This window comes from Equus przewalskii, chromosome 24 (assembly GCF_037783145.1).
Source record: "Equus przewalskii isolate Varuska chromosome 24, EquPr2, whole genome shotgun sequence".
In the NCBI taxonomy this organism is placed as follows: Eukaryota; Metazoa; Chordata; class Mammalia; order Perissodactyla; family Equidae; genus Equus; species Equus przewalskii.
Window position 1 is genome coordinate 9,918,486 of NC_091854.1, and position 144,179 is coordinate 10,062,664.

The window sequence follows — 144,179 nt, forward strand, 5'->3', positions numbered from 1 at the left end:
CAAATAAATACCTGCTACAGAATCACTGGAAGTTCCCTGGCACAAATATATTCTGTTTCTATGCAAGTGCTGATCAAATTTAAGGAGGTGGGAGAGGGGAGAAGGAAAACAATACTTTATGTGGATAGGATGATGCTAAGAGAATGTAAATATGGAAAGAGTATTTTATTGCCAATACAAGGAAATAAAGCTATAAATCCACAGAATAATTGTTTGATTATTTTAATGGTTTCTGAACCCATCAATATTATGCAATATTTTAATTAAACATATAAAATTTGAATCATCAAACATTTGAAGAACAGAAACAAATATTTTCACTATCAAACAATAATGTTATGCCAATAACTCACGGCAGCAGACCAGAGCACACAAATTGAAGCTATGCCACAGCGCCAAGATCCTGAGGATCTCTATTTACCCTGTTTAACACAAATATTGTTAAGTGACAGTGAAATATGGTGACATCTGGGGGGAAAAAATCAAGATTGAGGATGAAGAATGAAAACACAGTATCTATGTGCCACATAGATATACTCTGACATAGGTTAGGAAAAGAATACCACACCTTACCAGGAATGCTCAAAACTGCTTAGGCTCTCAGACTAAGGGTGAGCATTCAGTTTTCTTTTAAATATTACAACTAAGAGTAGAACACTCCATGATTACAAGTAATGAATAAAAAAGAATTCATATTGTAGCATTAACCTACCTGTCGCAACTTTGGAAAAAAATACTAAATATATCCAAAACTAAGTTACATTTTGCATACAGAGGGGTTTGTGTGTCTCTATGTGTATGCAAGCTCATTTGTGTGTGTCTGTGTGTGTGTGTGCATGTAAATAAAATGAACCAATGCCATTGCTAGCATAAGCCATCAACTTTGTTCTGAATAACATCCACATTTATTTTCTAGAAAATGCACTAAACATTCTTGGACATGTGCCAACTAAAGTCTCACAATTAATTGGACAGACTTCATTTTCTTCATTTACAATCCTCTTAAATAAATATGAATACTTGTAAAATGAAAGTCTGCTCCAACAATGCAGTAAAGGTGGCATCAACACATTTTCGTACGTCAAGTGGTGTTCTCAGAATTCATTGCATCAGTGCCACGTTATTTCAAAAGCTACGTGAACACTGGTGTGTAACATCGACATACAAAAGAAATCTAAAAACTATGGCATCAAGAACAGAGTTTGCATCAGTAACTATACCCTAGTGTTTGGAAAGCAGCTTACAATATTCACTATTGATAGTAACTTGCTTCCAGAAATTTCGAGAGGTGATAAGGAAGATTTAGCCAATGACTTCTGCAGGTGAACAGAATCAGTGACTAGACATGGAGAAGTTCTAGTTTGTCAGGGGAATGGTAGCAAATCTGAATTTTGTTTTGAAAACTATTCTTTAGAGAAGAGGGTGGGATTTTTCATATAAATTATGGCTCATTATGTGGCCGAAAACATTTAGACACTTCTCCATGTATTATATTCATGTCCAAAATTTAAGATAATCCTATCCAACACTGGAATTAGTACATAGTATATTGTGAAACATTAAAATGACCATTAACTCATATTTTAAAAAAACGAAAATAACAAAAAACCCTAGACATAGTCAGAATCTGTTTTCTGAAGTCTTAGAAGAAAGTTTCATCAGTCATGCCTGGGTCCCTGAGAACTTGAATGTTCTGACTAAAGGCAAGTTTTGGTAAGAAAACATTTTTACACTGTTCCTTTTCATTCAGAATAAGCAATAATGTCTTAGGCAGCTTTTGGTGTTTTATATTTTTTATAGCTAATATTATTGAAATTTCATTTGACACGAACAATTTTCTTCTGTGAGCTTCAGTCCAGGGGTGTGTGGCAGGTGAGGGAAGCTACATTTTGCTATAATTGAAAGACTTCCTTTCATCTTTCTACAATGGGCAAAGCAAGAAAAACATACTGCACACGACAATTCTATGTTTACAGTACTTTACCCACAGATTTTCCAGTTTTGTCTAGGAGCAATTAATAGATTACTTCAGTTACATCCCAAATGAGATGGCATCATAATGCCTAGACCAATTAGAAAAACACATTAAAAATGCACATTTCCCAAAAATGAGTCAGTTGATTTTATTCATTTTACAATATGCATGATAATAAAAGGCCAAACACAAAGCTCTTTATAAAAAAGAGCAAAATATGTTCCAGAAAAGTTAGACAAAGGCATGAGATGAATTTCAGTTAAATGGATCTACTTCTTTGTGAGCTTTGAGAACCCATCCTAAACACTGAATAGAGGCTGTTTTATATTATAATCATATCTAGAGGCGTGCAGATGGAGAAGAAAAGTATTTTGCTTTAACTCCTACTTAATTTCTATGAAGTGTTTTAAAATCAGTTTTAAAGAACCAAATCTGTCCCTCTCTCCTCCATCACAGTTTTTGAAGTAATTAAGAATTGTACCCGTACAATAGCACAGCAACCAGGGAAGAGAGAGGTAGATGATGCGGCCATCCTCTTACAAGGAAACCCCCCAAATATTTTAGGGTGTGAAACACAAGCCTTTTGTTATCCAAAAGTAATTAGTTGCAGAGTACAAAAACATTTTGGAGCAGAATGCACTCAAATATGAAAATCATAAGCAGCCCAAACCAAGTATATTAATAGTAAATTCTTAAAGAAATGCATGTGTTCTCTGTACCTTACAAAATTATTCTCACAGATTTTGAATCCAAGATTATACAATAGAAAATATTTATATGTTTTACATTTAATATAAAAATTATTAGCAAATAAAAAAGGCTTTGATGATACACAGGAAGAAACTGTAGAGAATATGCTAGTTTTCAGGATGCCCTGAGGGTGACATGTCCTAAGTACTCTGCTCCTGTTCTGTGCAGAGGCCAAAGGCCGGCACTTTCTCAGGGTTCATCACTGTTGTTAAGAGAAAACCAGGTGAAGGAAGACTCAAGCAAGCTGGGACAGGAAGTAAAAATTAAGCCTAGAAGGAATACTGCCAAGCACAATGCACCCTGCCTAAAAACATTTAAGAACATAAAATCAAAGACAGTGCGGAATATACATCAAGGAGATTTATATGGATGAGTTTATGGTCTAGGCGATAAATATCAAAACAGGAAGTCAGTTAAAACAAGTGTGCAAATAAGTCACGGGGATGGGAGAGGGAGAAGAAAGAGGATCCAATCTTCAAGGTAAAATCTGCAAGGTAGAGATTCAATAATTTCACGTCCCCCATTTCACCCTCAAAGTGTACTTCTTACATCTCAATAAATTAACGATCAGTTATTCACAAACCTTTCGTTCCGCGTCAACACTTTTCCCTGTTTAACTTAGGGCTAGACACCGAGTTGCTTTAATAAGACATTTGCTTATAGTCAGTCATAATTATTACCCATTTTTCATCTTTATAACTTAGGAAATTTTAGTTCTCATTTAAAGCCCTGCGGCATACTTTTGAAAATTATTTTCTCTTTAGGTCAACATTTATCTAAGCACGTCTGCAAACGTTCTGTGACAGGGACAGGAAGAGTAGCGAGCAAATTTTCCTCAACAATCAGACAGCTCCGTTTTAGGGACTGACATCCTTCCAGTTCAGGAGGAAGTGTTTCCAGGTAATTACCAATGAGCTCCAGATGAGTAAGGTTCGACAGCTCACCCACGTGAGGGGACAAACTCATCAGGCTATTTTTCCCCAAAAGTAAACACTGCAGCTTTTTGCACTGAAACAGCCCATCTGGTAGCATCTCAATCTGGAAAGGGAAAAAAAGAAGCCAGTAAAACTGGTTTTTGTTGGCCTAGGATAAGACATTTACTTATTTATAACCCTACCTTTTCCCAAAAACATTTCTGGATGTTTACAGGGATACATATAACAATGATGATGAATTTTAGGAAGATGGAAAAGATAAAGGAAAAATGAGGACATCCTGACGTGGAGTCAGGATTGAGGCTACCATGAACTTCTAACCCTTACTATATACGGGTGGGGAAAAAATTTGGCTCTAAACATTCTAATGAGCAATTCTCAAAGAAAACCTAATCAGTTACATACTCATTGTCCCAAAGATGAAAAACAAACCAGTAACTCAAGAGAATCATAATTATTCTTGAGTGCTAGATCAGAAATAAATTGCTCTCAAGAGTCCTCATAAAGAGTTTACTGTGTCATGTAATGAGCAACATCCTTAAAAACATCCTGAGAACAGACACAAGGCTATTTCTTAGAATTTTACAATGTAGACTGAAAACTTTATTCTGCTAAAAAAAAAAAAAGTTGACAGAGACAAGAAGATATGATAATATATACATGTACATTTCATTCCCCTCTACCAACACACTCATAAGAATTTACCCTTCTTGCTCTCTGGCAGTTTCAATTAAATCATATAACACAGAGAAATAATTTTAAATATGATAAATAGCCTGCAGTAAGGTCAACTTCTAGAGCTGCTCAACTCAACTGCTCCCCTATCTGGTGGGTGGGTTGCATGTGAATTTCTCAGGGAGCCACAGTGCATATATGAAACAGGTTTATTGGTGAAAGACATCCAGACAAGAGTTGAACATGCACAACACCCTCAACCCTTACCATGCCACTGAGAGGTGAGTTTGGGCCAGGCAGAGCTCAACTGCACACACCCTACGCTATAATACTCCACATATGTATACAGCCCAGGACAGGGCATCTAGGCAACTATACAACAATGTAGGTTCCTTGGTTTAGGACGTGGCTTTGTTAGAAACAGGGATGAAAGGGGTACCCTGGAGCTCAGCCTGCTCCTCTGATGGGCAGCACCACTGAGCCCGCTCTCTACTGAAACTTCCAGGGCCATCCAGAACTACCTCCTCAAAAGGATAAACATTCTCTATACAAGCTAAAACATGGCCAATTGCATTCAAAAATGCTCATTATGTTGGAAACTCTGCTCTCCTCCATCACCCACCCATTCAGTCAGTACTGGGTCCTTGAAAATAAACCCAATTATCACTGTTAGTAAGACCAGCATTCAATATAGCTCATCACTACATCAACTACTAGGTATAAGCAAAGGGAAAATATCTACCCTTTTATTTCATTCCCTTCTCAAGAATGCAGACACAAAACAGTACATACGTAGATTTCAATATAGAGATGTGGCAGAGAGATGAGAGACTGAAGAAATGTAACCCCTTTCTAAAGCAACCCCTTCTAGTCAGAGACATCTGCAGCTCAGAAGTAGTACAAGTAGCGGAAATAATCAGTCTCGTACAATGCACTCAGGGTCAAGAGTGCCTTATGGAGCCTAAGCGATGACTTAGGCAAACTGGCTGAAAAGAGAGAAGGCTTGGCTTATCTGTAGTCACTGAACATGTGCTGAGAGCCTTCTTTTATGCCAGGCTCTGAGCCAGGTGTTGGGGATAAAGTGCTGAGCAAGACAGATGGGTCTTTAAGAACCACAGTCTAATGCAGGGTTTCTCAACCTTGGTACTGTTGACATTCTGGGTGGGATAATTCCTTTTGTGGGGGTGTCCTGTGCATGGTAGGATATAGCAGCATCCCTGGCCTCTACCCGCTAGATGCCAGTGCCACACCCCTCCCCAGCTGTGACAACTAGCAATGTCTCCAGACACATGTCTCCTGCGGGGCAAAACTGCCCCCATTTGAGAAGTACTGGTTTAATAGGAGAGAGAAATATTAGACAAATACACAAAGAATTAGTCTGTAAGGGGTGCTGCAAAGAAGGGTGCCCTAACCGGAGCTGCATTAGGTAATCCCATCTCTCCCCTCTTTAGTCAGCTTCCAGATCCCCAGCAAGTACCTTGCTTAATAGGACAGATTTCCTATTGGGTGAACACTCTGAAGCCAGTGCCCTCACTCTCCTGTCTGGCTATCAGCACTACCACGTTCTCACCAATCTTCTTTCAAATCTCTAAATTTGTGATTTTAGCAACTTCTCAGCCCCTAGTGCAGGATGGGGATTTCACAAGGCAATAGGAGTGAGCCTCTGGGGCCAGAGGCTACATGGCTCCTCAACTGTGTTGCACTCCTGAAAATAAGTCAAGGGCTGGGTTAGTGGTACTGCTTGCTGAGTGCCAAGTGTCCAGCTCAGGGGCCTTCTCTCAGCGTCAGCACCCAGCTAAGGCACAGGACCTTAACTACCGACTCAAATTCAATTATGCTAAAGGCAGCTGGGGAGCTGTGTTGGAGACTCAAGGCTTTACCTCAACTCAGCCATTTTATCCTGAAAAATCTACTTACACCCTTAAAACTAATTTGCCCTGAAGCTTACAAGAACACCAAACACATTTTAGTTAGACCAATCAATTTTACAAAAATGTTCAGATAGCATTTATACATACTAAGTTCAAGCATACTCTTTCTTAGACAATATAATATATGAGCCAGAAAGGAAAAAAGTTACCCTAATGGACCACTGATTTCTTCTCAAAATCAAAAGAAATGATTACAGTCTATCAAGGACATGATAAGCTTCATAAACAGAAAGGTTTTATAGAATAAACTATAATAATTACATATAATAAACTACAAAATAAACTGAAAAAAAAAAAAAAGAAAAACTAATGGCTACATTATCATTCTATATCCTGAAATTCCCTGGCAACCAAAAATCTTCAACAAGACGTATGGGCCCCAGAATATCTGAGGAAGGATGGTTCTCTTCTTATATCTAAGGCTGACACCGATAATTAAACACTCCACTGTTTTCCAGAGGCTGGATCTTGCTTCAGATTCCTTCTCAATGTCAGCTTTCCTTTATTTCTGGCCACTGACACATGCTACCCTAGGACATGCTAACCAAATCCATAAAATCCAATCATGTCAACAAACAAAGCTAAATATTTCCATTTCTAAGTAGTGATGTCAAAAACAACAAGCACTGCCACGTAAATGATCTTCAGAAGGAACTTCTACATTATTCACCTTCTGGCTAGAGGTCTTTGTGTTAATAAAAGAAATGCATCAAATGCAGAACTGTAGAAGTCTGAAGACCTTGGAGTGGCTTTTAAGATTTGAGTGAAGCTATTAAAATCTCCCCCTTTCTCTGTGCTTCTCCACCACATTCAATACCATCAGAATCCAATTACACTTTGGCTCTGGGATAGAGATGGATGCTGCCTCTCCCTCTCCCATCTTCCACACCCATCCACACACACCACTGCTTCCCATGTAACATCATTTGGATTGATGTATCTGAGATGTAGTAGAAACAGCACTAGTGTAGGGGTTGGAACACTTGGGTTCCATCCCAGATCCACCACTAGGAAGCTTCAGACCTCACGCCAATCACTCTGAGCCTCAGTTTCAGTATCAGTAAAATGAGTGCAGTGGAATACAGCAGAGGTTGGCAATGTTTTCCTCTAAAGGAGCAGGATAGTAAATATTTTAGACTTTGTGGACCAAGAGGCAAAACTGAAAATATTATGTAGGTACTTATATAACGGGAGAGGGGCTGGCCCGGTGGTGCAGTGGTTAAGTTTGTGCGCTCTGCTTCAGCAGCTGGGGTTTGTTGGTTAGGATCCCAGCACTGCTTATCAAGCCACGCTGTGGCAGGCGTCCCACATATAAAGTAGAGGAAGATGGGCACAGATGTTAGCTCAGGGCCAGTCCTCCTCAGCAAAAAGAGGAGGATTGGCAGTGGATGTTAGCTCATGGCTGTCTTCCTCAAAAAGAAAAAAAAAATGAGAAAAAATTTCATGAAATTCAAAATATAATAATAACAATTGAGCAAAATTTTTTGTAGTACAGGCCCACTAATGAGCACAATGGAATTTATTCATGGACACTGAAATTTGAATTTCATATAATTTTCATGTGTGACGAAATAATATTATTCTTTTGATTTTTTTCCCCTCAACCATTTAAAAATTAAAAACCATTCTTAGCTAAGACTGTGGGTGAATTTGGCTCCCAGGCTGCAGTTTGCCGACCTCCAGACTAGATGGCCCACAGTGTTCCTTTCAGATATAAGAGTCTTTGTCTCTTGTTTTTAATCTATATTCCTACTTCTAAATCATAAGCGATTAAACCTTCTCATGGGGTTTTGTTTCTTGATTGTCCTCTCCCAACCCCTCTATATGCTATAATCAGAGTCTCCTTTGAAGGTACCAGATCAGGCAAACTAGCACTTTCAAGCTCAAGTCTCACCCCAGCTACTATTCAATGAATCAAACATGAACTTGACAGACAGACTTGAAGGCACTCTCCATTCTGACCCATCTTGCTGAATGCTCTCATCTCACTACCTCTGGGCATGCCTGCTGCAATCCTCGGTGCATGACCTCTCTCCTGTTCCACTTCCCCGATCTAGTGATCTCAGGAACACTCCTTTCAATAGTTACTATGAAACAGAGTGTCTTGCCCAAATACATCTGGCAAACATTGCACAGCATATCTCCCTCTTGGAGAAGCACAGGGTACACTCATACATTAACGGCTCTGAGGAATCGTGCTGCAAAAATATGATAGAAAGAAATGTTTAATATTTTCCGTGATAACACCTCTTACTCTTCTAGAGAAGAAACTCTGGAGTGCCCTCTCAGTGAATGTCTGCCATCTGGGACCTGCCCAACATCTTTGATGTCTAGAGAATGCCCTGTATCATCTTGGTGAGACTCTTGGTGGGAAGCAGAGCCCACTTCCCACTGGTGGCATTGACAACATCAGATTCTTATGTTCCCGGCTCCCTTACAGCTCCAGTGTGGGTCTGCATAAGCTCTGCCAATCAGGTGCTCAGACTTGGACTTTGAACTGGGGCTACAGTCACAAAGAAGCAGAAACTAGGAAGAACCTGTTTTGTGGGAGGGCGAGGGCTGCAGTAGCAGCAGCATCAAGTTTTCAGGGGTAGCATTGGTGCCCAGGGCTGTACGGTCAGCGGCAGGGCATCCTCACCATTTTGCTTTTGTGCTATGATTTTGGCTCTGGTTCTTTTTGCTTTCTGACTAACTTTGTGCTTGATTGTTTCCCAGGCTTGATTCTGCACCCTTTTCAGTGATAGTACAGATGCACAACATTCTTTCAATAATGTCTGCTTAACCCCAGAGTTAGTATTTGTTGTCTCCATCTATGAACCTGCTATACTGCCCCAGTCTTTAGAAGAGTCTTTAAAACCTCCTCTTGCAAGAATCTTTACCAACTTCTATTCCAAATGGACAAATCAATTCACATTTCTGAGTATATGCATATCTAAATATTTATGCATCCAATTTTGTCTTATTTTTTAATTTTTATAAATATTTTGGTCTACCTCATAGAATCATGAGCACCTCAAGGTTAGAAGGAACTTTGAAATTATTTAAATACCTACATGAAACATGAATTCCCGATTCCCTTTAACAACATTCCTGCCAAGTGGTTGACAATCTATATCTGAGCAGTTTTATTAATAAGAAAATCACTTCTCCCTTCTCAAATTTCATTCAATCTTTGGACAGAGTTTTGGGAAAGATAAGAAATCTTCTCCTGCTTGTCCCAGTTCTAACACTTATGGCTACTCCCAATAAGCTTTCTGTTTTATTTAAGTCTTCCAGATATTTGAGGACCAATATTGTGGACAATTTTTCTCTCCCCCTACCTTCCCCAATACTTCTCATCATTAGGCGAAACTGTTCCCCAGAAAGGAACTTTTCCGTTCTCTGGTCACTTTCTTCTGAGCGAGTTCCAGTTTCTCCATATCCTTGTTAAATAAGTCTCTTCATAGTTCTGAGGGCAGTGTTCCTCGCCCATTCAAAGGTTTCATGCTCATCATTATGCTCTGAGGATGCTCAGCTACTTCTTACTATTAGACTTCTGAGACAACTAGGCCAAAGATATCCTTCTACTCTGGCATAAATTACTTTCAGGATAAGGCTTTTCATGTGCTCTAAGAATCCTCCCTCATTCAAGATAGGATGTGTCTGACACTCACACCTAATCTCTCTTTCAGACACCGTCAAGAAGTCAATAAACTTGGTGTCAAAAGTACCAACGGTCTTAGGTTGCATTATATTAAACCAGAAAAAAACATTAACCTGCTCATACATTTAAATAATTTATGGCCAGCTAACAATTTAATCAGCTCTGACTTTCAAAAGTTCATGTAGTGATTTAACTGTATAACAACTTAGTGGAACCAATGCCTTTCGAAATAATCACATATACTTTTGATTGTAGATTTAACAATGGAAAAAATATAATCAAAATATTAATATTAATCAACTGCACAATTAAATGACACTAATGATAAATCTCCGGACCTGTAGTTTTCAAGATATGTCACCAGACCAGCAGCATCAGCTTCACCTGGGACTTTTTAGAAGTGCAAATTCTCAGATCCTGTACCAGCCCTAATAAACCCTGGAAATGGGGCTCAGCAATCTGCCTTTTAACAAGTCCTTCAGGTAATTCTGATGTACACTGCTAATCCAGATCAATCCTAAAGGCGTTTTGAAACTTTATAATCTTTTAAGACCTGAAGACTCCTCATTTATCTTAGAATGGGCTCTATCCTTTTATATATGAGTAAAGTCTTCAGAGTTCTACAAATCAGCATAAATTTTGCTCTCATTCTCCAACTTTCTGGTATTTCTCCAACAATCCATGGATTTTGAAGATGACGTTTGGAGATTAACATGTTTATTAGCCTACACCATGCTCATAGCTATATGTAACATGAAATATAAATTACAAAAAGTCTAGGAGATAATACATTTTTGCGTGGAGAAGAAGAAAATAGTTCCCATGCTCAAACAGAGGAAGATCACTTTCATCTTTGGCACACCTGATTTCTGACAGGTTTCTTTTCTTTTTCCCATATGGACATTACCATCACTTTCTTGCCCTTTCAGTTAGCATAAATTTTTACTTTTTCCTCCTCCCTCACATTTTAACCTAGGAAGCTACTCATCTATTTTGTTTTTTGTTTTGTTAAGTTTTCCTTAACTTGGCTTTACTGTTGCAAATTATGGTTCATTTTTAAAGCATGGATGCTGGAAAAAGCTTCTAAGAAGACCTAGTGTTGCATTATAGAACCAGGCCTTTCATTTTGAATTGTCTTTCTAGACATGCATATAGATTTCAAGTCTCTCTTACTGCATCACAAAAAAGATTTATGAATAATTCATGATCCCAGTATTTTTAACAAAAAGTTCTTCTCCTGTGACAGATTTGGAAAGCTGAAAAGTTTTACAGAACTTTCTAAGTACTTAAGACCTCCCCAAAATGAAAAGTAAGCTCTGTCATAACTAATTAATTAGTTTAAAATACTTCAACTGTGATGTTTATGTAAAAAACGGAGAAAAAGAATAAAGAGAACATTTGTTGAGCAACTACTATGTGCCAGGATCTGTGCCAAATGCTTACATATTTTTTCATAAAATCTCCATTACAACTTGTAAGTTAGATAAGAAACTGATGCTCAGTGTTTTGGTAATTTGTTCACGATCACATATCTAATAAGTGGTGGTCAGCCCAGGCTCAGAAGATGCTTACTATGATTTAAGTCCATTTTCTTTATCTACGTTATACACTGCAACAGCAGATACTCAAAAGACTGGCTGAATAAAGGGAAGAACGGATTTACTTACATTGTTGTTGGTCACAGCAAAGTACTGCAAATTACTTAGATACTGGATTTCTTCTGGAATGAAGGTCAGGTGGTTATAGCTTAGATCCAAATAGTGTAGTTTGGTGCATAGGAAAAGCTGCAGCGGCAGATTCTCAATATTATTATGGTCCAAAGAGAGCTGCTCTAGATTAGATAATGCCCCAATTTGGGCAGGAATATAAGCAATGTTATTGTGCCACAACTTTAAGCAGGAAAGATTCTGAAGATGCTGAAAGCTAATGATCTCTTCCACAGTTTTAAGATTATTTTCTTTTAGGTCTAACTCATGCAAATTGTTCAGGCTAAAAATGGAGTGTGGAATGCGTTCCAGGTCGCAGCTGATCAGCTCTAGGCTTTTCAGATTGACCATCTTTTTCAAGTTGTTCAACACAACCAGTTTGCTCCCCTCATTATCGAGGGACAACTTCTGCAGTGAAGGCAGGAGGTCTGTAATGACTTGCGGGATCCGGGAGAGGCTGCTCTTCAAGTAGAGGGTCCTCAGGTTTTTTAAGTCCTGAAATCCCTCCACTTGCATGGTACTCAACTGCTCAGGCAGAACACAGCCTGACAGATAAAGTTCCTTGAGATTCTTCAGGTGAAATACCCAGCGCGGAATTTTCCCCATTTCAGTAAATTTTAGGCGGAGGATTTTTAAATTCTCCTCTAGGAAGGCTAGTGCAGGATGGTCTACCACCAGAGACGAATGGTACACATGAAGCTCCTTGAGGTTGACCAGCTGGGAGACTGTGGAGGGCAGCTTGACCTCAGGGATAAGCTCCAGGCTTAGCACTTCAATTTCAGTTAGCTCAAAGACATTGTCTGGAAGACCGTTTAACATAAAAAGATGCAGTTCTACCTTGTCCTGGGAATTCCTCACAAGCTTACTTTTCAGTTTCTCAACCGTCCATTCGTTATTGAGGTTGATCTGTTTCAGTTTGTTCTCACTGACCTCCGAGAGGAATATGGAGAAGCGTTTAGAATAAAGAGGATCATACTGATCAGCCAGATGGAGGATGAAGGCGAAGTCATTCTTGACATCAGGAATATCGCTGTAGTTGCTTTTTTCTCTCAACGCCTCAAAGGAATATTGCTTCAGGGAACTCCTCAGCATCCACCACAAGCTGTAGGAGGAGGTGAGGCCATAAAGTATAACCAAAATGACATAAAACGAAGCCAGGACCTTAAATATTTCTGCCAAGGAGTAGACACACTGGTAGCGCTTATATCCTGTAAAAGCCTGCACGTCAACTGAACAGTCAATTTCAAGAGTGACGTAGGTTAAAAAATACGGAACGTAAGTTATGATGAGGACAAACAAAATGACTTTGACTATAATCTGCTTCAGATACACTCTATAAATGATGTCCTTCTGCTCCACGTGCATGCGGAACCTTTTCACTTTTTCAAAGATGGCTTTGGCCTGTTCGCCCTCCTTCTTGTCCAGGACGCTGGAAGTTGGGCTTTCTATGCCAGCTGACTCCAAGCCAGGCTGCGGGTAGGGCAACGACTGCTTGTTGGAGTCAACATCGGCTGAACACCCTGAGGAGGAAAGCAAAACCTTGGACTTGGAGAGTGTCAGGGGCCTCACAGACTGCTCGGCCACCGTTTCTGACAGGGCGCGGGTGGTCCACGGAGAGTCGAAGCACTTGTGAAGGATGGCCACAAAATGTTCCAGCCTGGAGCTGGTACTGGGGTAGTGAAGCCAGAAGTTGCTGCAGGCTGCAAAGATGAGCGTGTGCAAGAGCACCAGGTAGGGGAAAAACTTTGCGAACCAGTGGAGCTGTTTCTCGTAACAGACGGCGTCGATATAAGAGTACTGCTGGCGGTGGAGGTCATTCTGGATTCTGACAGGCAGCGGAAGCGGTGTCCTAGGATCAGAGGACGTGTTCACGCTGGCTTTCAGGATGTCCCAAGGCACGGCGCAGTGATTGTCGAATTCCACCTTACACGGAAGACAGCACAGAACCCTGCTCTGCGTCAGCTGGAGCGCTCCGGCCAGCACAGCCACCAGCAGCATGATCAGGGTGATGTAATACCAGAAGACGTCCCACCATGGCTTGAGGATGTGATAAGATGACTGGGCATCTGCTAAACATTTTAGCTCTGTTAGCGTAATCATGACTTTTCCTTGTTGGAGTACAGAAACTGGAAGAGGAAAATAAAAGCAAAACCACTGAAGCAAGTACCCCAAATGAGCAATAACTCTAATGCTTGTACATGCATGGTCTCCCAAGGAAGACTTAGCTCAGGGGCCCAAACCTGGCAGGTGGGGCTGATCAAGGGGATAGAAGTCTTCTGGTTCATTTATTCAGCCTTAAAGAAGTCAACTGTTCAAAAATTTCCTAATTAGTAAAATCTAGACCATGTATAAGAGGGCACAGAGTAAGAAAGATAAAAAAAAATATTTGGATCTAATAACATATCTGGTAACAAAAAAATCAAAGCAGCGTGGTCATCTTTTGCTGGTACTCCAGCTCTAACCCATGACCAGTGGCATCTCTTGCACCTTCTTGAGCCTGAAGTCTTATCATCTTTCCTGGGTCTCAGGTTCTCTCTCTAGATATCCTAGTACAGGTAGCACCCCCCAAGGAAGCCTTTTTTGTTCTCACTAGTTCTCCCTCGAGGGACTGGTATCCTGCCTTGAACCCTAGAATCCCATTACAGAGGCTTCCTGTTAATAAGTGTCTTCTCTTTTGCTGGTCAGCCCCAGTACATTCCTGACCATCTGACCCTGAACTCCGTACCTTCATACTCTCCCACTTGTTGGGGTATCCCATGATGCCTGATTTTAACTGCTGGACTGGAGCACCACTTTCTGCCTGCATCCTTCTCTGGGCATCAATCATATTATATGGATTCAACTAGTTCTTGGGACCTGCAGGCTTGATTACATGACACCTCAGGGCTCCCTTCCTTTATTTTCAGTGGGTCTATTTCTAACTCTCAACTCCTCCCATTCTGCTTCACCCCACTGCAGTTGACCATAATTGTGTGTGGAGACAAGACAAAAACCAAAAATAAGATGATCAGATGAGACAAAGAGAAAATCCCGGACTTAGACCCCCAAATACCATCAACATGATGGAAGGGGGGATGGCAGAAAACAGTGCTGGATGAACACGTGAAAACTACCTAGAGATTTTAGTTGACGTGAATATATACGTTTATCTAATTGTGTGATAGCTATTATGTTAAATACAGCTAGAATATGACTATAATCTGTGGCCATATTAATAGACGAACCTAGATAGAGAGGCAACAGTCCTTTTGTGCCTGCCTAGTGAGATCACACCTGGAGCCCAACGCTCAGTCACAGGTTAAAAACTAAGTGGGCAACAAAATAATCAGGAGTTACTGTTTGTCTGCAAACCATTACCTATGGAGGAACACAGGTAATTGATGATAGTCAACTGAGATAAAAGATGACTAGGAGAACCTGAGAATTCAATCTTACATTTTTGTGTGACTTCTTGGATGAAAGAATAAGTGGATTTGTTCCAGAGGCAGAACTAGGTGGGTGAACATTTTAGAAATTCATATTTTGATTCAATTTGCGGTAGACCATCCACAAAATTGGCCACTCTGTAACACAGTTCAGCCCTTCTTCCTACCAGGGTTGAGATGAATAAGATGTCAGGGATGTTGAAAAGGAATTCTTAGTAATGGACAAAGAGTATGAACCAAATCATCTCTAAGGGCTTTTCCAGCTCAAAGTTTATGACTTTATATGTCCTCTCAAAGGTCCTGAGAGTTAATTCATTTAAGATATGCAACTGAAATGGCAGAAGAATGTAAACACAAATGGCTTTAACAATGATAAGAGTATCTGGCAGAGAGTGAACATCTACTCAACAAAGAACAAGTCAACTGTCACAAAAATAATGTGCTTTAAATATTTATACTTACTATAATGAAAAAAATGATTCCAATAAGTAGATTATGCTTCAATCAGGAGGCCTACACCTTTTGAAATTTCTTAGACACACCATCTCTGTGTTGGTCTTCATTCTACGAGAAAGCATAGGCATCTTGAAATAGCTGCAATCATTTAAACAAACAAAAATTGGAGATCCTGTCTTCAGAGACCCTCTCCATGATAAGATATGATATGACAAATAGATTTTTGTAGATCAGTTCACTTTTCACACTGGGGTACATTCTGGCAAAGCTAATATTACAGGACCCCATCCATGTTAGAACTCACTCCCCAAACTCCCTCAAATAACAGAAAAATTTCTATGGAAATTTAGATGTAACGTATTTTAAAATCCTGTCTCTACAACACTTAGATGAACACTTAGCTTTCTGCAAGCAGTCTACATATGCTAATTTCTCTCATTTAATTCTCATACACAGTTGGTCTTATTTACATTTCTCAGATGGCCTGTCAAACCGTGTAATTTCTGCACCCTAATTTAAAACCACACATCTATTCAAATAAGGCTCAGTGCTCTTAAAATTTAGCCTACTTATTTCATTAGAAATAGTCACAAGTTAATCACTTTTTAAGAGAGTTCAGAAATATGACTGAAAATCTCTGAAATTAGGGCATCATTAAATGCAGCCACGCTTTTTATTAGTTTTTTTTCTTTACCTTGTAGGTTAATAAAAGCCATTCTTAACATCTACTTCGAATAATCAATTGCAATAGTTTAAATCACATACATATCGACCAGTTGGAAATGAGAGAACATTCTAAAACATACAAAACATTTTTAAATTGGGTCTGAAAAGTTTTTAGTGCCTATGTAACTTCTAAAAAGTTGCAAGGAAGGTTTATATATTTGCCCTGAAGATATAATCCTTTTTTGGTTTATTCAGTACTTGAAATCCAGCTCAGAGTACTGACCCCAAATTGTATTCAAGATATTTTCAGTGATAATGTTGTGACCTTGTCATTTTCAAAGATCAACAAGTTGGGCATGTTTGAAATCTACTTTGGATTTACCAATCCATGTGCAAAGCCTGCTTTATAATTACTAACCCGGATCAAGTTATTTTGCAGGCCAGAAAGCACAGTTAGTGTGTCTGACAACCCAGCTGTATGCTAATTCACACCTAGCAACTCAGGAGTATGAGTTCCTCAGTCACATTTCATTTTTAAAAGGCTTACAACATCTGATACACAACTGCATTTATGTGTAGCAAGCAGGATAAAGACATTTGATGCATGAAACATTTTACATATTCTTCCATTACATTGCATCTGTAATGTGCCAGAAAAGAATTTATTACATAATTTCCAGAATGCTACTCAGCCATTGGGATACTTCTTGTATACAATAGTTTTCTTTAAATATTGCAAATATGTTTTCTACTTTAAACACAGTATTTCTATGAAAGAAGAGAGACACAAACCTCCAACTATAGCAATATTTAAAATAATCCTAATGAGAAACTATGATAACTAAGCTCTTAGAGAACCATAACTAACTACAGGTTCACCCAATTTATTCAAACTGAAAATTATTTGTAAAGAACTTTTCCTGTTTGCCTTCTTAAGAATTATAAGCTTTCCCTCTAACCACCTAGTTCAGATTTCCTTTGATGAGTTCCTTGTCAATAAGAGAGCAAATAAAAATCTATTATTAATAATCTAACATCTGTTTTCCTACTTTCAAAACACTTTCACTTACATTAATTTGTTTCATACTTACAACAAGCCATTGGGATAAATATTCTTCTTCTTCACATTTTATAAACATGGAAAATAAGGCAGGCCCAAAGAAGTTACCTTCAAGCAGGAAATAGTTATAACTAGAACCTGGGTCCTCAGACTCAAATCTCAAGCCTTGTCTACACCAGACCACACTGTCTCACTCAATCCAATTAACTATGTCAGTCTCCGTTCTCTCAAAAGCTAAAGAAGCTGATTATTTAACTCTCTTCCCCAACTGCAATGGACTGAATGTTGGTGTTCCCCCAAAATACAGAGGTTGAAATGCAACTCCCACCGTGATAGCGTTAGGAGGCGAAGCCTTTGGGAAGTAATTAGATCATGAGGGGAAAGCCCTCGTGAATGGGATTAGTGCCCTGATAAAAGCGACCCGAGAGAGCTCCCTCATCCCCTTCCACATGTGAGGACACAGCAAGAAGATGAACTAGGAAGTGAGCTCTCATCAGACACTGAATGAGCCTTGATCTTGGACTTCCCAGCCTGGAGAACTGTGAGAAATAAATGTTTATTAAGTCACTCAGTCTATGGCAATTTGTTATAACTGCCTGAATGAACTAAGACATCAACTTACCCCAACGTCTGCATTATAACTGGGTTCTATGCTAATCTTTTGAAAAACAAGGATGCAAATGTACAGTTTTCTGCAATGTCTCCAGTTACATATTAAATAACCTACATTCTCAGCTAAACATTTTTCTACTAAACGTTTTCCACTGAACTAAGACTTAATATATAAATACATAGCATCTGGATTTAAGGGTGTATGAAAAGTCCCGAGCATTCCCATATATTAAATGATGTTAATTTTTCTAATCAAAGTGTTTAACTGGAGAACCGGAGCATAGCTACCCTTTGTCATTAGAAAATTTAATATTGTTTGTGTGTCTAGGAAATTTTTTCCAGACCACATTTTTGCAAACAATGAAGACTCAATCCAAATCAGATCTCTATTTCTCATATACAAATGTACTAAATCTGTTCAAAGAAACAATGTTAACAGTAAAGGATTTTATGGTCTTAATCTCATTCCTTTAGCTTTTCAACTTCATTAAAAAATCATAAAAGCTTTTCGAAGCACATGAATTCATTTGACAATCTCACCCCAAAGTCTCTAAGACTGGAACAACACCACTCAGGCATCTGTACTTCCCACTAGGCCTTATTTTACTTTGAAAGCATTTCCCAAATAACCAATGAAAAAACAAACAAATGATGATCAGATGGTACTTAGAGTCATTATACGCTAAGAACTGGACAGAACTTCAAAGATCCCTGCCTCTGACCCCAGGCAGGGATGGAGCCAAACAACTCAAGACAGGGTTTCTCTACACTACTCACACTGAAAATTGACTTAAAAATCACCTGACAGCCCTTCAAAATGTTTAATATTACTTCTCATAAAGATGTTTCTTGGGTCTAACATATATCGAACTGAAATTTAAATTCACCTCTTTGAGTTCTCTCTCAGGGAATCAATGCATCAGCATCCCTGATTAATTTGCTCCTTTTCTTTCTACTAAATAACCCCTTGAACCACTCTTCAGAGATGTGATGACAAGCATTTAGCATGTCTCAGGTGCCTAAATGATCACCAGCAAGACACCTGGTTTGCCAGTTTATATCCCTTACCAAATGTCTCAGATCGTGTCAGTACAGCGACTTTCACATAACAAACACCCTCCGCAAATTTCATCGCAGTTTTGAGACCTAGAAGGGAACTAAGATTTATCAAGTAAAATGCGTCTCTTTAATGTGCATAAACATCACCAGAGAGCTTATTAAAACATAAAGCGAGGGGCCGGCCCCTGGCGCAGTGGGTTAAGTTCGAACGTTCCACTTTGGCAGCCCGGGGTTCACCAGTTCGGATCCTGGGTGCGGACATGGCACCGCTTGTCAAGCCATGCTGTGGCAGGCGTCCCACATATAAAGTAGAGGAAGATGGGCATGGATGTTAGCTCAGGGCCAGTCTTCCTCAGCAAAAAGAGAAGAATTGGCAGATGTTAGCTCAGGGCTAATCTTCCTCAAAAAAAAAAAAAAGAAAGAAAGAAACCCAAAGTGATAGGTGCCACCCTCAGAGTTTCTGATTCATTAGGTCTGAAGTAGGTCCCCAAAATGTTCATTTCTAACAAAAGTCCGAGTTAAGTTGATGCTGCTTGTGCAGAGGCCACTTTTTGGGAATCACAAATCTAGGACAGTGGTTCTTAATTTTGGCTTTACATTAGAACCAATTTTTTTTTTTTTTTTTAAAAAGAAACATAAACCCAGGCCCAGGCCCATGCCCACAGAGCAATTCAGTTGATCCAGGTGAGGCCAGAATTTTTCTTTTTCCAACTTCCCAGGAGAGAAGGTGCAGAAGATAGATTGGCAAAAAAATATCTGGGAAAAGTGACTACCTTTTAAGCCTTCTTGGAAGTATCACTGGATGTCTAGAGTGCTCGCCACCTCCACTGACTACAAAGCAACCGCCACCATCTCCACGTGGACCCCTTCGAGATGGAGGCATGTGAGGCAGTAGGACAGTGAGTCACTGAGCTACGCACAGAGACTTGCAGGATGGACTGAGGAGAAGAGATCAGACACAAGTGGGCCAGTGGAAAGGCTATTTCAATCATGGCGGCCAGAAATAATAAGGGAAAATTTTAACGCATTTGAAAAGAATGCAAAGAATGAAATAGCACTAAATGAAAATTCACACCGCTTAGCAACATCAGATAGAGTCCATGGAGAAGCAGGAGTCAAATGGATTCAGATGTTGATCCTCTGCTATTAAAATAACTTCCACAGTTTCTAGCAAATGGTGCACAACAAATATTTGTACAAGGAATAACTGAATGTACAAAAATGCAGAAGGCAAAAAAAAGACGTTTAGATGTTTTGGCAGAGTGATCTAAGGTGATAGAGCCTTTCCCAGGGGAGGTTACAACTCGGCAGCATGTAGATGGGAAGAATTTTGGCTAACTATTCTGCACATTTCAAACCTTAAAGGCTTAAAAAAATATGGTTTTATTTCTCATGATTTTTTGGATGGTTCTTTTACTTCATGGTGTTGGCTGGCACAAAGATGGTTGGAAGGTCCAAAATGTCCTCATTTATCAGGCAGGTTGTTGGTGCTGACTGCTGGCTGGTAACTTCCTGTAAGACTTCTTGAGGCTGTTTGAGTGTCCTCATATAGCATGGGTGGCTGGCTTCTAAGATGGTGCATTTTGGGCACAGAAGTGAAAACTGCAGATCTTTTATGGCAGAGCCCTCAAAGCTACACAGTGTCACGTCCATCACATGCTATCAATCAAGGAAGTCATGCAGCCAGCCCAGATTCAAGGGGAGGGGGAGCAAATGCTACTTCTCAATGGGAGTAGAGGAAAAGAACGTGCAGCCATGTTTAATCCTCTATGGTCTACTCTGTGTCCAACAACAATTTACATTCCGCCTGCATGCAAAGCACACTCACCCTCTCCCAAGACCTCCAAAAGTTTCATCCCACTACGGCATCAAATTCAGGACCCAGTCACCTAAATCAGGCCCAGGATGCTTAGAAGGCTTTCCATCTAGCAGAGAAGATCTAGGAGGCACTGCCTTATGTCTTTTTGAAGTCTTAATACAGGGTCTTACAGCTGTGTTTTGGCTTTTATTTTAACATTGAGATCAAATTTTACTGACGGTAGTCCTCCAGATCTGATCTTTTGACCTGAGGCCATCTCTCACTTTGAGTACCTTTTGCTGGGTAGAGAAGCTGGGAGTGAGAAGTGGTTTTATTTATGACCCTAGAAAATTCTGGATTGGAAATACTTCCTCCAAAGTCTATTTAAAATCGGAACAGTTTTTATTTAATTCATCTTTCTCTTCTAATACTTTGATCATAGGTGGTTAAAAAAAGAAGTCAATTGGGGCCAGCTCGGTGGTGCAGTGGTTAAGTTTGTATGTTCCGCTTCAGAGGCCTAGGGTTTGCTGGTTCTGATCCCGGGTGCAGACCTATGCACCACTTCTCAAGCCATGCTGTGGCAGGCATCCCACATATAAAGTAGAGGAAGATGGGAATGGATGTTAGCTCAGGGCCAGTCTTCCTCAGCAAAAAGGAGGAGGATTGGGCAGACATTAGCTTAGGGCTAATCTTCCTCAAAAACAAAAGAAGTCAATCAGCATTCCATCATTCTGCTGGAAAATCTCCTTAGCTAGATCCACAAACTCATTAGGTTCATTTTCTATCTACCATGTTACTGCAGGTGTCAGCCTCATCAATTTTTTTGTCAATATAAAACAAGGGTACCATTTTATATCCTCCAATAGCAACTTCTTCACTGCCCTTCCAGTCATATTAATAATCTTCTTACTACCCTTCAGGCCTTTACTGCCACTGGGTCCCAAAGTCAATGCCAAATGTTTTGTTATGGCAGCCCCTCACTTCTAGGTACAAATTTTTGTTTTGGTTCTTTACTGCTATGTAACAAACCATCCCAAAACTTAGCAGCTAAAATAACCATTTATCATTTTTCATGGTTCTGTGGGATAATGAGGCAGTTCTGTTTCACATGGTGTTGGCTAGAATGTTGAAATGGCTGGAAGATCCAAAATGCCTTAATCACAGGGCTGGCACTTGGGCTGGCTGCTGGCATGGAGCTCAGCTTGGGCTAATGACCAGGGGCCTGCCACTCCTCCATATGGCTTTGAGGCTTCCTCACAGCAAGGTGGCTAAGTTCTAAGAAGGTACATTTGAACCACACAAAAAGTAGAAACTACAAATCTCTTTAAGGTCCAGCCTTAGAAATTACTCCATACCATTCACGCCACATTTGATTGGCCAAAAAAGACAACAGGGCCAGTCCAGATTCAAATGGAAGGGGAACAGACTCCATCTTTTGATGGGAAGAATCATAAAGTATTTGCAGCCATCTTTAATCCCCCACAGGAAGTCATGAGCATTTAAGTAGTTGATAGTGCCATAGGTATGAATTAATTCTTTGAATGAATTTAGTGAGCAAAGAATAGAATCTTTCTCCCTTACATAACGTATCAGATGAGGAAGGGCTTTCAGAGAAGGAAGAGTAAAGGGGGATAGAGAAGCAGGGTGAGTGAGGTAAAGAGAAACACAGTATTTCTGAAGGACAGAAATCAAAGAGTTTCAAGGAAAGAGTCTGACATCATACTCAAATAACAGAGAAAGCAAAGGAGAACAGAAATGTGTAACTACCATTCTGTCGCTTCTTACCCAAACCTGTAGAGTGGTAATGGGTCTGTGAAACAATCATAAATAATGTTCTAAATATTAGGAAAATTATCCCAATCATCTGAAGCCCCAGGAGAAAGTTACAATTGAATACAACAATTAAAATCACGGGAACAATTCTAGAAATCCTAATTAAATCTGAGTTGTTCTGAACTTTAAGGAACGTTCCTTCACTTTTCCTTGTTTCTGAGAGTTCTAGACTATATCATGTGTCTAATTTAGATACTAATTCTCTTTTCAGGAAAAGACTTCTCAATTCTTTAATGCTTTTAGTAAGCTAACAAATTATCTAGAATATGTTTAAAATAAAAGAAGTTGCAACCCCATTATTATAATATTAACACTAAAGCATAAGCCATCAGTGGCTGCCTAATTTTGAGAGAGAATGTGTAAACAGAAGGCAACCTTAAACCCTTCTCCACCATCTTCTCCATCACACCTTTACTGTTCATAAAAATGTTTTCCTGACCCCCTCCCACCACCCCACAGTAAGCAAGCCATAAAGCAGAGCCAAACTCAGTTTCTATGCAGTCTCTCATGAATCACATGTGGTCTCCTTTTCAAATGACTGGCTAATGGCAAAGACCATCACTCTATTTGTTTCTCCTAATTCTTCCCTAGGTGAATTGGTAGCAGTGATTCTGGCCACCTAACCTAATCAATAATAGGCCTTCCTCATAACATAAAAAACAACATGAAGTCACAAATACAATCTAGAATATTTCTATGTTATAATTTTTTAAAACTATAAATCAAAATGAGATTTTTTTTAGCTCTGGGACAGACAAACCAGTGTACTCTAGAAATACTTAAAAATATGATTAAGCCATTAGTCTTAACCCTTTCTCTAAAGTTAACATTTATCTGAACTCCACTATGAGGGCTAGGACTACAAAGGCATACCAAGGAAATATGAGGCCTGTCTCAGCTTTCACAGGATTTACAATCCTATTGTGGAGAGAAGACATACATAGTTGGAAGTTAGCACCAACACGTCAACTGTCACTTCAGTGCCAAACGAGTGGGATGATGGCTAAACCTAATAAGTACTACATTTGGTTCTATGCAAGCAAAATACCCAAAGGGAATGAGCGAAATATTACTGAACAGCAGCACTTGCCAAAGAGAGGTCAGGATTTTAGTCTGTTCATGAAACAGATATCTAGAATGCCTACTATGTGCCAGGTAGGGTTCTACATGTTAGGGAAATATAAGTATGCAAGATAGACAAGTTCCCTGCTCCCAGGAACCTTACTGGGTAGTAATGGAAGAGAGATAATAACCAGTTATACAAAGACAATAAAATCAGAAACACTATGAAGAACATAAAGCTACTGTAGATTCGATGGTGAGGGAAGGCCTGTTTAGAGGGACTACCATTAGAATGAAGATATAAATGGAACCAGCCATGTGAGGATCTTGGGAAACATCATTCCAGGCAGAAAGAGTAAGAAGCTTAGGATGTGTGAGGATCAGAAAGGAGGCCACTTGGCTGGAATGTCAGAAGCCTGGGGAAAGTAGAAGAGTGACAGAGGACCGGTAGCCAAGATAAAGAATTTGGATAATAAATGGTCCAGGAATGATGGAAAAACCACTGAGGGGTCATAAGTAGGGGGGTAGCTGATCTGTTACTAGCTTTTAAAAATTATAGTCAATTCAATGAATCAGCAGAGAAATGTAGATATCCTCAAGAAGTCAAAGGATCTACACCTTCATCTATAAAAAAGAAGGGTGTTCAGAATACAGCAGGGAACAGACCGACTATAGGTTCAGAGCTGGGAGACACAATTTAAGACATATGTTGTATTCACAACACTAGAGAGTCATGCTACTTAATAGTGTACAAATTAATCATTCATTATGTCCAAGTCAAAAGCTCCGCCACAGAGCTAACTTAAGCTTAATCGTCCACAACTATAAAAGAAGAATGATGTTTGCAGGAAGCAACAGAGTATAGAGTTTGTTTATTTCTGACTTACCTACTCTAGGAAACCACGGCCATCTTTTACTTATGGAGACATGGCAAACCAATTCTATGCATTCAAATGCTACCTTAAACAAAAATCAGAAAGATAGACAGGGGGTCACGGAGTCTAAGTTTCTCATAGACATTTCTTATATTCCTTAGATCTTTAAAGTTAAAAAAAAAATGACAAGTATCAAACATACACACATATATAATTTCCTACATACAAAACCAACAAAGGACAGGAAGATGAAATATACACAAATTTAACTTTCTGTTTATTAACTGGTTTAAAAACATTGAAAGGATTTTACTCAAAACATCTGTCAGAATAGTAATCTCTTTTTACATACTAAGTATTCAAGTATTTCTTCGCCCCGAGCTGCCAATGTAATAGTAATTATCTTTACCATGTGTTCACAATTCAGAATGTTAATCTTACCCTATGAATGCTGGTCAACCGGAAACTCTGCAATTAGTTTCTATTTGAAAAATTCCTAAAGAGAAATCATAAACATATTGTTATATTTTCTGCATCGCAGGACTGCAAGACAATTTCTCCACTTACGTGGTTCTAAAATTTCCGACATCTATAATAATTTTATGAAACATACAAAAGATACTTTTTTAAAAGTGAGTGTTGTTAAAGAGATCATCTTCTGACCTCTCACAAAAGGTGTTAACTAAAACCCAGGGAAAGAAACAAATCACTGTCACAGTTACATGCTTAATCTCATCACCATGGTAATTTACTAGGCATAAAATATGAACATTAAGATTTCAATGATGAGTAAGATCAGCATTATATCTGAGGCACCACTCATTTTATAAATAAAAGATAGAAAAACCCATTGAAAATATCTACACTTCTTACAGAAAATGGGGGCACAAGGGGAAAATGACTTAATATTTGGGATAATTTTCTCCTTTCATCCCCCCCCATGCCCACCCGGCTGGCTTGTTAGTTTTACACAATTGTGCCATTGTAAAATTCAATGGCACGATACTGAGATCTCCTTTTGCCTCATCGTTTTTATCATAGGCTCTCTCGATGTTGTTTAGTTTTAGTTTCTCTAAACATCTCTTCTGATGGAAGCATAATAGTTCATACACGGATATGTCATAGCGTACAAAATCATTTCCCTATTGAATCTTAAATTTTCCCTTTTCATTACTAATACTGCTGTAAACACCTCTGTGCTCTGCTCATACGGTTTCCTTTCCATAGACTTCCAAAAATGAGAGAAATGGGTCAAAGAGCATGAACATTTTAAGGCTTCTGATATATGAACATCAAATTATTTCCCAAGGGGGGTTATATTCATTTTCTTTCCCATAAACAATATATGAGTAGCACCTTGACCGGATGTGAAAATCATCATTAAACAAAAGTCTTTGCTAACTCCATATATGAAAAATGATCCTATGTTGCCTTGTTTTGCATTTCTTTCTTTGAGTTGGCTGAATGCTTTCCAACATGTTTTATTAACGAGTTTCATTCCTCTTTCCTATTTAACATTTACCTAAACCAAAGGAATATTTTGCTGAGAAGATATAAATGTAGAACTTAAGGAAAGGTCTCTCATAATGACAGGTTGTCATCTCAGAGTGAAGCCACTGCTGTCAAATAAAAAAACAACAAAATGTAGCTCAGTTTCTTTTTCTAGGCTAAAACCAAATCTCTCAAGCTAATAACAGAAACCATCGCAAAAGTTATCGCCTTTCTTCTACCCCAGCAGCAAACAAAAGTACAAGTTGGAAGAATGAATTGTGACATAATAGCAACACTTCTTAGAATAAATAGTGCATATTAGGCAGGATAAAAACAGGACAGGACGGTCAGAGTCATTCTGACAGACCCAGCGGCTGAGTCTGCGGCAGTGGATTCTCCAGCTCACTATGCTAATGAGTGTTAGAAAACTGGCATTATCTAGCCCCTCAAAAACATTTTCTCCCCCCAGTGGCAGAACACAAGACATGCGTATTTTCACTTAAAAAGTCAATTCCAAGATAACCTAAAAAAAAGGTCTTCTGGAAGATTTGGAGATGTCAGGCATAACACAGAGAATTCCCTTTCTCAAATCAGAGCTCCTTTCAGAAGGTTCCCTCCCAGTGAGGAATTTATAAGGGAAAACTCCCAAGTGACTGGGGATTAAGGAACAATAGGGGGCAATCAGCTTTCTGATAGAAAAATAAAAGGTCTCAAGGCTTTTAGGGAGCTCTTATTTCCTTTTGGTTAGCAGAGATAGTAGATTGACAAAACAAACTCCTGAGTAGTAAAGCAAAGAACTACTGTAAAATTTTGGAATCTGAGAATGTCTTTCCATTTGGGTGAATTTGTCTTTTAGAGATAGCTAACTAAATCTTCAGAGTTTTCTTTTAAGATTTAGCAAGCAGTCAGAACGTCGGCGTAGTCACTTGATCTCATTTTGCAGGTCAGATACAGCAAGATCACTATCAGATCACATCCATCTTGTCTTGTGCAATTCTGTAAGTTTAAGGCTTTAGGTTACGTAAAATTAAAGCATCCTATTTCATCAATTTGAAAAGTTCAAACTCTGAATACCAGAGGTTCTTAAAAGAGTGACATGTCACTTCACCATCTGTCACACCCCAAGATCATCTCCATGGCCACCCTGACCTCCCCAGGCTGAATTCACTGCTCTTCCATCTGTATTCCTAGAACACTTTACTAACAGTTCTCTTGAACTGTTTTACAGTATATAATAAGCTATTGCCTCAAGTTCCCTGAGGGCTAGGGCAGTACCTTATTCATCTTTATCCCTGGGATTTATCCCAGTGTCTCTTTCCAGGGCTAGATTAAGAGCTTGGATATTATGGCAGCTTCCAGGTACTGATTCATCAATAGCGTCTATCAGAACTTTTCTCAGGGAGAGCACAGAAAGTAGGTGGAGGGGAAGATAAGGAGTCTGATTGCTATTTTTCTTCTGGTCAGCTGAGATCCTGGGGGCTGGCAGAAGGGGGAAGTGGAGGGCCTCTGGCTACCCTCCTCCCTTGCATCGAGTGCTTGGCTTCTCCTCTTAAAAAAGTTGTAAACAAGTATTTAAAGAGTATCAGTCTGAAGTGATATCAAATCCTTAGCCTACCCAGAGTAACAAGTCATAAGCCCACCTAGAGTGCCCCCATGTCTCATTCCTGCCCCTGTCTGCACCATAAATATTTAGTAAATAATTACTGAGTGAACAGATAATACAAGATCAGGTTTCACCACTCAGTTAGGAACCAGAGGTATGCAGGAGGAGGCCTGGCTCTCTGAAAAATCTGTGAACACTGTTGGTGCGCTCCAATGATGAGTCTGGAAGGGTGACAAAGCAAAGCAGTGGGGACAGAGCCTCAGGCATTTCCATCACCCCATGACAGGTGCAGAGATTCAGAAGCAGAGGCTAAGCCTTCACCTTTCAGGAAGAAAGGAGAAAAATTCATGCTTGCCAACTCACCCACCAAACATGACATCTCACAAATCTGAATGGAGAAGTGCTGTCAAATTCAGCATGACTGGCTGCATTATAATGACGGTGAGTCATTTTGAATCAGTGATGGATCACTGGATAAATGCCACAGCATTCCTAAGTGACCTTAATATTTTATCAAATTATGATTTCACAATTCTTCTTTTGTACAAGTTAACAGTATAATGAAACAGAAATAATGCCGGGACCAGTGGAAGTATCAAGGTATCACCCAAATAAGGATGGTGTGTATCAAGTCCTGTCCACCTTCCCCTAAGACCACTGGTTGCCCTGTCCACCTTCCCCCAAGACCATGGGCTCTAGGAAGGCATGGACATTGTGTCTCCCCAGGGCCTGCCACATTTTAGATGTTCCAGAAGTATTGTAATTCAACATCCTGTGAGCTCTGATCAAGCTGACAACATTGCAAGTCCTTGGATGGTTTCAATCTCATAAAATCAATAACTTCTGATATTGATCACTGGAAAGAGTGCTACATCTGGTAAAACATATTCTTAATCCAGTGACAAAAATCAAATCGCCATGCATTGAAAATCAGCCTATGTTTAGATTCAGCTAATTTCTGATCATAAAATACAAAGTTTTAAGGTTCACCAAGTATTAAATGACCATTAAACACAAAAGATGCTTAAAAAGACCACTGCTACCCACTCGCCCCCAAAACAAGGAGTTGCTCTGCACCTCCTGCTTCCTCAGCATTTAGAGAGTGCTGGTAGTTCTATTATACTTCCATTAAACTGCATCACAAATAGCTGGTTAGATGCCTTCCTGCCTCTCACTTTGAGCTCTTTGAAGAGTGCAGTGTAGAGGACCAGACACAAGAGATTTCAATAATCATCTGTTGAGTGGAAAAGGGTCATGGAAGATAGAAAGGGGAAGGCTACCATTTACTGTGTGCTCAGCGAGGTACGTAATACGATCTCAACTCTAAAGGTGAGAAAGCAGAGGACTGCAGAAACTAACAAACTTGCTCAAGCTCACAAAGCAAACACAGAATTCCTACCAGCTCTGACTAAGAGCCATCTGCCACATCGCCTCTCCAATGAGCTATATAAAAAGGAGTTTTATATAGAATGTGACATCTTTCTTTTAAAAAAAATCTACAATCTATTTTTTACAGAAACTAAAAGACACAATCTAAAAAAAATCAGATCTATATAGTTTTTCTAACTCATTACTCAGTATTCCATCTAGTGAAACAGAATCAACAAGTGCTCCTCCACCATGCCTGCCTTAATAGGTAATTAAGATGGACATGACAGATCGCCAGAGCGTGGGTGCATCCTGCTGGCACAACCTCTTACAGAGAAACATTTACCTACCAATTTAATGACAAGAGGAATAACTGAAGTTTAATTTGTACTTAAATGATGTTTTACATGGCCTTTCTTCCTGCCTTCCTATTTTAAAATGTGGTTAAAGTAAATTAATACCATGTCACCTAAAAATGACCTTCTTTCTGAATGACTTAGTAAAGAAGTATCACATGCCTCCAACACGTTAGTTATTTTCAATATGTTAGTCACGATATTTGGCCTAGTTCTTATCCTAAGACTCTTATGAATGTTTGAGAGATCCGGAAGGGAGTGTACCATTTACCGCATGCATGATCTTAGATAAGCTAAGTATCAATTTTCTCATCTGTGAAATAGAGATAATAATGAAGTTGTTTTAAGAATTAAATGAGGTAACTATAAATCAAATCCTTAACAAAGCAGCAGGGACAAAGTGCTCAAAAATGGTAATTTATTAACAGAGTAGTAGCTTTATCTAAAATTAATCCTTCAAAGTTTGGCTTTCTCTTTTCTCTGTAAAGAGAAAGCAGATTGGACGTTAGGGGGTTTGGTTCTCCACCTGAGTTAGTGATTTTCAGGCTAGATTTTATAGTACATCACACGACTCCAGATACTAGAAAGTGTTATGAAATATAAATGTAACTTACCTTGATTATCTAATATATGGCCCATAGGGAAGACAAAGTATTTGGAAGCCAACCAGTACACAGTGATGCAACATTTAGAAAAAGTTAACTTGTGCAAGTAACCTCCACATTTTGATGCAACGCCTGTCTTCCCAATCAAGATTCATGCTGTAGACAAGACAGATACAGCCAGTGTCACCCAAGCAAAGGCCAAGTTTTAAAACCTATAATCACAGTTGCATAACAATGTGAATGTACTTAATGCCATAGAACTGTGCAGTTAAAAATGGTTAAAGTGGTAAATTTTCTGTTACACATTTTATCACACACAAAAAACTATAATCATGTAAAACAGGAAAACTGTTCTGACCACTTTAAAATGAACATAAATGGATTATACAACTTAAATATACAGTGAGCCCTAATGTACTAGAAAACATGGCAACACACAAAAACATAATTTTACTGTGTCAAATTTACTTTGTCCATAATTCATAAGTTATTATAATAAATACTAAATATTTAATTATCAATTTTCTATGTTACCTTGGGGCAGAGCAGCTATTTCTCTTATTAAATTAGCTCTCATTTGATAGAGATCACTATCTTTATCCACTTGTGCCTTGGATGGACATTTCCACCCCACATATTCAGAGACCAAGGAAGACCATGAAATAGAAAGACTTGGGTGGGAGAGAGATGATCCAACTAATTTGTCGGAAAAAGGCATGGATCTTCTTTTACACTAGATAGCCAAATTTGAAGCTAACACATTTGGAAATCTTACAGTGACTATCTAGGAAAGCGCACACATGAGATTTTTTTTTTTTCCTAAAATAACCATTGAAGCACCCACATGTTTACGAAAATCACTAATAACTTTAGATGAATTTGAAAAGTATTTGATCTTCCTGTGAATGTTCTTTTATTAGGAGGTTAATCTAGCAGAGGGCATCAAGGACAGCCTAATAGGGTATGTGAAGAAGGGCTGGAGAGAGGAGCAGAGTGGAGGGCAGGGTTGGGAGTGGAGGGTGGAGAGGCGTTGCTGATAATGCGGAGGGACTGTGAGTAGAGGGTGTTGGGAAGTGGTCAAAAGACAGCAATCAAAATCCTTTGTTGTTACTTCCTTGGTCTCTGGATATGTTGGGTGGAACTGTTCATCCAAGGCATGAATGGATAAAGATAGTGATCTATATCAAATGAGAGCTAATTTAATAGAAGAAATAGCTGCTCTGCCTCTATAGGGCTATAAGAGAGCAGGATGGGGGGAATGTAGTAATGAGATTGGATGTTTAAATGAAGGAAAATAACCACCCAAGTGGCGTAGAGGAGAATCAAGCCAATGAGGGAGCCCAGCCTATTGGAAAGAACACCCGACCAGGTACCAGAAGACCCAATTTCTACTCACTACTTTACATCTAACTGACAGGATAATGTTGGGCAAGTCATCTCACCTCACTTGACCTGACTTTCCTCACTTGTCACGTTAGAGAGAGAGCCAAATGACCAATAGACCCTCCATTTCCCAGATTCCATTAGCCTGTGAGTTGATTAATTGCAGGTGAAGCTAGGGGATACCTAATCTGAAAAGACACCTCTGGAGTGGTGAGAATTGAACAGGGCTTTAAAAGAAAGAGGTGATACGGGGCCGGCCCGGTGGCGCAGTGGTTAAGTTCGCATATTCCACTTCTCCTTGCCCGGGGTCCGCTGGTTCGGATCCCGGGTGTGGATGTGGCACCGCTTGGCAAAACCCATGCTGCGGAAGGTGTCCCACGTATAAAGTAGAGGAAGATGGGCATGGATGTTAGCTCAGGGCCAGTCTTCCTCAGCAAAAAGAGGAGGATTGGCAGTAGTTAGCTCAGGGCTAATCTTCCTCAAAAAAAAAAAAAAGAGAGCACTTGAATGGTCTACAATTGGCAACAAATAAATCAGTCTTACTAAAAAGAGTAAAAGTGGATTGTAGCAAGAAACGAAGATTATCTAGTCAGGCATATAATGAAAGCATTGATTTTAATTGAAGGTAAAAAGGTAACTGGGAACCATAGAAGGGTCCTGATACTACCCGTCCTTTAAGCATTGGGGTTCACCAGGATTCAGTCTTCGGCCAGTAGCTTGTCTGCTCATGCATATGCTCTCCTTGTGTGACATCCTCTATTCTCAAGGCTCATCCACTGCCTCTCTGTAGATGATTCCCAAAACTACACGGCGAGCCCAGCTCCCTAACCCTAAGCCTCAGAATCATCTCCACAACATCTTCCTGGCTATAGAGTGAGATGTGTGGGGAAGCAACTCAAACTCAGTATGTCCCAAACTGAATCTGCCATTTCTTCTCACACCCACACCAAACCTGCTCTTCCTGGGACCCTGAATGTTGATAGCAACATTAAGAATGAGAGGGGAATGATGTTGAAGGTTGATAGCAACATCAAGAGCTCAGGCACCTAACCCCAAAACCCTTTTTTCCTCTATTCCCTCAAATCAATCAGTTCTTTTCTTAAACTATTCCCTTCTTCTGCATCCCTGCTACCACTGCCTTGGATGGAGCCTGCCTCAACTTTGGGGATGACAACTGAAACACCCTCTCTCTTGCCCTCCTTAGTCCCATTTTCATATTGCAACCAGAGAGCTCTTTCTAAAACATATCACCTCCTGATTCGGGTTTTTGTTATTATAAAGACAAAATAATGTCTCAGGGAGGGGTTGGGGAGGCCTGGCAATGGAACATGATGGAAATGAGTGCCATCTAGCTTCTCTTGCTGTTTTATTGGCTCTTGCTATTTCCTTCCCAGGAATGCTGGGGTTTGATCCCAAAAGGCTGGGCAGACTGGATCACACTCTCTGGGATCACTGTGATCGTCACTCACTTGAGAATAGCTGGAATAGTAACAAAGGATGCTTCGCCATGTGGCTCACTGTGGGTGGGCCCTCAGCCTCACGGGTTAGGCTACGGCCATCTCTAACTGAGCTCCCGCTGCCTGTGTCATGGATTCTGATACAGTCTGGACTAATGCTGTGAGGGGAAGGGATTTTTAAAGCCTCTAGCTCTGTTTCTGTCTACACGTTACTGATATCTATGATCCCAGATACCAGGCACTTTTACAGAAGTTTTCTTCTACTTCCTGGTCAACAGCAGGCATCGCTATGAAGTCAATTCTGGGAATACAGTGATTGTTCCTCCTGCTGGTGCACTGTCCTGTAAAAGTTCTGGGGCTGCTTTGGATAAGTGCAAACTGGCCAGTTTTATTTATTTTTGTATCTTTTGTTCCCCCACCCCTAAGGGCCTTGTTGCTGATTGAGCAAAGCCTTGCTTCTCCACTCACCGCACAGCATGAGAGGTTGGGGTGGTTTTCCATGGTCGCAGCATGGAAAACGTGCAATGGACCGAGTTCCAGGTCTGCCTCCACCACCATCTTCATGGGCTAAAGCAAATCACCCACCCGATCCAGGCCTTCATGTCCTTGGCTCTAAATATGGCCAATCATACTGGCCCTAAGAGTTGATCTCAGTGGTAAAAGAAATTTTGGGGAAGCACTTTGAAATCATTAAAGTGGCACATGAATGTAAAGGGGAACTCATAAAATAAGCCTTTTTTTTTTTTTGTCAGTGATTTTAAAAGAGGATGGCTTTGGCTTTGGAACATTATCTTAAATTGACACAAAGCAACTCAGGAAGTGACCTTTATTTACACCACTTTGGTTCCAAGGAAATGAAACAGCAAGTATTGCAAGGTTATTGATACCTCCTAACATTTAATTCCTACTACAAAGTCAAAAGGAACTTTTCAAAAAGGCCCAGGGGTCCAGATAGAAATATGTGGCCCAAGCACAGAATTGCAGTCGTCTTTTTCACTGTGAGAAGACAACAACCTGACTAGAAAATTGTTCTCCAAATCTACCTTGCAATAATGGACCGATAATGGACCATTTACATTCTGTCATTAGGGATCAAAAGAAAAAAACAACACCCACAACCTCTTTCTCAAGGTGCTAATAAAGTGCAGCCGAGCCTGTCTGCCCAACCTAGGAGAAGGTCTTTTAAAACATTCCAGTCAGCCAACACTGCTTAGCAATTCTGGCTCCGATTTTCTCTGGAAGGTGTGGGAAGTGAAGCATTAGGCAAGAGCATTAAGAGAGAAAAGGTCAGTTTCAAAAGAACAAGCTCTTATGTCATCCGTGTTTCAGGTAAAAAGTCCACTTTTACCTTGGTGTTAAATCAATGCTTCATATTTGCAACTTCGTTAATGGCTGCAGCTGGTCAAAACCATGGGTTTCCATTTGCTCCTGTGCTGGAGCAGAAAAATGTCTGGTTTACATTTAGTGTAAACATAGTGAGATGTCTTTTTTTCTGACACCATTTTCTCTGACACCAACTGGGTATCCTACAGTGCAATCCTATTCTGACACTAACTACTGGGGTTAGCATCAGACTCCACAGGTCTAAGGGCTCTGTCCCACAAGACTGCCCCCCCTTCAGATACCAGTCGTAAGTCCCAGGTACCCACTTCTGTCCAACGTGGTTACAAATTCAGGGGCGCCCACGACCCCCTCCTCAAGTTCGATAATTTAATAGAACAACTTATAGAACTCAGGAAAACACTTCACTTATGTTTATTGGTTTACTGTAAAGGATACAACTCTGGATCAGCCAAGTGAGAAAGATGCATAGGGCAAGGTATTTGGGGTGGGCAGGCGGGTGTGGAGCTTCCATGTCCTCTCTGAGTACGCCACCGTCCCAGAACCTTGACATGTTCACTAACCTGGAAGCTCCCCAGGTCCTGTTGTTTAGGGGTGTTTATGGAAGCTTCATTACATAGGCATGACTGATTAAGCCACTGGCCATTAGAGACTGAAAATCTCCAGTCCTTGTCCCCTCCCCAGAGGTCAGGGGTAGACTGAAATTTCCAGATCTCTAATAACATGGTTGGTTCCTCTGGCCACCAGCCCACCAAGGGGGCTGTCTAGAGGCCCACCAAGAGTCACCTCATTAGCATAAACTCACGTATGGTTGAAAAGGGCTCATTATGAGTAACCAAAGACGCGCCTATCAGGAAATTCCAAGGGTTTTAGGGGCTCTGTGTTAGGAACAAGGGGAAAAACCAAATATATATTTCTTATTATACCACACATAGCATCACACTGCATAAGAACAGTCTTACATGAGGGCTAAATCTCATTCAAAATAGTTGCAATTTGAAACAGTGCCAAGCAGTTCACTTAGAAGGTCAAGCTCACCTTCAAGGCCCAAACAGAGCAATCACTGAAGCCATCGACATCCTGAGTCAACGACTTATAGAAGTTACTTCCTAAGGGACACCTTCCCTGACCACTCTGACCAGGCCCTTCACAAATGTCCTTTTAATGCTCTGTCCCTTGCTTTCACAGCACTTATCACACACCTTCATGTATCTGTTCAACTGAAGATTTATTTCTCTCCAACTAAACTGTAAGCTCTGTGAGGTCTGGTCTACGTTTATCACGCTCATCATTGTATCCCCAGGGCTTAGCAGGCAGACGCTACTAAATATTAAATGAACAGATAAAAGAATTAAAATTAGACCCCCTTGCCTAGAGCAAAGACCAGAACAACTTCTATAATCGCCACATCATCTTTCTTTAATTCACTGAATTCCACATGACATGCAAAGGGCCCCTGAATCCTTTAGCAGATAAAAACTCCATTTGAGCCCTATCAGCAGAGAGGAGAGATTTAGCCCAGCCATGGCATTAAGAAGAATTTGAGGCAGCTCTGGGTATATAGAAGTGATAGAGTGAGGTCAGGCTTCTAACGAACCCACAAATAAATAACAGGAATTAGGTAGAATGCCCACATTCCAAAGAAAGTGACAGGTAGGGCTTCTGTACATTAGGTTGGTCTTGGGTTTCAGAATCCAGCAGGATTCTACAGCTTCACTTGGTATTAACAAAGGGGAGAAACCGTGTTCTCTGTGGGAATTTTAGAGTTCGATGGCTTCCCAGGAGACAAAAGCCACATTCTCCATCTGCAAGTTTAACACAGGACTTCTAAACCAGGGTGGGGTTTGTCTGGCTCAGTGACAAATTCAGCTACACAACATGCATAATCTCTGGTCAGTGACCTAAGTTTCTCTTTTGTGCACAGCAAATGAATCTATGGTTATTTCTTAGCTACCAAACTTGAAAGGCGGAAAGACTGCGCCAAGAAAACTAATGGTGTGTTTTTTTCCTGTCTCCTTTTTTTTCCCTTACCCACACACAAGAAATAATGTTCTTCTATTTATATATGACACCACCATCTGTTTTCATTGTGGAAAGTTTTATTCACTCAAGGAAGGCAACAACTCAGTCGCTGTTAGTTGAACAGAGGTAGAAATGAAGAGGCCCCTATGTGCCACCAACTTGTGTCATGGCCAAAGCTGGGGCACCAAGAAACAGAGCATGAGGAATGTCATATCTTGTACACACTCTGATGCTGGGTTTACTCAACAATCATGACCTCGCTTACGTTGGGTGCAAAGCATCATCTCACATGCTGAAGAGGATAGAAAGGTGTCAAACTCAGACCTGACCCTCAAAAAGAGCTTATGCTTTGGTGAAATAAAGCACGAATACAATTGTTATAAACCAATGTGACCTCAATGAATAAAATTAAATTTAAAAAGCATGAATACAAGAAAGATCAAACAAATGGTTTACACAGCTGTATCTGAAGGCAACATACAAGGAAATCACAATCACCGCAGAGCAGTTATGAGTTGGCCCAAGAAAGATGCATAGGATTTATATAGAAGGTGAGGGATAAGGGGGAGAAGGGATGAGGATTCATAATAGAGCATATAATGTTTTATACGGAGGAATGGAGGAACAAATAAAGAAGGTAGGAGGAAGCCAAGGTGAATTTAAGGCGTTAGTGAAGAGACATTTATGGATGGGGTGGAATTTTTTAGACAGAAATAACAGAGGATAAGAGAGGAAAGTAGGTTAGGGTCAAATATTAAAGAAAGTCTCAAGAGTCATGCTAAGAATTTTTCAAGACAGTTCAGGCCTAGCAAGTAACAAGCACCTGAGAAATGATTGCTGTGGGGTAAAAAATATCACTTTTAGAATTAATAGCCAAATCTTTTTAGGAGAGCAGAAAGGAATTTAGACTTAATCATATAAGCCGTAGGAAGTCACTGATGGTATCTGAGCAGGGGAATGATGGAAAAAATACTTTTAAGAGCATATTAGTGTATATTAGGAAAATAAATATGAAAGCATCAGGAAGAATTCTTCGGAGGGGGTTTGAGAAAAAGAACAGGAAGCCTAATTCTATATCAGGGTATATATCAGATCACCTTGTAAAATAAAACATAAGCGGACTTCAAAATTAAAATCTCAAGTAGAAAAATAGTTATGCTTAAAAAAAATTAAACTTTCAGATTAGTCAGTAAAATGATGCAACTGGACAAAACAATTAGATTTTGAGAGAGCAGACTTTTCCTGAAAGTCTTAATTTCTACTTTTAAAAAAGAAATGGATTTGATTAGTTTTTTTTCACACTAGAGGTACCTGAATACTTTGGTGAAATTAGAAGCTTTGGAGTAAAAATATCATTTTAGAATTAACAGCCAAATATTTTGTGCAATGCTGTACCACACAAGAACAGTCATTTAAAACACACACACAAAATGGTGCCAGATATACTAGTGGCATATTAAACACACCCAAGGCAAGCCATCAGCTTAAGAACATACTGGGCCCTTCTTTTGGAAAAATCATTAGACTCTGTCACCCACCACGCAATCAAATCTCTGTTAAAAATCAAGTTACAATTACAGTACTGTAATTATGGACCAACATTTCATTTGTTTCACAACTGGGGCCTAATCAAACAGTTCTGTAGATGGCTTCACCACAAGGAACTTAATTAAATTCAGTGACAGGGAACTTTTTTTTTTTTTAAAGACTTTTGTTTAAGCAACTGATTTGCCGGTTTAGGTGTCAGAAATCTTATTTCTATAAAAATTACTAGATGAACTAAATCAAACCAAAATGCTTTTATCCATGAGAAAGCAATATTCCTCTCTCATAAACACTTCATTTAAATATTTCCCAGCAACAGGCCTGTGTGGACACACCAGGAAGTGAAACCAAATATGATCACATTGCGAAAGCCGAGTAAAATGAAAGAATACATTTGGAATTAGCTGAGGCACTATTAAAACTTCATTTAAAAATCCATTCCCTTGGAAACATCAATTTAATTAAAGCAGTAATAAGAGAAATTTCAAAAGCATAAGTCTTCATTTTGTTGTTTGGCAATTTCCCCAATCTTCCATGCAAATGTCTTTTCCTGTAGCCAGCCTGGCTCATCTGAAACGCAAGCACTCACCCAGCTCGCCAGGCGAATGGAGAACAGGGTTAAGCTATCATTTTCACACTAGTAAAGCTACTCTGCAACAAAGCAATCGCAATCTTTATTGACTTGCTTTGGAGAAATGTACCTTTTGTGTCTAAGGTAACAAGCAAATCCCATTTCTCCTAATTGTTTTGCTGGGGTTACTGTCATTCCCTTTATTGTGCCATAAACTATGAACTCCCTGAAAACAGGAGCCCGATTTTACTGTGATTAGTTTGCTTTTCAACTGAGTTTGAAGAGTCGGTGACCCAGGCATAGTAAGAGTTATAAGTACCTAATGATTATTGTTATCGTCCAAGGATAGTGTTACTATCAAACAAGAATTGTTACAGTTTATACTTTCCTTCTAAGGTGGATACTGAGCAGAATCATAATTCCTGCACTCCACTACAGTATCCCTCATTCCTAGGAGGGTGCCCGGGGCAGAGGGGGCTAGAAGACACCCAGGCAAAAATAAAACCAATTCTCATTTACTGATTATTATTCTCTATTCCTATTTTTAATTTTAAGCAGGATTTGAGTAAATTTAATATATATAATGCCATGTTTTTATGGACATTTCTTAGCAATCTAAGTAAATAAGGTAGCCCCTGAACTACCTATGACTTCAGCAAGTGATAGGTACCCCCCCCATCAGAGGCTGCACACACACAATGCAAATACGAATACCAGCACTACTCTGCAGACAAGCAGACAGTGCTGCGACACGAGAAGATTTAAAAGAAAAATTATGAATAAAAAAAAAACAGTGGCAAATCCATTGGCACATATATGTGTGTGTACAAATGGACGGTGTCCATGTGCGCATAATAGTATGAAAATTACATGGGTAGTGGATTCAATAAACATTTGAGAGCCTACTCTGTGCAAGACCTGTGTCACTCCTAAGAAAGAGAGGTAATTCTATTGCCGTTGTGTAAAAATGTTGAAGAAGCTGCCGAGGAGTCTAAGCTTGTCTTTGGACCCAACGAGGAAGTCAGTACTGAGCGGGACAGTCCCCTCGTCAGTCTTCTCTCAGGTCACCTCGTTCTCTTCCTGTTACTCTCTCATCCTGGACCAAATACTATACTTTCACTACAGGGCCTGATCCTTTATACCTGTATGTATTGGATTCTCCTGACTGGGGGAATTTATTGAACATTTGCTATGATGTGGGCTGAACAGGAGAAGAAAGAAAAATAATCAGTACGTGAGAATCCACTTTATTTTTGTATCTCACCTTATATCTGCCCTTAAAACACTCATAAAAGAAGGGAAATATACAAAGTGAATAGGGAACAAGGAATTACATAACCAAGGATTAAACAGAATAGTTGAAACAACAACGAGATACATCTGCATAATGCTTTAAAGTTTATGGAGTACTTTTTTCCATAAATCATTTAAATCACGCACTTGACTTTATGATAAGGATAGCAGCTCAGAGAATAAAAATAAGCTGCCTAAGTCACATGTCTAGTGAAGAGCTTGATCTCATAACCGACAGCAAACATTGTGTTCTTCCCACCATCCGCAGCTGTCTCTCACAAATGTCAACAGTTATAGTCCAGGGAATGGAGAAATCTGCATGGGTGAGGTACATCTGAGCCCTTAGGGATATGCAGGAGCTGGATCAGAGAGAACTCCAGCTGGGGAAGAGCAAGGGCAGGGAGGTCTTGAGTAAGGAAGAGCAATGAGGCAGCAGGTCCCAATGAGAGAATCTTCACAGCCAGAGGGAGATGGCTTCACAAATAGTGAGGTAGCAATGACATTCAGGACTCAAGATTCCAGAATGAAGGGTATGGCTTGACTTGTCTCACAAAAGAGAACCATTATAGATTCTAAAACAGAATGTAAGCAATGTTTTAGGAAAGGTAACCTGGTGGGACATGGGCGATACACTGGAGAAGGGAGGAGACACAGAATGAAGGCAAGGGAACCAGGCAGGATCCTATGGCAGTAAGTCAATAACTAAGTACAGAGTGAGGACCCAAATAGAGGAGTGTCAGTGAAAAATGACCAGGAACGAAGGAATTTAACTAGTACTAACAGGGAAAATCTGACAAATATTGGCTGATGGGAGAGATGGGAAAAGGAAAGAGGAATTAAAGTTGAGCTGGTGAAAGACTAGTTAATATTCCAATATTCATTGGAAGATCAATGAGCAATCTGGTGAATTCTGCTCTTTCACTTCAAATCAAGGATAATTAACATAACTAAGGTTTTATTAGGTGTTTTTTGTTTGTATTCTTCTCCCCAAAGCTCCCCAGTACATAGTTGTGTATTCTAGTTGTGAGTGCCTCTGGTTGTACTATGTGGGATGCCACCTCAGCACGGCCTGATGAGCGGCACCATGTCCGCCGCCAGGATACGAACCAGCGAAACCCCGGCTGCCGAAGCAGAGTGCATGAACTCAACCACTCGGCCACAGGGCTGGCCCCATTATTAGGTGTTTGGCATAGCTAAATTTTGACTGAGTATTGCTCTCCAGAGTGAACCCAGAGGGAAAGCTGAAGCAGGTAAGGAGGCCATTTAGGTTCAGATCATAAAAAGTCTTAGCTACCATGCTACGGATTTAATGAAAGTTTTTATGCAAAGGAATGACATGATCTGTACAAATTTTAAATTTAGAAATTTACAATTTGCCGCTTTGGTAGCAGCAACGAGGATTCATTAGAAGGGAGAAGTGTACCAAGTGGGTAGGAGATGAGATCAATAGTCCAAGGGATAAAACAAGAAAGAAGGCTTGAACTAAAATGAGACCGGGTGTGAGAAGAAAAGGGATAAAAGCAAATCCTTTTTATTTTTTTATTGAGGTAACATTGGTTTATATTATATAAATGTTGGGTGTACCTCATTACATTTCGATTTCTGTGTAGAGTACCTCGTGTTCACCACCCAAAGACTAATTACCATCCCTTACCATACCACATGTGCCCTGTCACCCCTTTCACCCTCCTCCCTCTGCCCTTCTCTTCTGGTAACCACCAATCCAATCTCTGTCTCTATGTGTTTGTTTATTATTTTTATCTTCTATTTATGCGTGAGATCATATGGTATTTGACTTTCTCCCTCGGACTTACTTTGCTTTGCATAATACCCTCAAGGTCCATCCATGTTGTTGCTAATGGGCAAGATTTCATCCTTTTTATGGCTGAGTAGTATTCCATTGTGTATATATACCACATTCTATTTATCCATTCCTCCCTTGATGGGCACCTAGGTTGCTTCCAAGTCTTGGTTATTGTGAATAATGCTGCAGTGATCATAGGGGTGCACATATCTTTATGCATACGTGTTTTCATGTTCTTTGGATAAATACCAGCACTGGAATAGCTGGATCATATGGTAGCTCTAAGTTTTTTGAGGAATCTCTATGCTGTTTTCCATAATGGCTGTGCCAGCTTACACTCCCACTAGCAGTGTATGAGGGTGCCCTTTTCTCCACATCCTCTCTGACACTTGGTATTTCTTGTCTTGTTAATTATAGCCTTTCTGATGGGAGTGAGGTGACATCTCATTGTAGCTTTGACTTGCATTTCTCTAATAGTTAGTGATATTGAACATCTTTTCATGTGCCTGTTGGCCATCTGTATATCTTCTTTGGAAAAATGTCTGTTAAGATCTTTTGCCCATTTTTTAATTGGGTTTTAGCTTTTTGTTGTTGAGATGTATGAGTTATTTATATATTTTGGATATTAACCCCTTATCAGATATATGGTTTTCAAATATCTTCTCCCAATTGTTAGGTTGTCTTTTCGTTCTCTTGATGGTTTCTTTCGCTGTGCAGAAGCTTTTTAGTTTGATGTAGTCCCATTTGTTTATTTTTTCTATTGTTTCCCTTGCCCAGTCAGACAAGGTACTTGCAAATATGCACGCAAACACTTTTAAGTACCATCACTCTTAAGCACTTTCAAGCAGCTACTCTGCTAAATAGCTTGTGGATGTGGATTCTAGGGTTACTCAGGTATTGATCAGAAGGACTTGGTGGCACACTAGATGTAAAGGAGAGCCAGGACTCAAAGACAAGTGGCCACCCTAGTTTTGGCCACAGGGTCAATGGTTAAACTGGTTGGTAGAGGAAGGTGATAAATATGGTCCTTAAAACACCTGAGTCCATCTCCTACATAAAGGAATCCACTTAATACCTTCCTTTCCAAATATTTCCGCTTAAAGATGAGACAATTTAATTTTTTATGAAGGCAATCAAGTTGACTAAGATATAAAGTCTGTATGTTATAAAACACACACATACACCCATTTCTTTGAGTGGCTTCTACTTCTCTGCCCAACTAAAGGTAAACAGGATTGGAAGCAAAGATATTTTATTTTTAAATAAGTTTCAGCCCTCTGCTCATTGCCTTCTTGATCATGAACTGCCAAGTCTCTAACACACTATGAAAGGGCATATTTTTCATTTTACTTCAGTGTAAAAAAGCCGCTCTCTCTCGCACTACTTCATCTTTAATCTGCACTTTAAACTTCTTAGTTGTAGAACTAGTGAATATATTTAGCTTAACAACAGAGTTAATGGAAACATGAAGGAGTTTCAGATGTGGTATGCTTTGTATTTTTATAAATATCAATCTATTCTTTGCTAGCTTTGATAAAGTTGGAAAATTTATCCTTGGGGAATCTAATTCTGAAGAATTCTTCCTGTTTTGTTTTTTTCCCACATAATTTATCTCCTTTCAATGTACTATATAATTATTCTGTCTATTTTCTGTATCTACCAACTAGGCAGTAAGCTCCAAGAGCACAAGGCTTACATCTGTAGGGTGCACTGAGACATCCCCAGCACTTAGCCAGGATAGTGGGGGCTCAATAAATAATTGTGGACTGAATAAATCAGCGTTCTGTGATTATTATACTTCAAAAACTTAACATGTGTTTTTCCTTAGCAATCATGACTCAATCTCCATGGTCCAACTTAACTTTGAACTATGATTTCTACTTATTATGCCTTCTATTTATATTCCTCAAAGAAATTCTTCCAGGACCTATACTGTGATGGGATCTGTGGGGCACTGATGGGTAGTGGTACAAAGGAATTAACATGGGGAAACTGAGGCAAGTGTCAAACTTCCCAGGGCCTCCGGGTGACTTCTCTGTCTAGCTCTTATGAAAAGTTATGATTCTTCTTCTGCCCACCCTATTCTGACTTCTGGTTTCCTGATCTCAATTCCTGTTTTCAGCAACTGTTTCAATCTAGACTTCCTTTTGGTATTCTGACCTCAGGTTACCTGAGTTTGACATCTGTTGTTTGCATTGCTTGACATTTTGATTTGTGTGTGTGTGTGTGTGTGAGTGTGTGTGTGGTTTAATCTAGAGAATAGTTTAAGCCTGTATTTTTACACAGACCAGAGACCCACATAACTTAAAATTACAAGACAGATGTTATAGACTACTTTCCCCTCAAGGTTCTTAAGCGTCCTTCTCTGTTCCCATTATAAAACCTACTAATTTCCTCAACACCCTTTTGATGGGATAATCACAGTGACCACTTGCCGTCCTTATTCAACATAAATTCTTTTTCTGGTCAACTGGATTTAGTCAGTAGGAATTATTATACAAAGACAAGAAGAAACTATTATCATACTTCAAATTCATATTAAGAATGAAATTAAAAGGACTTCAACTTAGAAAAAAAGAAATATATTCTAAGTAATTTATGCTACAAACTTTCCATTTGATGTCTAGACACACATTAGGAAAAAATATTGTGCGTGCACACTCTGTGAAATGTAGCCAGTGTATAACCCAGGCTATGCTTTTATAGTCACTGGGTTGGGTCTAATTTAATTCATAGGCCAACACTTCCAAACACATCAATTGTATGAGCAAAGCGATGTTTGGAAAGGCTCTCGTCATCAGCACAGAAGACAATGCACTTGACAGCACTCCTTTCTTGAGCAATGACTCAAATCAGCTAGACTGAAAATAAATCTAAAGGGTACACAGCTGTCATATAACCCAAAGTAGCCCTCTGAGCAATAGCTTGATTCATTTTTCCCTACTTGTACAACTGGTTCTGCAAACAGGATTGCAATCCAACAAATGCATTTTCCCCCCACTGTGACCAGTGAGCTTTTCAGCGTACCAGAGAGGGCTCTTTTGGCTTTCTTTGCCCTTACGGGTATGGTAAACTGTACATAGTGATTTCTTGATTTTATCTAATGAGAGACAGACATTTAAACAAGCTCCGTGAATCAGTTACAAGTAAGAGCTCTAAAATTAGAGGATAATATTTTATCAAACGAATGTTAGTATCAAAGTTTGAGGGGCAGACTGCCTACTGGGTACGGGCAACCTATTTATTTTCATTGTAACATTCCTTAATTATTGCTTTAAACTTTTTACTATGGAAAATTTTAAATATACACAAAAGTAGAGAGAGTGGTATAATGAAGCCCATGTGCCTGTCACTCTGATATAATAATCATGATACCCACTCCCACTGGATTATCTGAAACAAATTCTAGATATATTTTATTTGCCTTATTTCAGCATGTATGTCTAAAAGGTAAAGAGTCTTAAAAAATATAACCACACGTTATAATCATACCTAGTAGTGTACAGGTAGAGATTTAACAATCAGTTGTCTGGGGAAAAACAAAAAGGCCCTGATTTGTAGTCTTTGCCAATTTCCACGCTGTAAATATTCCCACCATGGCCAATTTCAAGCTACCAGCACGATGTTGTTGAATATGGGGTTGATAAGAAATGTGCAGCACACCATTATACAGTACTTTCACTATGCAGATACATTAGACATAGCCTTAAGAGCATAGATAGTAGCAAATTATAGTAAAATAATTAGGAAGTGATAAGTTTTGAGTATTTTATTTTAATACTTTAATTTTAAGTTTGCATAATTTAATTTATTGACTGTGTTTAACAATCGGCTTACAAAATTCCTGAATATATAACATCGGCCCTCATCAGCTCTAGTATACCACTGATTCATATCCAAATAATTAACAATTTCTTAATATTACCAACTATCCAAATTTCTATGACATGTCCCTCTACCCTCATTTTCCTCAGCAACAGAGAAACATTTTAAACAGGAAGGAAGAGGAACTTGCTTCAGAAAGCTACACCAAAGTGTTAGCCTTTCTAAATGGTTCAATGAGGCTGTGTAGAACTCAGTTAGCTGTTACAGTCTGTTTCCAGGACGTTAAATTAGGTGCCGTCATGCACATGTACCTTCATATTACTGGGGAATCACAGTAATGTTTTTATTTCACATTTACTGCCCATTCGCAGGCCCACAAGAGAAAGAGTTTGAAAAGAAGTAGGAAAGGGACTTGGCAGAAGGGAAAACAAGTCCTTTCCAGGTAGATAAGCATGGCTGAAGGAGTGTTCTACAAGGAAGATTCCTAAGAAGGTGTGAGATACCCTCTGTACCCGATAGGTCCCATCACTGAAATTCAGTTTGTAAAAAGCCCTCTTTAAATGTGCCTTCCAGAACTGAATGTCACGTCAGATGCGGTAGGGTCTAAGTAGATGGTAAGGTGGGGTTGCTGCCATCCTTGAGGAGGATGCCAGGCTGCACAGCAACCCCACCAGCTGACTAGGCAGCTCACAGTCAAGTAAAACTCACGTCCCTTCAATGATCCAGTGTCTACCAGTCCTCACCCAAACTCCATAGTGTACGTTCAGGAAGCCCCACCTGCCACCAAATCTGCTTCCAAACGGCCTTCCCAACATCATTTTCTACTGCGCCTTTGACAAAACCCTTTATTCCAGATAGGCCAGCCTATCCACCGTACAAAAAAATGCATACAACTTGAATACTTTAAACTTTCATTACGAAAAATTCCTAACACACACGAAAGTATAAACTATATTATATAAGGAAGTCCCATGTACCCTTCACCCAGTTTCAACAACTATCACTTCATACCACAGCCATGCCCAGGATTAGTTTGAAGCAAATCCTGGACGTATCATTTGACCCCCAATTATTCCAGTGCTGCAGATCTTCTTTCCTGCGCGCCTACGCTCACACATTTCCTTTCTACCCCCTTCATGTTTCCAAATTTTATCTCATCCTGCAAGGCTCTCACTTTCTACACTTTTTCCACTGAACTTGTCACTTAGTCATATGTCTCCTTGGACATCTCTCTTATTGCTATCCTGCTGTTCCTCACCTCTTAAATTGTACACTTACAATGTCATTGGCCTTGAAAGCAGGAAAACCTCTTTCACTACATATATAGTGCAATAATAAATGCTTAGTAGGGAAAGAACTAAAGAATAACAATTTGGTTTGTAAAGTTTACTGAAATTTGGTACAACAATTTTACACAGCATATTGATCAAATTCCTCATACGGGAAATGTCTCAAGGTATAGAACAGGGCATGCTGGCACAGTATGACAGGGCAGAAAGAACACAGCATGTGGAGTTAAAAGGCCCGGGTTCTTGTCTTGGCCCTTCTGTTTGTGTGTTATTTGGGGTATATTGAGGGACTTCTCGAAGTTCATCCATAAAGTAGGGATTAACTGAGCCATCTTCTCTCTTTCCCTCACTGGACTGTCGAATCAAATGTGATTAGACGGCTTTGTAGTTGATAGAGCATGTTGTTTATAGACATCATTACCTGTAAAGGCGGAAATGACTGGCCAAATGACTTGACAACAAGGAAAACTATTGCTTTGGATCCTGAATGTATGTGAAGAATAAATTTAAGGTCTCAACAAGGAAAATGGGGAATGTGATAGAGATCATGTGGGATTCAGAAGCAAGAGAATTAACCCTGGGAAGAATGTAAGAGTATACTTAGTTTCTTTCTGAGATCTCAAAAACCACTGCCTTATAATTAAAACAGACAAATTAAAGGACCCTAAAAAGAGACTGCAGTGGGGGCCAGCCCGGTGGCGCAGCGGTTAAGTGCACATGTTCCGCCTCGGCGGCCTGGGGTTCGCCTGTTCGGATCCCAGGTGCAGACATGGCACCGCTTGGCAAGCCATGCTGTGTCAGGCGTCCCACATATAAAGTGGAGGAAGATGGGCATGGATGTTAGTTCAGGGCCAGTCTTCCTCAGCAAAAAAAGGAGGATTGGCAGGAGTTAGCTCAGGGCTAATCTTCCTCAAAAAAAAAAAAAAAGAGAGAGATTGCAGTGGAAGCAAGATATACTGTAAGCTATTTAAGAAAAAACGTGTTACATTAAATAATTAAATGAAAAGGCAAAATTCAATATCTGATACCCTTCTTCAAATAAAACTGCAGAATCATCTAATAAAATGGTTATAATTCTGAGTTTATGCTCTCCTGGGACATTTTCAAAGCCTTTGGTTTCTCAACTTTCATAAAAATAATCCTTAATATCAAACTGCAAACATTACCATGTTATACCAAAAACTACTTAAATTACAATGGAATTAAAGTCTCTTCTTCCTCTGGTAGAAAAGAGGATAGATGGCTTTATCAAGAAAATACTGTTCTACAAACCACACTGCAAGCTGCATTAGTGTCCTGTGAGAGACAGGTCAACCTACCTAAACTATCCATTGGAATACTAATATTATTATATCATAAGTTTTCTTGGAAGTAAATGAAAATTACAAGAGTTGAGGAAAAGGTTTCAATTTTATAAAACTCTAAATAATCTAGGCCAACATAGAGAAAAGGGTTTTTCAACTTTGGACACGAATACAATACAGCAATAGTTGGTAAAAAAACAACAGCTGCTAAGCCTGGTAAATCTAAATGAGATTATTAGGTCAAAATCATAGAAATACACAGAGGACATTTCAAAATTCCCAGCACGCTGACAACAAAGCACCAAGGCAGAATCTCATTAGGAAAGGAAACAGTTTTAGAAAGAACTTCTTTATAAGATTTCACCATGTTTAACATCTCCGAGGACTTGACCAGAGGAAAAGCAGGACTCAAAAGGGTAAACTGCAGAACAATCGTTTCCTTCCTCTACCCGCTTTCCCTCTCACCAACCCCTGCTGCACACACCAGACAACTCTGTGTCTCCTCACATCTTCTCCACACACACACACACACACACACACACACACACAGATTTTTAAAATCATGGCTTTTCAAAAATGAGATCATACTATTAGCATAAACTTTCCCCTGTATAGATTGCTTTAAGACAAAGAAACTACCAGTCACTGATTCAGTTACCTTCATGCACAACAGGAAAAGAAACAAAGGAGTTCTAAGACTTCTAACAAATAAAAATGAGGATTTTATACCATCCCGACTTATTTTACTTTGAGTATTGTTACCCAGCATGACCAATTATCACAAGAGGCTTTTCAAGGTTACGGTCTACGTATCTCAAAATAAGCACTGAAAATGTGAAGGACCATAATTCTTTTTATTTGTCCCTTTGCTGAATAATTCAAGGTTGAATTTCAGAGAATGTGAAGATTGAACAAATTTCAGGCCATAACAAAAACTTAGAGGCTTTTCTGACTTGGTCCTCGGACCGCTATAATTTCTTCTAATTTGTCTGTAGTTTCCTATTCAATCAATAACTGTACAAGCTGAATTTTTCAGCGTTAAGTAATTTGACTCTACTTTAAAAATGACCAGGAAAAAGTCCATGTAAGCCTGGTTCACTGAAACAAATTAGAAATCATCAAAAGACACATCAGGCGGAGCTCGCCCTGATAGCTCCTCCTAGGTAGATAAGATGGAACAAGCTGAGGGGGAGGACGCAGGCCCTAATGCAACAGCTGATGTGATGAGGCTGAAGCAAATACACTCAGGATATTAGAACAGTCATGGAAGCTGACGCTCATCACAAGATAACCATATGTTAAATATTCTCCTAAGTCCCTTATATCAATCAACTTATTTATGCTCCCAACAACTCCATGAGGTTATCTCCACTTGACAGATGAGGCAACAGAGTTATGCGACTTACCTAAGCCTGCACAACTGGTAAACGTTTAATAGTAAAACTAGCATGAATGGGAATAATCTTCAAAGAGATCTTTGAGGGGCATAAAAAGTAGCTTAGCTCAATGGAATGAACTGCAGACTAAACACGCATTCATTCATTCACGCATTCAGTAATGAGTGCAGGAGTAGAAGTCAACACGACAAACGAGAGTGAACGCTCATCCTGCCTACCACCTGTCTTAACTTTTGCCAAGCTACGCGATTGCTCAAAATGCCAGCTCAATTGCAAACCTGGAAATGATTCTGGCTGGCCTACTCTCTACGTTCCCATTGATGATAACATCAAATGCAATCGAAACTCCCTCCGCCCAGGAGGGATCAGAGAACAATCGCCCACGAAGGAGCAAACTCCTCACAAATACAAGCTCTATTCTCTCCACAAAACCTACCTCATGCGCCCCCAGTTTTCAAGCCTTCTGGAAGACAACGAGCTGTCCTGCATGGAGTGAATACCTGATTTCACTAGACCTCTTTGTTTGTTCTTCCCAGAGAACAAACACTATTTCTCCCAAGTCTTTCCTCATTTCTAGTCAGAAGATATTCATGCTTAAAAGCTGTCTTAGTTCATTTTGGCTGCTATAACAAACTACCATAGACTGAGAGGCTTACTCAACAAACATTTCTCACAGTTCTGGAGGCTAAGAAATCCACTAGCAAGGTACCAGAAGATTCAGTGCCTGGTGAGACCTCGATTCCTGGTTCACACCTGGACCCCGTCCTGCTGTGCCTTCCACATGGCTGGAGGGACAGAGGAGCTCTCTGGATTCTATTTTATAAGGGCATTAATTTCCATTCACGAAGGCTTCACCCTCATGACCTGATTACCTCCCAAAGGCCCTGCCTCCTAATATCATCACTTTGGAGGTTCGATTTCAACACATTAATTTTGTGGGGGGAACACAAATATTCAGTCTACAGTAGAAGCTATGATTTTTAAAGTTGTACTAAGGTAATGTATATTCACTGGTAATCTGAAATTGAAGATTTGGAGGACCCAATAAATAATCCAAAGAGAACTTAATCCATTCCTTCTATGAAAAACGACTGAAAAGTTAGAAGTTAGAGTAAAACTTGGTAATCATAGTTTGACTTAGGTAATTACCATGGGATCCTTGTGATGAAAGGAAGTAGGAATATGACCTCTTTTTCAAATTTCTTTCATATTGGTCTCCTCTGCTCCATCCCCAATACCCTACTTGGCCCCCAATTGATCTGTCTCATCTCTAATACATCTTCCACATAGCTGCTAGCATCACTTCCCAAAACAAATCTGATGTCACCTTCTGCTTTAAAACTTTCCTTGTGGCTACTGGGCTCCTCAGGATGGAAGGAGCTCCTCATACAGATGAAGCTGTGTGCTGTTCATATGGTTAAAAATTCGTCTTCGAGGGGCTGGCCTGGTGGCGCAGTGGCTAAGTTCGCACGTTCTGCTTTGGCAGCCCGGGGTTCTCCGGTTCAGATCCTGGGTGCGGACATGGCGCTGCTTGGTATGCCATGCTGTGGCAGGCGTCCCACATATAAAGTGGAGAAAGATGGGCATGGATGTTAGCTCAGGGCCAGTCTTCCTCAGTAAAAAGAGAAGGATTGGCAGCAGTTAGCTCAGGGCTAATCTTCCTCAAAAAAAAAAAAAAAAACATCATCTCCAAGTGCGCCCCAGGCAAAGAATAAGCCAAAGTCAGCACTGGGAGTTCCAACCCCCACTCCAGTGCTCTCGGTCTTTCACTCATTCACGTCACAAAGGGGAAAAGCTGACTGGGGGGAGGGCTAGCAGGTATTGAAAAAACAAAGTATGAAGTTGATTCCAAGCATTTCATATCAGTTTAACAGACATTATAGCAGATAACAAAATTGGCAAAATATGGGTTCATCAGGCAAAAAGAAAGGAGGTACAAAGAAACAAGAATTTAGATAGGAGGAACTTTAGGCCCTCATGCCACAATGCAAAGGCACATGGAACATTCAGCTCCTTTCACTTGAAAATTTTAATTCATGTCTCATGACTTCATATTCTAAATATTCTATATTCTAAATATTCTCCATATTCTAAAACATTGTGCTAAGTTATTTTACCCTGTATATGCCCCTGAAATATAAAAATATAAGCAACACAAAACTTAAAACATAACAATAAATTTAAAAACAATTGTCCAGAAGATGAAATTGATTAACTGGAATATTTTATTTAATCTTTTGAGTATTTTATCAGGGGTGTCTAAGAATATGATACATGAAGATGTAATATATGAAAGAATGAACATGCATAAACTACCAGTGAGCATCTTCTCTCGGATTCTATGGAAAACACTAATTTCCACAATATGTAGAAAATATTTAATTGCAATCCTAAGACAAGCATAAAATAAGTGTGTATTAACAATTTAACCACTTACTTAAGAAAATTTAACAGACGGGAGCAAATACTACAAGCTATTAGTAATCAAGATAGATTTCTATTTAATTTTTAAAAAACTTAGGGGGCCAGTCCAATGGCATAGTGGTTAAGTTCATGTGCTCTGCTTCAGCAGCCTGGGGTTCATAGGTTCGGATCCCAGGCATGGACCTACACACCACTCATCAAGCTATGCTGTGGTGGTATCCCACATACAAAATAGAGGAAGACTGGCAAGGATGTTAGCTCAAGGACAATCTTCCTCAAGCAAAAAGAGGAAGATTGGCAACAAATGTTAGTTCAGGGCCAATCTTCCTCACCAAAAATAAATCTAATACAGGCTAACTACCTTGAAGGGAGGAAAACCTAAGCTGGCAAATTTCCACTGAAAAGCTAAGTTGAACAATGCAAAATCAAGCAACAGGGTTAATGACTACTAAAACAAGCCTAAGATTCCCTCCCATGTAACATGCTTCAGTAAATGTGCCTTTTGCATTGGGTTGACTCTTTGTATGCCACTAATTTCTGTACTACATTCTCCCCGCCTGCTTCCAACGCTCTTCCTTCACCTTCATGACTCTAGGTAGTGAAAGGTCTAGTGAAGTGCAGAACAATGGGAATAGCAGGGCCGGAACCAGCCTGTAACCCTAGTGCCCACTCCCAGCTGGGCTGGTCCAGTCCTGCTGCCAATAAAGAACAAGCCACACATGAAAAATCTAGATCCCCTTTCAGCATTGTAAACCATGTAGGAGATGCTTATTATATCTGCTTTGTTCTCTATTTCTATGGTGCCCATCACCATAGTAACAAGGCACACAGATGGAAAAGTAGGCTAGAAATACCCCAAAATAGGAGTGGGGATAGGGACTATGGCAGAAAGGGTCTTTCACAGATTAAGAGAGAAAAGGCTAGACTTTTTTCTATCAGAGGTGTCACGACATTAACGGGCACTTCTAATGGAAAAAGTAAGTTTTCTTTAAGAGAGCAACAATAGAAAGCAGCCTAAAAATTCAATAAATATCAATGTTTATAGGACGCAGACTTGGAGGTTTTAAAGCCAGATGTATTTCATTAGAAAATCTTGTATGCAAATCAAAAGCATTACACAGCATCCAATTTTGGAAATCATGTGTGGATGATTACTACTTAAAATTTTTGGGCTTTTGTAGTACTAAAAGTTGAGACATCTGGTAAGGAAGTGTGGCTGGGAAGATAAGTTGGTACAATGAATATTTTCCTGAAAGTGACAAGTTTATCTTCCAAGTTTCTGTATAAAATGTCCCAAGAGGAAATCACTGGGTGGAGTGGCGGGGTGACTGCTGTTTCACCCTAGGGAGTCACTGCCCCTGTTGAAACTGGGACAACGCCTTTCTCCTCGCCACCTCTCTGCTGTCTGTACATTCAGAGACCTTCAAAGGCAGTATCAGTCCCTATTTGCCCTTTAAAGTCATGACATGCCAAAGTCTCATCTGTAAGAAAAGAGAAACCTCACCCCAAGATCTCCATTTTTGTTTTTCCTTTCCTGCTGCCAGCCTGAGTTCTCCCTGCTCATAATTCTCTAGGACATCTGCAATACTTGGGATGTTATTTATGTTGTTACTGGTCAGGAAATAGGAAAAGGAGCCACACCAGCTACACAAGCTACTTGGGGAGGTTTTACTCTATGTAAATAAAAATGGTGCAGATACACAAAAAGCAGGAGATGCTTATGGACTACAACTGTTTTAGAGAACTTAACACTCTAGCTATTTACAGATTTTAGTGGAAAAAATGGACAACTTTGTGGGAATCTTAAGTCTTTGACTCAGCCACTAATTGTGACATTGTAGATGATTCTTACTTTGCCTTTCTCAACCTTAACGTCTTATCAGTAACAAGAAAGGACTGAAATAGAACAGGGATATGAACTTGAGGTGATCCAAGGATGATTTCAAGGCATGTTAAAATGTTATGCGAAAAAGTATTTTTTTGAGAAAGACCCTCAAGGACATCTATAATATAAAAACGTTAAAAATCAATAGATACTCTCTAAGGTCTCTCACACGCAACTCTAGAACACCATGACTTGAATCAACTTATCCAAATAAACTCAGGGCTTTGAACTCAGACTCAACGAGCACAATATTCAGGTCTTCTCAAAAGTCTCTTCCAGGGCTGGTCTGGTAGCACAGCGGTTAGCTTCGCATGTTGCGTTTCGGCGGCCCAGGGTTCACCGGTTTGGATTCCATGTGTAGACATGGCACCACTTGGCAAGCCATGCTGTAGAAGGTGTCCCACATATAAAGTAGAGGAAGATGGGCACAGATGTTAGCTCAGGGCCAGTCTTCCTTCAGCGAAAAGAGGAGGATTGGAGGCAGCTCAGGGCTAATCTTCCTCAAAAAGAAAAGTCTCTTCCAGGGGATGCTGTCCTGACCACCCTATCTAATCCCCACCACCAACCTCGCTCCAGCCCCTCACTCTGATTGTTTTCTCACAGCACTTAGTACATGACATAATACCTTGTATTTGCTTATTGTCTATCTTCCCTCTTCCAGGATGTACGCTCCATGCAAAAAGGGGTTTTTTTTGTTTTCTTCTTTGTTGGATTTATTCCCAGCACCTGGCACAATGCCTGGCAAATATTAAGTGCTCAAAAAAAAAAAATCTGTTGAATGAATTAAGTTTTTCAAACCTATAAAATGAAGCATGACAGAACAAAAACTCAAATGCATTGTTTTTTAAAAATCTGGGGGCCTGCTGAGAGCCATGTACTCTACTAAGCATTTTACAAACATGTCTATCTTAGTTAGTCTTAATAAGATGACTTTAAGGCAAATTTTCCAATCCTTAGAGTCTTTTACAAAATAACACATCTGGGAAAAGGCACCAGGCAATATATTGTAGAAAAAGCCACTTCATCGGGTGCCAGATCTGCTGCTAACTAGTGGGGTTTGCCTAGACAAGCCACATATCCCCTTACAAACTAGTCTCCACATTTGTATCGTGGGGATAATACTGGCTCCATCTACTGCAAGTCATCAGGAGAATAAGTATGAATGTAAACGCTTTGGTATGTTAGAAGTGATGTACAAACATATACCATAGCAAGTAATGTGGTGGGGGTTCCTGTGAACTGTTTCAGGAGAGATTTTCTGTGAACCCTTGGGAGAAGGTAAGAGAGCAAGGGACATCTGTACAGTGTCCTTTCATGCATGCAAGAGCATCCAGGACCAGAAAGACCAGTAAAGGTTCCCTACTCATCAGGATTGGTGGTCTAGCGGTTAAGATTCGGCGCTCTCACTGCAGCAACGTGGGTTCATTTCCCAGTCAGGGAACCACACCACCCACCTGTTGGTTGTCATACGATGGAGGCTGCCTGTTGCTGTGATGTTGGAAGCTATGCCACCACTATTTCAAATACCAGCAGGGTCACCCATGGTTTCAGCGGAGCTTCCAGACTAGACAGACTAGGAAGAAAGACCTGGCCACCGATTTCTGAAAAAATTGGCCATGAAAATCCTCTCAATAGCATGGGAGCATTGTCATATATAGCGAGGATGGCACAAAAAGACCAGGCAGGGTTCCACTCTGCTGTGCACAGGGTCACCAGGAGTCGGGATTGACTGGAAGGCACCAACAACAAACTTAACAGGATGACAGCCAGGCCCATCTCCTCTCCCTGCAGACTGCATTACTCGGTAAAGAAAAAAACGTCCCAAACTTAGCTTGGGATCAAACCTTTTTGTATGCTGTAATGTATACCCTTCTCCTGGGAAGAAATTAGCATCCTTGATAAAATGCTGAAGAAATTTTTTTTTCAGTGGGATTAGAACTTGTTAGAAACCAGTCACCCACTGACCTAGGTGACTGTCAGTCAAGCATCTAGTGGTCTTTACTAACACCCTTTTTATATCTAGTGTAACAATGGGTATAAAAAAATTATGTAAAGTTTCTAACTGTTCTAGGAGAGTTTGACTGCGGGTTCTTAAAAATGGATAATGGTATCAAATTAGCTCCCATCGGGTATATTTAAAAAAGTGATATGCTCTAACCATGCTTTTTCCCTATTGAATGTTCCCACCTACCAAGAAGAAATCTTTAAATTGGCCTATTAGGGGCCTTTTCTCTTAGAGTTGATAGCTAATTTCACTGAAAAGTTTTCTTTAGCATCCAAACCAGTTGATCTTCGAACTAGGGTGTGGGATTTGGGGGCCCTTTTGTGGAGCGAGGGGTACTCTGGTAGAATCTATTTCCAGATCATCAATTAACTCTTGTCTGAAAGTATCTGCTTCAAAACATCCGATGTCCTGCTGATTCCTTCTAGCCATCTCCTTCTTTCCCTTTCAGTCATCCTTTTCCTACACTCCAAAAGAAAGACAAACATCTCACTTCTCAGGAGTCTGCTTCTGGTGCATTGCCTTGGGGAGTAGGACTCTCCAGGACCCCAAGCAGAAGGCCACTGAAATACCTGTAGGGTTACAGATGTTAAGAAAGTAAATGACTTTTATGCCTGAGAAATCCTTTTGAGAGTCAGGGGAAAGTATCCATTTCTTCGCTTTGAACAACAGTGGAGGAAGACCTCATCAAGCTGTCAGACAAGAGAACACTGAAAATCATTTTGGTGATCAATCAGCAGGTAACTTTCAGCATATAATGCAGGAGTTTAAAAAACAGAGTGGAATTATACTGCCTTCATTCCCAAGTACCTATTTATGTAGCAAGATTTCTTAAGCACTTACATTTAAAAGGAAGTACTTGATTTGATCATGAAGCCTATCTCATTCTAGCAGTAATATTTACTTATGCATAAACTATTTTTAAGCCCCATGCATCTCACTGAGAGATGATTTTCCAACAAAAGTTTCCCTATGCTTAATAATTATTCAGCAAAATTCTAACATACTTATTCTGGTTAATTGTATATTAATAAAAATCATAATAACTCAATCCAACAGAAATTTTATTTAACATTTAGAGCCTTACCTTCACAAGAACTTAAAAAATAGACATAGATATAGTGTGTGTATGTGTGTGTGTCAGAAGCGTATGACAAGGTAATCTATGAAAGATTTTCAAACACAATGTTACATTGGGATTAAGTTTTATAGGAAAAGAGGAATGAAATGAATTCCACAAAGGGGACAACTATGTAAAATTCCCAGCTTTCCTAGAAGAGCTTGCTCATGTGTTTTTTATTTTATTTTTATGTTTTTTTTAAATGGATGATATGGTAGATATGAAATCATATTGGCATTTAATTTAGCTTCCATTGGGTACATTAAAAAGATGATTTTTGGGGGAGGGGGAGCGGTTTTGAGGAAGATTAGCCCTGAGCTAACATCTGCCTCCAATCCTCCTCTTTTTGCTGAGGAAGAATGGCCCTGAGCTAACGTCCCTGCCCATCTTCCTCTACTTTATATTTGGGACGCCTACCACAGCATGGCTTGCCAAGCAGCATCATGTCCGCACCCGGGATCTGAACCAGCGAACCCTGGGCCACCAAAGAGGAATGTGCGCACTTAACTGCTGCGCCACCAGGCTGGCCGTAAAAAGATGATTTTTTAAAAATTCAATATTTATAACATCAACAATGTCATCTTTTGCAACTATTTAAAATCATTATGAAAAATTTTAGATATTAACTTTTCAAATGTATGAGGGGAGCACATAGTTTTTCAAAATTCTTTTTGTGGATACTGGAAGAAAAACATTCAGAGACACTGTTCTAAACTGCCTGTACACCAAGAGCTTGTGCCGACCATCTAAAATTTTGACTTCTAATAGAAAGACAAAGCCAGGATTATGTCAGAAAAGTGCAAAAGCTGTCTCAAGCATCCCCTGCAAGTGGCCAAAGCCAGAACTCTGGCCACAGTAAATGTTCAATAAACGCTAGCTCATTAACAAAATATTTTGGCCATTCAACTGATATCTATTAACAGCATATATACAATGTAGCTTCTTGCTTCTAACCTTCAAGGAGATCGTTCAAATTTTAATCAAATACCAGTCAAAAGTATGTTATTGAAACAATGCCCTGGACTAGGTAATAAGTATGCTGAATTTTATTCCCTAATTCTCTCCCAGATATCCCTTTATCAAGTGCCCACAATATGCCAGGTATGACGCCTGGCCCAGGATGCCCAGGAGATGAACAAAATATTCTTTTTCATGAAGGAGCACCTAGGAGGAGGCAGAGCCGTTCTCTGGCACAGGTATTATGAGAGGTGTACATGCCTTGGGGGCAGCACAGAGGAAAGAATGAAGAGTCTTGGGGGTGGTAGGCAGAGCGAAAGTATCTGGAATGGTCTTTCAGAACAGGTATGCTTGAACTGAGTCTTGAAAGATGGGCAGGTACTTGACAAGGGGACACGAGCATCTAGACAGAGAGAAGGAACAAACCCATGAAGTGAAGCCATCTGGCTACCAAGTGCCTTCCTCCTGGTATTGCAAATAGTTTCGGAAGGCTGGTGTATGGGGTGTGACTGTGCACGCTGTGTCCAGGTGCGTGCATTGGAGATTTAGAAATGACATGGTGGCAAGAGGCAAAGCTGGAGAGTTACGGAAGCAAAGGAAGACTTTATTACATGGCTCACCAACATGTGTGGACTTGATCCTGTGAAAAGCAAGTCAGTACGGGGCTATTAGACCAGGCAGTGATGGTATGAGATTTGCCTTTCAGAATGATTTCTCTCCTGTAGTGTGGACAACAAATTTGGAAGTGGAAGATAGGAAAGTCTACAAACTGAAGTATGGGTGGAAAAGACTCAAGACAGTAAAGAGGCTGTGGGGGGAGGGTGCTGATGGGAGGAACCTTGAGGATACGGCCTCCGGACAAAATGGATACCAATTACATAAGGAGCAGTTTGGGGGGAATGAAGTGAAGAGAAGCCCAGAGTGAGTTCCAGGTTTCCTTGGGTTACGTAACTGGGTAAATAGTATTGCTATTTGCAAAAATAGGGAATCTAAAGAGAATAGTAAGTTTTGGTAAAAAGAAAGTATCTTCAGTACACCAACTTCAGGCCCTCATTTGTTCTACGAGGCACATAGCCCGGGTACTATTATCCCCATTTTATGCTCAAAGGGATAAATTTTTTGCCCAATATCACATGCAGCAGTTTGGGAAGCTTACTACACACCAGGCTTTAGAGCAGGCAAACAAGGGAGACCAGGTCCATGCTGTCACAGGACTTATAGTCTGGTGGGGGCAAGGAGAACAGAAGGTAAGCAAGCAAACAATAAACCAACTCTGAAAGACTGTGATGGGGCAGGTGTGGAAGGCAGGGGTCCTCTACCAAAGGTGGTCAGTTTTGTAACTCTGAGGTCACGTTTGAGCTGACCTTTCATTGAAGACAAGGAAGCAGTCACGAAAATTCACAACGGAAGAGCATGCCTGGCAGAGAGAGAACAGCAACTGAAAAGTCCCTGGGGTAGGAACAAGGTTGGTGTGCCACTGAGGAATTCCAAATCCCAGAGCAAGTGGAAACGAGAGAAAGTCCCAGTTCCAAGGGCATTCCTGAGAAGGTGAACATGAAAGACTTGTGGCACCTTAGGGCAGTGCTGGCATAGTAAATACTCTTGGGGAAGCCTGGGAACCTGACCACCATGCACAACACTGTGCATCTGAGAAACTGCATCATGACTCACAAACGCTTTTGGAAGACAAATCATCGTTCAGCTGAGCACTGCCTATTTTGGCACTGAAATAGGGCCAGGAACAAGCTCATTTAGTCTTGCCTAGAGAGATGCACAGAATTCATCTTAAATTTATCCTCTCAGAGCAAGAAACAACCTGCAGTCCAACGGCAGACAGCTCTGCCCCCCGAGGCTCAGTCATGCCCTACCACGGTACATAAAAGCAGGGCCTCCCCGGTCACCCTCCAAGGCTCTCAAATGGATGAGAGAGGCAATATTTTCCCAAAGGATCCCCCCATAGCTCAGCAGGACAGGGCAAGGAGAAATGGTACCCCAATGCCAATGTGCTGAGCTGGGTTCCTGTCTAGGCAAACCTGAAAACCTCAGAGGAACTGGATGTTGGGGCTGCCCACTGGCCCTGAGATAGGCCATCCCAGGCATAGCAGTCCAGCCAGCTCTCTGGAACACACTGCCCACACCTCCCATCCTGTGGTCATTTTCCAGTGCTGCTTTATGGACCACCTGCTCTTCTGCCAGCAGTCTTCCAGATGGCCCCCATTCAGCCAAATGGCTCCAAATTCCACTTGCCAAGGGTGACACAGATCAACTCTCTGACGCTCTCTGAAAAGTTCCTACTTTACAGCCAACTTTCTCAGATTCATCTGCGTGGTACATCAAAAATTTATCTGTATTTAAAGTTTGCGAAAATAGCATGCATAAATTATAAAATAATTAAATTATTCCTGAATTATGTAGCCCCTCGCTGATTATCACTTTGAGAAGTTACATATTATATACACTTATTTTAAAGACGGCTCCAAACATTATGAAATGCCTTCTTTGGAGTGATGTTGGAAACCTGTGGCACATTCTGATCCGTGCCTAGTGGCAGGCTCATCTCATATCTGAGCTCATTTCAAACCACATTCCCATACCATTTCCTTACTTCAGCTCACTGGCCAATTTTTTGTTCTTAAAGTTGCCATTCAACCACTGACCATAAGACTTTTGCACATGCTTCCACAGCATCTGTGTGTCTCCTTCCTAACAACTTTCATAGCGGCAATTTGTCATTTATTTGCAGCGATTGATTCACCCGTCTCCCCAGTAACCTGCAACCTCCATGATGGTAGGAACCACGTGCATTTTGCTTACCACTCTGTCCCCAGAACCTAGGACAGTTTCTGGCACACAGTAGGTAATTAATAAACAGCTGCTGAAAAAAAATACAATGAAATATATTCATCGATGGAAATGTTTCAGTTTCTGAGAATAGATCAGTCAAAAACCATTCTAATCAAGGGGCTGGGCCGGTAGCACAGTGGTTAAGTTCACAGGTTCTGCTTCATTGGCCCAGGGTTTCTGGGTTCAGATCCTGGGCGCCAACCTACACACCACTCATCAAGCCATGCTCTAGTGGCATCCCATACACAAAACAGACGACGATTGGCACAGATGTTAGCTCAGGGCCAATCTTCCTCTCTCTCTCACACACACTCTCACACTCACACACACACACACGCAAATCATTCAAATTAAGGCTGAAGAAGGTTAAGGCTGAGCTATTCTGTTTTTGATCAAAAAACACAGGAAAGATTTTGCTGCTTTGGGCTTTAAACTGATTTTGGAGACAATTCTCAAAAAGTTTGACTAAAATTTAACAAGGCACATTTGGATACGTATGGGGATGACCAATTTTTAAGCATTTTTTAAAATGGACTAAGAGTTTATTTTCAAAAAGTTTCACCCAGATTAGGACAAATTAAAAAAGAAAAGAAAAGCTACCATTTACTTTACCAGGCACAATTTATTAGGAACTCTATACACATTGTTTCATTTAATCCTCATATCCGATTCCGCCCAGTTTATAGATGAGGAAACTGAGGGTGCAAGAGGCTAAGGATGCACACCAAGTAAGTGGCAGAGCCAGGATTCATGTCCAGGTCTACTCGATTTCAAGAGCTATGTTTTTAATCTAAGCCATGTTTTAAGCTAAGAAATAAACCCCAACATTGAGTAATAATGTGCTGCTCTCTCCCATGAAAAGGTACAAGACTACAGTCTGGTACCAACAACTAGATCAAGTGCCCGAGTATTTAAAATAGGATTTGGATGCCAATGATGTGATAGGAGGGAAACTAGGACAATTCACGAAAAAGAAATAGGAGGAATATGAACTAATATTTACCGAAAGTTTGTTTTATGCCAGATACTGTATTAGATGCTTTAATGTTAGTATTTCTCTTAATCCTAAGAATTCTGTGAGATAGGTAATATTAGTCAAGAAACAAGAGATGTAGAATACCTGTGGTGCTTGGCTACTCCAATGTTCCTTCTCCTCTTTCTTCCCAAGGATGTGAACCTTCCATGTTTTACCCTGGCATAAGGTTGTCTGGAATAAGGACAATATTCCCCAGCTAAGTGAGGTCACATTACTAACTTCTAGCCAATGAGATGTAACAAAAAGTGTATGTCAGCCTCCAGGAAATTTCCTTAAGAGACCATGGGCTCTTGCCTTTCCCCTTCCTTCTTTCCTCCTTTCTACTACTCAGAACCTGGATGTGATGGCTGCTGCTCCTTCTAGGACCATGAGGTCGAAGGCCTCATCTAATGTATCGGGTATCTAAAAGGTGAACCAGACAAGGCCTCAGAAGACTGTAAAACCATAATACCAGCCCTGGATTTTCTCTCTATAAGCTTTTTTTTTTAATGTGAAAGAGAAACAAACATCACTTTGTTTAAACCATTTTTCTTTGCGGTCTCTGTAATTGGCAGCTAATCCTAACTAATCCAGCAACTCATCCAAAGTGATGGTACAGGGTTCAAGCTCAGGCCCATCAGTCTGCAAAGTCCATGTTCTTAGGGAGAAGCCTGAAGAACTCCTGCTTATAATTTGCAGTAGATTTGGGGGTGGGGGGATTGTAAAAATGCTGAAAAGGAATTTGACAAAAGAAAGGAAGGTTTGACTATGCCCTCAAATCTTTATACCCGAGAAACAATCAAAAGGAATACGCTACTCCACAGTACAGAATTCCGTTTCCATCACAGATGGAGGAGGAAGATCTCTGTCATCTGCACGGAGCTGGAAACGAGAGAAATAGCAGCTGTGCAGCTGGTAGCTGCTGTGGAAGATGCTGTTGACTGAGGAGTAGGCATTGGTGAATGGGGCCCTGGAAATGGCCACAGGATGAGACAGACAAGAAGAATTACAAGGGACTTGAAATCAAAGAAGCAGGAGATGAAATTCAAAGATACACAGTCTGGAAAGGGACAAGCAGAATCATGTGACCCATATCAAAGACAGCATAAAGGGCAAAAAGACAAAAGGAAAGGTCAAGGTTGAAGCTCTAGCAACTCATTTTTATTCATTTCCTTTACATAGGGTTAACAACAGCATTGAAGACATGAATTCAAATTGTGTTGCAACTGAGTAGAATCCTGAATGAGAGGCAATCATAGAACAGGGAGTTTATTATGACCCACCATTATTCACTTTCTAAATGAACAGCAGTGATAAGAACTTACCAGAGAGATTCACTGATTGGAGTTAGACCTAATTTTATTTAAGATCAATTTTAATGGTCCAGAAAAGGAAAAATAATTTATGTCTGCCAAAGACATTATTGTAAACACTGGAAAAAACTAAGTCATAAAAAAGGTGTGTAGGAAGTTTAGAAAATACAGATGGGAAATAAAGTCAAAGTAGGCAATAGCAATAAAAGAAAGGCAGCAACGTGGAAACAGACATGACAGAAATTAGAATGTATTTCTTGCTGTTGATGTTGTTGTTTAGGGCCATGGAGTGGATTCTGACTCCTAGCAACCCTGTGCACAGCAGAGTGGAACCCGGCCTAATCTCTTTGCACCATCCTCTCACATTCCTGGAGCTATATCAGATAATGCTCCCCTGCTATTCATGGGGTTTTCATGGCCAATTTTTTCAGAATGCGGTGGCCAGGTCCTTCTTCCTAGTCTGCCTTAGTCTGGAAGCTCCCTTGAAACCTGTCCACCATGGTTGACCTTGGTGGTATTTGAAATATCAGCGTCATAGATTTCAGCATCACAACAACAGGCAGTCTCCACAGTATGGCAACTGACAGATGGATGACGTGGTTTCTTGATGGGGAAACGAATAGGGCAGCGGCAGTGAATGCACCAAATCTTAACCACGAGACCACCAGAGCTGGCTAGAATGCATTTTACAATGGCTAAATAAATGTTATGCTGTAATTGCACCTCCCCAATTCCTTTTGAGTAGTTACAGGTCTGAACTGTTTGAGGAGCATCTGATACTCTCTGAGAAAGGAAAGCAGTGAGCGGTATGCTCATGGAAGGAGGTAAACCATTCCACCAAGTTTGGAGAAACAGACAAATTCAGCATACATTCGTTTCTGGTAATAGCGGCATATGACAGAAAGATGCTGGCAAGGAGAAACAAAGATAAAATTTGGAAATTCAACTTGAGAGACATTAAATAAATATTGGAGATTAGATTAAATAGGCTATTTTTGTATGGGCAGTAAAAAATTAAAAAGGAACATTAAAATACTCAGCTATAGAGTATAGAAAAAGACTCGAAAATTTAAAAAAAAAATTTGTTTACAAACAAAAACTTTGGCTAACGTAGCAATCTCCTAAATATTAAAATGTTTCCCTCCTTTCAAATTCAGAAAACAAAACAAAAAATAACAAATTTCAGGCCACTGCAGGAAAATATCTACACAATCTAATAAAAACTTGGAGGGATAACAGAATATTATTCAGTGCTAAAGAGAAATGAGCTATCAAGCCATGAAAAGACATGGAGGAAACTAAAACGAACAATACTAAGTATAAGACGCCAATCTGAAAAGGCTACATACAGACTGCATGATTCCAGCTATATGACATTCTGGAAAAAGCAAAACTAGGGAAACAGTAAAAATATCAGGGGTTGTGGGGAGGAAGGGATGAATGGGTGGAGCACAAAGGATTTTTAGGACAGTTATACTATGATATAGGATCATACTCTGATGATACTACAATGGTTGTTACACATTTGCCCAAACCCACAGAACGGACAACACCAAGAGTGAAACCTAACGAAAAGTATGGACTTTGGTCCATATCATTTGGGTGATAATGATGTGTCAATGCAGGTTCACCGATTGTAACAAACATAACACTGTGGTGGCGGATGTTGAAACATCTCTGTACTTCATGCTCAATTTTACTATAAACCTAAAAGTGCTCTAAAAAAAAAAGTCTGTTGAAAACAACAACAACAAACAAACTTGGAGGGCCTGGTATGCTTTTCAAGTTATACTGATTAGGGCCCTTTTCATTGAAATTAATGTTGGCGCTTTCATTCTGAGGATCCTGATGGGAATGGTGATACAGGGAAGGGTCTTAAAAAAGCAAATCTTAACAACTAGTCAAATGAAATCACTCCAAATGTGCAAATATTCATCTTAAGCTGGACATGTTGGAACACCTTTCCAACTGAAGACAAACTGAACAAGTTTCAAAGAACAGTAAATTTAATTCTAACATGTAGATTTTTGTTTGTTTGTTTGTTTTGCTATAATAAAAACATTGCTGGGGCTGCCAGGTGGCACAGCAGTTAAGTGCCAACGGTCTGCTTCAGCTGCCCAGGGTTTGCGAGTTCGGATCCCAGGTGCAGACATGGCACCGCTTGGCACGTCATGCTGTGGCAGGCATCCCACATATAAAGTGGAGGAAGATGGGCACGGATGTTAGCTCAGGGCCAGCCTTCCTCAGCAAAAAGAGGAGGATTGGCAGATGTTAGCTCAGGCGTACCCTTCCTCAAAAAAATAAAAAATAAAAAAATTGCCTTTGAGTAAGTATAAGAAAAGGGTCATGACTCAACTGTACACTCAGTGACAACTCTGCCCCCTTCCCTACCTGAACTAAGTAATACTAGACATGTTAGGGCTTAGGTTCTCAAATCAGACAGGCCCAATCATCTACGGGATTAGCTGTCATTTTAGATCCTCTTCAAGAGTGGGGCTGCTGACTAGGAAAGCCAGGGCCCAAGGAAAGTCACCTTGGCACCCACAACTCAAAGAGCATTTGGGTTCCCAGGAGGTGTAACCTGACCACATCGAGGGTGCCGGGATGGTTACATTATACTGCCCTTCGACTTTTGTTGTGGGCTTCCACAGTCAGATAAAGACACATGCCATTTAATTTCCTCTTAGAAAGCTGTGAAAAATTTGTCTATTTTAAGTTGGGTACATGTTTGCAATTTAAAATTTTCATACTGACATCTTTTTACAGAGTTCCAAAAAGTTTTTAGTCAAGACGAATTTACTCAAGGAAACGCACGCATAGGTTTTTGTTTTAAAATTTAGGTTTGTCCTTTTCTTGGCAGGAGGGGGGGGGGGGGTGGGGATGCTGGGAGGGAGTCTTTCTTTCTGACCACAAAGAAAAGTATTGCAAAAATGTCATCTGACTAAAGGCAACCTATGGACTTTGGGAAGTCAGTTGAGGACACCGAATAATGAGCCAACACCGAGCCTCCTCCCTCTGACCTCTCCGCACCTGCTCAACTGCAGCCCAGGAGGAGGAAAGTTCGCTTCTCTTTTTAAATGGGTTTAGGTTTATACCCTATGCTCCCCTTCTCCCTCAAACAAACGAACGCCAACCTCACCATCAAACTGTAAGTGAACGATGAGTATCCAATAAGCATAAAAGGTCAACAAACAGCGCTAGGGCAGGTGGCTAACGAGAGCGACCAAACGCGGACGCCCTGGCTTGGGGGGTGGGGGGGTCCTGCTGCCCTGGGGAGGGCGAGACTCCAGCCCCGGGAACGAGAACCCTTTTCCTGCACCGCCGCGAGGACGCCCCCTCAGGGGCAGCGCCGAGACTGCTGGGGTACAGAGGGACCGCCTGGTCGCGGCCGCCCACCCTGCTTGCCCCGAATGACCCCAGCACCCAGGAGCGGTCCTCTCAGGGGTATCACTCCCTCTCTCCCGGCGACGAGGGAGCAGCGAAGCCGCGACTCATCTTTCTGGCCGAGCTACCTGCCCGCAGGCCCGGCTCGCAGGTGAGGAGTGGACAGGTAACCGCACCTGCTCGGCCAACCCCACCTGCTGCGTCCCCGTGCCGGCTCCTCCGCCTCCACCGCCTGGGTCGGCTCGGCTCCTGCTCGCGGAGCCGGGGCGCCCTGTGCCGACCTACCTGCGCGTCCGCAGCCCCGGGGGCCCGCGCTCCCCGGCGTGCGCCCCGCGCCGCTCCGGGCGCGCCGGCGGCGGCCCCGCGCCCGCACTTTCGCGGCTGCCGGCGGCTGCGGGCTCAGCGGGAAGCCCCAGCGCTGCCCGGCTCGCCGCCTCCGAGCGGCTCCATTGTGACGCGGCGCGTTCGGCAGGCCAATCGCCGCACGGCGGCGCGAACCGCTGACTAAGTTCGCGGGAGGAGGAGGAGCCGGCTGGGCGGAGGCAGGAGGCGGCGGCGGCCGCGGGGTGGCGGTGGCAGAGGAGGAGGAGGAGGAATAGGAGGAAGAGGCTGCGGCCGCTTCGGTAGCTGCTCCTGCTGTTAATTTTGCAGCGGCCTTGGGCCGAGTGTTTGCCCAGCTTTGGCACTGCGGGGGCCGGTGACTCACCCCTCGCTGATGGAAACAAAGCGCAGCTGCCATCACCGGGAGCGCGCCATGTGGCCGCCCCAGCGCGCTCCTCTCAGCCTCCGGTCCGCACAGCTACACATTCGCGGCGGGCTAGAAAGAACGGGGCTCTCTTCAAGAGAAGGAAGGGAGAGAGACGTAGGGCTGTCCACCCTTCCGCGTCCCGCAAGGGACTTTGGAAGTACAGTATTTAGGTGTCGGGCCCCCGCCTGCTCACGTGTGCACCCCTGAGTAACTTATTTACACATCGTGTGTTGGGCCCTAAGGGAAGGCTCAGGTGGAGCACGTGGGAACCTTTCTCTTGCCCGCGGAGGTACCTTTCTTTACATTGCCTGCTTGGAAGGGCTGCAGGGCCGAGCCCCTGTGCGGGAGGGTTTGCAGTTGTACCAAACTAAGCGGCTTAAGTTAGGATTCTGGGCCTCCGATACCATCCACCTCTCTCACATGTCCTTATCCTGGGGATGGAGAGGGAACAACATGATAGAAAGGCCGTCCGACACTCATAACCAGCGTTTTATTGCTAAGGAACTGCCCGTCCAGTCTTATCTACTGCCCCACTCATTTCCCTCTCCAGTAAGTGGCCCTGCGTTTGGAAAGTAGCAACGTGCCTACAAAACAAACAAAAAATTAATCCAAATGCAGGAATTCGGGGGACTTAATATTTTAACCATCCTCATTCACTCCTCACTTTCATCCCCACCCCAGATTTAACTCAGTCCTTTTGCCAGGGCTATCTTCTCCAACACAGTGATTCAATTAGGCAACATTTATATCTCTGAGTTGCTATGGCAATCCTATCCCCATTTAAAAAAAAAAGTGTTTGTACAGGGACCTCCCAAAGGAGTAAAATGAAGACTATAAAAGACTCAGCATTTGAGGCATCTGATCCGATTGTGTAAGTGGGAGTAGGGAAAATGGCTCTGCTGAGTTGTGTGAGACCAAGTTGCCTCCCCCAGAGACTGTTCAGGTTAGGACTACGATTTGAATTACCCTGAAAGGGAATGAGAAGACTTGTCTTTATGACGTTTCTCTATTCTTTCCTTGTCCACTCCATTCTGGGTTGACAGCTATCTTCTTCCTGAGTCTTGGAGGAAAGGCTGAAAGAGCATTCCTGCATTTGGTCGTTCACTGAGTTTTTACTGAGCTTATGTGTGTGAGACACTGTGTACGTACAGACCTAATAAGCTAATTTAGATTTCAGTTTGATCCTCACACTGCTTAGCATGTGGAGAGGGAAGTAAAAAATATACAGAATTTGAAACATGAGACAATATGTTTCATGAAAACATATGAAACAAGGAATATGAAAGGAAAAAAGTGAGTGCAATAAGAGATATGATTGTAATGTCATGACATTAAAAATGGAAAATGTCTAATTTTTCCATCTGTCTCTTTGTTTGGAAAGGAATGTTTCCTCCCCTTTCAAGTCCGTGAACAGATAATCCATTCGTTTATCACAGCATTATCACTACCTGTGTGACTTGGGGTAGTTACTTAATCTCCTTAGCAGTCAGTCTTTTCATCTATAACGTAAGAGGTCATAAACTAGATGATCTGTTAAGATTCCAATTCCAATGATGCTATGAATAAAAAAGTGACTTCCATGCTTGGTAACCTAGATCACTATTAGCAAGAAGTTAAATGATCAAGTTCATTAAAACTGTATTAGCTCTGGGTTAATCTCAGATATCTAGCTTATAAATGTGTTTACTTTATTTCAATTCTCATTAACAAAATCATCTCCCACGGTGACAACATTTATTACTGACACTGGAGAAACTGGGCTTCTGAATTTGTGATATCGCTTCTGGGAATAATCCTGGGAAACTGGAGCATCAAATAGATGTTTCTCTTGTTTCTCCTTCTATGATGCTTCACTTAAGCTCCTGCTTGCATTACAGTGAAGAGAAAGATGAATAACCTCACATTGCTGTTCTTGGAGAACTTTATCCCCATGCAGTTGATATGAGCCCATAAAAAAGACAGAGTAGTACGTATTGAGTAACTGGAAATTATTGGCATCCCAGGGTAGGCCTGATAAGGAGAAATACAAATACTGTTTGGCTTTTAATGCCTGTGTCCAGTTTTCCCACTACAGTGTAATCTCTGAAACCAAGACCTGTGGAGTCTTGGAATATGTTCGGTCCTCGCAGGTGTATCTAAAATTCTCTAAGGGACTCTCTGACCAGGTTTTTTTTTTTTTTTTTTTTTTTTTTTTAAAGGGAGATCTGCTACCAATTCTCCTCTTTTTGCTGAGGAAGCTTGGCCCTGAGCTAACATCTGTGCCCATCTTTCTCTATTTTATATGTGGGCCACCTGCCACAGCATGGCTTGAGAAGCAGTACGTAGGTCTGCACCCAGGATCCGAACTGGCAAACCCCGGGTCACCAAAGCAGAGTGCACGAACTTAACCACTATGCCACCTGGCCAGCCCTGACCAATTTATTTTAGTAAAAGAATATTCTAAAATACTCAGTCCCTATTTCCATGACCAAATTCATTGAAGTTTAAGATAGTGATTAAAAATCCCATCATAGATATTAAGCATTATATGCTCATCAGTATGCTGGATGTCATGGGCAATACAAAGAAGCATCAAACGTGGTCCCTGACCTCAGCAGCTCACAACTTAGATGAACACTTGGAAGACAATCAAGCGCTACTTACGCTCAAAGGAAGAGATGGAACAATGCAGGTGTAAGAGTCAGGAAAAGCCTTATGAAGAAAGAGGAACTTTAGGTATTGAAAGAGAAGCAGGATTTGAAAAGACAATCCTATACCTTTGCCTTATCTGCCCCAAATATTGTCTTGAAATGACCAATCCATGCTCAGGGCTCAGTCAATCTCTTTCTGTTAAGCTGAGAATCTCTAGAAGAAACAGAAGTAAAAACATTCTGTTTTCTACAACATCCCATTGAGTGGAAGAATAGTTAGTAATAAGGTCTCTACATTCGTATGACAAAGAGGAGGGCTATGAACAGCGAATGTGGCCAGTTCCTCTACCCAAGCACACAAGCAAAGTCACAGATAATAGAAATGAGAGGATCACCACAATTTGGTCAGCTGGTGGCTGAATTCCATGACCCACAGGAAGTAATCAAGTAACTCCCGGGTTTGGCAGGTCTCTTCTGAGCTGATTCCCTGAAAAAAAAAAAAAATCTCTGAGTGACATGAGCATTAAGCTATGCTCCAAGTGACTGCCTTGATAAGAGTTTCGTTTTCTCTGAGTCTTGAGAAAATTTTTATAATTAATGGAAGACAATATTATTCAACATTAACAATTCTTTTCCAATTCAGTATTCTAAAATGACTTATGATAATGAAAAATCCTCTATTTCTTTAAATTAACTAAACATTGAATGTCTACAGTGCATAAAAGAAGGCAGTGGGGATCTTACCAAGGTGAGGAAGAATACCAAGATAAACATAATAATTCCTTTTCTTAAAGATGTGTACTCTATTGGGGAAGGTATGTCCAGATAGCCTACAGCATCTTAGACGGGAGAGGAGGTTGGTGGGCCATGTAGGGTTGAAGAAGAATCATACTGAACATAGGTCTGAGGAAGCTTGGTTAGCTTTAAGGTTCTAAACTGGAATATTACTTTTAAATATTGTCTCAGCATCATGGTTCAAGTTTGTTAGTTCTACTGAGATGTCAGATTAGAAGAAAAGAACAAAAGTTAGAAGTCACTCATGGTTTTGCATTCTCAGAAATTTTGCCAGAATCTCCCTGGTTCGCTATGTATGATTGAGCACATTGTCACTGATGAAGAATTTTAATTTATTTTTGGCCAAACCCTTCACCGTGTTTTCCTGACCTTTTCAATTTCCTGGTTGCAGGGGTTTAACATGAGCTTTCCTTGGGCTTGGGGAAAATTCTGAGAATGACCTCTGGGAATGAGCTCAGTGGTGAGAATTCTGAGGGCAAGATGAGTAGGACATTGCACATGTGTTTGGAATACAGTAGCTTGACCTAGAAATCCAAACTGTAATTGTGCAAGGCCGGCTGTACACTTCTGTGTGAGTCGATCCCTTGTCATGGTCCCAGTTTGAAATATTCACAACTATTTACTCTGTCTTCTCACCATTCACTGTGTTAGTTTCTCCATCTACCTTAGCTATACACTGTCCCTTCCTTATGAAACAGGTGCTGTGAAGGTGACCTTCCAGCCTCTTCTGCAAAGGAAAAACACCAATTCCTGCAGCAGGATGCCCAACATCCCCAGTTGATCTGTCTTCTGGGAAGTTGTCCAAATATTTCTTTGAAAGTTTCCCATGCATCCCATTTAAAGAATATATGCTATCTTCTGGGTCACATATTGGAATCTACCGTATAGCAGCCAGCCCGCGATTGACTCTCCTCCCTTTCTTGTCTATAAAAAAGAGGTGTCTTCTAAGAAAATATTTGCAAGTGAAGCCAGGCTGAAAGCCCGGAATTAAAGCAGAGCTGATGCTCCTCAGCTCCTGCAAAGTAGTCTAAAAAAAGCCTTGATGAGTTCAGCTAGTGACTGAGACAGTGCTTGCTGGGATCCCTGTAAGGTTCAGTCTGTGTCCCCTGAACCATGTTGAAATCTGGGCAAGAGGTTTCCTGGTGCTGCAAAAGCAGCTGGTTTCTGAGGTTCCTCAATAAACCATTTTGTTTCTTTGGTTCGGAGTAGCCTAGGTCTAACACCAGCTAGACCTTGATTCCCGCCCCCCCCCCCCCCCGACCCCTTCAGCAGCTGTGTGTGTGTATGTGTATGTCTTGGCCTAATATAAGGCCATTTGTTAATTATAATACACATTGAATACTGGACTTCAATTCTCATCTAAACTGATTCCCTAAGAGTAGGAACTGATATATCTCTGTGGTTTAATAAAAATTTGTAACAATCAAAATAACCTGTAAAAGAACAAGATTTGGAACATTTCAGATCTGGGGAAGAAAGAGATAAATGCCAGAAAGGGCACTGGGCTTGAAGTCTTGGGTTCTATTGGGGGCTCTTCTGGCCGTGAGACCTAGCGTGAGCCAGTAACAGTTGAGGCAGGAGTTTTTATTTTCCAGTGTGTTTACTGTATCTATCCTGGACTAGATAAGAAAAGAAGATGGGTAGAGTTCATGTTTCAGAAGTCTCAGACTTCATTTCATTTCACTCATTCATTTATCATCCAGCAAATGTTTATTCTGTGCTTATTATCTGAAAATCTGAACTGGTTTCTTGTGATACAGTGGTCCATATGATGGAGGTGGCTTTTGCCCTCCTGAGGTCCAAAGTCTCCCAGCGTTCCTCCAGAGAATGTTAGGCTGGATGTGATAAATTGGTGAGAACTAACTAACCAGACTCCAGTCTGTTCTACAACACCTCTGGTTTTGTCTCCTGAATCCTACATACCCAAATGACATAACTGTGAACATAGTTCTAATTATCTGCTTATTATTCTACTAATGTATCTCTGCAAACTTCTTTACAAACAGTTCACTGTCTCCACCAAGTTGTTGTTTTTGGAACATATAATAGCAATAGGACACTTGCCCTCAAGAAGCTTAAAGTTTTTAAACTTAAGAAAATAGAGGCTGGGGCCGGCCCTGTGGCCAAATGGTTAAATTCTCACTTTCCAGCTTCGGCGGCCTAGAGTTTCGCTGGTTTGGATCCTGGGCGCAGACCTAGCACCACTCATCAAGCCACGCTGAGACGGCATCCCATATAGCACAACTAGAAGGACCTACAACTAGAATATACAACTATGTACTAGGGGGCTTTGGGGAGAAGAAGAAGAAGAAGAAGAAGAAAAAAAAAGTTGGCAATAGATGTTAGCTCAGGTGCCAGTCTTTAAGAAAACAGGCAAATATGTAGTCAGATGTGTGAGCAAATATGGAGCCCAGTAGAATCTCGTAACACAGGATATTGACATGGCTCAGAGCCCACAGCTCAAATATGCTTTGTAAGAGCTGAACATGAAAAACGGCAGCAAAATAATAAATGAGATGTTTTTCAACTCATTACAAAATTGAGGGGCAAAGGTAGTCAGGTCTTACATTGTTAGAGAACAGAGTGAGTTAAAATGGAGAAGACTTCTCAGAGAAATTGAGACCTATGAGTGAATTAAAGAACTTGGGACTTCAAAGCAAGCCTGTTGTTTTGGTGAGTAGAACAGCTTTTGGTGGCTGACACAGGCCTTCGTGTAGGTGGGGAAGTTACTGACAGTTTGATTACAAGTAAAGATGAAGAGGAAGCATACTGGAGGATGAAAACAGACAGATAGGTGGGTGGAAATTTTACAAATTTATCTTCGTCTTTGAGAGAACTTGATTGTCAAATAAACTTCCTGGATTTACTTAACTTACCAATTCCATGAAGAGATATAATATTTTGCTCTTCAGGGTTGTTAAGGACAAAAAGAATGTGTGCATTCCGATAAAATACAATCATAATACAAATAATTTCTATTTATAAACTACTTTATAGTTCATGGAAATTGCTCAAATATTGTATTTTTCATTTCTAACCTAGATACTCTTACTTCTACAGTCTGTATACCTAAGAGTAAAATCATCTATTCGCAGTCCCTAGCCTTGCTGAGTCACTCTCCCAAACCTCCTGCAGCTCAGCTGTCATTCAGAGGCTCAATAGGTTGAAAGATGACATTTGCTTAACTGCAGACCCCTAACATCCTCTGGAGAAATACTGCAACACTGTGGACCTCAGGAGGGCAAAGGCCACATCCATCACGTGGATTAGTGCATCTCCAGAAACTGGTACAATGTTTTCCACATAGTAGGCACAGAATAAATATTTGTCAAATGATGAATAAATTAAAAGAAATGAAATAGTGACTGAATAAATTAAATGAGTCTTAGACTTCTGAAACACACGTCTTCTCTATCTTGTATATTCCGGGTCATCTCAGGATTTAACCTCTAACTCTATTTCAGGTCTCACAGTTTAACATGTTTTTACTTGATTGAAGAATCAACAAATTTAAAAGACTGGGATTTGGAGGTGGGAGGGAGTACATGGGGGTAACTTGAGAAGACAAGGGAGTGATATACAAGTGGCAACATTTGTCACAATTAGCTATGCAAATTACTTATTAAAAATTACTTCTTATGTTGCTCATGGCTATGGATGTCTTCCTCTCATCCTTCTCGTAACACATACATCTTCATTGGCATTGGGCCATTTTTTCCAACTTGAGTATCTTGTGATTTTAAAGTGTCATAGTATCTTGAAATTTCTTTGATAATTCTTGACCAGAAGATTAGCTTTGGAGATGCTGGAAACCATGGTGATTCACATAAAAAAACAAGACAGTGTAAAGACATGAGTCAGAAAATCATGACTACCTTTAGAAATAGCTACCTAAATATAGTGACAAAAACCCCGGATTCTGGAACAAGACTACTTGGATTCAAATCTTGGCTTTGCCCTTATGAGCTGTTTGATTTTTGTTGTTACTTAATTTTTCTGTGCCTTCGTTTTCTGTTTGAAAAATGGGTTGTGGTGAGGATTAAATAAATAATACAGTTAGAGCTGTTCCAGGCACATAGTAAGTTCCATATTACTCTTAGCTCTTATCGTGATCTTGGGTAAGTCACTTACCCACTCTGGGTTTAGAGTTTCCATGTGTAAAATGAGAGGCTTAGTTTAGATTATCTCCAAGGCACTCCTGAACCTACTGTTTTCAAACAAAGGCAGTTAGTCCATGAGTTTTTCTATATATATGTGTGTGGTTAGAGATGGGGCAGTGGATGATTAGTTAGTAAATGCTTTCTTTGCTTGATGGGAGAAGAAGCTATTGGGAGATCGAGGCAACCTTCTTTATTAGACTGTAAATTCCTTGAGGGTAAGAAGTGTATCTTTTCCTCTTCCATATCCCAAGCCCTGACATGGGACCTGGGGATAGTGGATACTCAATAAACTATTAGTGAGAGTGGAATAAATGTCCTGAGTCTTTTGTTCCCAGTGTTTGGGAATGAGAAAGCATGGGATTTCTAGAAAGCCTTTTCTAGCTTTAAAGCTACTTAGACAAAATATTCAAAAAACATTAGTGCTCTCTACTGGAGATATTCATAGTGCAGGAATTCATAGCTGATTGGTTTTTGGATGGCAGATTCTGATTTGAGTTCAGAAGTCCTGCATTTTAGAAATAGAATAAGGCACGTGGTCATATTTTGTTGTGTCGCAAGTACAGATTTGGGGTTCTGGCATTGAGGATAACCTGATTTACACTCAAATGCCAGTCTCATTTCTCTGCCTTATAGTTCTGCCCTTCCTTCAGAGCACTGATATCTATGTGTGTACAAATTTTGTATTATTTCTCATTCATTGTAAATAAAAAGAGAGGGATAACATTAATTAAAATATCAATGTTAAGAAAGTGAAGACTCTCCACAGAATGGTAGAAAATATTTGCAAATCATATATCTGATAAGGGACTTGTATCCAGAATGTTTTAAAACACAGCTCTACAATAAATAATCCGATTTCAAAATGGACAAAGTATTTGAATCAACATTTCTCAGGAAAAAACAATATATATATATATACAAATGGACAATAAGCACATGAAAAGACAGTCAACATCATTAGTCATTAGGGAAATGCAGATGAAAACCACAAAGAGATACTACTTCAGACTCATTAGGATGACTAAAATAAGACAATGACAAGTCTTTGGCCTGATGGCACAGTGGTTAAGTTCGCATGTTCCGCTTTGGTGGCCCAGGGTTCACCGGTTTAGATCCCGGGTGCAGACATGGCACCACTTGTCAAGCCATGCTGTGGCAGGCATCCCACATGTAAAGAAGAGGAAGATGGGCTGGGATGTTGGCTCAGGGCCAGTCTTCCTCAGCAAAGAGAGGAGGATTGGCGGCAGATGTTAGCTCAGGGCTAATCTTCCTCAAAAAAAAAAAGATGAGTCTCAGTGAGTATGTGGAGATATTGGAACCCTTATAACATTGCTGGTGGGATTGCAAAATGGTATATCCACTTTGAAAAACAGTCTGGCAGTTTCTCAAAATGTTGAAAATAGAAGTACTACATAATCCAGCAATTCTACTCCTAGGTATAGACTCAAGAGAACTGAAAACATGTGGCCATGCAAAAACCTGTACGTGAATGTTCGGAGCAGCATTATTCATAATAATCAAACGGTAGAGGGGCTGGCCCGGTGGCTTACTGGTTAAGTTCATGAGATCTGCTTCGCTGGCCCAGTGTTCATGGATTCAGATCCCAAGCGTGGACCTGTACACCACTCATCAAGCCATGCTGTGGCAGCATCCCACATACAAATTAGAGGAAGATTGGCACAGATGTTACCTCAGCAACAATCTTCCTCCAGCAAAAAGAGGAAGATTGGCAACAGATGTTAGCTCAGGGCCAATCTTCCTCACCAAAAAAGAAAAAAAGAAACAGCCCAAATATTCATCAACTGATGAATGGATAAACAAATTGTGATATAGCCATACAATGAAATATGTTTTGGCCATAAAAAGTAATGAAGTATCAATATGTGCTACAACATAGATAAACCTTGGAAACATTATGCTAAGTGAAAGAAACCTGTCACAAAAGGCCACATATTATATCAGTTCATTCGTATGAAAGGTCCAGAATAGGCAAATCTGCACACAAAAAGTGGTTGCCAGGGGTTGGAGGAGAAGGGGCAGAGAGCAACTGCTAATGGGTACAGGGTTTCTTTTTGGGGTGATGAAAATCTTCTGATATTAGATAGTGATGATGGTTGCACAACTCTGTGAATAAACTAAAAAACACTGAATTGTACTCTTTAAAAAGGTGAATTTTGTGGTGAATTACATCTCATTGCTATTAAACAAAATCAATGTCCTCTAAATCTACCAAATTCCAATAAACGGAGGTCAAAGTTTCAGGCTTTGGTGCATCTTGGGAAACTAGACTTTGCCATATAAAGATCTCTTGGCGAGTTAAGCCTGTCAAGTGATTTGTTTTGTTTTGTTTTTTTCCACTGAAGAAATAATCTGAGATTAGGTTGTGTGATGCCAAAAGAACCAATTAAGAAGTGTAAAAAGCATTCTAACTGCCTATTTGATTTTATTGAATTTAAACTTTTTGCCTTTTATTGAGCTAACTACTAAGTATAGTAATTTTTTTAAGTAAAAAGTATAAAGAATGAATCCTGGGGCTGGCCCGGTGGCGCAGCGGTTAAGTTTGCATTTTCGGCTTCTCGGTGGCCCGGGGTTCGCTCATTCGGATCCCTGGTACGGACATGGCACGGCTTGGCAAAAGCCACGCTGTGGTAGGTGTCCCAGATATAAAGTAGAGGAAGATGGGCATGGATGTTAGCTCAGGGCCAGGCTTCCTCAGCAAAAAGAGGAGGACTGGCAGTAGTTAGCTCAGGGCTAATCTTCCATTAAAAAAAAAAAAAAAGAATGAATCCTATATTAAGTACTCCCCAAACTGCGTCTGGGACTTAAAATAAATGCTAGTCAGGGCTGAAGGATAATATGGCAGGGGGAATTATATATATATTTTTCTTTTCACCTTTGTCAGTTTTTGTTTCATATTTTTGGTGGTCTGTTTTTAGGTTCATACACATTATAATTGTCGTATCTTTCTGATGGATTGATAGTTTTATCACTACAAAATGTCCCTCCAGCTTTATGATTGTTCTTGTTTCCATCTTGTATCTTTTTCCAACCTTTTACTTTCAATCTAGCTTTAATTTTGACAATAAACTGTGTCTCCTGTAGACAGTATATAGTTGGATCCTTTTTTTTTAATCCCAGTCTGATAATTCTCCGCTTTTCGATTGGATTATTTAGTACATTCACATTTCTTATTGATATAGTGGGATTTACACGTGCTGTTTTAGTTATTGTTTTCCATATGCCTTGTCTTTTTTATTCCTCTATTTCTTCTTTACTGCTTTCTTTTGCATTAATTGAATATTTTCCAATGTTGCATTTTAGTTTCTTTAATCATTTTATCACAATATGTATTTTAGTTATTTCCTTAGTGGTTGCTTTAGGGCTTACTATATACATCTTAACTTATCAAAAATGCCTTCAGAATTATACTAACTTAATTCCAATGAGATGTAGAAACATCATTCCCATATAGCTATATGCTCTTTTTCTCTCTTACTGTGGTGTTATTGCTATACGTATTACCTCTCTAGATATTACAAATCCAACAATACTTTGTTGTAATTATTATTACTTTATATAATTTTGTTATCTTTTAAAGAAGCTGAGAGGAGAAAGGAGACCAAGGATATATTTATGGCTTTTGTCATATTAACCTTATTTATCATTTCAGGTTCTCTTCGTTTGTTCCTGTGATTCAGGTTAACATTGTGAGTCATTTCTCAGCCCAATACAGCTTTGTTCCCATTCGCTTCCTTGTGCTGTTATTGGCAAATATATTGCATTTCTGTATGTTATAATCCCGACAGCATAATTATATACATATTGCTTTATTCCTTTTAAATCAGTTACGAGAAGAAAGGATAAGAAATATGCATTTATATTCTTTTATAATTACAGAATTACCTTTACTGAGGTATTTTGTTTTTGTGTGTGTATGGATTCAAATTACTATCTGGGGTCACTTGCTATCAGCCTGAAGAAATTACTTTTTGTTTTTTAAATAACAGAAATGTCTTTCCCGCAGTTCTGGAGGCTAGAAGTCAGATCAGAGAGTCAGTGTGGGCCAGTTCTGGTGCGAGCCTTCTTCCAGGTTATAGACTGCTGCCCTCTCGTTGTATCCTCACATGGTGGAAAGAAAACTAGCTAGTTCTCTGGCTTCTTCTTGTCAGAGCACTAATCCCATTCATGAAGACACCACCCTCATGACCTAATTACCTCCCAAAGGCCCCACCTTCAAATACCATCATGTTGGGATTAGGGTTTCAAAATATGAATTTGGGGGGGAAACAAACATTCAGTCCATTGCATCTGGCATCCCTAAAATGGGCTCATTCTCGTGGTCCAAGATGGAGGCTGAAACTCTAACCATCACACTCACCTTATAGGCTGATAGCAGGATAAAGGAATGTAGAAGATATACTCCCTATGTAAGTCTTCCAACTTCAGTGTATATCTCTTGGCCAAACTTCAGGCAAGTGAACACACTCAGCTTCAAGGGAAATAGGGGAACAGTATCTTTTAGTTGGGGAACAATATGTCATAATTTCTATTGATCTATTTTCAAGTTCTGTAATTTTTTCTTCTGCCAGTTCAAATTTACTATTGAGCCTGTCTAGTAAATTTTTAAATTTCAGCCGTTGCACTTTTCAACTCCAGAATTTCCATCTGGTTCCTTTTAATAATTGTTATCTCTTTGTTAATGTTCTGTATTTGATGTGACATCGTCATCACTTTCCTTTCGTTTTAAAATTATGGTTTCATTTAGTTCTTTGAAGATATTTATAATGGCTTCTTTGAAGTCTTTTTCTGATGCAACTGACTTCCGGTCACTCTTATAGGCAGTTCCGTTGCCTGCTTTTCTTCTGGTATAGGGATTAGGTTTTCCTGTTTTTTTTGTATGTCTCATAATATTTCTTGGAAACTGAACATTTTAGATAACATATTGTAGCAACTTTGGGTACTGGCTCCACCTTTCCCCTCCTCTTGTCACCCAAACATTGGGTTCTTATCGTCCCCCAGGATAGAAATCAAGAGAGACAACAAATGGGAGTAGAAAAGGAAAAGTTTATTAGCTTATGCACAGGAGAGGCACAAGGGAGCCAGTGCAGAAAGGAAAGGGGCAGATGACCGGCTACTTAGGGAACAGGATTGGGGGGCTTTTGTTAGGAAGAGGCTGGGCAGGAGTGCATTGTCATGGCATGTAGAGGCGGGGGTGTGCTTGCACCTCTAGTGTGGTGTAGCATGCTGCTACAGACGACGCATGTATCAGTGCATGCTAGCTCTCCACCCCTGGGTGTGATTTTTACCATGCTAATGGGGCTAAGGTCACCTTCAGTGGACTCCTGGGTGCTAGGGCACATGCATAAGCCCCAGAGAGTCCAGAAGCTGTGGAATGTGGATCTTGCTGGCCTCTATCTGATTCTCCAAGCCTGCTGATTGGTTAGGGCCAATCTTGTTAGGCCCGGGGTCTTGCAGATGGCCTTCTCTCTTTAGGCTGGTTCCTGTCTCACTCTGGGGCTTGTTGTTGTTATTAGCTTGATTATTTGCTGTGGACTGGTTGCATTATTTTTTTTTTTTTTTTTTTTTTTTTTTTTTTTTATTTTTTTATTAATGTTATGATAGATTACAACCTTGTGAGATTTCAGTTGTACATTTTTGTTAGTCATGTTGTGGGTACACCACTTCCCCCTCCGTACCCTCCCCCCACCCCCCCTTTTCCCTGGTAACCACCAATCAGATCTGCTTCTCAATATACTAATTTCCACCTATGAGTGGAGTCATATAGAGTTCGTCTTTCTCTGACTGACTTATTTCGCTTAACATAATACCCTCGAGGTCCATCCACATTGTTGTGAATGGGCCAATTTCGTCTTTTTTTATGGCTGAGTAGTATTCCATTGTGTATATATACCACATTTTCTTTATCCAATCATTAGTTTCTGGGCATGTAGGCTGGTTCCACGTCTTGGCTATTGTAAATAATGCTGCAATGAACATAGGGGTGCAACGGACTCTTGAGATATCTGATATCAGGTTCTTAGGATAGATACCCAGTAATGGGATGGCTGGGTCATAGGGTATTTCTATTTTTAACTTTTTGAGAAATCTCCATACTGTTTTCCATAGTGGCTGTACCAGTTTGCATTCCCACCAACAGTGTATGAGGGTTCCTCTTTCTCCACAACCTCTCCAACATTTGTCGTTCTTGGTTTTGGATGTTTTTGCCAATCTAACGGGGGTAAGGTGATATCTTAGTGTAGTTTTGATTTGCATTTCCCTGATGATTAGCGATGATGAACATCTTTTCATGTGTCTATTGGCCATATTCATATCTTCTTTTGAGAAATGTCTGTTCATGTCCTCTGCCCATTTTTTGATCGGGTTGTTTGTTTTTTTGTTGTTAAGCAGTGTGAGTTCTTTGTATATTATGGAGATTAACCCTTTGTCGGATAAGTGGCTTGTAAATATTTTTTCCCAATTAGTGAGCTGTTTTTTTGTTTCAATCCTGTTTTCCCTTGCCTTGAAGAAGCTCTTTAGTCTGATGAAGTCCCATTTGTTTATTCTTTCTATTGTTTCCCTCAACTGAGGAGTTACAGTGTCCGAAAAGATTCTTTTGAAACTGATGTCAAAGAGTGTACTGCCTATATTCTCTTCCAAAAGACTTATTGTCTCAGGCCTAATCTTTAGGTCTTTGATCCATTTTGAGTTTATTTTGGTGTGTGGAGAAAAAGAATGGTCAATTTTCAATCTTTTGCATGTGGCTGTCCAGTTTTCCCAGCACCATTTGTTGAAGAGACTTTCTTTTCTCCATTGTAGGCCCTCTGCTCCTTTGTCGAAGATTAGCTGTCCATAGATGTGTGGTTTTATCTCTGGGCTTTCAATTCTGTTCCATTGATCTGTGGACCTGTTTTTGTACCAGTACCATGCTGTTTTGATCACTGTAGCTTTGTAGTATGTTTTGAAATCGGGGATTGTGATTCCGCCGGCTTTGTTTTTCTTGCTCAGGATTGCTTTAGCAATTCGCGGTCTTTTGTTGCCCCATATGAATTTTAGGATTGTTTGTTCAATTTCTGTGAAGAATGTTCTTGGGATTCTGATTGGGATAGCATTGAATCTGTATATTGCTTTAGGTAGTATGGACATTTTAACTATGTTTATTCTTCCGATCCATGTGCAAGGGATGTCTTTCCATCTCTTTATGTCATCGCCTATTTCTTTCAAGAGAGTCTTGTAGTTTTCATTGTATAGATCCTTCACTTCCTTGGTTAAGTTTATCCCAAGGTATTTTATTCTTTTCGTTGCTATTGTGAATGGGATAGAGTTCTTGAGTTCTTTTTCTGTTAGTTTATTGTTAGTGTATAGAAATGCTACTGATTTATGCACGTTAATTTTATACCCTGCTACTTTGCTGTAGTTGTTGATTATTTCTAATAGTTTTTCTGTGGATTCTTTGGGGTTTTCTATGTATAAGATCATGTCGTCTGCAAACAACGAGAGTTTCACTTCTTCGTTACCTATTTGGATTCCTTTTATTTCTTTTTCCTGCCGAATTGCTCTGGCCAGCACCTCCAGAACTATGTTGAATAGGAGTGGTGAAAGTGGGCACCCTTGTCTTGTTCCTGTCCTCAGAGGGATGGCTTTCAGCTTTTGTCCATTGAGTATGATGTTGGCTGTGGGTCTATCATATATGGCCTTTATTATGTTAAGGTACTTTCCTTCTATACCCATTTTACTGAGGGTTTTTATCATAAATGGGTGTTGGATCTTGTCGAATGCTTTCTCTGCATCTATTGAGATGATCATGTGGTTTTTGGTTTTCATTTTGTTAATGTAGTGTATCACGTTGATTGACTTGCGGATGTTGAACCATCCCTGTGTCCCTGGTATAAATCCCACTTGATCATGGTGTATAATCTTTTTGATGTATTGCTGTAATCGGTTTGCCAAAATTTTGTTGAGGATTTTTGCATCTATGTTCATCAGTGATATCGGCCTGTAGTTCTCCTTCTTTGTGTTGTCCTTGTCAGGTTTGGGGATCAGAGTGATGTTGGCTTCATAGAATGTGTTAGGGAGTTCTCCATCTTTCTCGATTTTCTGGAACAGTTTGAGGAGAATAGGTATTAAGTCTTCTTTGAATGTTTGGTAGAATTCTCCAGAGAAGCCGTCTGGTCCTGGACTCTTGTTTTTGGGGAGGTTTTTGATTACCGTTTCTATTTCCTTACTTGTGATTGGTCTATTCAGATTCTCCATTTCTTCCTGATTCAGTTTGGGGAGATTGTAGGAGTCTAGGAATTTGTCCATTTCTTCCAGGTTGTTCAATTTGTTGGCATATAGTTTTTCATAGTATTCTCTTATGATCTCTTGTATTTCATTGGTATCTGTTGTGATTTCTCCTCTGTCATTCCTGATTTTATTAATTTGCGATTTCTCTCTTCTTTTCTTGGTGAGTCTGGCTAGGGGTTTGTCAATTTTGTTAATTCTTTCGAAGAACCAACTCTTTGTTTCATTGATCCTTTCTATTGTCTTTTTTGTTTCAATATCGTTTATTTCTGCTCTTATTTTTATTATTTCCCTCCTTCTACTGACTCTGGGCCTTGTTTGTTCTTCTTTTTCTAGTTCTGTTAGGTGTCGTTTGAGGTTGCTTACGTGAGCTTTTTCTTGTTTAGTGAGGTGAGCCTGTATTGCGATGAATTTCCCTCTTAGGACTGCTTTTGCTGCATCCCAAATGATTTGGTATGTCGTGTTCTCATTTTCATTTGTCTCCAGATAATATTTGATTTCTTCTTTAATTTCTTCAATGATCCATTGTTTGTTGAGAAGCGTGTTGTTTAGTCTCCACATTTTTGCACCTTTCTCTGCTTTTTTCTTGTAGTTGATTTCTAGTTTAATAGCGTTATGATCAGAAAAGATGCTTGATATTATTTCAACTCTCTTGTATTTATTGATGTTTGCTTTGGTTCCCAAAATATGGTCAATCCTTGAGAATGTTCCATGTGCACTTGAGAAGAATGTGTAACCTGCTGTTTTTGGATGAAGTGTTCTATATATATCTATTAAGTCCATCTGGTCTAATTTTTCATTTAATTCTAATATTTCCTTGTTGATTTTCTGTCTGGATGTTCTGTCCATTGGTGTTAATGGTGTGTTGAGGTCCCCTACTATTATTGTATTGTTGTTGATGTCTTCTTTTAGTTCTATTAAGAGTTGCTTTACAAATTTTGGTGCTCCTGTGTTGGGTGCGTATATATTTATAAGTGTTATGTCTTCTTGGTGGAGAGTCCCTTTTATCATTATATATTGTCCCTCTTTGTCTTTCTTTATCTGTTTTGCTTTGAAATCTACCTTGTCTGATATTAGTATAGCGACACCTGCTTTCTTTTGTTCATTATTAGCTTGGAGTATTGTTCTCCATCCCTTCACTCTGAGTCTGTGTTTGTCTTTGGGGCTGAGGTGTGTTTCCTGGAGGCAGCATATTGTTGGATCTTGTTCTTTGATCCATCCTGCCACTCTGTGTCTTTTGATTGGGGAGTTCAATCCGTTTACATTTAGAGTGATTATTGAGACGTGGTGGCCTACCACTACCATTTTGTGTCTTGTTTTCCGGTTTTCTTCAGTTTCCTTTGTTTCTCGTCCCATGGTTTAATCTGTTCTGATGTAGAGCTGCTACTCTCTGTTGTTGTCCTTCTACTTATCTCCTCTGCTCTTGGTTTTGTAGTCCCTTTCCTTTTTTGGATTTTTCAGGAATGAGGGTTTTCCTGAGGATTTCCTGAAGAGGAGGTTTTGTGGCAATGAACTCCCTTAATTTTTGTTTATCTGGGAAAGTTTTTATTTCTCCATCGTATTTGAAGGATATTTTCGCTGGGTAGAGAATTCTCGGCTGTAGGTTTTTGTCCTTCAGATTATTGAATATATCATTCCACTCTCTTCTAGCCTGTAAAGTTTCTGCTGAGAAATCTGCTGATAGCCTGATGGGGGTTCCTTTGTAGGTTAGTTTCTTTTGCCTGGCTGTCCTTAATATTTTCTCCTTGTCGTTGACTTTTGCTAGCTTCACTACTATATGCCGTGGAGTTGGTCTTCTTGCATTGATAAAGTTTGGAGATCTATTGGCTTCTGTCACCTGAAGATCCATCTCCCTCACCAGATTTGGGAAGTTCTCAGCCATTATTTCTTTGAATAGGTTTTCTGCCCCTTTCTCCTTCTCTTCTCCCTCTGGTATACCTATAATCCTTACGTTGCATCTCCTAATTGTGTCTGATAATTCTCGGAGAGTTTCTTCATTTCTTTTAAGTCTTGCTTCTCTCTCCTCCTCTGCCTGCAACAATTCTATATTGCCATCTTCCAAATTGCTAATTCTTTCCTCCATATTATCGGCCCTACTGTTCAGAGCATCTAGATTTTTCTTAATCTCCTCTATTGTGTTCTTCATTTCCAGTATTTCTGTTTGGTTCTTCTTTATCGTATCAAACTCTTTTGTGACATAGCTCCTGAACTCGTTGAGTTGTCGGTCAGAATTCTCTCTTAACTCAGTGAGTATTTTAATGATGGCTGTTTTGAAGTCATCATCATTTAGGTTATATATCTCATTTTCTTTGGGATTGTTTTCTGTGTATTTGTTACTTTCTTTCTGTTCTGGAGATTTGATGTATTTTTTCATATTGCTTGATGATGTTGATTTGTGCCTCCGCATGGAGATAGAGTTTAGTTGCTCCTTTCACTTGTTTCAGCTGCTGCGGTGGGGGGAGCAGCTGTTTATACTTCACCAACCAGGAACCCTGTCCGTAGTTGCTAACTGGGCCTGGGCCCCTCTTCGTAGCCACAGTGGCCCTTTGGATTCCCTCCTCTGCTGTGGGGGCCGTCACGGGGGGCTTCAGACTGCAGGTGCCTACTGTTGTTGCCCACCTAGATGCGCTCTCTCCTTGGGGTCTGCACCGGTGTTATGGGCTTTTCCAGCGGCCAGGGGTGGGATCACTTTTATTTGTCGCTCGGTTGCTGTCGGCACCCACCAAATCTCACTTGTCCTCTATGGGTCGCAGGAGAGCTATTGGCATCTTCTACAGTCTGTGGTTAGTACACCTAGCTATGCTGCTTTTGCCCTGGGGTCTTCCAGCCTTGTGGCTGGCGGCTGGGTGCCTTCTACTGGTGCTGTGCAGAGGCTTTCCCTAAGGCTTCTGTGAGCCTGTAGGGTTTCCCCCTAGGCTACTAAGCTGGGTCTCTGGAACTCTCTCCAGCCCCAGTCCTCTCCGAGATCTCCGGCAATCCCTAGCCTCACCTGGTGGGCAACGGCAGCTGGGGGTCGCCCCGCCCTCTGGGCTTCTCTCCGGGCCTCTGCCGGGAGCTCTGAATGCTCAGCGTGGCCCCTCTGCTACCGGCAGACAGAGAGTTTTGTCTGCTGCCCGGGCGGAGCTCCGGCGCTTCTCCACCGGATCGCCGGACCCGCCTTTGAAAGTTCCCCCGCCCCGGTCCTCTCCGAGATCTCCGGCAATCCCTAGTCCCACGGGGCGGGCAACGGCAGCTGGGGGTCGCCCCGCCCTCTGGGCTTCTGTCCGGGCCTCTGCCGGGAGCTCTGAATGCTCAGCGTGGCCCCTCTGCTACCGGCAGACAGAGAGTTTTGTCTGCTGCCCGGGCGGAGCTCCGGCGCTTCTCCACCGGATCGCCGGACCCGCCTTTGAAAGTTCCCCCGCCCCGGTCCTCTCCGAGATCTCCGGCAATCCCTAGTCCCACGGGGCGGGCAACGGCAGCTGGGGGTCGCCCCGCCCTCTGGGCTTCTGTCCGGGCCTCTGCCAGGAGCTCTGAATGCTCAGCGTGGCCCCTCTGCTACCGGCAGACAGAGAGTTTTGTCTGCTGCCCGGGCGGAGCTCCGGCGCTTCTCCACCGGATCGCCGGACCCGCCTTTGAAAGTTCCCCCGCCCCGGTCCTCTCCGAGATCTCCGGCAATCCCTAGTCCCACGGGGCGGGCAACGGCAGCTGGGGGTCGCCCCGCCCTCTGGGCTTCTGTCCGGGCTTCTGCCGGGAGCCCTGAGTGCTCAGCGTGGCCCCTCTGCTACCGACAGACAGAGAGTTTTGTCTGCTGCCTGGGGGAGCTCCGGCACTTCCCCTCCGGGTCGCCGATCCGGCCTTTGAAAATTCCCCCGCCCCGGTCCTCTCCGAGATCTCCGGCAATCCCTAGTCCCACGGGGCGGGCAACGGCAGCTGGGGGTCGCCCCGCCCTCTGGGCTTCTGTCCGGGCCTCTGCCGGGAGCTCTGAATGCTCAGCGTGGCCCCTCTGCTACCGGCAGACAGAGAGTTTTGTCTGCTGCCTGGCGGAGCTCCGGCGCTTCCCCACCGGGTCGCCGGACCCGCCTTTGAAAGATCCCCCGCCCCGGTCCTCTCCGAGATCTCCGGCAATCCCTAGTCCCACGGGGCGGGCAACGGCAGCTGGGAGACCTCCGTGCCCACCGTGTCTCTCTCTGGGACCCTCCGGGCGCCCCGAGCACCAGGCCGGGTCTCCCCGCCAATGGCGGGGAGAGACTCTCCCCGCGGGCTCAGGTGTGCAACTCCAAAGTTTCCCTCTGCGTTTAGGAGTAATTGCGGGGGGTTTAAGTAGGGATCTGGTCACCTGTTTCCACCGTCGCTCCTCTGTTGTGTTCTCGCTCCTACCCTAGATGTGTGTGGATCCTCTGGGGGCGTCCGATGGAAGAAAGCCGCTTGCGGGTACTAGGCTGCCCGTCGGGGTCGGAGAGTTTTCACCTATTTCCGTATCCTCCCGGAGGAAAGTCCGTCCGCCTTCCGATGTATAGTCGCGTGGGTGTCTCAGACGTCCTGAGATGCTGTCTGGATATCCTTTGTCAAGCGATAAGTGTCCAAATAATTGTAGACTCGAAGGGCGAGAGACAAAGAGGACTACTCACGGCGCCATCTTGGAAGAATCTGGTTGCATTATTTTAATGAAGCCTCTTTCCCACCTCTCCCTCCCGCATCTCCCCAGACACACACATGATGAATCCAGGGCTGCCTCCTTGGGTATGCCCACAGTCACTCTGGGAGGACAGCAGTGGTGGTAGGGCTCTCTGTCTGTCTGGTCACCTGACCACACCCATCTATGAAGCTCCACTAATTGCTAGTTGATTGCTCTATTGTTAGTAACAATGTCCGAGGGAATAAATTGCTTCATACTCTAATCCAATCGACTTCAGGCTCCTTTGAAAGGATAGTTCCTGAGTCAGGGTGAGGTTTATTCAGACTCTAGGAGGCCTTTTCTGGCTGTTTCTTTTCTCATTTTTCTCCAGCAACTAGTTGGCTTACCATTTAGTCTGTATCAATCTCCTCCCAATTGTCTTTTGCCAAAATTTCTACTGTTTTTGAAGGCACCATTTGGCTTGAACTTCATACTCTGTTGCAAGTGAAGTTGGTTCCTTTGGGGAGATACTTTGAGCTCTCTGTTCTGTGGCTTGCTTATACTCCCAGGCAAAACCTCAGAGCCACAGTGCTAGTCCTGGAGGAAGGGACAGTATCTCACTTCTCTCTAAGCGGTACCCCAGCTTAAAAGCTGAGCGCTCAGGGAATGTGGGGGCAACAGCCCCAGGTGTCCTTGGCTTGTCTCCCTTGGTATGGAACTCCTGCTGTGTGAGCTGAGGCAAGGGCGATTGGGACCTCAGTGTTCTACCATGCCCAAGGTAAAGCCTTTGTCCCACGCGTGGGGCTCTGTGGAAGAATGGAGTTCCCACCTCTTGGCTGCACTTGCCCAGACCTTTGCCTTAGCAACAAGTAGCTGGGGGCAGCATGAGAAATGCTGATGTCCTGTCCCTCCTGGGAAGACAGCCGTCCACCTGGGAGTGTTCTTATCTCATTGAGCTGGGAGTGGGAAGGGAGGGTATGGGTCTTGGTTCAAATACCACAGACTCTTACAGTTTTAGTAAATATTCTTGAGTAAATGTTTCCTCACTCACTGTATGCCTATAGGGCTGTTTTCTTTTCTTTTCTTTTCTTTTTTTGAGGAAGATTAGCCCTGAACTAACTACTGCCAGCCCTCCTCTTTTTGCTGAGGAAGACTGGCCCTGAGCTAACACCCATGCCCATCTTCCTCTACTTTATATGTGGGACGCCTACCACAGCATGGCTTTTGCCATGCGGTGCCATGTCTGCACCCGGGATCCAAACTGGCGAACCCCAGGCCGCCGAGAAGTGGAACGTGCAAACTTAACCGCTGCACCACCGGGCCGGCCCTACCGTTTTCATTTTTGCATGCACAAAGGGCCAACCATTTTTAAATGGTTGTTTTAAAAATAATTTTCATCAGTGTTGCTGAGGAGTGAGTCTAGTTGCACAGTCATGCCAGAAGTGAAACCGAGAAGGGAAACTTTGATCCAGCAGAGATCCGCATTGTCGTTAGCTGAGTGCCTCAAGTATCTTTGGTTGTGTTGATATACAAAATACCTATAACCATGCTATAGATAAGAGAGATAAGGTGAGTTTTACTTGAGCCAGGGTGAGGATTATAACCCGCAAAGGCAGTTTCCACAAAGGAAGAAAGTGTTCTGGAGAAGCATGGTTTTCAGTATAGTCTGATACATTTTCAGAACAAAGAACATACATTAAACATGCCCAGGATACATATTCATCAAAGTTTCAAAGAGGTATTCAGTTGCAAATTAGCAGGTCAACATGATCCTGAAGTCAGGACAGGGGCTAATAGAGGTGTTACAGACAGGATATAGAGCATTACCTACTGGTGTAGGACGGGAAGTATGTATTCTTATCTTGAGGGTACACTCTTTACTTTAATGAGTAAAGCAGATGTATGTACAATGTATGTTTGATAGGCCATAAGTCAGGCTTCCTTAGTTCAAGCTGAAGCAGTTTTGACCCCATATACCTCAATATGCGAAAATTTCTTGTCAATTTGTAGTAGTAGTAATAATAACAACAACAACAACAACAACAACAACAACAATAATAGTTTTCTTAGGTTAATATCCCAGGAGCAAAGCCTTGGAAGCCAAGATGGAACAACAACAACAACAACAATAATAATAGTTTTCTTAGGTTAATATCCCAGGAGCAAAGCCTTGGAAGCCAAGATGGAAATTCCTGTAGGTGATTTGTTGAGGAGTCCTCTTATTAATTTTTTTTTTTTTCCAGGAAGATTAGCCCTGAGCTAACATCTGCTGCCAATCCTCCTCTTTTTGCCGGGAAAGGCTGGCCCTGAGCTAACATCTGTGCCCATCTTCCTCTACTTTATATGTGGGACACTTGCCAGGCGATGCCATGTCCGCACCTGGGATCCGAGCCGGCGAACTCTGGGCTGCCGAAGCGGACCGTGCGCACTTGACCGCTGCACCACCGGACGGCCTTGAGGAGTCCTCTTAGAAGAAAGCTTTAGAAAAGTGGTGACATGGGAGGACGTAAGTTACCAGCTATCTCTTGAGGGAGGTAGTGTGAGCCCATAGCAGCCAACACCCATAGCATCTCTGGATGGATACTCTGTTCTTGAAAGAGACTCAGTGTGTGGGAGGCTGTCTCTGTGGCAGAGTGGTTAAGTTCGTGTGCTCTGCTTTGGGGGCCCCCGCTTCGCAGGTTGGGATCCTGGGCATGGACCTACGCTCATCATGCCATGCTGTGGCAGCATCCCACAGAAGAAAACCAAAATGACTTACAACTAGGATATACAACTGAGACAGAAACCAGCCTAATGAGTCAAGGCCATCTGCAAGGCCTCGGGCTTAACAAGATAAGGCCCTAACAAGCTTGGATCTAACTAATCAGCAGGCTTGGAGAATCAGATAGAGGCCAGCAAGATCCACATTCCACAGCTTCTGGACTCTCTGGGGCTTATGCATGTGCCCTAGCACCCAGGAGTCCACTGAAGGTGATCTTAGCCCCATTAGCATGGTAAAAATCACACCCAGGGGTGGAGAGCTAGCATCCTAATGATCCATGTGTCACATGTAGTAGTATGCTACGCAACAGCACAGGTACAAGCACAACGCCCCCCCCCCCCCCCACATGCCATGACAATGCATTCCTGCCCAGCCTTTTCCTAATAAAATCCCCCCAATCCTGTTCCCTAAGGAGCCAGTCACCTGCCCCTTTCCTTTCTGCTCTGGCTCCCTTGTGCCTCTCCTGTGCATAAGCTAATAAACTTTTCCTTTTCTACTCCCATTTGTTGTCTCTCTTGATTTCTATCCTGGGGGACGATAAGAACCCAATGTTCTAGTAACACAACTCTATACTTGGGCTTTGGAGAGAAAAAAAAAGAGGAAGATTAGCAACAGACATTGGCTCAGGGCCAATCTTCTTCACCAAAAAAAAAAAAAGAGAGAGAGCAAGCAAGCAAGAGAGACAGACTCAGAGTGGATTTCAATAACAGCTGCTACAAGAATCTAACTCAACTTCATAAAGTTAATCACAGTAATAATGATAAAAATAATATAACAGCTTCTTTTATTGGCCACTTTCTACCTTTTTAGTAACTTTACATTTACTATTTCTAATTCTCATTACCACACAGTGAATTAAACATCACTTCTTCATTTTGACAGATGGGGACATTAGCCCTGACCTGGTCTGGGTCACTCAGCTTGGTTCTAGATCTTAGTTCAGATGTAGCCTGTCTGACTCCCAGGCCTGTCCTCTGTCCATTACCTACACAAAACCCTCCAAGAAGAGGGAAAGAAGAGAAAAATGAAAAGAGAATAAGGGAGAGGAAATGGAGAAGAGAGTAAAATAGTCAGCAAAAAATAGGGAAATGCATGAGGCTGCCAGGGCAGGACCAACAATAGCTCCAGTGGCCATTCAGTAATACAAATGCCCTTGGCTTTGGCTGAAGCCTTCTGAGGTCAGCCTTGTCAGAGCTCAGAAATGCTGAGATCTCTTGGTTAATATCATCCAAGGAGTGAGAATTTGGGGAACCTTGCACGTGGACCCATTTCCCGCTCAATATGCTTAAATTATTCAGTTTAGCAAGGAGTACACCTATTTCCGTAAAGCAAGAACCCCTGCATGGCAAATATTTTCCTTCAAGTTAATTGGCAGTGGAGAGACTTCAAGTGGTGCTACATGGCCCTAAGCCCCATTGTGCTTCAAGTGCTAAATATTTACATGCTACGTGCACATCAATCACCCTGCAGTGATTTCTGCAGAAGGAGCTATATTTTTGTAAACACGGTGTGCCTGCACCTGGTCTCTCTTTAATAAGTGACAATGTGATATTTCTTAATGAGAATAAAGTGAAGGTAGAATTACAGACTGAGCCATACTCGTTCTTAAAGGTGATAAACGCTTTCTTCTTTCACTGAGGATGTTTCATGAAGTAGATGGCAGAGACCATTTCAAAACCTTTGCTTTTTTAGATTAGGTTAAAGAGAAATTGCCACTCAGTAAGAATAAGATTTCACTGAAATGGCAAAGTAGGCAACTAACTAAATTTATCTATGCCAGTGAACATGTAGTTGGAGTTAGAAATCAGTTTCTCACTTTGTCTTGCTAATTTAAAATACATTAGCAGGGGGCCGGCCCAGTGGCGCAGCGGTTAAGTTCACACGTTCTGCTTCTCTGCAGCCCGGGGTTCGCCAGTTCGGATCCTGGGTGTGGACATGGCGCCGCTTGGCAAGCCATGCTGTAGCCATGTGTACTTTATACATGTTGTCCCACATATAAAGTAGAGGAAGATGGGCATGGATGTTAGCTCAGGGCCAGTCTTTCTCAGCAAAAAGAGGAGGATTGGCAGTAGTTAGCTGAGGGCTAATCTTCCTCAAAAAAAAAAAAAAAAAATATATATATATATATATATTAGCAGATAAGTAACTTTCTCAATAGCAACCATGACTACAAATAGTGTCCCCTTTGAATATCATAGAAATATTTGAGAATTGCGATTTTACTCACAGAACAGTAACTCTACTATTCTCCTAAAAACAAAAGTTATGATTTCAGGCTCAGAAAAACCAGTGCAATCTGACAAGTTAATAACTCCAACAACAAAATCACGAAGACCTCATTGGCATATGAATACTGTAAGAGTTATAACAAAGACATTTGGGAAAAATTTAGGTCTATTATGTTCAAATGGAATACTTTCTAAAGTTTCCTCTAACATCTGCTTTTTCAGTGCCTGCCAAGATTGGTAATATGATTGAACCATATTTTTAATCTCTTGGGTTTCACATTGTTTAAATTTATCATGCCAGAATATTTTTTAGCAGATGACATTTCAATGTTTTTTTAAGGTTTCTTAGAGCAGTTTCTAGGAGAGCTTAAAACTAAATTCTCCTTTGGAAATGATTCCTTATCTGTGCCAGTAGAAATAGACTCAGAAATCACAGCTGGGTTAAGCAGAACGTGTGAAGCAATGGTACTAGCGATTGGTATCTGTTGCTAAATGACCACTTTTGATGTTTAATTTCTTACAAAATTGGGCTAATCTGTAATTCATTAGTATTTTATTGTTATTTTGATTTTATGATGCAATTAGAACAATAGACCGTGATTTAGGACAATTACAATACAGTAGGACAATAACTTATACTTTGCCTATACCAATTTGTAGTATTTCTATGTGTTTTCTCTCAGATGTATTCCATTTGTAGTAGATTTTTATCCTCAGTGGCCCTATCTTCCCCTTCAATGCCCCACAACTCCAGACAAAGTCAACCTCTCAATGGAGGGAATCAGGCCCTCTTCACGCTTTTAATCTTATTTCCTCTCTTGCTAACCCTGGATTTCTGCCCCAGTTAAATCAATTCACAAAATATCAGTGGCTGATAATAGCTTAATATTTGCTAACATCAACAAACAGCCACAAAAAGTCATTAAGCATTTACTACGTGCTAGATGGAGTATATGCTTATATTCCATGTTGTACTACCCCTCCCCCTGGGCAGGCCCTTTCCATGAAAGACTGAAGTGTAACAGTGGCCCCATGATTCTGAATACATCAAATATTGTTATCTTCCTGACAATAGTATGTTTTCAGATATAAAATATAATAAAAATTATACAATACTCTTTTTCAAAGTCTACTGACTTTGATGAACGAATATGTAATTATTGGCTTACTGAAAAGTGATATATCTCATTTTAGTCAAAGTATTCACATAGAAGCCAGAAATCTAGAATTATAAAACAGATTATTTAGAGGTGGTTATTTATTCTAAGCAAGGGTACTTCACAGGATTCTTTTAAAGTGTGAACTCTAGGGGCCAGCCTGGTGGCTCAGTGGTTAAGTTTGCATGCTCTGCTTCAGCGGCCTGGGGTTCGCTGGTTTGGATCCCAGGTGTGGACCTACTCACTGCTTATCAAGCCGTGCTGTGGCGGGTGTCCCACATATAAATAGAGGAAGATGGGCATGGATGCTAGCTCAGGGCCAATCTTCCTCAGCAAAAGGAGGAAGATTGGCAGTGGATGTTAGCTCAGGGCTAATCTTCCTTAAAAAAAAATGTGAACTCTGATTTAAACATCGTTGTTAATAATTTGATTTAAACAATATAATTTGTGCCCTAGCTTTAGGGGCATACCTGTTACCATTACAGGTGCATAGATTTACCTGTCTCAGCTATTTCCTGAAAAATACAACCATTTGGGCAGATTGATAATTTAGGTCAAATACTTTTTTTTTTTTTGAGGAAGATTAGCCCGAGCTAACTGCTGCCAATCCTCCTCTTTTTGCTGAGGAAGACTGGCCCTGAGCTAACATCCGTGCCCATCTTCCCCTACTTTATATTTGGGACGCCTACCATAGCATGGCGGGCCAGGCGGTGTCACGTCCGCACCCGGGATCCGAACTGGCGAACCCCGGCCATGAAAGCAGAACATGCGGGCTTAACTGCTGCCCCACTGGGCCGAACCCCAAATTACTTTTTAAAATTTAAAAACATTGTATTTGATTCTCTTGGAACATTGAGGATAGAGAAGAAAGAAGCAGAGGTAACTAATATCCATCTAATATTTAATTTTTTCCAGACTCTTTGCTAAGTGCTGTCTCTGTGTCCTATTTAGCATCAGGACAGTTTTTGAGGTGAGAGTTCTTATCCTTACTTTGTAGATCATGAACAGAGAACCGCAAATAACCATGATTACACAGCTAGTGAGGACTGGAAAGAAGTTTACAATCCAGGTCCATAAGACTCCAAAGTGCATGCATTTATTTTTCTTAAACCATTTTATCAACCATAAAAAAAAAAGGCAATTTAAATAACCCCTTGATTTTGGAAGAAAATAATAAATAAATATTTTTTGAGTACAAAGGGCCAGATCGTTACACTTCAACTACATGTAAAATAGCTTTTCTTTTCTAGTTAGCTATCTTTAAGGTAAAACAATTTAGGCCCTTGCAAATTGTGTGTTTAGCCTCTTGAAAAACACTGAAAATTTACCATGTATTAAGAAAACAATTCATTGGACCAATTATAGCCTACTGGCACATTAAATCTCCAGTTTTTACGAGTAAGCCATGCCAAATATAGGGTCATTTTAGCCGCTGAAATCTGTCATTATGTAAATAGATGTCTGCTCTCATTGGTGCCAGCCCCAGCAATACAGATGGGCTATTTGTTGCATGGTGCCAGCCTGTAGAAAGATCTTAGAGGAACACAGATTGGGCTGCTGTTTGAGTTGGAACTGAACCAACTACCACATGATGACTCTAGTCATCTATTTTGATAGTCAGTTCTCTTCATTAGTATTCATTTTTGCTCTGGGTATTCAGCACTCAGTGAAGGGGTGGGTCCCTGAAAGCAATTGGTTTCCCCCTTCCATATCATTGGCCTTGGATATTTTATTAATTTCACTGCTAGTTGGCATCATTTACTAGTTTCAAATACTCTTCAAATGCCATCAGTATAAATAATCCTTTGTTTTTTACTTTATTAAAAAAATCAGAGTTCTAAATCTCTGTCTCATTATGATGCTGTATTTTATTTCATTCTTGATATGGAGTGAACATAGCCAATCTCTCAGAATGTGGTGAGAGATGTTTGTTGCATGACTACAGCAGTTTTCTTGTATGATTTCATTCTATATTGACTTTCCTTTAACCCACCCTACCCACTCCTGAAATTCCTTCTATTGCTTCTCTCCAACTTCAATTCTTTTCCAAAGTAATGGATGTCACGTCTATGCTACTTCGGAAGTTTCCTGTGTCCACATTCAAGTAATGCTCTTTACCACCCTTTTACCACTATGTGAGTATGGACCAAGAGGTTACTCAGGCAACTGAGGGATCTAGGCTCTGAAAAGACTGGTTTATCCTTTTCTTGACCTACCCTACCTCCAGGGTAAAGGCTGGAAAAGTACTCATTAGACACGTGAAAGTTTTGAAATGGCACAGACATGACATCTATTACTTTGAATGAATCCTATATGCTAAAGAAAAGCATTAGAGCATCCTACCACATACCAGGGTGGCAGCAGCGCCAGACCCTGCCTCAGAGCCTGCAAGACCTAGAAGCCCCATGAGACATAGAAAATGACAGAACTTTGGGTGACACATCAGATGTCAGCTCATATGCTGCCCTCTCTTATGCAAGCAACTATATTCTGGGCCTTGAGATGGAGTTACTAGGATTCATTTATTCCTTATTTTACTCCTTCATTCACTCAATAAGTATTTATTGATTGCCTGCTATGTGCCAGGAATTCTGCTGGGAACTAGGAATACAGCTCACAATCCTTTCTTGGTATCATGGTGGCCGTTCTCCTTTTCTCCTCACAAATCATAACGGTACCATTAAGTATTTGCCAGGTATTTGTGATGTGCTGGGCATGGTGGTGGTTATTTCCATAAGTATCTCTCACCATCATAATCTTGCATGATAGATCCTAATATTCCCATTTTATAACTGAGGAAACCAAGCCTCAGAAAAACTAGTTGATCTTCTCAAAGTAAGAGATGGAGTCTGGAAGCTGTGGACCCTAGTTCTGCTGGACACCAAACTCAGCTATACTACACTTTCTTTTCTCATTAGGTGGTAGAAAACCCTCCTGGGCAGAGAGTTAAAGTGCTCCACGTGCAGACCTGACGCTTCCCACAGCACCTTGGAGCAGCTCCAGTTCCTGTCCAACCAGGACTAAGGTCAGGCTTCCTTCCAGGGTTTTGGCAACTGAAGGCTCTTCTCCAGAAACCAGTCTTTTTCTCTTAAGTCTCTTGCCAAATGTTGTTGAGCTGCCCAGTTAGCAGATTCAACTTTTTTTCTTCCTTTTTGTAGCACTTCTCACCTGTGTATCAACAAATATAAAGTCATTTGTTCTCACTTGTCTTTTCTTTTCCTAAAATACACTTAGCCTTCTTCTATATGTGGCTTAAGTTTTTCTGCGTCATTTCCTGGATCAATTGAATGCTTTTTTCCCCCTGGAGAATGTGTATGCATTAAATTGTCAATTGTCCTAGAAACTTCTACGTGGCTGGGTCAAGCCTGGTCTCTTCTACTTATGAACTATTAATATTGGGCAAGTTATCTAACCAGTATATCTCTCAATTTCCTCATTTGTAAAAGGCAATAGTCCCTACCTCATAAGGCTGTTGTAAGAATCAAATAAAATAATGCAATACTTCACACAGTGAATGGACCTTAATAAGATATTAACAGATGTTAACTCATTATTATTTGGACTTTGTAGAGCGTGTCAGTTACTTCCATCAGAACAGGCTTATAGGAGGGGCTAGAACCTAAAAGCCCACAGGGAGCTGGAACCTGATGCACGTGCTCAGCTGGAGGTTTAGGTTGTCGTGTAAGCACAATTTCTGAGGGTTACAGTCAGGTTCAGCCAGGTAAATATTTGGCAACAGAACTAATACTGAAGCAGCAGAGAGTTCTGGCATTTGAGCATGATACAGCAATGAAGACTTAAGGAAGACTTGTCAAGGGATATGAAGGCTCAGTTCGCTAGGCTGATTTCTGAGACAGGACTTCAATCCTTTGGAAGTGATCCAAAGAAATCCTGGGAAGGAAAGGGAATAAAGGCAAGTAATCAAGAACTTGGGGATGGGCAGAAGCCAAGTTTGAGTCATGGAGATAGATGTCAAAGCTTGGGAATGCAGTGAAGGCCCAGATATCAGAAGCGGACCTAGTGCCAAAATAAGATTCAGAACAAGGGGAGCAACATGGAGCTCTGGGATGTGGGGCTGGGGTGGTCCCAGGCCAGGCCTAGGGAACCAGCCAGCTGGTGAGGACCTGGATTAAGATCCAGTGATTCTGGGTGGGGAGAAATGTAGAGGTGAAGAACCAGGTTGAGCTGGATCCTTTAAAAATCTTTTTCGTTAGTCTATATTATTAGATTTATAAACTCTGAGAGTCTAGATAGCTATGTATATCTAGGTCTCGATGTGGAGCTTAATTAATATCTTATTCTGCTACTACTGTGAGGCATAGTAGAGATGATGAAAAATAGATGTGAAGGTGATTTTTAATTTTATTTTAAAGCTTTTTAAATGTAAGGCATTGTGGCTGTTATTTATAATCATACTTTTTCATGATAGCAATGCATATTTCCATTTAAGTTTTTGTTTTTCTTCATAATTTAGCCTGAATAATATTTCCATTATAATAAATACAACTGACGTATTAAATAAGCATGGCTTGAGGGATGTAATAAGAAAAGCAATTTTATTTTTGCCTCCCACTGTCACTTTAAAGCATATTCAGTAAGATAGATGTTTTTCCTGATGCTGGATAAAAGCTCGAGGGGACCTAATGACAGAAAGTCTCATGGTTACTTTAACTTGCAAAACAGAGCTTGACTCAGAAATTAGCATGTCTAGTCTAAATTTTAATTTTCACTTAAAGGGAAGACTTCCTTCCCCTCCTCTCCCCCCTCCCATCCCTAGCTGCTTCCTAGCAACCCCGGCAGGGAGGCACTGTGGATTGCTTCTCCTACCTACGAAGCCTCAGGTCTCTCCTGAATATTATACTATTAAGTGTAGAGCTCAGGGAGAGACAATGAGAAAGGCACCAGAAAGTTCTTACTTGACTGGTACTTTCATTCTGTCTTTTTGCTCTGTTTAAAGCTGATTTTTTCTTTCTGGGAACACCCTGGATTCTTTGACGGCTTACCTGGTGGGCCCCTCTGACCTCAACTCCCACAAGGTGGGCAGTGCCCTGTCATTCTGCTGGCTACTGGCACTCTCTCTTCTAGATTTCTATTGGTCCAGCCCAAGCCCACACTCTGTTGGGACCTCTTCCCCTCTGGCCAAAGCCCTGGTTGAGCAGGTGGAATCCCTTTTAAAATGATTCCAGGATGAGATTATACCAGCTATCATTCTCTGTTGATGAGCCAATAGCAGCAAATCTCTTAGATATCTCTGTCCTGACTTTCAGGCCAATAACCACAGCATCCCACTGCAGTCCAGAAGACTTGTGTCTCAACCCAGCCTAGCATGTTCCCATAATGGCAGGGAACTCGGGATAGGTCTCCCAGAGTCTCCGCAAACATTTCCTCACCTCATTTGAAGATGGACAAAGCTCTTTTCAATAGGTAAAATTTCTTTATAATTCCATCCTCTCAGTCTACTCTCAACTTTTTATAGCATCCAATTGGGTGAGGAGTTTTAAAGGTGCCAAAACTGGTTCTCATAATTTTATTAGAAAATTTTTGTATGGTCTGTGTAGGGGAGGAAGACATTTCCTCTACCCGCTCTTGGTCCTTCTGGCTGGAAAATGAATTAAATTCACATGAGACAGAATAATAGTAGAAAATTAAACAAAGCTTTATAACATGTATACATGGGAGAGGCTCAGGCAAACTGAGCAACTCGCCAAAATGGCTGAAGCCACCAGCTTAAATATCAACTTCAGCTAAAGGCAAAGGAGGATGTTGGGGGTGGCGGGAGTCAGTTATGGGAGATTCCCAGAAAACTACAGTAAATGAGTAAGGTTAGTATACAGATTTAAGTCCTTGCCTTCTGCATTGATAGGCATTTCTAGAGATAAGGTCATCCCTCCTTCCTGGTACAGAGAGGGAGACACCTTTACAGATGGAGATTTCCTTTACAGTGTAAATGTCTCTTACAAAGGGTAAGTAAACTCTACTTTTCAGAGTTTCTTTCCTGTCTGCAGTTTTTAAAAGTAACCAGCCCAAAATAATCCTCATGCCAAAGAGACACATCTTGGGGTGGCCAATTCCAGTCCCCCACATCTGGAATCTCATTTTGGAATTAAATATCCATTGTATCTTGCTGCATGAGAAAAAAATTTCCAATTTGCTATCCTATCATATAAACAAAAAACATATCAATCAAAAAAGCTTCTCAATTATTTATGCTTAGGATACAGCTTTAAGTGCAAGTATAAGGTCATTTAACTCATATATGGAATCACCCTAATCACACAATTTGTATTTTATACCCTGTACATGCACATGTATTTTATTCTATCAAAACAGTGGAAATACTGCACAAAACTAACTCTGCTGTTTTTGTTTCATTTCTTGATGTGCTCTCATTCCATCAACACTCTCCACCTTTGGCTTACAGATGACGAAGGAAGGACTAAAAGGAAAAGAAACTAGATTTTGTCTCATCTTTCCCTTTCCTTCTCTGTCATTATTTTCAGTTATGTGGTTGGTTAATAAAGGGAAGCCATGTTTCTTAGAATGCATTGCCTTCTTTCTGCATTTGATGTGAGTTCTCATTCAAATGAAAGCGTGGCCTCTCAAGGCTGTCAAAGCCACACAAGTTGGGGTAGCAGACAGTGCATGCACGGCCCATGTGGCTCTGTGCAGGGATGAGGTACTGCAACCCCGGAGGCAGAGGGCATGGCCTCGGGGGCTCACACTTACCTGCCAAGGCAGCAGGCCCCAGCAACCGGAAGGGGAACTTCCTCTCGGAAATCAGAAACTAAGGGGCTGTTGAGATGGACATGATTTGAATGGAATACCACCTGGGAATACTTGGTTATGTTGGTTTTTGCCCTCCTGCCCCTGACCCCGGCCACCTTCTTATGTCTCCTCTTGCTGCAGCCAGGGAACTGTCTTCTCCAAATACCACCTACCCCTAAGTCCACAGAAACCACCGACTCTGCCACCATGGACTGCCCAGTGCCTCCCTGCCAAGATAGGCTGGGCATTCTGGCCCTGCCTTTTCCGAAGCCCACAACTATGCAGGGCCCACTGGGGCTTGGCGGGATTCCAGCCCTGTTGCCTTGGAGCAAGATTCCCTGAATATCTGTCTCCCGGCGCCACACGGAGGACCTGGCTGGAGGTGAAGCACAGAACCATAGGGTGTGCGCTGAGGGCAGAGGGATCTCAGAGGACTGTGGAAATGGCTAAGACGAAGCCACGACCATGCTTTCTGCTTCCACTGGTATATCAGCACTGCCAACACTTTTGCCGTTTAACTTTTTTTTTTTTAGAGATTTTATTTTTCCTTTTTTCTCCCCAACCCCCCCCCACCCCCCACATAGTTGTGTATTTTTAGTTGTGGGTCCTTCTAGTTGTGGCATGTGGGGTGCCACCTCAGCATGGCCTGAGGAGCGGTGCCATGTCGGTGCCCAGGATCTGAACTGGTGAAACCCTGGGCCGCTGAAGCGGAGTACACAAACTTAACCACTAGGCATGGGCTGGCTCACCACTTAACTTTTAAATTTACTAGATTTAAGCTCTTGGAGCATAAGGACATGTACCTATTTTTCTTTGAATTTCTGGCGCCTAACATTGTGTTGAAATATCGAGGAAGCTCAATGAATGTTAATTAAACTAAATTAAAGAGATATGGATTTCTACTTGGACTGTGGTGGTAATGTTACCACCAAAGTGGGCTCGTCTCCTGGCTGGAAGACATGCCAATAATCAAGAGGCAGGTGGTGGGAAAGAAAGGACTTTATTACAGCTTGCGAGCAAGACGGAAGATGGCCAACTCTTGTCCCAAAGAACCATCTCCCAGAACAAAGACTACAGGCCAGTTATATAGGGGACCAGTCTCCAGGATGGGGAGGTGCCTGGTCTGTGGGTGGGGCAGACATCTGGTCCCAGTTCCTGAGAGTCCTCTGTTTTACTGGATATAAACCAGAGAATGGAGCAAAGCCCTATACCCTGATCTTTCACTCGTCATTGATGATGGCTATCAGCATAGGCTGTCTGCTCAGGGGTCATACATTCCTAAGGGACTCAAAAGAACAAAGTTATCATCTTAAAGCAGCTGGGAGGGGCCACAAAATCTACAGAGCATGTCTGGGCTAGTTAGTCAGAGGTCATTTAAAGTTACAATATGGTTTCTTTTCTACAATATGGCTTCTCTTATGTCAACCTTGTGTTGACTCGTATCAATAACTGTTTGAGCAACTTAGGAACATAGTATTCTTGTTTCCCAGGCTCCCTTATTAGAAAAATGGGGAAACCACCATTATACTAATTAATAAAGATGAAAACTACTAAAAATGGCTTAAAACCACTCTTAAAACGAATTGATTTTTTTTTAAAGATTGGCACTTGAGCTAACAACTGTTGCCAATTTTTTTTTATTATTCTCCCCAAAGCCACCCAGTACATAGTTGTATATTCTAGTTGTGAGTGCCTCTGGTTGTGTTATGTGGGACGCCGCCTCATTGTGGCTTGATGAGTGGTGCCATGTCCGCGGCTAGGATCCAAACTGGCAAAACCCTGGGCCGCCGAAGCGGGAGCACCCGAACTTAACCACTCGGCCATGGGGCTGGCCCCAAAACGAATTAATTTATGAATGCTAGTCATTAACTCTATTATGCCCCATCTCTTGCAGTACCATCTCCATGGCTGTACTGTCAAAATGACCTAGAATCACAGATTTTACTCAGCATATTGGATAGGGGTGAACTCAGCGTTCCTTTATAGGACTTATTGATTTCATGGTCCTTGACAAGGCTTTATTTATCATGTGGTTAAAAAGTAAAAAGTTAACCTAAGGGAACTTTCGAATTGCATTACACATTTTGTTTTATTAGCCATGAAATGTCATAGAGGGACATCAGAAGTGGTAGGAAAAGCCCATAGTCTATTTTTGAAATATCTTTTTCAAAGGAAAAAAACCCCTGAAAAACCAAGAGAGTCCCAGTGTGTTGTTCACTCGTGCTTCTGTGAAATATGCCCATGCAGTTCAGCATATGTCAATGTATTTCTCATCTAGTGCTGTGTAAAAAAATTATCTCAAAACTTACCAGCTTAAAACAATAAATGTTCATTGTCTCCTAGTTTCTGTGGGTCAGGAATCTGTGAAAGGCTTAGAGGCTGACTGTTGTTCAAAGTTTTCATGTGACTTCAGTCAAGGCGTATACCAGGGCTGGAGTCTCTGAGTCTCTGCTGGGTCTGGGGGATCTGTTTGGCTGTTGGTTGGAGGCTTCGGTTACTCTCCATATGGGGCACTCCACAGGATTGCTCACGACATGGCTTCCTCCAGAGTGAGTGGTCTAAGAGAGAGAGAGGAGAAGAGAGAGGGAGAGAAAGAAAGAGAGAGAGGTGGTGGAGGGCAAGGAGGCGGGGGAGAGAACAATTCCCAAACAGAAGCTTTAATCTTTTGTAATCTAATTTTGGAAGTATCATACCATCACTTCTGCCATACACTCTTGGTCACACAGACCAACACTGGTACAGAATGGGAGCACACTACGCAAAGGTCTGAAGACCAGGAGGTGGGTGTCACTGGGGATTCTAGGAGGCTGATTCACCTCCTCTCCCACTCTTACCTCCTCCTGTGACCCCCATTGCATTATCAGCCCAAAGTCCAGAGTCTCATCTTTTAAATCAGGTCCAGGTGTTGATGAGGCTCCCTGGGTGTATTTTTTAGCTACAACAGCTCGAGTACAGTTCCTCTTGGTCTGTACATTTGTGAATAAACAGACAAGTATCCCTCCCTCTCAAAATACCCAATAAATGATATTGTGAAAGGCACAGGATAACTGCTATAGACATTCCTGTACAAAAAGGGGGAAATGGGAGTCACCATTCAGAGCAATTATGAAATCCAGTCAGACATGTGTTGGAAGTTCCTTGATTAGGCGTCTAGGCTTGAGAACCAAATTCTTTATGGTTCTCGGTGCCTTTCTCTGGCTCTTGGTCTTGTCCTCTGAGTAACCTTTTTTTTTTTCATGAAAGATAGCATGTGTTTACAGCTGAGTAGTTTTCTTAGCCTGCTTCCTTCCAGTGGAATTTGGTAGTCCAAAGGCCACTTTTCATTTTGTCCTGTTTCTGTCTCTTTCAGGACAAGCTGGTAACATTTCTAAATGTATAATTCTTTTTTTTTCAAAGATTGACACCTGAGCTAACATCTGTTGCTGATCTTTTATTTTTTATTTTCCCCAAATCTCCCCCAGTACATAGTTGTATATTCTAGTTGTGAGTGTCTCTGGTTGTGCTGTGTGGGATGCCCCCTCAACATGGCTTGATGAGAGTGGTGCCATGTCTGCGCCCAGGATCCGAACCTGTGAAACCCTGGGCTGCTGAAGCGGAGCCCGTGAACTTAACCACTCGGCCACGGGGCCGGCCTCCTAAATGTATAATTTTTTTAAAATCATTGTTGGTTTTCTGTGAATCTTTTTTAGTTAGACTGTAACATAAAAGTCACACCTACAAACACTTTCAATGTAGTCCCAACTCTACCTTGGGTTTTTGCTGAGAAGGCTGAGGAACAATACCCATGAGATTTCCAGAAGCCCTATAGTTTGACTGAGAACCTCTGTGATATACACTGTAAATCACCTTAGAGAGCCATTTTCTGACTAGAGTGTACTCTGAGGAGCGACCTTTGATGTTCCTGAGGTCTAAGCAAAAGACTTTTTTCAGTCGCATCCTTGGCTTCATATTTGGCCCCATTTTTTCCTGGCAATGCCCTGAATCTCTTCTTTTCTTGGAAGCCATTTCTTAATTTTAGCATCATTTGCCATCTTGAGAAGACAAGAATTTTCAAAATCATTGATTCCTGGCTCCTTTTTGTTTAATAATTCTTCCTTTAGTTTATTTCTCTCCTCTGGCATTCTACTGTAAACAGCAAAAAGAAACCAGGTGGCACTTTTAATGCTCTTGTTGGAAATCTCTACGAAACCCAGTTCAATAGGTACATTTTCTACTTTTCATATAACTACATAGAACACTATTGCTAAACTGCCCAGTGTTAAAATGCAAAGCTCTTCTTGATTTTAGGGTCCAGTAACATTTATATGTGTACCTTGAAGATATTGAGAATTTGGTTTCAGACCACGACAATAAAGCAAATGTTGCAATAAAGTGGGTCACACATCACAGAGTGCATATAAAAGTTGTGTTTACACTATACTGTAGTCTATTAACTGTCCAATAGCATTATGTCTAAAAAGACAATGTACGTACCTTAATTAAAGAATCTTCTATTGCTAACAGTCCTTTGAGCCTTCAGTGAGTAGTAATCTTTTTGCTGGTAGAGGGTCTTGTAAAAAATGCAATATCTGTGAAGCACAATAAAGCAAAGTGCAATAAAACAGTTATGCCTGTACCTCACTTTCCTGTAAGTCCTCACTCAGTGCCTTATCAAAGACTATGAGGCGTTCATTAATAGCTACTTCAAGGCTTTTTAGGCTTCATTACTGCTTTCTTCAGTGCCCACTGCCAGTTCCTAAGTCCCTCTCGCGTTTTAGATATTTGTTATTGAAGCACCCCATTTCCAGATACCAAAATCTATACTACTTATCCATTGTGTACTAAATTACTTCCAAACATAACAGCTTTAAATAGTAAATATTTATCATCTCACAGTTTGTGAGGGGTAGGAAGCTTGGAGCAGCTTAGCTGGGGGGTTCTGACTCAAGCTCTCTCACCTGCTTGCTGTTGAGCTGTCAACTGAGCTGCAGTCTATGGAGACTTGGGTAGGGTTTGGTTTCCATTTCCAAGCTCATTCACATGGCTGCTGGCAAGAGGCTCAGCTCCTCCTCACATGGGCCTCTCCACAGGGCTGCTCATGGCATGACTTCTACCTAAGTGATCCAGGACAGAAAAAGCACATTCCCAAGGAAGAAGCTGCAGATTTTTTATACTCTAATTCAGAAGTGAACACTATCCATTCTGTTCTATCCAAATCATTAGGAATTAGTCATCAAAACTAACTTCCACTCAAGGAGAAGGGAATTAAGCTTTATCTCTTGAAGGGGGGAGATTCAAAGAATTTGTGGGCATACTTTCAAAACCACCACAGGCAACATGCTGACTGAGGAAGATAGTTTAAACTTCTTTGTTTCCCAGTTGTCTGATTTTAAAATATAAAATATCTTAAAGTAACCCCACCCCCTAAAAAAGAAGACAAGTAACATTAGCTATATGAAGGCATTAAAGGGATTGGTCATTAAATTTCACAATCCGGCTTAGGCAAAGAGAAAAGGAAAAAGAAATCTTGCATGTGTGTCTAATTTATAAAACCCTGACATCAGTGAATTGCACACATTCTTGCATTAGCAGTGAATATAGACAACTCCTACTGATGGCTTTATCTTGTGGCTTCTTTTTTTCAGATTGTGGTTAAATAATATGTGGTCAAAGGGTTTTCATCACCCACCTTGTCATTATAAATACTTCCTCTTTGTTGACTTCTAGTTAACTTTGAACAATCAATCCATTCCAACTTAAATGTCTTTTATAGAGAAAATTCATGAGTTTGAAAAAGATATATAAAAATGATATAAAAGCCACAGTTAAATATTATTACCATGTAGCATAGACATGATACAGTCGACCTCTTAGAGAGGTACGGAATTGTTATAGAACCTTGCTAATTGTAATCTTCACTCACATTTTTAATTTTTCTACATAGATGCAGAGCAGAGTAGTGTCAGTCCAATAAATAGGCAACATTCAATGATCATAAAAGTTGGAATGGTTTTAGAACTATTCTGTTGTCATGCATTGTTCTGGTAGGAACTGGAGTTCACTAGGAAAATGGAGCATAGATGAAAGGAGCTTATTCCAGTATCCTGTAATATATCCACGTGGGCTGTTTGAATTGAGTATTCAACATCGGGTCCTAAAAAAGGAAAAGAGGCCTACTTATTAAGTAGAGTCAACAAACAGGAAAAGTACTGTCACTGCTTATCTCTTTTTCTTAATTTACCCTCCTTGGTCAAGGGCAGAAAACTGTACAGGATTTGGAATGATTGCAACCAGTGATGAAGGTGGTAGTACTTCTCCTACAGCGCGGAGCGGCCGTAGATCTCAAAGTCTTGGAAATCAGCATATTCTGCATCCCACTGCGCCCTCTTGTGACCAGAGTTCCGTTGTATAGAATTTCTCTGCTTCTCGTAGATCCCTCTTTCAGAGTTACATCAAAAACAAAGGATTATTTCTCACTGCTTACTCCTACAACCAGCTCGTTAGAAATGGGGACCTAATTATTATGAATTTACATGCTTTGTGCGTTCAACAGGTGTAGCAGTCAAGACACCGTTGTCAACACTGACTGGCTGGATTGTTATTGTTGCTGTCGTATTGTACCTGGAGTCCATAAAATAATTCAAGGCTTATTCTCTTTTCTTTTTTTCCTCAATGCATGATAATTGTAAGAAATTTAAGAAATTATTTTATGTGTATGTTGACAAAATCATAATCTTGTAGGAAATAATATTGATAAAAATCTCCATAATTCTCGTGAATCATTCAATTATCATGAGATTGGGATATATGGAACAATCTACAGCTATCAGAAGTAAATAATGTCATTAAAAATGTAAAGCTATCTGATATTGATTTGTAATGGGAGTGAACAAGGAGCTTCCTAAGCATCAAACTTAAAAATATGCAATGTGCTCATTTGCTGATAAGTTTCTAAGATTATCATAGCAGATGCTACATATCATCATTAATATTTTGCCGAATAAAAAATTTTTATGAACTCATGCTTTCCACTGTAGAACTATAATAGACAAAAGTAAAGAAATACTGTTTTCCCATATTTTGTTATATTTTCATTTTTTTAATTAAAAAAATTAGAATTAAGTACTATGACAATTCAGAAAAATGAACAAATTATACACGTTCAGCTCAATAAACTATCACAAAGTAAACTCACCTGTGTAATCACTGCCCAGGCCAAGAGACAGAGTATTATTTTCATTCCTCTCTCAATCAATGGCTCCTGCCATCTTTTCCAGGAGTATACATCATCCCGATGGTTAGCATCGTTTTGGCTGTTTTAACACTTTATATGAAAAGAATCACACAGCATGTATTCTTTAGTGTTGGCTTCTTTAGCTCAATATTATATTTGTGTGAGTCATCTATGTGGTGAGCTACGCTTCTTTAATTTTGATTGCTATATAATATTCCGTGTTATGAATTTATACTATATAATTATTCATTTAATATTGGTAAACATTTGAATTATTTCCAGTTTGGGGCTGCTAGAAATAATGATATTATGAATATTCCTGAGCATGTCTTTTGGTGCACATATACATGTATTTCTGTTGACTACAAATCTAGGAGGGCAGGGCTGGCTTCATGGCCATGCAACTTGAGCAGTTGCACAGGTCCCTCTGCTCACAAAGGCCTTGCGCCTAATTTAATGCTCTGCTATTGCTGTCTTAAAATTCTTAAATTTTATCTTGAAACGTGTTTTGTAATTGAAGTCTGATGGGATAATGAGTGTGGACATATGCAGAAGAGACAGGCATGATATGTATATTTGCAGTTCCTCGTGGCTTCCTTTGCATGTGACCGACGCCCCCACCCTGACCCCCCCCGAATTCCAGTGGATTTACTGTTCATGGGGTGTAACAAGACTCAAAGTAAGTTTAAGATAAGTGTGTTACGTATACAGATTGAGTAAGCTGGGCGCTGACAGCCTTGAGGGGCCATGCTTTTATCTGCATGAGAACTTACATCAAATGCAGAAAGAAGACAATGCATTCTAAGAAACGTGATTTCCTTTATTAGCCAACCACGTAACTCTGAAAATGATGACAGAGAAGGAAAAGGAAAGATGGGACAAACTGTAGTTTCTTTTCTTCTTAGTCCTTCCTTAGTCAACTGTAAGCCAAAGGTAGAGAGTGTTGGTGGAATGTGAACATATTGGGAAATAAAACAAAAACAGCAGTTTTGTGCAGTGTTTCCACTGTTTTGAAAGAATAAAATACACGTGCATGTAGGGGGTGTAAAATATAAATTATGTAATTACAGTGATTCCATATATGAGTTAGACGGTCTTTTTTTTTTTTTGAGGAAGATTAGCCCTGAGCCAACATCCGTACCCATTCTCCTCCACTCCACATGTGGGACGCCTACCACAGCATGGCCCGCCAAGCGGTGCCATGTCTGCACCTGGGATCCGAATCGGCAAACCCCTGGCCGCCGAAGTGGAACGGTGCACACTCAATCGCTGTGCCACTGGGCTGGCTCCTAGAAGATCTTATATTTGAACTTAAAACTGGCATAGCACAATACAGAGAGCAATGGTAAAATTCATGCTAATAATTTAAAATTTTAATTTTTCTTTACTTAGAATGACATTAAAGAGCAAATAAACAGCATCATGACAAGTTGCCAGACAGACTTTGGAAGAAAGGAAAAATTTTTATGTTTTAGTACCTTTAACAGCACTTTTTTTCCTGCTATATTTTTATTTTGTATAGGACCCACAAATTATATAGCTGACCCTGCTGCATAGGGTCATAGAGTAGGCATGATTATTTTAGTAAATAGTTTTCAAAGTGGTTGTACTGATGTACACTCCACCTGAGGAGGATAAAATTTCTATTGTGTCATAAGCTTGTCAGCACTTGATATTGTCAGTCGTTTTAATTTTATATATTCTGATGGGTGTGTTGCATTTTCCTGATGATCAATGAGACTGAGGGGCCTTTTCATGTTTATTGGCCATTTGGATATTTTCTTTTGTGACGAGTCTATTTAAGAGAACCATTTTTAAATTGAATTATTTGTCTTTTTTCATATCAATTAGTAGGATTCTTCATATATTCTGAATGTGCACTCAGATTTTCTAGTTTGAAAATACCTTCTCCCACTTTTTATTACCTCAAAAGAGTCTTTTTATGAATTTAAATTCATAATTTCAGCTCAGTCCAGTTTATCAATCTTTCCTTGATGGTTTTTGCTTTGTGGGTTCTCTTTTAGATCTCTTTCCTTACCCCAAATTCCTATGATTCTCCCAGGATACCTTCTGGCAGGCTTATTCTTTTATCTTTCACGTTTAAGTCTACAATCCACCTGGAATTGATTTTTTTTTAAAGATTTTTTTTATTTTTCCTTTTTCTCCCCAAAGCCCCCCAGTACATAGCTGTATATTCTTCGTTGTGGGTCCTTCTAGTTGTGGCATGTGGGATGCTGCCTCAGCGTGGTTTGATGAGCAGTGCCATGTCCGCGCCCAGGATTCGAACCAACGAAACACTGGGGCAGCGGAGTGCGCGAACTTAACCACTCGGCCACAGGGCCAGCCGCTGGAATTGATTTTCTTTAGAGTGTGAGACAGAGGTAATGTTCATTTTTTTTCCACAGCAATATTTAATTAATCCTGCACCAGGCTTTCCCAGATGCTCTGCCGTGCTCCCTTCTTAACAAAACAAAGGTCCATGTGTAAGTGGGTCTGCTTTCTGTGCCCTCTGTTTTGGTTTATTGTTGTATTTGTCTCTTGTTCCAATCCCATCTTACCAAGATATCTTAGTTACTGTAGCTTTACAATAAATAATTCTTGATATCTGATAGAGTATGTCTTCCGAGTTGGTCTTCCAAAGTGTCATGGCTACTCTTGGCCCTTTGTATTCTGATACAAATCTTAGAATCTATTTGAAAATTAACATCATCTACAAATCTGCTGTGATTTTTATTGGACTTGCACTTACTTTGTAGATCATTTTGAGGCTTTCATCTTTACAATTTTGAGGCTTTCAATCCCTGAATATAGTATATATAATTTCCTCTAATTTCTCTCTATACTGTTTTATAATTTTCCATGTAGATATCTTGCACATTCAAAAAAATTAAATTAAATAATTAATCATATTAATTTTATTCCCACGTATTTGATGTTTATTTGTCAATATAAGTAATGTCTTAAATTTGATATTTTCCAATTTTCACAGACATATACACATACGATGTATTGTAAGTAGAAATACAATTGAGTTTTGTAATATTGACCTTGTATATGTGACCATAGGTTTTTGTTTATTTTTATATCATTTGCAAATAATAACAAATTTCAATTTATTAATCATTTTATTTCTTTTTCTTGATTTATTTTGCTGGCTGGGATCTCCAAATGTGTGGAATAGAAGTGGTTACGTTGGGCATTCTTATCTCATTTTTGCTCTTGAAGGATCTACTTTTGGCATTGAATCATTAGATATGATTTCTGCTGTAGTTATTTTAGGTACCCTTCATAAATTAATGAAGATCTTTTTTATAGTTTGCTGTATGATATTACATTGTGAATAAGTATTGAAATTTCTGCATTTATTGAGATAATTATATGGTTTTCTCTTTTATTTTGTTAATGTGAGGGATTATATTAATAGATTTAAAAACATTAACCAAGTTTTCATTTTCTGAGTAATCTCAAATTAGTTGTGATACATTATCCTTTTATATATTGTTGTATTCAGTTTTCTTATTTTGTTTTGGATATTTGCCTCAATGATCATCAATAAGAAAGTCCTAAACTTTTTCTTTCCTGCAGTTTGTTTGGCAGAATTTTTTTTTTTAACCTTTGGGCTGAAGATTTCTTATGAAAAGTATTTTAATTATAGACTCAATTCCTTTAATTGTTATACACTGTTTATATTTTCTATTTCTTCTTATGTCAGTTCTAGAAAGTTATATTTTTCCAAAAGACGTATTGATTTGCATCTAAATTTTCAAATTTATTTGAATACTCTTTTTCATGATATTCTCTTATGATATTTCTAATGTCTTTATGATCCATATTGATGTCACCTTGTAAATTCCCAATATTAATTATTTTGTACTTTCTTTCTCTCTCTTTCTTTTGATCAGTCTTGCCAGGGATCAATCAGTATTTTTACGCATTTCAAAAATAGCTTTTAGGCATTGTTGAGCTTTGCTGTATGCTTACTTTTCCATTTTATTGGTTGCTCTTACCTTTTTTTCGCCCCTCTAATTTCTTTGAATTTAATTTCTATTCTTTTTCTAAGTTTTGTAATTGAGCTTAACTGTGATTTTGGACCTTTTTTCTCCCTCTAACATATGCATTTTAAGATTATGAAGTGTGGCTCTAGCTGTGTCCTAAAAGTTCTGGCAGTGACTATTTTCATTATCACTCAGTTCAAAATAGCTCATAAATTTCATCTCAATTTTCTTATTGGCTCATGAGTTACTTATAAAGCATATTTTTAAGTTTTCAAATATGTGAGGATTTTCATTTTATCTTTACACTATTGATTTCTAGCTTAGTTCCTTTGTAGTGAGATAATATACTCTGTATGATTGCAATTTTTCAAATTTGTGACTTGTTTTATGGCCCAGCAAGTGTTCAAAAAAAGAGTGACTGCAATTGTTTGGTGCAGAATTTCATATATCAGTTAAGTCATTATTATTGTGTTGTTCAAAATATCTCTAGGGTTGCTAATATTTTCATCTGATTGTCCTAGTTAATGAAAGAGGCATGCTAAAATTTCCCACTATGCTTATGGATTTATTTATTTCTCCTTAAAGTTTGATTTTTGCTCTCTATATTTTGAAATATATAAATTGAAATTTTTATCATTAAATGACCCTCTTTATCTATAGAAATTCTTTCTTTCTTAAAGTCTACTTTCTGATTTTAATATAGCCATATAAGTTTTATTTTGCTTAGAGTTTTTATGGTATATCATTTTTCCATCATTTTAACTTCAACTTTTCTTTATTCTTATATTTTAGAGTGTGTCTTTTATGAGGAGAATATTGTTGGTTATTTTACTATTTGGTCTGACACTCTGCCTTTTCTTTTTGAAGCATCAATCCATTTATATTTAATATAATTACTGATGTATTTAGATTAAACCCTACCATATTACTATTTTCTTTCTAATTTTCCCTTATAACTATGCTTTGTTTTCTGTTGTCTTACTACTCTTGGGAATTGATTTTTTTTGTTTGTTTTGTTTTGCTGAGGAAGATTCACCCTGAGCTAACATCTGCTGTCAATCTTCCTCTTTCTCTTTTTTTTTCACTTGAGGAAGATTAGCCCTGAGCAAACATCTGTGCCAGTCTTCCTCTATTTTGTATGTGGGTTGCCACCACCACATGGCTGATGAGTGATGTAGGACTACACCCAGGATCTGAACTGCAAACCAGGGCCACTGAAGTGGAGCCTGTGGAACTTCAACCTCTAGGCCATGGGGCTGGCCTCAGATTTTTCTTTTATATTCTCCTCTCCCTATTAGATTGGATATTATTCATTCTTTTAATATTTATTTGACATTAATCTAGAGATTATAATGTGCATTTTTGCTTACTAAAATTTAAAATAACACTTTTTTTTTTTGAGGAAGATTAGCCATGAGCTAACATCTGCTGCCAATCCTCCTCTTTTTGCTGAGAAAGACTGACCCTGAGCTAGCATCTGTGCTGACCTTCCTCTGCTTTATATGTGGGACACTACAACAGCGTGGCTCGCCAAGTGGTGCTGTGTCCGCACCTGGGATCTGAACCAGTGAACTACGGGCTGCTGAAATGGAACGTGCGCACTTAACCACTGCGCCACTGAGCCGGCCCCTAAAATAACACTTTTTCCTATTAGTGGACAATTCAAAGAACAGAACATTTGAACTCCGTTTACAGTCTCTCCCAACTTAGATAGTATTTTGTTGTAATTTTAATTTTCTATATAATTTAATCTCAGAAATACTATTTGAAATTTTTACATTTCAATTGTGATAAAATACACATAACATAAAATTTACCATCTCACTCATTTTTAAGTGTAAAGTTCTGTGGTATCAAGTGAGAATTCTTCATCCATTATCTCCTCAAATATTATTTCTGCCTCATTCTCTTATTTTTTTTCTTGTGAAACTCCAAGTAAGTGTATGTTAAACATCACTGTATCCCCTTTATCTCTGTGTAATTTACTATATTTTCATCCATTGGCCTCTCCATGATTTATTCTGACTTTTTTCTTATGATCTGTTGTCCTCCTGACAAATTCCCTCTTCAGTAATAACATAAAGTCTTCTAAACTGCCCCTAACTTATCCATTGAGTTCTTAATTCCAGTGATTTCATGTTATTTTTAAATTCTAGAATTTCCATGTGATTCTTTTTTTTCCTTAAAATGGTTTTCTATTCTGAAAAAATATATGTAAGACACAATTTACCATTTTAACAATTTTTTATGTGTACAGTTCATTGGCATTAAGTACATTCACATTGTTGTGCTTCCATCACCAGCATCCATTTCCAGAACTTTTTTGTTTTCCCAAATTGGAACTTCATACCCATTAAACAGTGACTCTCTATTTCCCCTTCCCCCTAACCCCTAACAAACACCATTTCAATTCCTATCTCTGATTTTGACTACTGTAGGTCCTTCATATAAGGGGACTCATACAATATTTGTCCTTCTGTGAGTGGCTTATTTTACTTAGAATAATGTCTTCAGGGTTCATCCATTTGTATCATGTGTCAGAATTTCCTTTCTTTTTAGAGATTTCTTTTAAAAAGTTTTCTAGAATGCCAGTAACATGGCAGAGTGAGCTGTTCCCTTTGTCTCTCCCCCTCTGAATTACAACTAAATGTACATTCGTTGATCAATGGAGGATACCCACACAACACATCAGGATGCCTGAGAGACCCACGCACCTATATATTTGAAGATGGAGGGACTAGCCCTTGGGAGGTGGTAGAGCTAGGTGAGCACTCTCTGGTCCCCAGGCAGCCCAGTACATGCGTGTGACTGCAGTCCCAGCCAGAGTGGCCCTGAGGGCAGGGATGTGCCTCAGCACAACTGTGGAAACAGGTGATGGCAGCCCTGAGCCCCAGTGTGATGGCTTCCCTGTCCAGTGGGTAATTCCACAGAGCCACACAGTCCACAGGGAGCAGCTCAGGCTAGGACCCAGTGGGGAGGCCCTGCCCACCAAGTACAAAGGCTGGTGCAACCTATGAGCAGACAGCGGAGCAGCTGCAAACATGGGCAAATGAGCTCCCAGCTGCCGTGAATGCCCATTGTACTGCTGAGGCCCTGAAGTGGGTAGTGTGACTCAACAGGACTGTGGGAGCAGGTGGCAGTAGCCCTGAGCCCCCACGTGATTGCTTTCCCATTCCGTGGAAGACCTCACAAGGCTGCTGTGATCCCAAGGAGTGGCCCATGCTCTGACAGGCACAGCTGACAGGGATCACAGAGGCTCAGATTACACAGCTCCTGTCCCCCCAACCCCCTCAGTGGTGGCAGTTGGAACCTGTGACCAGATAATATCACAATATGATGACACAAATCCACTCCATCAAATGGTATAAAGAAATATATTAACACCCCAGACAAGAAGGAAAAAGACAAACACCCAGAAATCAATCCTGAAGCCACAAAAAGCTACAATCTAAATGACAGAGGATTCAAAACAGCTATCATAAAAATGCTCCATGAGTTACAAGGGAATTCAGAAAGATAGCTCAATGAAATCAGGAACAAAATTAAGGAACAGAGAGAATTCACAAAAAAGACTGAAAGTATAAAGAAAAACCAACCAGAAATGTTGGAGATAAAAAAACACAATGGATGAGATAAAAAAATATCTAGAGTCCTTAAATAGCAGAGCTGAAATTATGGAGGATATAATTAGCATTCTAGAGTGTAGGAATACAGAAATGCTTCAGATGGAGGAGGAGATAGAACTAAGACTAAAAAGAAATGAAGAAATTCTCTGAGAAATATCTGACAATTAGGTAATGTGACATAAGGTTTATAGGTATTCTAGTGGGAGAAGAGAGGGAGAGAGGAGCAGGGAGCTAATTCAAAGAAATAATAGGCGAGAACTTCCCAAACCTAAATAAGGAGCTGGAATTACATGAAATGAAGCCAATAAAACTTCTAATTAATTCAATGTAAAAAGACCTTCTCCAAGGCATATAAAGGTATAGTAAAGCAGGAAAAAGTCAATGACGAAGAAAAAATACTAAGGCCAGCAAGGCAGAAGAAAATAACCTACAAAGGAACCCCTATTGGGCTTTCAGTAGATTTCTCAGCAAAAACCTTACAGTCTAGGAGAGAATGGAATGATATATTCAAAATTCTAAAAGACAAAAATTTTTAGCCAAGAATACTATATCCAGTGAAAATATCCTTCAGATATGATAGAGAAATAAAAACTTTCCCAGATAAACAAAAGCTGAGGAAGTTCATCATCACAAGACCCCCCTATAAGATTTGATCAATAAGGCCCTCATTCCTGAAACAAAAAGAAGAAAGAGTTTACAAAGCCTTGAGCAAAGAGATAAATAAGCAGACAAAATAAAAAATACAGAACAACCAGAAAACAAGTGATAAAATGGCAGCATTAACCCCTCATATATCAATAATCTCTCTAAATGTAAACGGATTGAATTCCCTGATCAAAAGACACAAAGTGGCTGGATGGATTAAAAAACAAGACCCAACAACATGCTGCCTCCAGGAAACACATCTCAACTCTAAAGACAAACACAGGCTTATAGTGAAGGGATGGAAGATGATACTCCAAGCTAATGGCAAACAAAAGAAAGCAGGTGTTGTTATACTTATATCAGACAAAGTAGACTTCAAGATAAAAAAAGACAATGAGAGACAAAAAGAGGCAGTATCTAATGATAAAAAGGACACTCCACAAAGAGGCCATAACACTTGTAATAGATATGTACGGACACTCCATCCAAAATTAGCAGAATACACATTCTTCTCAAGTGCACAAGGAACATTCTCAAAGATAGGCCATCTGTTGGGAAACAAGGCATGCCTCTATAATGCTATGAAACTAGAAATTAACTGCAAGAAAAAGCTGGGAAAGGGACAAACATATGGAGACTAAACAACATGCTACCAAACAACCAATGGATCATTGAAGAAATTAAAGGAGAAATCAAGGAATACCCGGAGACAAATGAAAATGAAAATACACCATACCAACTCAAATGGGATGCAACAAAAGCAGTTTTAAGAGGAAAATTCATATCAATACAGGCACATCTTAACAAACAAGAAAAATCTCAAATAAGCAATCTTAATCTACACCTAAAAGAACGAGAAAAAGAACAAACAAACCCCAAAATCAACAGGAGGGAAATAACAAAAATTAGGGAAGAAATAAATGCAATTTAAACCAAAAAAATAGTAGAAAGGATCAATGTAATTAAGAGCTGGTTCTTTGAGAAGATAAACAAAACTGACAAGCCTTTAGCCAGACTCACTAAGAAAAAAAGAGAGAAAGCTCAAATAAGGAAAATCAGAAATGAAAGAGGAGAAATTACAACATATACCACAGAAATATGAACGATTATAAGAAAATACCATGAAAAACTATATGCCAAAAAATTGGAAATCTAGAAGAAATGGATGAATTCTTAGATTCATACAACATCCCAGAACTGACTCAAAAAGAAATAGAGAATCTGAATAGACCAATCACAAGTAAAAAGATTGAAACAGTAATAAAAAACCTCCCCCACAATAAAAGTCCTGGACCAGATAGCTTCTCTGGAGAATCTACCAAACATTCAACAAAGATTTAGTACCTATCTTCCTCAAATTATTCCAAAAAATTGAAGAAGGTGGAACACTTCCTAACACATTTTGTGAGGCCAACATCACCGTGATCTGAAAGCAGGACAAGGACAACACAAAGAAAGAAAACTACAGACCAATATCACTGATGAGCACAGATACAAAAATCCTCAACAAAATATTGGCAAACTGAATACAGCAATAGATCAAAAGGATCATACACTGTGATCAAGTGGGATTTATAGCAGAGACACACGAATGGTTCCATATCTGCAAATCAATCACTGTGATATACATTATCAAAATGAGGAATAAAAACCACATGATCATCTCAATAGACACTAGGAAAGCATTTTACAAGATTAAACATCCATTTATGATAAAAACTCTCAATAAAATGGGTATAGAAGGAAAGGACCTCAACATAATAAAGGTCATATATGACAAACCCACAGCCAACATCATATTCAATGCGGTAAAACTGAACACCATCCCTCTGAGAACAGGAACAAGACAAGGGTGCCCACTCTCACCACTCTTATTCAACATAGTACTGGAGATTTTGGCCAGAGCAGTTAAGCAAGAAAAAGAAATAAAACGTATCCAAACTGGCAAGGAAGAAGTGAACCTCTCGCTGTTTGCAGATGGCATGACTTTATATAGAAAGCCCTAGAGAATCCATTGGAAATCTATTAGAAACAATCAACAACTACAACAAAGTTTCAGGGGCTGGCCTGCTGGTGTAGTGGTTAAGTTTGTGTGCTCTGCTTTGGTGGTCTGGGGTTTGCCAGTTTGGATCCTGGGTGCAGACCTACACACCGCTCAACAAGCCATGCTGTGGAGGCATCCCACATAGAAGAACTGGAAGGACTTACAACTAGGATATACAACTATGTACTGGGGCTTTGGGGAGAAAAAAAGAGGAAGATTGGCAACAGATGTTAGCTCAGGGCCAATCTTCCTTACCAGAAGAAGCTCATCTTTAAAAAAAAAAACCCACAAAGTTGCAGGGTAGAAAATATAAATCAGTTGCTTTTCTATACTCTCATAACAAACTAACAGAAAGAGATCTCAAGAACACAATCCCATTTACAATCACAACAAAAAGAATAAAATATCTAGGAATAAATTTAACCAAGGAGGTAAAAGACATGTACAATAAAAACTATAAAATGTTATTAAAAGAAATTGATGATGACATAAAGAAATGTAAAGATATTCCATGTACATGGATTGGGAGAATAAACATAGTTAAAATGTCCATGCTACCTACAGCAATCTACAGATTTAACCGCAATCCCAATCAGCATCTCAATGACGTTATTCAGGGAAATAAAACAAAAGAGTCCTAAAATTCATATGGGGCAACAAAATACCGTGAATAGCTAAAGCAATCCTGAGAAAAAAGAACAAAGCTGGAGGCATCACAATCCCTGACTTCAAAATATACTACAAAGCTATAGTTATCAAAACAGCATCGTATTGGTACAAAAACAGACACATAGATCAATGGAACAGAATTGAAAGCACAGAAATAAAATTACACATCTCCAGACAGCTGATCTTTGACAAACGAGCTAAGAACCTGCAATGGAGAAAGTAAAGTCTCTTCAATAAATGGTATTGGGAAAATTGGGCAGCCACATGCAAAAGAATGAAGGCAGACCATTATCTTTCACTGTAAAGAAAAATAAACTCAAAATAGATTAAAGACTTGAAGGTAAGATGTGAAACCATACAACTCCTAGAAGAAAATATAGGCAGTACACTCTTTGACATAGGTCTTAGAAGCATCTTTTTGAATACCATGTCTACTCAGGCAAGGTAAACAAAAGAACAATAAACAAATGTGACTTCATCAGACTAAAGAGCTTCTTCAAAGACAAAGGAAACCATGAACAAAATGATAGACAATCCAACAACTGTGAGAAAATATCTGCACATAATATATCCAACAAGGGGCTAATCTCCAAAATGTATAAAAAACTCATGCAACTAAACAACTAAAAACCAAACAACCTGATCAAAAAATGGAGAGGATATGAACAGATATTTTGCCAAAGAAGATTTACAGATGGCCAATAGGCAAAAGAAAAGATGTTCAACATTACTAATCATCAAGGAAATGCAATGAGATATTACCTTACACCTGTTAGAATAGCTATAATTACCAAGACAAAAGGCAACTAATGTTGGAGAGGATGTGGACGAAAGGGAACCCTCATACACTACTGGTGGGAATGCAAACTAGTGCAGCCACTATGGAAACCAGTATGGAGATTTCTCAAAACATTAAAAATGGAAATATCATTCAACCCAGCTATTCCACTACTGGGTATTTATTCAAAGAACTTGAAATCAATAATTCAAAGAGACTTAACGCACCCTTATGTTCATTGAAGCATTATTCACAATAGTCAAGATGTGGAAGCAATCCAAGTGACCATTTACTAACAAACAGATAAAGAAGATGTGGTATATATACATACATATATATAAATATATATAAAATGGAATACTACTCAGCCATAAAAAAGACAAAATCACCTTGTTTGCAACAACATCGATGGGACTTGAGGATATTGTTAAGTGAGATAAGCCAGTATGATTTCACTCATATGTGGGAGATAAACAAATGCATGGACAAAGAGAACAGATTAATGGTTACCAGAGGGGAAGAGGGTTGTGGGGTGGGCAGAGGGGTAAAGGGGCATATATGTGGTGACTGACAAATAATAATGTACAACTGAAATTTCACAATGTTATAAACTATTATGACATCAATAAAAAAAAAAAGGTTTCTAGTTTTCTGAAAACCTTCTCAATCTTTTAAAAAGTTTCCCTAGCCATATTAATCATAACTTTTAAAAAGTACATATTTGATTGTTCGTCGTCTGTGTCTCCTGTGGGTCTGTTTTTCTTATTTGGTGTTTCTTTGTCTTGCCTCATCACATAGGCTTGTTACTTTTGATTGAGTATTGGACGTGCAAATTGTATTATTAAATTACAGAGATTGTTAGAGGTTTAGGATGATGTCACCTTCTTCTCAAGAGGATTTATGTTTGCAAACCCAGATATCTAATCAGAAACTGATGTATTCAAAGTTGAATGTCAGTCTTTGCAAGGCCTGTCCCTTCCTGACATTACCTTACTCCTATTTTAGGGTCCTTTGGGATTCGAACAAAAAGCCTATGGGCTATCAGGATCCCCAATCCTTGACAGATCCCAAACGCCAATTTTGTCTTACTAACAATGTGAATTTGTTTACATCTTGGCTTGGCTTCTCAGCCTCTCACTCCTCTCTACTGGAATTGGCAGATAGCCCAAGGAGAAAACCCGCCCCAACTGCCTGGTTTAACTATCTGGGTTTCTTCTCTCAGAATTTGGCCACCTAATTTTTCTCTACCTTTTTAGTGCTGTGATGCCTTGAGACACGTGTTTGCATATTTCCCCACCTCTTTTAGTTGTTCTCAGTGGGAGGCTTGGTCGGAGTACTTTGTCATTGCTCGAAGTGGAAGACAAGACTAGTGTGCTTTACGCTTTTACTGACTGTCCAAAATATGCTCAAGTAACACAACTTTGTATCTAAACATGCAATTCTGATTTTGAGCAAGAGAAGACTAATGAACAAATTAATGAATTTTGGGGAGTTCCATATTTTATTCCCATGGAAAATTCTTTATTTACTTAACTAAATGCCTCTGCCATGTTTATAACACTTTGTAAATAGATGTATTTTAATTGTACAGATATGTTTGAGTTATTTCTATTCTATTTGGAGTTCCAGGCTTGACACAAATGCCATTTCTACCATGAAATCTTTTCTGATATCTTAAGGCAAAATAGTTGCTTCCTCTTGAGGACCTCCATATTAATTTGTATTGCTGTAAAATTACACTGTAACATTGTATCTTATCTAAATCTATTTTATTTACACTATATGATTTAAACTCTTAGGAAGAAGAAATTGTGTCTCACCAAAATATATACACTTCAAAACACCTAACATAATATTTTGCACATAATAAAAGCTTAATATACATTTGCAAAATAAATGGAGAGATGAATGAATAAATAAGGATGCTGGATTGTAGTGAAAAGAATATTGATTGGAATAAGAAGAGCTAGGTTTATGTGCCATCTCTGCCCTGGGCAAGTGTTTTAAATATTTTCTCAGTGTCCTCATTTGTAAAATCAGAATAAATGCCTACCTCAAGGAATTTTGAGACTTAAAAACATAATTTATCTTAATGTGCATTGTAGAGCAATATACAAATGTAAGGTGGCCATTTATATTTTAGAAACATGTAGGAGGAGGAAAATATATGCTTGTAAAGGTATAAAATATCTTTAGAGGAAAACACAAGACACTATAGCAGGGGAACTGGGTGGTGGGGAGACAGGATGGGAATTTGACTTTTAACAGTTGAATTTTGAACCATATGAACATTTTAGCTGTGAAAAATACAACAAATTAGAATTTAAGAAAATACAATGCATTGTTATTATTTCATTTTGTATCAGAGAACTTGGCTAGGCAAAAGCACTTTTTGTGCTGATAGTAATGGTCAAGATTGAGAGCCTTATCCAGACAATTAACTTTATAAAGATTTAAATAATTTGTGAATTAACTACTTTGCTTTTATTTATTCATTAGAAAGTTCTTACTTTTAATATTTGTAGTCTAGCTCAGAGCTTGGAGCATATATTGATTATTTCTTAAATTCATTATATAGTTTATGTTTGTTAGATTATTGCATAACTAGATTTGGAAGGGTTGAAAAGCTGGAGATTTCTGGAATGTGAGGTTCCCCGTCATTTAGTATAATTTATAAAGGTTTCCTGAATGCCCTGCTACCAATAGAGAGCCCTTTTTTAGGGCATCCAGCAGGGGAAGTACAGCTGCCCGTGTATCCTTGGTGAGGAACATTGTCCTCCTGGACTGACCTGGCAGCGTTGGTAGGGGTACATGTGACTTAATGAGAGGGGATGGATCCCACAAGCACCTTAATCAACTGTCGACCTTGGTGATAAGTGGAGTGACACCTGTGGCAGACAGATGGCCTTTGTCTCAAGAATTTCTGTAGAGATTTTCTGAGTCAACTTTTCAGTCGTTTAACATATTCCTTCATGTCCAGGAAACTCTCCTAGCCTTTGCTTTTGTCCATGTTCTTGCCATTTCCAATTTCACTAGACGATTCGGGAAGGAAGGTTGGGATCTGAAATCCAGTCCAGGGAAATACTTCTCTCTTTAAACGGTTCTTGTTGAGCTCCCGTGGAGGAGAGGATGAAAGCTGTCTCCATCCTAGCCTGAGGAGGGCGTCGGCTCTGGAGCCCATTTATCGATGTCTTTCCCAGGTGAACAGGAATTAAAAAATTTCTACTTCACTTTGAATCCAGCTATTGTTAAATGATTTCTGATTTTTTTCTCCATTTTTTTACTTTTCTTATTCTCCTTTTCAAACTCTCCAGCTTCACTAAATTCAATTTATGATGTTTTAAACTTTATAAACTCAAAAAGACTTTTGGAGGAATATTTCCTATTTACAATTTGTTTAGGAATCCCAGTTTCTTGATTGTATGTCTCAAAAGACTCAGGTTTTTTATCTTTCAAAATCTGCTATATTACTCTTGAGACGTAATTGGGATGTTTTCTCAGAGCCCTGATATTTCCAAATTTGAACATCAAAAATATGTCACTACTGACATTACATTAATAAAAGATTTGTGGTTACCACTAAGCTGCAAGTAATACGAACGGATTGTTTAGCTTCAGCTTGATTAAAAAACTGAGCAAGTCATTATACATTCATGACTTTTGGTTCTGTTGCTCAATATAAAATATAGTATGAACCAATTGTCGAGGTGTTTCAGTTACCCATGCTTATGATTTGGGGTGGTTTGTTACAGAGCAATAGGTTACTAAAACAGCAGGCCATAATCACTAGTAAGTTTCTCCTGACCCTCCCATTTAGGCGGGGCTCAGCAGAGATGGCTTGCCTTTGCTCCATATGGTGCTGGCTGGGGTGGTTTAATTAGAGCTGGAAGATCTACCAGCTTCACTTGCATGTCTGGTGCCTCACCTGGTGTAGCTGGATCAGCTAGGGGCTGGCTGGGCATCTTTCTTTTCCTTCAAAATCTCTTACTATGCAGTTTATTAATTCATGATCAAAGTGAACTACAATGCTACTCAAAGAAATTCACCAAGAGATAAATCTATCATTAAAAAAAGGATTTTAAAAAGCTGTTCTTTTGGCTAGTTATTAATAAGATTTTTGAAATTAAAGTTATTCCTATTATAGCTACCTAATACTTAACATATCAGGTTGAGAAACTATTTTGAGTAGGATATTGTCTTTATTCATAAACTCTTATGTAGTTAGCTATACAGAAAAATCACACTAAAGAGACCTTTTTCTCCCTTCAGCAGCTGACATCCATGGTACAAAGCTGGAATAAAGTGACTGGGTCTATTTTTTCTTCCATAGTCATTTAAAAATGTAAATCTAGCTTCTAGCCAACAAAGACTGACTTGAGACAGAGTGGGAGGTTATTAACGTTAAGCAAATGTAGATTCAATAATGATTCTCAGGATGTGCTTTCATAAAGCAGGGAATTACATTCAATATGAAAGTAGCATGCTGGAGGCCAGCCCTGTGGCTGAGTGGTTAAGTTCGTGCTTCAGCGGCCCCGGGTTTCACCAGATGGCACCGCTCATCAAGCCATGCTGAGGTGGCACCCCACATGTCACAACTAGAAGGACCTACAACTATACAACTATGTACCAGGGGACTTTGGGGAGAAAAAAGAAAAATAAAATCTTTAAAAAAAAAAAAGTACCATGCTGGATTTTTTCAACAGACCAGGAATGTGCCCTGCATTTTAGAGAGCAAAAAATAAACCCAGAGACTGTCACTCAAATTAAGGAAGCATATACTGTTTGTCATTGCAAAGAAGAGTTCAAAATATTTTCTAATAATTCTCATTGTTACTTCTTTTTGACCTATGGGTTATTTAAAATATAAGAATTTTTTTTAGCTGCTTTTCATTTTGATCACTAGCTTAGTTATTGTAGCCTTAGAAATATTATATCTTTTTCATGGATTAAAACATTTGCCACTGTGAAATGACTCTCTTCATCTCCTTTCTTTTCTCCTGCCTTATCTTCTCCCCTCCTGTTTCTCCTTTCCTCCCCTCTCCTCCCTCTACTCCTTCCGCATACTAGACTATACCGCTTAAGACATAGCAAAAGAAGTTGCTTCTTTACTTAGAAAAAAATTAATACAATTGCGCTGGAAGAAAATATAATGATTTACAAGAACCAGGTCAATCTCATGAAAAAAAAGCCAGCTTATATCTCATGAGTCCACGTGATGAATATATTCACGTAGTAGGAACTTGCTCATAGGACTGGTTTGCCATGACATGCAGCTCTTTCTTTGCAGTTGAGAATACGTCTGCTAACCAACTAATATCTTCATTTACCAATAAGGCAGGAGAAACTACTTTGTATAATCTGTCCTAACACAACAATTTTTCTGTTCATTCGGTCGAGGTTTTTCCATCCCACAGCAGATTCGGTATTATACTCAATGTTATTCTTGGCGAATGGATTCTTCTCTAGCACTGACATGCGGTGACATGGAATTGAGGTTTCACTACCAGCTAATGGACTGGCTACTGCCCTAGATGCTGTTATTGATGATCTGAGCATTTGCTAGGATTGTCTTTCTGAGCAGCTCTGATTAAAAGTTCTTCTCTTGAGCCCTCAGCCTGTGCCAGCCATTATAAAATTATATTTCATAGGGGTAGTTCCTGGCTCGTTATGATAGTTCTGTCTAAACTTTCAATAAAGGAGCTAAATTAGATGACACAAATGGTCATTGCTCATGGGAAGCTACACAGTCCTGTCATTTGTATGTTCTTAAAAACTTGCAAAACACTTTCGCAGACTTATTTAATCCTCACGAGGGCTTTGGGGGTAGGTATTATAATTGAGATCTTACAGTAGAGGGAACTGAAGTTTACAGATGTTAAGTGACTTACCCAAGGACCCTTTAGTGGTGGCAGAGTGGGGTACTGGGGCATAGGGAAAGAGCAAGGTGTCAGAGAGACTCAATTCAAGTTCCACCATCTCTACCATTTCCTAGGTCTGTGACCTTGGAGAGGTTCTTTTGGTATATTTGAGCCAATTTCTCATCTGCCTTGGCTTTGTTGCAGGGTTGCTATTAGGATTGAATGAACTAAAGGGTGTAGAAGGGTCTATAACCTGAAAAGTGTGTGTGAATATTAGTCACATTATTTAACCTTTGGAGAGGAGATGGCAGATGGCACGGTGTTGTAGATCACAACATGTCAAGTCAGACGGAACTGGTTCTAACTAATGTGTGCTGCATGAACTTGAGTGTGTTACTTGAGCTTTCTGGGTCTCTGTCTCCTTAGTTTTAAAATATGTATCATAATTCAACCTTGTGGTGCTATAAGCACTGACCACAAGACAGAGGTGAAGGATGGAGCACAGTACCAAACTCTTGGGAGGCACTCGGTGAACATCAGGGCTCCTCTCTCTGGCTCCCAGCCTGGTGCCGGTGTTGGGACCACACTGTCTCTTTAGAGAGCACTGAATGATTTAGCTTGGCATGGCTGGACTGTAATGGACTATGCAGATCATTCAATGGATGAGGAATCTGAGACCCAGACAGGTGAACTAACTTACCCAGGTCACAGATCTAACGGCAGAGTTGGAAGTTTAACCCAATACTGATTTCAATTCCAGTAGTCTTTTTTTTTTTTTCAATGTTACATTAACCTCCATAATAGCATTATTTGTACCTGTCCTCACTTGTGAAAGTGATTCTTATTAAGAGCACATTAGTCTATGTAGATAGCATTGCTAGAGCAGTTGAATCAAACATAAATTGTTCCAGATCACAAATAGCCAGGTATAGGACTACACATAGGAGGATTTCTCTGTGCATCTTGGGCTATTCTCTGTAACAGAACCCCAGGGACTATTTGGTCTCTGTGCCTGGTATTTAGACCTGTGCTCCCTTGGAAACAAGTCACATACTTTTAATGTCTACATTTTACTTGATTTCAAATTCCCTGTTGCTGTTACTCCAGAGACTTAGATGTGCTGACTGAAAGATGTAGTGGCAAGAGCCTTGCACTGAGGCATCAAGAGACCCAGATTCTAGTTCCACATTTGGTATTAACCAGCTGTTAGACCTTGTTGGAAACATATCTACTATCTCTCTGACAGCTGCAAAGATCTTGAAGTGAGTGAAATATTTCTAATTGTATTGCTTTCTTATTGCTGCTGTAACAAATTACCACAAACTTAGTGGCTTTAAACAACACGAATTTATTTTCTTATAGTTCTGGAGGTCGTAAGTCCAAAATGGGTCTTAAGGGGCTAGAATCAAGATGTTGGTCCCTTCTGGAAGTTCACAGGAGAATCCTTTTCCTTGACCTGTCAGCTTCCGGAGGCTGCCTATATTCCTTGGCTCATGGCCCCTTCCTGGCATCACTGCCACCTCTCGCTTCCATTATCACATCTCCTAGTCCTCTCTCTGACTCTTCCAATGTTTCTCTTGAAAGTACCCTTGTGATTACATTAGACCTACCTGAATAATCGGGGATAATCTTTTCATCTCAAAATCCTGGACTAGGTCACATCTGCAAAGTCCCTTTTGCCATATGAGGAAACATTCAGAGGTTTTAGAAACTAGGACATAGACATATTTGGAGGGCCATTATTCAGCTTACCTCAATAACCAAAGTGGTCAGCGATAGAGGACTGGGGAATGGGGTAGGAAAGAATGAACTTGTTTTTGATAACTTCACTAATTTCTTCCAATTGTGAGCAGATGGCTGGGAAAATAGTGCACGAACGTCAGAGTCATATAGACCTAGATTAAACTCCCCAGCTGTGCCAATTGCTGTCTGTTTGGCCTTAGGCAGATAACATAGCCTCTCTGAGTCTCTGCTTCCTCATCTGTAAAATGGGAAAAATAATAGGGATTTTTTTGTGTGAGGATTAAATGCGATAATGTATGTCAAGCCATTAGCACAATGACTAGCACAGGTGAAGCTCTGAGTAAATGAGGCTATCAGCACTTCTAAAGCCAAGGCCTTGCTTCTAATTCACTGTGTGACCTCAGGCAAGTGCCGCATTTCTTTTCTTTTTAAAAATTGGACCTTGAGTGCAGACTTAAGTTCTCTGTACCCCTCAGTATTAGTCTGTGCAAGGTATCACTTTTGTTTAATTTAATTTAGTTAAATTTTAGTATTCCTATCTCTTTTCCTCTGGTTCTCATTCCCATTTCCTTCACTGCCTTCTCAACAAATGCTCTCTAACGTGCTTGCTATGTGTCTTTGGATTCATACACATTCTTTTGAAATATGCACTATTGTGTAATACATGTATATGTTTTTAGTTAAATGTTATGTATCATGCTACAGATGTGTCTGTTTCTTACTTTTTTTTCACTCCTGGTTGCATTGTTCAAGATTTGCCCTTCCCAGCAAATGTTAGTTAATTACTCTGGTGATGGGCATCTGCCCCCTACTCCAGGTGAGTATCCGTTTACAGGCACCGTTACAGACTTGGGTGAGTTTCTCTGGGATACACATATGATAATCAGAAGAAGGTCATAGGATAAGTATTGACAGACTGCTCTCTAGGGAGACCATATCATTTCTTCTTCCACCAGTAGAATGAGTGTTCCTGTTCACTACTGTTTTGCTAACGCTTGGTGTTTTCTGACTCTGATTTTGCCATCTGATGGATATAAAGTGGTACCATTTATTTTTTAATTTCTTTGAGCGCTAGTGGGGTTAAGCATAGCTTTATCTACTTGCTAGTTTTCAGGTTTCTCCATTCTGTGGATACATATATATAATTTATATGGATATAAATCCTTTGCTCATTTCTTTATCATCTTAACTAGCTTTCAGTTGCTTTTGTTTGTTAGTTTATTGGTGTCCTCTGAATGTTCTAGGTGTTAATTCTTTGTTGGGGTTAGATATTTCCAATTTCTTGTCCAAATCTGTCATTCTGTTGTTAATATTATCTGTGGCATGTATTCTAGATATGCCTAGATATAGATATCATGTCAATTATAGGTGCTATAACTATCTTCGCCCAATCACCTATGTTTTAAAGTTAAGAGGTTTCTTTGATAAAAAGGAATTCAACAATTTTCCTCCCTATTGTGTGATTTGAGGATCTTATTAAAAATTTCCTTCCCACCCCAAGATAGCAAAGATGCCTTCCTATATTTTCTTCTATGGGCTTTATATATTCCTTTGTACTTTCAGTTCCTTAATCCTTCTAAGCTCACCTTTGTGTATGGTATGAAGTAGAGATCCAACTTAATAATTACCCATGTAATGGCCAGTTTCCCTAATACCATATCACAAGCAATACATCCTTTCTATACTTATTTGTGGCAAGTTTCCATATGCACATAAGCCTATTTCTGAACTCAGGATTTAATTCCATTGGTTTATTTGTCTGTCCCTGTATCAGTATTGTAGGCGAGGAAGACAATTCCTCTACCCTCTAGGTCCTTCTAGCTGGCCTTAAAATTAAATTGACGTGAGACAGAATAACAGGAGAAAATCCAACAAAACTTGACAACATGTATATGTGGGAGAAACCCAGAAAAACTGAGTAAACTCACCAGAATGGCCAAAGCTTCCACTTTAAATCTCATCTTCAGTTGAAGACAAAGGAGTATGTTGAGGGTAGTGGTTTGGGATTTCAAAGGGGAGGAAGGCAATTTACATGGAGATGGAAAAGCAAATGTTTGTTAAACAAGTGTTTGCTGTAGACACTGGCACCCAAAAGAGATCTTTTGATAAAAATGGGCTTAGCAAGGACCCTCAGAGTCTACTCATACCCAGAGTTATCTATGGTGATGACCTGTCCTGGAGACAGGCCGTCTATCTTAAATTCTTTTAGACAGTTATAGAGAAGGTTAAAGTTTCTTTCAGAGTCTTTTGTTCTTAAAGATAATCAAGCCAAAGAGATAAATTTTGAGGTGGCCAATTCTGATCCTTCAGAGTACCATCTATTTTAAAAAATTACTATGGATATCTACTATGTCTTAGCTGCTCACTCTCCCATTCCTCACGTTCTTGGTCTTTCCTGCCCTTGTGAGTTGGATCTCAGGAAGTAGTCTGAAACTCACCTAGACGAAGGTGCACATGATCCGTAAGGCGTAATGGCTTGCTATCCCAGTGATATTTGCATTAGAACAGAAATCTCAGTCTCAGACTAAAGATATGGATCTGCAAGGTGGGCAGTGATCCCTCTGAAACGCCTAAAATTGTAATTCACATTCCGTTAATGCACAATCTCAGCTTTAGAACTAAGGAAAGGATGCCAGTAAAAACAAAAATCCTGACTGGCTATATTTGCCATTAATTAAAAAAGTGTACTGTTACCAGGTTGCCTCTAATGACTGCAAACTCAGTGTAATTGTTGTCCTTTTTCTCCAGCCCCTACCGGCTAGTTGTGCTGTGAGACTCTCCGTGAATGGTGTGAGGGTAGTCACCAGTCTCCACTCTCTTGTCCTCCAAGCCTTCTGCAGGAAAGTGAGGAGCACAGAGGAGAGTCCCAGGAAGGCTGTGTGACCCACCAGACCACATCCTGGCCTTGCTAGCTCAGAGCCCACCTAAGATATGGGAACTCTGAGCATCCTGTCCTTGGATTTGCTAGGTAATCACCACTGCCTATAAAAATACTTCATCTGAAAGGAAGCTAGCATTCTCAAAGAGAAATATGGTTTTACTCAGCCTTTCTGAAAGTAACCCACAGAGCAGGTTTATTCCAGCTAAATTAATAAATTCAGAAGAAATATCACTTCACTCCAATAGCAGTTCAACTGTAAGGAATATGATAGTTGTTTTGGTTGAATTTTACTCAAAATGATTCGACTTAAGCTTTGAAAAATGGCTTGGGTCAACAATTAGTCAGCACCTCGTTTCTGCCAAGTGTGGGCTGAACTTTCCAAAGCCATGCTGGGTTTGGAAAGAACCAATGGGCAAAAAGAAGCAAGGGGTCATGCTGAGTTCAGCGCAGGATTTGGGACGTGCTTTCCAAAACTCTGCCGTTCCAGGCTGCTTTTGGATTAAGCAGGGCGAAATGATTAACAAAACTGTATGTATGTGTGTGTATTAGGGACACAGTCAACCATTTCAAAAATGTCCTGACCGACAAGAATGCATTTCTCAACTGCGGATCACGAGGAAAAGGATCACACTTCACAGCGGATTCTGGACGCGTACTGCCTGCCTAAGGTGTAAGTCCCCAAAAGTTAACTGTGGACGTAAATAACTTCTCCCCTGTCCCTTCCTAATTACTTGGAAACCCTTAAAGACAGATACAATGGTTTACTTGTTTTGACTCCCTGATATGCTGCACCACGCCCAGCACATAGTAAATGTTTAATTAACATTTGTTAAATGATGGGATAACATCAGCAGAGTAATGCAGGGGAGCAACTTCAGAATCTGGCTATGCTAGGAGGCTCCTCAGTCTAGAAGGATGTACAGACATAAGTTCTTTGAAAAAATGCCTTCTAACTTACAGTCAATCACTTCCGCGCTTAGAAACCAGAGAATGCAAAACGTGTAAAGCCATCTTTATCAGACAGGTAGCTATCACCCAACATGGGATCCAAAGGAATGTCATTATTCAGGACAGAGTGGTGAGTGGCAGTTGGGAAGAGGGCGCATTTCTGGGGCCTAAGGGTAGAGGAAAGAGAAGGAGGTACTTTAGAGGAAAAAGCGATTAGAATATGTAAGAAATCACAAGAGATGGTTTTACCCTAGCGGATATTCAGACTTCTGGGCCTGCCAGATTATGTGAACAGGCAGACTTTCTGTGTTTATGGAAATCCAATAGGCAGTAAGCAAATGGTCTTGTTTGTAATCAAACATTTGATAAGATGCAGGCAGATCTCCAGCACTTCATTGGCATTAAGCAATAGAAATGGTATGGGGAAAATGAAACCCACAGACAACACATCAGATTTCACCATGCTAATACTTCACCCCTTTTTCCCAGTAGACATTGACAAATAAGTGCTTGTCTTGAGTGTTCCTGCCCTTCTTTCCTACCCCCTCTGCTCCTGTGATGAGAGAAATGGGTTAAAGGAGTCTGAATTGGAAAGCAAAGGGCTTAGGGGCCTCATACCTGGATAATAGACCTCTGGGGGAAAAGATCAGAATCAGATATGATTGGGGAAGGATGGGATTCTCTATCTCTTTCGCCCTTTTTTCTTCCCACCCTCCAGTCGGCGAGGGTCATTATGACCACTCTGCAGCTATGCGATGAGAGGCAGTCCTCACTCCTGGGGGAATTGGGTGTGGATGAGCCCCGCTTGAACACCGTAAGGACACACCTGTTGCCTTCATACATTTCAGCCAGTCATTGTTGTCTTGGGCCTAATATAGATTTATATATGTCTTTCTGGGCTCTTCCACAAGGCCTTTTGCAACTCTGGTCTTGATCTGATTTGTCTAAAATGGCACTGTCATTGTTTCCCGGGGTCTTGACTCCTCCTTGGTCCCCAGGCTTCAGGAATCCACATCTTTTCTTGTACCCCCCCCCCCCCCCAAACCCAGGGGAAGCCCTCTTTCTGGGCTGGGGAAAGTCCCTCTATCCTGCTTGCTTCTTCTAAGACACTCTGCTGCTAAATCCCCTCTTCCTTTTTCTCTCCTCTACAAATCTTCTAAATTCTCCAATGGGTTTAGGCTTTGTGAAATAAAACCTGGAAATTGTTACTTTCAGCCCTGTGAAAGACCTTCCCCAAAGCAATGAAACACGGAGCCAGCTTCTTGTTTGAAAGAGGGAGAGGAAAAGAGAAAACGTTGGGAGGAAAAAAAGAAACATAAAGGCTGAAAATATATTTTTTGAAGTATATATGTATTTGTAAGTGCTCTAATCCCAGATAATCATAACAATATAAAGAAATAAAACTTTGGATACTTGAAGGGGAACTATTTGTAGAAAGATAGGACTTATGGGCCCCTCAGATGCCACCATTTATGCAGTTCTCCTCGAGTGAATATGAAACCACCCCTGAGTACAATATCCTGGAATATTTGGTTTGCCAATTACATTTTCCTGCCATCTCCTGTAAGGTTGATCTCTACTTATTTTTTTAATTTTTAATTTAATTAATTCATTTTTTTGAGGAAGATTAGCCCTGAGCTAACATCTGCTGCCAATCCTCCTCTTTTTGCTGAGGAAGCCTGGCCCTGAGCTAGCATCTGTGCCCATCTTCCTCCACTTTATACGTGGGACACTTTCCTCTACTTTATATGTGCCAAACTGTGCCGTATCCGCACCTGGGACCCGAACCGGTGAACCCCGGGCCCCCAAAGTGGAACATGGGAACTTAACCGCTGTGCCACCAGGCCGGCCCCTCTACTTATTTTTTACTTCCTCCTATCTTTTTAAAATTTTACTAATAGCAGATTCTGATAGATCAGATTTTTAAATTTTTCCTTCTATCATCTTTGGCTTACTTGCCCTGAATCTCTTCTTACAAACTTTACAAAAAGTTTGTAAGCTTCTTGCAAACTTGCTTCTTTAAAAAAGGGAGGGTCCCTCTCCCCCTGCCTCCATCTCTCTCTCTCTCTCACCCTCCCTGTGTCTTTTGTCCTTTCTTTCAAGTTTTATAAAAGACACCGCAGCTCTTTTTCTGTTGCTGTTGAACCCTCTGCTGCCCTCTTGTGGACGTCTTCTGATGAGCAGGCATGCTCCTCAAAGCTAATGAAACTGGCTGTCAAAATGGTTAAAGGAACTGGAACTATCACCTGGCTCCCAGCAATGGGCTCCTTGTAGGCTGCTTCCTCCTCTAGCCAGGATTCTGACCCGAAGTCACAGCTACATTGGTTTTTTATTTAATTAGATACGTTCAACTACTTTCTTGTTGCCATAGCGTATGAGTAGTTTTTCCTAACTTCCGGGACAGCCTGCCACTTGTTGGATTGCTAATAGGCAGGATCAGAATGGTCCTTCTCTGGTGTCCAGATTGCCCTTCATTCTGGGCACCAGGGAGTTACTGTGGCTTCTGCTGCTGCTGCTTTTCCTTTACCCCAGTGCTGGGCATAAATCTTTTTTTTTTTTTTAATTATAAAAGTAACACATTTACTTGTACATACTTTAGGAAAAGCAAATAGTGAAGAAAAGACAATGAAAGTCACCTGTGAATGTCAACATACTGTCGTGCTGTTGACAGTTTGCATCACATCGTCCTACTTGTATCTGTGTGTACATCTCTCTGAAAATTGTGTCCTATTATAGAATGGAAGTGGTTTCATATTATTTTCTCCAGCAACGTATCACAAACCTCTCTCTATGCTGTGGTATGTAACTTAAATCATCCTTTTCAGGCCGTGTGGCCTGTCTCCTGCTCCCATTAGTGCCTTTGCACTCGGCTTTCCTTTGTGAGGACATGAAGACTTAGGAGGCGTCCCTCTGGTTGGCTCCTGGTTGTCATTCAAGCTTCAGCTCAAATACTGCCACCTCAATATGGCCTTCCCCAACCCTTCCATCTAGGGAGTTGCCTCCATCATTTGTCATTTCTTTCATGCCACCTGTAACTCACTATCTGAAATGATCTTTTTCGTTTATTTGTTTGCTGGTTTTTGCCTTTTTCCCTAGTAGAATGTAAGCTTTCTGAGAGCTGAGACCTTCCTATCTTCTTTATCACTCTATCCTCAGGGCTTAAGGTAGTATTTGAGGCAAAGAATTTGCTCAGGCAATATTTGTTGACTGACTGACTGACTCAATTCATTCTATGGCTGGACCGACTGTACCAAATACATTTAAGCATTTTTTTTTCATTGCCTGGCATTTAGTTGTCGTGAATGTTTTAATATTTTTAACAGACCTTAAGAATGTCTTTGTGCACTTGGGCAGTTCTTTTCTTCCCCCCAATATTAAATTAAAACATTTTAAACATACAGAAAAGTAGAAAGAATAATAGAGTGAACACCCTTATACTTCTCGTCAAGATTAAAAATTTGTTATATTTTCCCCCGTTTACTTTCTCTCTCTTTGCATATTTTTTCTGATGAACCATTTAGAAGTTACAGACTTCATGACACTCTACCCCTTAACACTTCAGCATCTCCTAAGAATAAGTATATTCTCCTAAATAAAGACAATACTATTAGCACACTTAGGAAAGTTAATAATAATTAATAATTCACTAATGTAATCTGAAGTCAATTTATATTCAAATTTCCCCAATTGCCTCTAAAAATACTTTTATAGTAGCTTTATTTATTTATATTTTTGGTCTAGAATTAAACCAAGTATCATGCCTTGTGTTTATTTGTATGTTATATCCATTTAGAGTCAATCTGGAAGAGTCATCCTGTGTTTTTAATTTGCTATTCATTTTCTTAATGACGTTAACTTTTTGGAGAAACTGGATTACTTTTCTTAGAGAACATCCCACAGGATTTGCCTGCTTATTTCCTCATGGTGTGTTAAGCCTTGTATTTCTCCCTGTCTTGTTTCTTACACACTGGAAGTTAGATCTAGATACTTGCTTAGATTATATGATTATAATCACTTAAACTCATGATTCTCCTTGATGTTAAAATTGTCCCAAATTTGTCCATGCGATGCCCTGTTAAACCAGCTTTTCTTTCCTTTTTGATATGACCCTGTTCATCTTTGAGTGTGCTTTCGCTTTCTGGCACAGAAATATGTCACAGCCATACCTGTGTTTTCCCTCCATACCTTTAATCTGTGATTTCGCCAAGGAGCTTGGTCTGCTGTTTTTTCTTTAAGTGAGCAAAAAGTATTTGAAGACAAAAATCTGGATGCTGGATTTGCTCATTAGTATTGGAGTGCTATTGCTTCAAGGAGCTTTTAGTAGGCTAAACTACTATATATATACTTTATAACTTTTCAATTCAAATTTATAACAAAGATTTTTTTTTAACTTATTTTATTTTGTATTTTTATTTTAAACACTCACCAACCAAAACACACCAAGGAAAAAGTTAGATTTATTTAGCTTATTGCAGCAAGGGAAAACACATGCCATGGAGACCACAGGACATGTCAAAGTGGGACATTAGGGAGGATTCAGGGGGTGGGAATGAAACACAGCATGGGCTTGGCAAGGATTGCTTAGAATTTGTAAATTAGGTGAGTTGCTGATATAGTGTGTAGTTGTATCTTTGGAACACATGGGTCCCTGATGAATTATAGTTAGATCGGTAGGACCGGGGTCTCTTCTAAAATCTATAGTCTGAGTGAGCTGGTGTTAAAGGATTTCGAGCTTAGATAACTTGACTTGCATGCTGTGGTTTGGTAGAGCTTATCTATTTTATGAGTCATAGTACAGCTTTGTAAGCTGTTTCTGTTTCAATTACAATTTCCCCCCTCTTGACCTAGCTGCCATGGGGTTCTTTTTTTAAACAGCTTTATTGAGGTATAATTTATATACAAAAAATTACATATTTTGCCCATCAACAGATGAATGGATAAAGAAGATGTGATACATAGATATAATGGAATACTACTCAGCCATAAAAAAGACAAAATCATGCCGTTTTTGACAATGTTGATGGACCTTGAGTATATTATGCTAAGTGAAATAGGCCAGACGGAGAAAGATGAACACCATGTGATTCCATTCATATGTGGAAGATAAACAAACACGGATAAGGAGAACAGATTAGTGGTTACCAGAGGGGAAGGGGTGGGGAGAGGGTAAAAGGGGTAAAGGGGCATATATGTATGGTGATGGATAAAAACTAGACTATTGATGGTGAACACAATGTAGTCGATATAGAAACATATATAATAAGGTACACCTATTTGCACAATATTGTAAGCCAATATAACCTCAATAAAATGATTTTTAAAAACTGTACATATTTAATGTATGCAATTGATAAGTTTGGATGTCTACAGACAGCTGTGAAACCATCACTACAATCAAGGTAATAGACTTAATTATCACCTTCAAAAGTTTCCTTGTGCCTCTGCTTTTTTTTTCAGCTGTGTTTTGTAAGAACGTTTAACAAGAGCTCTACCCTCTTGAAAGAAATTCAAGCGCTCAATACAGTATTGTTAACTACAGGTTCTATGTTGTACTGCAATTCTCTAGAACTTATTCGTCTTGCATAATTGAAACTTTAAACCCATTGAACAACAACTCTCCATTTTCCCCTCCTTCTAGACCCTGGCAGCCACTATTTTATTCACTGCTTCTGAGAGTTTGGCTATTTTAGATACCTCATATAAGTGGAATGAATCATGCAGTATTTGTCTTTCTGTCACTGGCTTATTTCACTTGCATAACGTCTTCCAGCTTCATCCTTGTCACAAATTGCAGAATTTCCTTCTTTTTCCAAAGCTGAATAATATTTCATTGTATGAATATACCACATTTTCTTTATCTATTCACCTGTCAATGGACATTTGAGTTGTTTCCATGTCTTGGCTATTATGAATAATGCTGTAGTGAACATGGGAGTGCAGATATCTCTTCAAGATCTTGATTTCAATTCTTTTGGATATGTACCCAGAAGTGGAATTGATGGATCATACACTAGTTCTATTTTAAATTTTCTGAGAAGCCTCCATGCTGTTTTCCATAGTGGCTGCTCCATTTTGCTTTCCCACCAACAGTGTAGAAGAGTTTCAATTTCTCCATATCCTAGCCAACACTTATCTTTTTCTTTTTTGTTTTTTTGATAATAGCTATCCTAAGAGGTGTGAGGTGATATCTCATTGTGGTTTTGATTTGTGTTTCCCTGATTATTAGTGGTGTTGAGCATTTTTCATATACTTGTTGGCCACTTTTGTGTCTTTGTTGGAGAAATGTCTATTTAAGTTGTTAGCTCATTTTTAAATGTTGTTAGTATATTTACTATTGAGTTGTAGGAGTTCCTTATATATTTTGGAGATTAACCACTTATTAGATATGTGGTTTGCAAATATTTTCTCTCATTCTTTAGGTTGCCTTTTCATCCTTTCATTGTTTCCTTTGCTGTGCTCTTATGTTGGGTGCATATATAAATGTTACATCTTCCTGATAAATTGATCCTTTTATCATTATATAGTGTCTTTCTTTGTCCTTTGTGATTGTAGTTTTGAGTTAAAGTCTATTTTGTGCGATATAAGCATAACCTCCCCTGCTGTCTTTTGTTTACCATTTGCTTGGAATATCTTTTTCCGTTGTTCACCTTCAGCCTAATTGTGTCCTTAAATCTAAAGTGAATTGCTTGTAGGCAGCATAAAGTTGGACTGTTCTTTTATCCATTTATATAGTTCTTGTTTTTTATTCATTTAGCCACTCTATATCTTTTGATTGGGGAGTTTAATCCATTTATGTTTAAAGCAGGTAGTAGGACTTACTATTGCCATTTTGCTAATTGTTTGGTTAATTGGCTGGTAATTCTTTTGGTCCTCCTTTCCCCTCCTGCTGTCTTCCTTTGTATTTTGTTGATTTTTTCTTGTTGTGATATTCTTTGATTGTTTTCTCTTCTATATCCTCTATTGATATTTTCTTTGTGGTTACCATGAGGCTTACATAAAATATTTTATAGTTGTAACTGTCTATTTTAAGCTGACAATAACTTAACTTCAATCACATGCAAAAACTCTACAGTTTTACTTTTCCCACTCTATGTTATTGATATCACACTTTATCTCTCTCTCTCTTTTTTTAAAAGATTTTATTTTTCCTTTTTCTCCCCGAAGTCCCCTGGTACATAGTTGTATATTTTAATTGTGGGTCCTTCTAGTTGTGGCATGTGGGATGCCGCCTCAACATGGCTTGATGAGTGGTGCCATGTCTGCGCCCAGGATCCGAACCAGCGAAACCCTGGGCTGCCAAAATGGAGCGCATGAACTTAACCACTCAGCCACGGGGCTGGCCCCTGTATCTCTTAATATTGTGCATCCATTAATACATTTTTGCAGTTATATTTATTCTTAATACTTTTTTTTTTTAAGATCGGCACCTGCGCTAACATCTGTTGCCAATCTTTTTTTTTTTCTTCTTCTTTTTCCCAAAGACCCCCAGTACGTAGTTGTATATTCTAGTTGTGAGTGCGCCTCTGGTTGTGCTATGTGGACACCATCTCAGCATGGCCTGATGAGCAATTCCATGTCTGTGCCCAGGATCCAGACCAGCAAAATCCTGGGCTGCCAAAGCAGAGGCCACGGGGCCACTCGGCCACGGGGCCAGTCCTGTATTCTTAATACATTTGTCTTTTATACTAAAATTATAGTTGATTTACACACCATTATTACACACCACTATTAGAGTACTCCTCATTTGTCTGTTTATTTGCCTTTACCAGTGAGTTTTATACTTTGCTATGCTTTCATGTTGCTATTTAGTGTCCTTTCATTTCAACATGAATAACTCCCTTTAGTATGTCTTGTGAGGCAGGTCTAGTGGTGATAAAATCCTTCAGCTTTCATTTGTTTGGAAAAGTCTTTATCTCTTCTTCATTTTTGAAGGACAGTTTTGCTGGGTAAAGTATTCTTGGTTTTTTTCTTCAGCACTTTGAGTGTGTCATTTCACTCCCTTCTAGCTGGTAAGCTTTCTGCTGAGAAATTTGCTGATAGGCTTTTGGGGTTCCCTTGCATATGATGAGTCACTTTTTTTTCCTGCTTTCAAAATTGTCTCTTTGTCTTTGATTTCACAATTCAAGAATAATGTGTTTCAGTGTAGACTTATTTAAATTCTTCCTCTTTGGGATTCTTTGTGCTTCATGAATCTGGATGCTCAATTTCTCCCCAGATTTGGAAAGTTTTAAAACCATTATTTCTTTAAGTAAGATTTCTCTTCCTTTATCTCTCTTTCCTCCTTCTAGGACTTTTATACTGCATATACAGATCTTCCTCAACTTCAATGGGGTCACATCCCAATAAACCCAAGTTGAAAATATCATAAGTCAAAAATGCATTCAATACATGTAGCCACCAAACATCATAGCTTAGCCTAACCTAACTTAAACATGCTCAAACACTTCCATTAGCCTACAGTTGGTCAAAACCATCAATCATAAAGCCTATTTTATAATAAAATCTTGAATATATAAGATAATTTTTTGAATACTGTACAGAAAGTGAAAAACAGAATGGTCGTATGGTTGTGGAATAGTCGTATGTGTTTCAATTATTTACTGTCGTGATCATGTGGCTGGCTGGGAGCAGGGTCTTGCTGACACTGCCCAGCACCACAAGAGAGTATTGTGCCACACATTGGTATTATGGGAAAAGATCAAAATTCAAAATTCAAAGTACGTTTATATTAAATATATATTGCTTTTGCACCATTATAAAGTTGAAAAATTCTAAGTTGAACCACTATAAGTCAGGGACCATCTGTTTTGTTTTCTTTTATTTATTTATTTTAGGAAGATTAGCCCTGAGCTGACTGCTGCCAATCCTCCTCTTTTTGCTGAGGAAGACTGGCCCTGAGCTAACATCTGTATCCATCTTCCTTTACTTTATATGTGGGATGCCTACCACAGCATGGCTTACCAACCAGTGCCATGTCCGCACCCGGGATCCGAACCGGTGAACCCCAGGCTGCTGAAGTGGAATGTGTGCACTTAATCACTGTGCCACCGGGCCGGCCCCTGTATTGGTTTCTTAATGCTCTCCCATAAGTCTCATAGGCTTTCTTCACTCTTTTTCATTCTTTTTCTTCTTCTCTTTTGACTCAATTGTATAAATAACTTGTCTTTGAGTTCATTTATTCTTTCTTCTGCTCGATGTTTGTGTTGAAGCTCTCTATTGAATTTTTCAGTTCAGTATTATATTCTTCAGCTTCAGAATTTCTGTTTGATTCTTTTTATATTTCCTGGCTCTGTGTTGGTATTCTCATTTTCTTCATGTCTTATTTTCCAATTTCGTTTAGTTGTTATCTGTGTTCTCTTGTAGCTCACTGAGCTTTGTTGAGATGATTGTTTCGAATTCTTTGTCAGGCAATACATAGATCTCCATTTCTTTAGGATGAGTTCCTGGAGATTTTTTCCTTCCTTTTCTTGTGTCATATTTCCCTGATTCTTTATGTTCCATGTAGCTTTGCATTCGTGACTGTGGATTTGAAGAAGTAGCCACTTCTTCCGGTCCTTATGAACTGGCTTTGGCAGATAAAGACCTTCACCTATCAGTCTGGCTAAAGGTTTTGGGAGCCTCTCAAGCCTTTTCTATGGATGAGCATGTTCCACTCCTCTCCATTTCTCCTGGGAGAGAACTTTCAAGGTTTTGTGCCTTCTCCAAATCTCACAGAGATACGCTGGCCACCATAAGGTAGCCATCCCCTTTTTCCTAGGTCATTGTACTGAAAGGCCAAGATGTTAGATGATTTCCCCATTCCTCTCCCTCCTTTCTGAGGAAAAGTCTCAGGTTGTACTTCTTCTCTCTAACACATAGGGCTGTGTGACTTCTATAAATCACCTGTCCCTTTTCCAGGGCAGTGCATTGAAAGGCCAGGCCACTGAGTGCAAGCTCCACTCCTCTCCCTCCTTTCTGAAGAAGTATTGAGATTGTGAACCATCTCCCAATTGTGCAGAGCCATGCCAACTGCTGAAAGCCACTTATCCCCCTCTTTTTTCTTAGCTTCCCCCATATTTATTCCCCTCTTGAAGGAAGGGAGACTTTTAAAAAAATTTCTCCATGCTAGTTAGTCATTGCTAGAAGTATTACAGCTATAAAATTTCCCTCTAAGCTCTGCTTTTGTCATATCCATACATTTTGATATGTTGTGCTGTGTTTTTGTTTTCACTCACCATAAAGTATTTTCTAATTTCCCTTGTGATTTCTTTTTTGACTAATTCATTATTTGGGAGCATGATGTTTAATTTCTACATATTTGCAAATCCCCGAATTTTCTTCTGTTATTGATTTCTAATTTAATTCCATCGTGGTTGGAGAGAATACTTTATATGATTTCAGTTCTTTTAAATTTTTTGGAGTTTGTTATATGGACTATCTTGTAGAAAATTTCTTGTGTGTTTTAGAAGAGTGTGTGTTCTGCTGTTGTTGGAAAGTGTTCTATAGATGTCTAGTAGGTCTAGTCGGTTGATGGTGATGTCAGGTCCTCTAGATCCATGTTGATTTTATGTTTACTTGTTCTATCCTACTACCTAATTTTAAAATTTCTCTTTGTCCTTCTTGTTCTGCAGCTTCACTCTAATCTGTCTATGTGGGGATTTTTGGGAATTATTTTGTTTGATTAATTGTTTTTTAATCTGTGGTTTGGTTTCCTTTCAACATTTCTGGAAAACATCAGCCAATGTTTCTTTAACATTGCCTCTGCATTACTCTTGCTTTTGTTCTGGAACGTCCATTCAATATAGTTTGGATTGTTTTTGCCTGTGCTCCAAGACTCTTCACTTCTCTTCCATATCTTCTATCTTATCTTTTTTATTTTTTGGCATTGCATTCAAGATATTTTATTCTGAACTATCTTCCAGTACACCAAACTATTTCTTCAGATGTCTCTAATCTGCTTTTAATAATATACTTTGAGTTTTTAATTTCAACTATTCTGTTTTTTTCATTTAAAGAAATTTCCATTTTGTTTGAAATCTGCTGTCACATTTTATAGTTCTTATCACTTGCAAGTATTTTAAAGTTTGTCTTTTATTTTTTCAAAAATGGAAAGCCTATGGGTTTGTGATTTGTATTTAATATTTCCAATATTAAACTTTGTTAGTCGCTTTTTATTCTTTGTGGAGTTTTTTGTATGTTTGCTCATTATTTCCTTTTCAACTGGGTCATTTTTTCTCTTTATTTCTATTCAATTTCTAAAAAAAATTCTTGTGTGGACTGTGTAAGGAATGGGAGAAAATTATCTTCCTTTTGGAGGATTTTAATTTAACTTTTTCAGGTTCCTGTGGATATTACTAGTTAAGAATTACCTTAAACCAAGAACTTGGCTTGAGTTTCTGGACCAATCAAGAGATGCAACCTTGTAATAACTACATTTTCTAGCCTCTGTATTTAATGCTTTGGCATCTTGGACCTTTGCTGATCCTGGAGAGACTGAAAATCCCAGAGCTAGCCAATTTTTAGAGATAGTAAGAGACTCGCCTGCAAGTGTGCCTTTTATACACAAACCAACCAATCCATGGCATATAAGCGAACTACCTCCTCTGTTGGCTCTCACGCCGTAGGTCACTATCCCCCTTTCTAGTCACTTGAGGGTCCGATATCAGACAACTCTAGAAATTATTCAAACTAGCAAATCCTAACCTTTATTACCATGCCTCACTTGTTCCTTCTTGCAGAAATCACGATAAAGACTCATGTTTCACCTTGCTCCCTCTGCCTCTTGACTCACCATTGTGCTTCCCTGTGTGGCCCTGCACTGCATGGCACACTTCCTTCTCTTGGGAATTGTGGGTAACAAACTATCTTTTTGATCACAATCATCTCCTGATCTGTTGGCTTTATCATATTTGAATAATGGTAAAATCTACATTTTAATACAAACCCCAGGCTGCAAATATATGTGATAGTCAGCTTGACATTATAATGTCTCACGGATCTTTCTCCCCCCTTTACTTTTTCTCCTTTTTGTATTGCACCAACTCAAACTTGGGCATGGTCCTTTGGAAGTGAAGGATGGCAGATTTACTTCTAGTTTACACTTTCTTTGAATGTTTAGTCCAGTCATGCTCAGCACTATCTCTAGACCTATTAAATCAAAGTGTCTAGTGATGGATTCAGAGCTCAAGTATGAGCATTTTTAAAGAGCACCCCAGTTGATGTTTATGTGCAGCAAATTTTAAGAATTACTGGTTTAGTATTTTAACATCTAAAGGAGGTCTCCAACTAGACTTTTTTTTTTGTCCCCTCAACATTATCTACTGACAAAGCTTAACCTTGTGCCATTTTGCAAGAGAAAAATATTTGAAGAGTTCAGCTCTGCTTTTTCAGAACAGGGAATGAAGTGTAGATTTGGGGTTGGGAGGCAACAAATTGATAAATAGTACAATCACACTGAGAATCACATGCAGTATTGTAGTGAACGTGCTTAATATGTTAACATTGGACATGTTTAGCATAGTACCCAGAATATGGTAAGCAATTCGTATATATTATAATATCATTAAGTTTTCTATATAGTGCATTTTAATTTTTTTATTAAATGAGGCTGAAATTCTAATTAGTGACTCTAAGTGATGCAAGACAATGGATAATGTTTGGAAAGATAAGATAGTATTTATTATCTGTAAAGCTAAGAAAACAATACGGCAATTACTTATTTGTTTCATAGCATTTAGGGAACAGCCTGATCTGTAATTAAGTTTTGAAATAGAAGTGTAAACCCCTAAAATAGCAGCAGACTATTTTGCTCAGACTCTAGTATGGACAATTCCAAGCGGAGAATTTTTAATCTTTAAACTAAACATATTTCCTCATTAATAAAGAGACTTTTCCATTGAAGCTTCATTGCCTTTCTTTTGTATCAAATGGAGTGGTATTGTTGTCTCATTAATCCTTGGTGCTCTTGGGAGGCAAGAGCATAGAATTATCCATCCCATTTTATATTGCCTTTACTTCTCAGAATTGGTTTAATATCATGCTTTTAAAAACAAGGTCCCTACTTTTCATTTTTCCTACAGTAGCAATAGATTAGCAATTTTTGATCCTGAATCATAATATTTTGTTAATTTAGTGCATGTTTTTTTGGTGCTATCTTTTAATTGAGATGTAATTGACATATTACATTATATTATCTCCAGTGTACAACATAATGATTTGATATATGTATATATTGTGAAATGATCACTGCAATAAGTATAGTTAACTCCTATCACCACACATTGTAATAAATTTTTCTTTCTTATAATGAGAACTTTTAAGATCTACCCTCTTAGCTACTTTCAAATATACAATACAGTATTATTAGCTATAGTTACCATGCTGCACATTACATCCCCAGATACTCTTCACTTTAGGCAAGCTCTAGCTTTTGAACTCTGGCCCCTTATCTTATAATGCCTTCAAAACTGATGGTACATGGACTTGGGATCAAGATGGCAGAGTAGGAAGATCCTAGGCTCAGCCACTTCCACAGACACACAAAAACTCCCCTTACATGTAGAGCAACTACCTCTGAGAATGACCTGAAGAATAGCAGAAAAGTTTCCCACAACTAGGAACATA

At 40.0% G+C, this 144,179-nt stretch overlaps 1 protein-coding gene across 8 annotated transcripts; it reads right to left on the reverse strand.

Annotated features, from left to right (window-relative positions):
- Positions 1-206: 206 nt before the first annotated feature.
- LRRC8B (leucine rich repeat containing 8 VRAC subunit B) lies at positions 207-66,510 on the reverse strand. 8 transcript variants are annotated; one of them, XM_070592369.1, is made up of 7 exons: positions 66,345-66,491; positions 29,894-30,040; positions 24,903-24,957; positions 24,474-24,546; positions 15,503-15,604; positions 11,577-13,741; positions 207-3,763 (listed from the first exon to the last, which is right to left on the reverse strand). In XM_070592369.1, the coding sequence occupies exons 6-7, from the start codon at positions 13,713-13,715 to the stop codon at positions 3,491-3,493; spliced, it is 2,412 nt and encodes an 803-aa protein (XP_070448470.1). In that variant the 5' UTR covers positions 13,716-13,741; positions 15,503-15,604; positions 24,474-24,546; positions 24,903-24,957; positions 29,894-30,040; positions 66,345-66,491; the 3' UTR covers positions 207-3,490. The 8 variants fall into 8 exon arrangements, with proteins under 8 accessions (XP_070448470.1, XP_070448472.1, XP_070448469.1 ...); XM_070592371.1 differs by having other exon boundaries at positions 24,474-24,542; positions 66,345-66,485; XM_070592368.1 differs by lacking the exon at positions 24,474-24,546 and having other exon boundaries at positions 66,345-66,510.
- Positions 66,511-144,179: the final 77,669 nt, after the last annotated feature.

Coding starts and splice junctions, on each gene's coding strand:
- LRRC8B (XM_070592368.1), bottom strand. CDS start 13,715: ATGATTACGCTAACAGAGCTAAAATGTTTAGCAGATGCCCAGTCATCT. Junction 3,764..11,576: donor TTGCTGTGACCAACAACAAT/GTAAGTAAATCC, acceptor TTCCCTTTCCAG/ATTGAGATGCTACCAGATGG.